General features: G+C 40.1%; 6 protein-coding genes and 1 pseudogene across 7 annotated transcripts; 5 read left to right on the top strand and 2 right to left on the bottom strand.

Annotated features, from left to right (window-relative positions):
* The first annotated feature begins 47,420 nt into the window (after positions 1 to 47,420).
* Positions 47,421 to 55,501, top strand: LOC144650214 (uncharacterized). The gene is made up of 8 exons (XM_078509863.1): positions 47,421 to 47,766; positions 48,077 to 48,243; positions 48,329 to 48,448; positions 48,804 to 48,950; positions 49,378 to 50,098; positions 50,835 to 51,076; positions 51,305 to 51,480; positions 52,054 to 55,501. The coding sequence occupies exons 1-8, from the start codon at positions 47,556 to 47,558 to the stop codon at positions 54,584 to 54,586; spliced, it is 4,317 nt and encodes a 1,438-aa protein (XP_078365989.1). The 5' UTR covers positions 47,421 to 47,555; the 3' UTR covers positions 54,587 to 55,501.
* Positions 55,502 to 61,390: 5,889 nt separating this feature from the next.
* LOC144648477 (uncharacterized) lies at positions 61,391 to 68,210 on the top strand (annotated as a pseudogene). Its single transcript, XR_013569700.1, has 3 exons — positions 61,391 to 61,994; positions 67,006 to 67,143; positions 67,543 to 68,210. The product of XR_013569700.1 is annotated as an uncharacterized LOC144648477 (transcript).
* LOC144648478 (zinc finger MYM-type protein 1-like) lies at positions 62,296 to 66,788 on the top strand. Its single transcript, XM_078508017.1, has 6 exons — positions 62,296 to 62,351; positions 63,212 to 63,264; positions 63,537 to 63,608; positions 64,456 to 64,880; positions 65,099 to 66,712; positions 66,774 to 66,788. Exons 1-5 carry the CDS (start codon positions 62,296 to 62,298, stop codon positions 66,683 to 66,685), a joined length of 2,193 nt encoding a protein of 730 aa, XP_078364143.1. The 3' UTR covers positions 66,686 to 66,712; positions 66,774 to 66,788.
* Positions 68,211 to 69,245: 1,035 nt separating the features above from the next.
* Positions 69,246 to 70,367, top strand: LOC144648476 (uncharacterized). The gene has a single exon (XM_078508016.1). The coding sequence runs from the start codon at positions 69,246 to 69,248 to the stop codon at positions 70,365 to 70,367; it is 1,122 nt and encodes a 373-aa protein (XP_078364142.1).
* Positions 70,368 to 94,866: 24,499 nt separating this feature from the next.
* On the top strand, positions 94,867 to 100,293 carry LOC144648475 (uncharacterized). The gene has a single exon (XM_078508014.1). It carries the CDS (start codon positions 94,867 to 94,869, stop codon positions 100,291 to 100,293), a length of 5,427 nt encoding a protein of 1,808 aa, XP_078364140.1.
* A 2,884-nt stretch (positions 100,294 to 103,177) lies between these two features.
* On the bottom strand, positions 103,178 to 106,741 carry LOC144648474 (uncharacterized). The gene is made up of 5 exons (XM_078508013.1): positions 106,516 to 106,741; positions 105,999 to 106,411; positions 105,511 to 105,678; positions 104,808 to 105,207; positions 103,178 to 104,476 (listed from the first exon to the last, which is right to left on the bottom strand). The coding sequence occupies exons 1-5, from the start codon at positions 106,739 to 106,741 to the stop codon at positions 104,319 to 104,321; spliced, it is 1,365 nt and encodes a 454-aa protein (XP_078364139.1). The 3' UTR covers positions 103,178 to 104,318.
* Positions 106,742 to 107,397: 656 nt separating this feature from the next.
* Positions 107,398 to 109,721, bottom strand: LOC144648743 (uncharacterized). Its single transcript, XM_078508213.1, has one exon. The coding sequence runs from the start codon at positions 109,714 to 109,716 to the stop codon at positions 107,860 to 107,862; it is 1,857 nt and encodes a 618-aa protein (XP_078364339.1). The 5' UTR covers positions 109,717 to 109,721; the 3' UTR covers positions 107,398 to 107,859.
* Between the last annotated feature and the right edge of the window lie 34,458 nt (positions 109,722 to 144,179).

Here is a 144,179-nt window from a genome sequence, read left to right as displayed (position 1 = left end):
ATCGCATCGATGTAGCCCAATCGGCCACCGTGTCCGAGTTTGCATTCATCTTGCAAGTAGTCGATAAACTTGAACAACAAACTATGTGAACACAGGCTAAAATCTAGCACTTCAAAACTCAATTCCTCTTCATCTTCGCAGCAAAATGTGAGAAATTTGAAACACCTCTTGACTATCTGCTGGGCTACATGATCTTTCTTGCAACCCCCACCACTTCCCATCAACCATTTCACAAACGATTCGCCAATTTTGCTGGAAACTGAAAATGAAGGCAAACTCTGGCAGTTTGTACTGTGATTTCGCTCGATTTAACATCACTGGCGCCTTCTTTTTCGTATGCAGCGAGTATTCCCAGATCAGTTTTCTCGTCAAAGTAAAAGAACCAACTGTGCTTGGTATTCACATGTTTTCTGCACCCTCTCTGACTTTGAAAGCCATCATGGTCACACACTTGTATTGGGCAATGATACAATCGGTCGGTTTCATTCTTTTCCAGGTGAAGCCGTTTTGGTTTGGGCGATGCTCCATCGATATTTGACCAATTGATTTTACACTTCTTGCTCATTTTATCATCAAGGTAAAATGGTCAACGCAATCTCCTAGAACTGAATTTCTTTTCCAAAAATATACAACGCACCAATTACACCTTAAGGAACTTCATTCATGTTTAAACTTGGCAAGGCGTGCCTCTTCTTGCCTGCCCTCATTACTATTGTGCAAAATTCATGACCCCCAAGATTGTGCTCAGCTTGCCCAAGCAGGTCTATGCGCGCCCCATTGTTTGTCTTCATTTAAATGAACAATTTAATTTAGGAACAAACTGGTCAAGTAAGCGCAAGGAATTCGGAACCAAAGAGTCCTGAATTTGTTCCTAAATGAGCAGTTTAGGAACAATACGTTCCATTTACAAACAGGAACTCGGAACAAAACGGTCTTAAATTATCAATTTGGGAACAAATCGTTCCATTCACAGTTAAGAACTCGGAACAAAACGGTCCTAAATGATCAATTTGGGAACAACGCGTCCCATTTACAGAGAGGAACTCGGAACAAAGCATTCCTAAATTATCAAGTTGGGAACAATATGTTCCATTAACAGTTGGGAACTCGGAACGAAATGTTCCTGTTTTATCTTAGGGTGAACGTTTTGTTCCTAACTTTATAAAAAGCTGGTCCTCTTAAGGTTAACAGGAACACAAATATGAGGAACAAATTATATAAGAGGAACGTTCCTTAAGAAAAGATCGGAACATGCTACAAAACTTAAAATCAGTTTAAAAAGGGCAAAGATATAAGTTACAAGTCACAAAACAGTTAGTTGAGCGTTAAGGTAAAATGAAAGCAATCATCGAAATTTGGTAAACTCTATCGCACTCAAAGGCTGTAAAATACAAAGTGAAAATTTTTGGGAAACGTAGAAGAAGAAGGAGGAGGAGGAGAAGGAGAAGGAGAAGGAGAAGAAGAAGAAGAAGAAGAAGAAGAAGAAGAAGAAGAAGAATAGGAGAAGAAGAAGAAGAAGAAGAAGTAGGAGGAGAAGAAGGAGAAGAAGAAGAAGATCGTTTCCCAATGTGCAGATAAGATACGCGTTGCCCAAGATCCGTTCTTCCGCAGAAACATGCAGGCATATCAAGAGATCCTCTGCGACAAGCTCAAGAGGCACCACAAAAACTTGAGAACTTTAAACACACAAGAGGCTGTGGAGGAGAGGAGTAGGTTGTGTACAGAACTCGGGCTCCTCAGTGAAAAAGACCAACATTTGGTGACTGGAGTGGCAGTTCCCTTGCCGTTAACTGAAAAGGATGCACGTGCTAAAGCGGTCAACGAAGTCGAGCTAGACCAAGGATACGATGACATCAACACTGATGACGAGGCCATGTTTATCACTCTCTGTCCACGGGAACACAGTGGCAAAGCTTCCTGTCAGCCCAGGGACGATTGCGCCATGTCCGATGAGTTACTCCGTATGCATAGTACCCGCCAGAAGCGCGGATTCAGTTCCAGTCAAGCAAAGGCTTATTCCAAGAAATCAAGAAACACAATTTTGAACTATTACTCCAGTCAAAAGTGAGCAAATTAGATTGTTGCCGTTATGTCATATTTTCCTTCGTGGGTTGTTCACCCGCTATTTGAATCATCATATCAGCAGCGTATGATCATGTGTGAAAAAAATTAGATTAAAAGGCTATGTTCCGCTTGCAAGTACATTGAGTCTGGTTATCTTTGTCTTACACAGAATTTATGGTTCTTTGACCTTCTTTTTAATGATGTTATTTTTTTCACACTCACTCCCAAGTCGAACTCAAATTGCAAGCGATTTAAGGCGTTTTCTTTCAACAATACGCTTAAAGCTACAAGTTACAGTTTAAAGATATAGATCGTGAACAGTAATTTAATAAGTCACGATACATTAAATGACGTTCTTGCTTAATACAAGTTGAAAATGTTAGGGTTCTGTTCCTGGCTTTGGTAACTAGACTAGCTGCATTTTCATTCCAGCCCTTTTCTTGAGAGAGTCTGCCGTTCTTCCGTTTTGAAATTTGAAATCAGGATCCCTTAAAATTGCCGTCCACTGCCCAAACCTGTACTTATCAATTCCCTTCTTGAGAAAATTATCCTTGTCTGCTGTGAATTTCAACACTTGACGATAAGTTCTTTGAACTCGCAAATGGTTTGTGGGAGGGGAATCTTGATTCTTTTCTTGATTTGATTCTGTTGTTTCGACCCGTGCGGAAACACTTAAGGTTGAAGCGCTAAACCTTGTTTGCACTTCCCTATCAACCTCCAAGCCTTTCGTGCCTTGAAGCTTTTGTAGACACTTGTGAGCTTTGACAGCAACTTCTCGCGATCTTTGCTTTTGATAGTGAACTTTTGCAACGGCAGAACTGTGTTTTTGGTCTTCTGATAAAATACGTTGCTCCTTGCTTGTGAGCAGATCGAGACTTTGCGTTTCAGGAATTTGACGATAGCGCGTCGGATGAATGTACTTTCCGATTGCATCAAACACTAGTTTACTCATGCAGTTGCCCAATTTGCTGTGCTGTCCTCCATTTCTGGTGACAAGTATGTAGTCCCACTGTGGTTTTAGCAATGGCCTTACGAAATTGATGTAGCTTTCGAGCACCTGCATGCTTGCATCGGTCAGAATCAATGAGTCAAATCCATACTTGCTGGCCGTCTTGAACTTTTTCTGGTGAATAAATCCTCCGTTCTCCTTAACTGCTCTAATTTACCATCTTTATTATTTACTACAAAACTTGATGAATTCGACATTGCTGATCCTAGCAGCATGCAGGACGCGTGTCACATATCAACCTAGTAAAATGGCCCAGCTCACAACGAGTCTCTCGTAGCTCAGTTGGTTAGAGCGCCCAACCGGTATTCTGGGAGGCCATGGGTTCGATTCCCGTCGGGGACTCAGAATTTTTCTTTGTCCCATGCTCCTGTCATGTAGAACATCTTATCTTTATTGACCTGGAATAGTTTTGCATGTCTTCACGGTGTTCTCGTAACGAGGTAAATGAAATGTCACCACTTCTAACAGTTCTTCCATAGTTGCCCAGTGTCCCCTAGCATCCAAAGTTTCAATGTCTAGATCTTGTGTCCACTGCAGTCTCATCATCTTTGCCACTGTCGTGCGCGCTTGTTTGAGGTACAACTCTGTTGAGGACAAATTTCGAAGAACTGTGTCTGATAAACGGTCTTTAAATATCAATTTGGGAACAACGTGTTCCATTTACAGATAGGAACTCGGAACAAAGCGGTCCTAAATTATTAATTTGGGAACAATGTGTTTCACGCACAGACAGGAACTCATAACAAAACAGTCCTAAGTTAGCAACCTAGGAACAATATGTTCCATTTGCGGTTGGGAACTCGGAACGAAATGTTCCTGTTTTATCTCATTGTGAACATTTTGTTCCTAACTTTGTACAAAGCTAGTCCTCTTAAACTTAATAGGAACACAAAAAAGAGAAACAATCGATATTAGAGGAACGTTCCTTTAGAAAAGATTGGAACATGCCACAAAAATTTAAAATCAGTTAAAACCCAGGCAAATATTTGAGATAAAAACCAAAAAACGGTTAGATAAGCGCTCAGGTTAAATGAAAGCAATCATAGAAATTTGGTAAAATTTGACGCACTCAAATCCAGAATAACACACAGTAAAAAAAATTTGGGAAAGTGGAGGATAGTTTTCCAAATTTCCTCGTTCCCTTTGTTTTTCCAAGCAAGATACATCGTCTCTTCAGGTATATCTGCCGGTTTCAGCTATTTCAAAACCGTAGTATACGCTAAACTTGACATACACTCCAACAACCCATAGAAAGTTAACATCGTAGTTAGTAGTAAACAAATTCAGTTAAAACTGGAGTATACGCTAAATTCCACATACACTTTAATAGCACGAGCAAGTTGCAGCAGTTGATTAAAACAGTCCATATCTTGAGGATACGCTTTACCCTCTATGCACTTTACAAATAGAAAGAAAGTTGAGAAGACAAGAGAATAATACACTCAACAAAGCCCGTTTTTTAGTAATTAGGTTTCTATGCTGCAGTATTTCTTTACTCATTGAGTGTAAAGCAATTTTAGCGGTTACAGCGGGTATCCTCTTAAACATGTTATATGTAAAACGGAATAGAATTTTGTCTCAAGTCTATTGAAAGATTACTTAGCCGTTATGTAATTGCAGCATGTTATTTAGAAATTCAGTGTCTATGGCTACTAATTTTTTCGGTGAAATGAGAATCTTTTTTACCCATTAAGTGTAAAGCAATTTAAGCGGTTACAGCGGGTATGCTTTCAAACATGTCATGTTTTAAACGAAATATATTTTGTGTCGGGTCTGTTGACAGATCACATAACCGTTACGTAATTGTTTTTGTCTAAGTGAAAAACGCATTGGTTAATTTCACACGACAAATCACCAATCGAACTGCAAGGTCTTATTCCCTTAGGGTGTTTAAGGCCACTTATTGGTCAAAATTTCTCTTGGAGCAATACTTAAATAGAACAGCAACTAAAGAGCCTCAGTTCACAACCAAGATAAGTAAGCCGTGTTCACAACTAAACAGTAAATTGATACGTTATAAAGCCGAGTGCAATGTCATCCGGAAGGTGGAAAGGCAGTGTTTTATTGTCGGCTTCAAGTGCATATGGCGCGTACGAGACAAAGAGATTGAAAGAGCCTGGAACTGGATTTGCGAAAAAAGAGACGAATGTGACTTGCGGTTGTCTAAAGTCAACGAAGTTTGTTTTTTCTTTTCCCCAATTACTACGTCAAAATTAGACACTAAAAAGCGAAAATCAACACAGAGACAACAAGCACCAAGAGAAAGCGACGAGTCAAATGACCAGTCAACAATCCGTGCGTCTCAACTTTTCCCCCTTCATATTGGGTCGCTTTCCAGACGCGAAATGGCCCATCCATTTTATAACTTCTGCCCAAAACTTCACGGTCTAGTAGCAAGTTGAAAAAAATATGTTTGAGAGATTCGTCAGTTTCTCCGCAAAAAGAACAGGCTGGAGATGATGTTAGTCCAGCTTTGCTTAAGAGGACATTTGTTCCAAGACATCTTATTGAAATTCCAGTGATTTTGTGTCCAAAGCAACATGATGTGGCAAACTGTCTTAATTTTACTTTGTCGCATTCTGTCCAAGTTTTTTTTTAATCGGTTTGTCTCACCTAATGGAGTTTTCTTATTTTTGATCTTCTAGGTCAACTTTAAAGAAAGCAAAGATTGCATTGCTAAGAAGGAGTTACACAAAACTTTGAAAGACCATAAGAACAGTTTCATGCAGGAGTTGGTTCAGTCGTCGTACCAGTCCATCTATCAAGACAAAGTCCAGCATTTCATGAACTAGACAGATGAAATTGATTTGGAAGAGTGTGGTGGGGAGTCTGTTGGGAGAATAAATGTGGTTAACAAGTCCTTCCAACCTTCATTGTCCTCAGTGATTTCCAAAATGGAAGACGCCAAGTTGCAAATTGGCCGATTTGGCTTCGACGAAACCAGTGCATAAATAACGGGAGACAAGAAAGACCAGCCGGAGAGATTATCAGATAAACTTACGGTACTGATCAACGATATAGGAATCGCTATGAAGAAGTTGGAGTACGCAAAACATAGAGGAAAAATTTACAGGAAAGAGACAGCTTCCCAATATACCTATTTGTACAAGTGTGAGCCAAGGGCATTTGTGAATACAGTAGCTTGGCAGCCAATGAATTTTTCAAAGGCGGCCTTCTTAAAGACATGAAACATGTGACTGACATTCTGTCTGATCCCTATTGCAAAGTCATTCGCCCAATCACGATTGAGTACGATCTAATCGAGGTTAATGGCGGAAAATGTTTGTCAGTTAGTCAACGGCGTTCCATCGATAAAGCTATCCAGGATGGCAACAGAGGACTTGTAACGCCCAGAGCGTTTTGTCGCTATGACTGTTCGACGCCACCAAATCCAGAGTACTTCCAAGAAATCCTCGAAAATAGCCTCACAGAAAATGAAGTAGCCACATTTTGTGCGGACTTTCTAAAGCTTCTCGACCACAACAGAAAACAGCACAAAGACAAGGTACCCTGTCTGGTTGGCCAATCCAACAGTGGGAAGACGAGTCTTTTTATGCCTATTTTGGGCATAATACACCACTCCAATGTCGCCACAATAACCAAACAACAGGTTTTTAACAAGGCAATGATATCAAACAACATGGAGGTCATTTTCATAGATGAGGCGACAGAATCAACCATGGATATTGATGACTAGAAAGTTCTCACACAAGGCGGTTATGCAGCCTACGACGTAAAATACCAGACAGCCAAGTCCTTTATAAATCGATGCCCAATGATAATAACCACACAAAGAAAGCTACGATTCAAGCCAGAGGATCAGCCGGCGATGGAACGAAGACTTCGCACCTATTCATTCAAGAGTCTTCAAAACCCTAAGAAGAGAGCCGCAGCTTGGCTACGTAATCATCCAATAGATTGCATCGTATGGGCAGCAGAAAGAGCACGCAGTGACGAAGATGAAGCAAACAGCAGTGGCGACGAAGGCAAAGTAGATTGCCAGGTGGTTGGCGAAGGCCTATTGTCTGAATGCGAGAAAAAGGCTTTAAGAACACTGCCTCTAGTGGAAGACGAGGAAGCAAAACAAGCCCAAACTGAGTCTAATCTTCACGAAGACGACAGTAGTTCCGACGAAGATGAAAACAAACAAGACGAAGAACAAACTGTCGGTGTCTTGGAAAGAGCCCTGCAGAAGTGCATGAGTGGGAGGTGGGAGGTCTGGGCACGATGCATCGGTGAACGGACGTGTGTTTTCGAGCTCCGTAACACTCAGTATTTCGCCTGTTTCAGTGGCCCGTTCTCTTAAGTCACTTTCTTTTATTTAAGTTGGTTTTTTGAGGAAGAACAATGGGCCCGAAGAAAAGTCCCAAGAAAGCGGCCGAAAAGAAAAGAGCTAGACCAAGCAGCTCTACAGGTGACGAACTTAATGGTGACGACGAAGGCAGCCTGTACCTTGAACTCTTGGACCTGATAAAAAAGCTACAAGATGAAGACAACGCTAAAACTATCCAGATCAACAACCTCCAAACTAAACTAGACGAAGCGTTGGACGAGATTTCCTCGCTTCGCTCGAAGGTAAATGAGCTTAAAAGCTCGCTCGAGTTCACGCAAAGCCAACAGGACGAAGCCAAAGAAAGGATCGACAAATGTGAAGAAGACCAATGCAGGCAAGAGGACGAACTTGTCCGACAGAGTATATATAGTAGGCGATGGAATCTTATCTTCCATGGTATCCCCGAAACAGAGGGGGAAGATTGTTCGAAGTTAGTCACGCACGCGTTGGTTGCGAATTTGAAACTTGAAGAAAAGAAAGCGAAGTCATTCATGTTCTGTGGCACCCATCGCCTTGGAAGAAAAAAAACTGGAAACTCCAAGCCAAGGCCAATTATTGCACGCTTTACATGCCGAGCAGACAGGGATTTTACCTGGCGACAGCGCTTTAATCTCAGGGACTCTGCGGTAAAGATTGCGGAAGACCTGCCCCACAACGTACGCGAGATTCGGAGGGATATTTTAATTCCAGCGTTTAAAAAAGCAAGGGAAACCGAAGGCACCAAGGCGGCGATCATTGGCGACCGGCTACTAATCAATGGAAAGAAATACACGTTTGACAAGATTCCTAAGAAATGGCGATCGAATGTTGCTCAACATCAAGACAAGTAGGTACTATACGAACAGTCCTTTACAGGATCATTCCTCACAAACTTGCTAATTTCGTCTCGTATCCTTTGAACATTAGATTATTTTCTTATTTTTGTTGCGGAGTCTCGAATTAGCATATTAATCTTGCTTTCCGCTTTGCGCTTAAAGTTACGATCATTCCGCACGCCCATTACTCTTAAGTTCTGTTTTAATTACTGTAGTAATTATGTTAGTCCTGCGTAAGGTTCAGGTATACGTGTTAATTATCAATGGCTATTGTCCACTTTATTATTTGTTCCTGTTTTTTTCGTACAAGTTGTTTATATTGTTCATAATAGGTGTATTATTAGTGTCTCTATTTAATGGCTGCTATGTTTTGATTGAGTGGATTCTAAAGCAGGGTAATTGTTTTCACCATCACACTTCTTAAATATATGTTCTTTGAACGTTAGAGGTTTATCAGGGGAAGCCAAACGTCGAGAAACTTTCAAATGGCTAAGAGAGAAAAATTTCCAAGTTTTCTTTTTGCAAGAAGTGCACTGCACAAATGAAAAACGAGACCTGTGGCAAAACGAATGGGGCTATAAAGCACTCTTCGGGTGCGACAGTAGTCGAAAAGCCGGTGTGGCTATTCTATTTAAAAACAATTTCGATTTCATATTAAACAAGGAATATATTGATCCAGGAGGCCGCTTCATTATCCTAGATATTAAAGCCGCCAACCTGAGTTTCACGTTAGTTAATCTGTACGCTCCAAACAAGGATGACCCTAGTTTCTTTCAAAATATTACAAATCGAATGCGTGATTTTGATTGCGACAATATTGTCATAGGCGGAGACTTTAATTTGGTGTTAAATGTAGAGTTAGACAAACAAGGAGGCAACGCTAACACCTATCATAAGAAGGCTTTGGCTGAAATAAGAAAAGTTCAAATAAATCTCGACGTAGGCGATATCTGGCGGGACCGAAATCCGCTCACGACGCGATACACCTGGAGAAGACGCAACCCCGAAATATCTTGCCGTCTTGATTTTTTCCTGATCAGCTGCGGGCTATATGGCAAAGTAACGAATTCTGACATTACTCCTGGATACAAAACTGACCATTCTATGATTACCCTGAGCCTAGGTGTCACTGAAAATCCCAGAGGTCCCGGCTTATGGAAACTGAACACCTCCTTTTTAGGAGATGTAGATTTTACACACCGGGTCAAAACAGTTATCTCCCAGACATGTGAAGATTACAAAGATGACAACAATGTCGATGATGCTTTGTTATGGGAGATGATTAAACTTAAGGTAAGAGAAGCTTCAATTTTTTATGGAAAGGAGAAAGCTATTTCCAGACGTAAGGAGGAGGACGATCTGCATGCGAAGGTGGCATACTTGGAGAAAAAAGTTGAAGAACCCATTCCCCCTCAACTGAAAGAAGAACTTAGTCAACAATTGAGTGAGGCAAAAGAAAGCCTAGAAAAAATCTACGAATATAAAACTAAGGGATCCATCTTGCGGTCTAAAACTCGGTGGTACAACGAAGGCGAGAAAAACTCAAGCTACTTCTTTAACTTAGAAAAGCGACATTTTAAACGTAAGGTTCTATGCCAACTTCGCCAAGCTGACAACACAACTTTAACCTCCGATCACGACATCCTTCAAGAATGCGTGAATTTCTATAGTGATTTATATAGTAGTAGAACAATACAAAACAACAAGGAGGACTTGGATTTCTTCCCAAGAGATAATAGTGTGAGACTTGATGAAGACTGCAAAGACTCCTGCGAAGGCCTTCTAAGTGCCAATGAATGCTTGAGTGCCCTTAAGACAATGGAATCAAATAAATCCCCAGGCTCAGACGGTTTCCCAGCAGAGTTTTATAAATTCTTTTGGAATGACATCTCTACTCTTTTTGTGAATGCAATCAACTGTTCCTTCCAAAAGGGGCTATTATCCGTCACCCAGAGGCAAGGTATAGTTTCTCTTTTACCGAAGAAAGACAAAAACCCCATTCTCCTAAAAAATTGGAGGCCAATCACTCTTCTGAATTGTGACTACAAAATTGCAGCTAAGGCGATTGGAAATCGAATTAAACGGGTACTTCCAAAAATTATTGACAATGACCAGAGCGGCTTCCTAAAAGGACGCTCCATCGCTGAAAATATTTTACTAATTGATGGAATAATAAACTTTGCGGATAATACGAATAAACCCGGTCTCCTGATGTTTGTAGACTTCGAAAAGGCGTTTGATTCGATCGAGTGGTCTTTTATAGAACGAGCTCTCATACACTTCGGTTTCGGGCCCTCGCTGGTGAACTGGTTCAGGCTTTTCTACAAAGATGTCTCCAGCGCCATCCAAAACAACGGTTGGGTCTCAGAGCATTTCATCTTAGGTAGAGGGGTCAGGCAAGGCTGCCCGATGTCCCCATACTTGTTCATAATAGCAGCTGAGATACTAGCCAATTTTATAAGAAGGGATAAAGACATAAAGGGGTTTGAAACGAATGAAGTAGAACACAAACTAAGCCAATATGCCGACGATACAACCTTAATACTCGACGGTTCTGAGGGCTCATTTCTTCGTGCAGTTGCAGTCTTGGACGGATTTCACATAATCTCTGGGCTCAAGGTGAATTACGAGAAAACAAAAGTGCTATGGGTGGGTTCAGCAAAAGAAAGAGAACCAATAAAATGTGACAAATCGGAAATTTCCTGGGTGAAAGGAAAAGTATTTGCACTTGGAATTTGGTTTGCAACAGACAGGAAGACAATGCTCCGCTGCAATTACGAGGTAAGGATCAAAAAGATAGAAAGTGTAATTGAATCATGGCAGTTTAGGAGGCTCAGTTTAATCGGAAAAATTACCATCATTAAAAGTCTCCTGGTTTCCCAACTGGTCTATATTTTAACGCCGCTAACCACCTCCGTAGAAGCATTACAAAAAGTCAATAAAATGTTTTTCGATTTTCTCTGGGATGGTAAAGGAGATAAGGTTAAAAGGATATTTATAACCAAAGATTACAAGGAGGGCGGCCTAAAAATGATTGATATAAACAAGTTCAATCAATCTCTCAAAGTCTCCTGGATCCAAAAATACCTGGATCCGACAAATGATGGGAAATGGAAATTTGTTTTCGAGGACAGTCTTAAAAAGCATGGAGGAAGGGATATTTTCACCTGCAATCTTCACAAAGACGACATCCCCACGTTAGGGGTCTGTAACCCCTTCGTCCAAGAGGTACTGGAAGCCTGGGCAGAGTTACATTTTACGGATGTCACTGACATCACTGATGTAAATGTTGGTGACCAGATCATCTGGTACAATTCTCTTATTCGAATAAACGACCGACCCGTTTTCCATAAACATTGGTTCAACCACGGAATTTGCAAAATTTCCCACTTATTGGACGAGAATGGCACCCTGCTTAGGTACGACGAGCTGAGGATTAAGTTCCCCGAGCTAAAATGGTTTGAATCATTTGCCGTTCTTTCAGCTATAAGGTCATTTATAAGGAAGCTACATAATCCTCAGACGCCAGACAATAACATTATGAAAGGAGTATCTTTAGCTGATCTTACCTCTAAGAGTAAGATCAATCATTTTGTGTATACCTCTCTTTTAAAGAGAGAAAAAATCCCACCCATTGGAAGCCAAGTAAAATGGCTGAGAGACCTTCATGTTCAGAACGACTGTGAGGTAGACTGGAAAGTAGCATACACAATTGCTTTTAATTGTACGGCGTCCACCAAATTAAGAACCTTCCATTTTAAATTCTTACATCGGAGGATTGCCACGAATGATTTTCTGCAGAGAATCAATCTTATACCTTCAAATAAATGTTGCTTCTGTGCAAAACAAACAGAGACTATCATCCATCTTTTCTTGAACTGTCCCATAACGCAATGTTTTTGGGAAGATATTAAACAATTTCTCTTTCAAAAGGGCTTTGGGACTGAGTTTGTTCTCACAGATCTCCATTTGATGGGGCTGTTAAGAATCCCGACTAACACAGCCGTTGATCTTGTGCTTCTAATTGCGAGATATCATCTTTACTCCCGGAAATTAGGCGGAGCGCCTCCTTGTTTGTCTGTTTTCTTGAGTAAGTTGAATTCCATTATTCAAATTGAAAAACAAATAGCTTTGCATAGTAATCGTTTGACCGCCTTCACAAACAAGTGGAAGATGTTTCTCTGTTAATCTTCTCTACACTTTTTTCCCTATAAATTATCTCCATGTTTTATCCGTTTGATTTATCCACCAATCTAGTTTCTGTAAACCAAGTGTTGGTTTAGTTTTTTTTCAATTGTGAAATTTATTTATAGATCCGTCTAGCCATTATGTAGTTTTTTTTTTTTTTTTTTTTTTTTTGTTTTGTTATTTGTATATATGCATAGTTTTTCTGCTGTTTTTTTTTTTTTCCTTTTTGCACTGTAATTGTGGCATGAGGCATTGTTAGTATCACTGAAAGCATAGCAAAAAACAAAAGAAAAAGAAAAGAAAAAAAAAAGAGAGAAATATATATGTAGATTTAAATAAGTAATAAGCAAATACAGTATTGTAAATTAGATAGTATTGTAAGTTTTGTAATGTTAATATGGTAGGTAACACCAGTATTTTATTAGGATATAAGGTATTGTCAGTATTGTTAACAATGTTTTCTTGTACTGTTAGTAACTGTAAGTAATGTAGTTAATGTTAGTATTGTAAGTAATGTTAGTTTTGTTTAAGTAATTTGTGGTATTGTAAGTATTGTTAGTATTGTAAGAAAATTTGTTGTTCTCAATAAAAAAAAAAAAAAAAAAAAAAGAAAAAAAAAAAGAAGTGCATGACTGATGTATTGTGCCACAGACAAATAGCTCACCTTCTTCAGACGCGAAAGCAGCGTGAGAAAGACAAGAAAGAACGAGAGGAATATTGGTACAGGAAAAGAAAAGAAGTCCTAATCTCCAAAGGCATTTCGCCAGAAAGTGCAGGACTCCTCCCCAGAGACGAGCTGGAACCGATGACTTCCCCTCTTAGGAAAAATTTCGTGTATCAACAAGATGTAATGAAGGCGAACAGTGAGTTACGCAGAGAGAAGGCAAGAGAGGCGTACGACAATGTATGGGTGACAATCACCGAAAAAGAGTTGCAAGATTGTGTCATGTGGCTAAACTCGTCCATCATCGATGAGGAACACAGGGCAGCCTTGGCAAGCCAGCAAGAACTGCTGTGCGATAAGCTCAAGATACATCATTCAAACCTGGGCCTGCTGAACAGTGATGAGGCACTTGAAGAACAGAGACGAAAGTGCGTTTCTATAGGGCTACTCGCCGAGCGAAACAAGAACTTGGTGAGGTCCGTATACGAACCGCTCCCTCTTTTTGACGACATCGCAGTAACCAGCACAAGCGATGACGACGAGCGCGAGATGTACATCACTCCGATCCCAAAGCAGAGCGCAGCAAACCCAAGAAAAAAGTCACAGCCTCTCCTAGTTGCCAAGGAAGTCAATTGCAAGCTTCCATACTGAACTACTTAGGTTGAGTGTGGACACTGAACATCAGATAGTTGATAGTTTGCAGTGATATTAAATTTAAAGCTTGAAGTAGAAAACAAAGAATTGAAAAGAATAAATGTACAATGTGCTGAATTATTTTGTATACTTCAAGCGAGGAATAAATGTGTGCACCAGTTAATGGCTTTCTTTATTCTGTCTTTATATTACATAACATGTTGTTATAAAAGAGTGCACTTGCCAAAGTCAAGAAATTTATTGAACGATATAGAAATTTACTACTGTATTCGTTATTGCAAGTCATGATTAAATGCCCTTCTTGCTTAATACACGGTTTGACCTGTCACTGTTGTCCTTAGACTACGCAAATCTTAAGTCCAGCCCTTTTCTTCAGCGAGTCCGCCGTTTTTCCTTCTTGAAATTTGAAATCAGGATCCCTCAAAATTGCCGTCCACTGCCCAAACCTGTGCTTATCAATGCTCTCCTTGAGAAAATTATCCTCGTCTGCCGTAAATTACAATACACAACGATAAGTTCTTTGAACTCGCAAATTGTTTGTGGGAGGGGGGGGGGGATCTTGATTCTTTTCTTGTTCTAATCCTGTTGTTTTGACTGGTGCGGAAACACTTGAGGTCGAACCGCTAAACCTTGCTTGCACTTCCCTATCCACCACCAAGCCTTTCGTGCCTTGTAACTTTTGTAGACACTTGTTGTATCGAGATGCCCCATGATTGTCATGTGATTACTTTATTGTTACGCAATGGGCTTCCCTGTTGTGTGACATTCGGGTTGGCGATCTCATTAAACGAATCAGTTCTAATGTCCACAATCTCCTGAGTCTTTACAAGCCTTCAGTACACAAATCGTTACATGGTGGCAGCGACGGGATCGAACTTTCGTCTAGATACCTTAGTGGAACATTGTTAAAGAATGGCGACATCACATTTGCCGCCACCTCCGTCGCTTGAAATTCACGATGCAAACGCGGCCGAGAAATGGAAGAAATTCGAACTAGCGTGGAGAAACTATGCTTTAGCTACAGAGCTGAGCGAGAAGGACGAGAAAATCCAAGTTGCCACTCTACTAACAGTGATAGGCGAGGAGGCTCGAGAAGTGTATTCAACGTTTACAGATTGGGCGCGCGCGGGCGACAAAGAGAAAATTGAGCCAGTCTTGACGAAGTTCGCCACGTACTGCAAACCGCAACAAAATGTACCCTTCGAGCGTTACAGATTCAACCGCAGGGTGCAAGAACCTGGAGAATCCTACGATCAATACAGAACGGCACTACGCAAGCTAGCCGAGGGTTGTAGCTTCGATACAATTACGCCAGAAGAACTTCTTCGAGATCGTCTGGTATTTGGAATAAGAGATGCAAAGGTTCGAAGACAGCTGTTACGCGAAACGAATCTAACGCTGAAGAAAACAGACGAGATTTGCCGCACATCAGAGAGCACAGCCGAGCAGATGAAAGTTGTCGAAGAAAATCCTGAAACAAAGCAAGTGAACGCCTTAAATCATCCGAGCAAGAGAGAACCTCGTGCAAGCGGCGAAAGAAATGGTTTCAGGTTTCAGTCAGCACAAAAAGACAACAACGCCGCTGCAAAGGAATGCGGGAACTGTGGAAAAGCACACGACTTGAAGAGGAGGGAAAGCTGTCCAGCATTTAGAAGAAGATGTGCTAAGTGTGGAAAATACAATCATTTCGCAGCCATGTGCATGGGCGGAGCGTGGGCCGATAGAAACAAAAACAGCCAAACAGCAAGAGTTGTTGACCTCGAGGAAACCGAAGACACCGAGTGTGACGAAATTTATTGCATCTCCGATATCGCTGCAATACAGCTCGATGATTCTCAGCTAGTAACTCTCAAGCTGAAGTCAGGGAACTTTTTACGTTTCCAACCAGACACAGGCGCTCAATGCAACGTCATTCCTGTACACCTTTACAAGAAAGCGACCAAAGACGTCACCCTCGAGCATGTGAAGCAATATCAGACAGCGATCGTAGCGTATGGTGGCTCGAAAATTCCTGTAGTAGGCGAAGTTCAAATTCACGTCTGTCGTGGTGACTACCAGGGCTTTCTCGACTGTAAACTGGTAGACATTACCGAAATACGGCCGCTCTTGGGAAGAAAAGCATGTATTGAAATGAAGATTATCAAGTACATGGACAATGATGAACTACGTAAACCGAACACTGGGAGTTTCCCTGTTTACACTTTAGACAGCACAAAAGGCGAGGTAACAAACCAATCTCCCCTCTCCAAAGAAGACCTCCTCCGAAAGTATCCCAAAGTCTTCAGAGAAAATGTTGGCCAGATGGAAGGTGAATATCGCATCAGAATTGACAGTGAAGCAGACCCAGTGCAGAATGCACCCCGCCGGGTGCCAGTGGCATTGAGAGACAAGCTCAAGGAGACATTAGATGACCTTCAGCAGCAAGACATCATCACAGCCGTGACAACCCCTACAGCCTGGATTAACTCAATGGTTGTAGTACCCAAGGCAAATGGCAAGTTACGAATTTGCCTGGATCCGAAGGACCTGAATCGAGCAATCCTTCGCGAACATTACCCCCTCCCCACCATTGAGGACGTCGCTACACGCCTTCACGGGGCTAAAGTTTTCACAAAGTTAGATGTTCGCAGTGGATTCTGGCATGTTGTGTTAGACGAGAAGTCATCATACCTTACCACATTCCAAACACCTTTTGGACGTTTCCGGTGGAAAAGAATGCCTTTTGGAATCAGCTCGGCCCCAGAAGTATTCCAGCGACGAATGCATGAACTTATTGAAGGTCTGCAGGGTGTGGAGGTCATCGCAGATGACTTTGTGGTTGTTGGATTTGGACACACCCATCTGGAAGCCGTTCACGACCATGACCAGAGCCTTATGGCATTTCTACAGCGTTGCGAAGCCCAAGGAGTCGTCCTTAACACAGAGAAGTTTACCCTCAGGCAGAAAGAGGTGCCGTTCATTGGGCACATAGCCACAGATGAAGGTTTGCGCGTAGACCCATCCAAAGTCAGAGCCATAATTGAGATGCCTGCTCCCACAGACAAAGCTGGAGTACAGAGGCTGTTAGGTCTAGCACAATACCTAAGCAAGTTTTTGCCGCATCTCTCCGATATAACCAAGCCACTGCGAGAGCTGACTCAAAACGACGTGGTTTGGCTATGGGAAAGTCCCCAACAGACAGCGTTGGACACATTAAAGAAAGCCGTCACCACTACACCGGTGCTTCGGTACTACAATTTGAAGGAAGAAGTCACAATTCAGTGTGATGCTTCGCAATCTGGATTAGGAGCAGCGTTGACACAAAACGGTCAGCCAGTGGCTTACGCATCTCGGGCACTTACACCTGCAGAAACTAGGTATGCCCAAATTGAGAAAGAGATGTTAGCAATAGTGTTTGCCTGTAACAAGTTCGAGGCATACATATTTGGCCGTGACATGGTTACGATCGAAACTGACCACAAGCCATTGGAGAACATTGCACTCAAACCTCTCCATTCAGCACCTAAACGTTTGCAACGCATGCTGATGCAAACACAGAAGTACAACCTGAGAATCAACTACAAGAAAGGAAAAGAGATGTTCTTAGCAGACACCCTTAGTCGAGCATACCTCCCTGAAGTCAATTCCTGTCACTTCTCACAAGAGCTAGAGGACATCGACCACAGAATCTTACTCCCTGTAAGCAAAGCACGATGGCAGCAAATCAAACATGCGTCAGCGGTCGATCCAGTGTTACAGCAACTACGCCAGACCATACAGAATGGTTGGCCAGGTACCCGGAAGGAAACCCCAGAATGTCTGTACCCATATTTCGACTTTCGTGATGAATTGACAGTCCAGGGGGATCTCGTTTTCAAAGGGCAGCAGTTGGTTGTTCCAGCAGCTTTACGGAAGGAACTCATGGCTGTCACACATGCCTCTCACATAGGCATAGAAGGTTGCATCCGGAGAGCTCGAGATACCCTCTACTGGCCTCGTATGGCTACAGAACTAAAGGAGTATGTATCCAAGTGTGATGTCTGCCTCGCACATCAAAGTGCTCCTGGCAAAGAACCTCTACTGCCACATGAAATGGTGGCGCGACCATGGTCAAAGTTGGCTGCAGATCTCTGTGAACTGGACGGCCGTACATTGTTAGTAATTACAGACTACTACAGCAACTTCATTGAAGTAGCCCGCATTAACTCCGTGACATCCAGAAGTGTTATTAAAGAGATGAAAGAAGTTTTCGCAAGATATGGTATCCCCGATGTCCTTGTTACGGACAACGGTGCACAATTTGCATCAGCTGAATTCGCAGCCTTCGCAGAAACCTGGTCTTTTGAGCACAACACATCGTCACCTCGCTACCCACAATCCAATGGAAAGGCTGAGAATGCTGTTCAGACGGTCAAGCGCCTCTTCAAAAAGTGCAAAGCATCCGGTCAGTCTGAGTACCTTGCCCTACTTGATTGGCGAAATACACCAACGGAAGGTGTTGGAACCAGTCCAGCACAACGCCTCTTCGGTCGCCGTTGCAAGACCTTGTTGCCGGTGTCCGGTACATTGCTTCAGCCACGACACTCGACAGAAGGAGAAACCAGAGCCATGATGGGCATGAAGCGTCGGCAGCAGCATTTCTACAACAGCCACACTAAGCCACTCCAGCCAATCGCAACTGGACAATCTGTGCGTATGCGACTGCCAGGGAACACCACATGGACGGCAGGCACCTGTGTCGGTGAGGCTGGTCCGCGAAGCTATAAAGTGCAGATCGGCGATTCTGTTTACAGACGGAACCGCCGTCAACTGATCATGTCAGATGAAGCCCCAAACAAGGATAACCAGCAGGTGGACCCTGACCTGACCCTAACAGTCCCAGGGGAACAGAACCAGGCCACACCCACACAAGTGAGGGTGGCCACACCCACACCTCACTCAAGTGAGCCTGCGGAAGCGCCAATGCCGCAGAGCTCTTCGGCCCTTCCCAGCCCCCGCAGGTCCAGCCGGAGCTGTCACCCCCCATCTTGGATGAATGACTATGTTACACCTTGATTTAGATGCAGATGGGAACATTTAGCATTTATTGATTAGCAACAATGACATTGAGCATTTATTGATTAGCAGCAATGACATTGAACATTGGACTATATTTAGGGAATGTCGAAATATTGTGTTTTGTTCTTCATTTTTGTATAAGAGGAAGGGTGTATCGAGAGCCCCATGATTGTCATGTGATTACTTTATTGTTACGCAATGGGCTTCCCTGTTGTGTGACATTCGGGTTGGCGATCTCATTAAACGAATCAGTTCTAATGTCCACAATCTCCTGAGTCTTTACAAGCCTTCAGTACACAAATCGTTACACTTGTGAGCTTTGACAGCAACTTCTCGAGATCTTTGCTTTTGATAGTGAACTTTTGCAACGGCAGAACTGTGTTTTTGGTCTTCTGATAAAATACGTTGCTCCTTGCTTGTGAGCAGATCGAGGCTTTGCGTTTCGACAATTTGACGATAGCGCATTGGATAAATGTACTTTCCAACTGCATCAAACACTAGTTTACTCATAACGTCGCCCAATTTGCTGTGCTGTCCGCCATTTCTAGTGACAAGTACGTTGTCACACTGTGGTTTCAGCAATGGACTTACGAAATTGATGTAGCTTTCGAGCACATGCATGCTTGCATCGGTCAAAATCAACGAGTCAAATCCATACTTGCTGGCCGTCTTGAACTTTTTCTGGTGAATAAATCCTCTGTTCTCCTTAGCTGCTCTAACCATGTTCACGGTCAAATACTGATAAGTCATAGGCCAAGATCCCTTCACCTTGATAAACAAATACACCTCGACGAATTTCGTGGCAAATGTTAAGTCCAAGGGATTAACTTGGCCTGGAATAGTTTTGCACGTCTTCACGGTGTTCTCATAACGAGGTAAATGAAATGTCACCACTTCTAACAGGTCTTCCATGGTTGCCCAGTGTCCCCTAGCATCCAAAGTTTTAATGTCCAGATCTTGTGTCCACTGCAGTCTCATCACCTTTGCCACTGTCTTGCGCACTCGTTTGAGGTACAACTTCGTTGAGGACAAATTTCTAAGAACTGTGTCAGATGCGCCATTTATTTTTCTGAAGTCGATTAGTTCTGAAATCGCATTGATTTAGCCCAATCGGCCACCGTGTCCGAGCTTACATTCATCTTGCAAGTAGTCGATAAACTTTAACAGCATACTATGCGAACACAGGCTAAAATCCAGGACTTTAAAACTCAATTCCTCTTTATCTTCGCAGCAAAATTTGAGATATTTGAACACCTCTTGACTATCTGCTGGGCAACATGATCTTTCTTACAACCCCCACCACTCCCAGTCAACCATTTTGCAAACGATTCGCCAATTTTGCTGGTAACTGAAAATGAACACTCTGGCAGTTTGTACTGTGATTTCACCCGATTTACCATCATTGACGCCTTCTTTTTCGTATGCAGTGAGTCCTCCCAGATCAGTTTTCTCGTCAAAATAAAAGAACCAACTGTGCTTGGTATTCATATGTTTTCTGCACCCTCTCTGACTTTGAAAGCCATCATGGTCACACACTTGTATTGGGCAATGATACAATCGATCTGTTTCATCCTTTTCCAAGTGAAGCCGTTTTGGTTTGGGTGATGCTCCCTCGATATTTGACCAATTAATTTTGCACTTCTTGCTCATTTTGTAGTTAGGATAAAATCACCAACACAGTCTCTTAGATGCGACTTAACGAACTTTGTTCATGTCTTAACTTGCCAGGCATGCCTGTGCTAGCCTGCCCTCACTATTATTGTGAAAAAATTCATTTCACCCAGAATTGTGCTAAGCTTGTTCAAGCAGGTCTAGACGCGCCCCACTGTTTGTCTTCATTTGAAAGACAATATTATTTAGGAACAACACACACACAGGAACTCGAAACAAAACGGTCCTAAATTAACGATTTGGGAGCAAATCGTTCCATTCACAGATGAGAACTAGGAACAAAACGGTCTTAAAATATCAATTTGGTGCAACCTTCCAACAAGCTGCAATTCAACAGAGCGACGTTGGAAAAGTTTTCCTAAGAGCTTTTGTGCCATACGATCACTTAAACGGGCCAGAGCCACGTTACTTTCAGCAAATTCTAGAAAATAGTCTAGAAAAGCACCAGGTGCAGCAATTCTGCGAAGATTTTATGAATCTTCTGAAATACAACCAGAAGTCGCACACAAGCTGGACGTGGATCCCCCAGGCAGTCCATTACAAGAGGTTTTATGTGATGAGACTGGCGAAGTGCACTCCAACTATGTTCCCCAGGCACCCTGTGAAAACGGCAACTTGCCAGTATGTTACAAGCGCGAATCCGCGATAAGAAAGACCAGATTGAGCGAGAAAGGCAACTCTATGTTCTAAGGCAAAAAAGCTTGATTGAGAGGGGTGTATCAGAAGAGCATGCAGCATTGCTTCCCACAGATAGCGCAGATCCACTGCCCTCGCCCATACAACGCGACTTCCAAGCAACAAGAGAGCTGGCTCTTCGAAAAGAAATTTCAACCAAAAGACAATGAGTGAGAGAAGCTTTCCAGGAACCGTGGTTGCAAGCAACTGAGAGGGAGCTGAATGAGTGCAACATAACCCTCACCTCAGTGCTCGATCGCCAAAGAAGGACGTCAACTTGGGCACTCTCACGTGCGAGATGCATTGGAAGAGAGGAGACGGTGGTGTTGTGCAGAAGGCCTTTTGAAGAAAGAGGACTGACATCTGGTGATTAGTCTGTTCCAGACACCCACTGACACAGAACTGGGCGAATCGTCACAACAAGCCGAAAAGGCAACTACACAGCAGCCTCCCTTTGAAGGTCAAAGGAACAGTGACGACAAGGATTTAATGTTTGTCATGCCAGTTCCTCACACGTTGGTCAACAAGCCTCCCTCGTACGAGCCGTCTTCAGAACCCTTTTACATGATTACTCCACCGTTTACTCCAAGTGGGGAAGCTAGCAAAGACGAGGAGAAAGAAATGTTTGTCACTCCGAAGACACCATCGTACACGCCCAGGACAAAGCGACCATTAAAGCAACCTCGATTCTCACAGAGTCAGTTGTTCAAGCGACAGACGAAAGTGACAAGATATTTTGGCTCCCAGAAACGCCCAAAGGAATAGTTTGTAAACTCGCTGGTCGAGTTGTGTGACAATTTTGTTTCTAATTGCACGCTATGGTAAAATAGTGCGAGTGCAATTTAGTAAAACGCGTGTTTGATTTGAACGATGATGATTGCAGTGTTAAGTTATATCATAAGAGCTCACTTATCACCGTTTAAATGGAAGTTGGATGAGGGAACTGCTGCTGAATGTTTCAAGCGGAGACTTGTGTTTTGGATTCGGTCTTTGTTGAAGCTTCCTGACGCATCGGTACGTCGGGGGAATTTCTCCTTGTCGTTATGAGGGTACTTTTCCAAAAACATTTTGGTTACGTCTTCGTACTTGCTCCTGACCGTTTCCCAATCAACTCCTTCCCCTGCTTTTCTTGTTGCTTAATGTAGTCTATAACTACATTAAGCAACAAATTAATTTCTTCACAGACCACGTAAAGTTCTTCTTTGCTGCTTCTGCCGCCATGTTTGATTTGCCGCGTGCTGCATTAGCTGCAACATGATTGGCTTAAAACATCAGCGATAACCAATCACAGCAGAGACGTAAAAAAGCCATTCAAATGCCGCGACTGGTCTAAAATTTGCACGGTTCCGTGTAAACACCACTGCAATCTGTAACAAAATTTGCACGGATCCATGTAAACAGGCGGTCCAGGTACAAAATTCGTCCGTGCAAAAATTTGTCCGGTCCCGTGTAAACGTAGCCTAAGAGTGTCATTATTATCATTAGTTGTGTAAAATGTTTTGACAGCCTCGCATGACAGCAGCAAGAAACAGTTGGAACCGAAGCTCTACTACAAACTTCATAGCACCGATTCCACACCAGCGTCTTTTTATGGCCTTCCTAAAATCCATAAGTAAAAATGACACACTCAGACCAATTATGAGTGCCATTGGATCTCCCACTTATGAACTACCTAAATTCCTCACCAACATCTTGTCACCTCTTCAGAATAATAAATACACAGTTCAAAACAGTGCATCTTTTGTAGGAAAGATCCGCACCTTGTCAGTAGATCCCGACGAGATCCTAGTATCTTTTGACGTTGTGTCACTGTTTACTTGCATTCCTACCCACCTAGCAACCAAAGTGGTTAAAGAGAGACTGGATTCTGACCAATCACTACCGGAGAGAACCAACTTGTCCATCCAAAATATCATGGCACTTCTACAGTTCGTCCTCAACAACAATTTCTTTGTATTCCAAAGCAACCATTTCTAACAAAATTCCGCTTTGTCATAGTCTACAGACCACCACCTTCTCGCGATTTTACAAACAAATCACTTTGGATAGAAGACCTTAAATTATCTGTGCTGATTTCAATTTTCATGTTGACGACATCAACAACACTGAAGCTCATCATTTAACCAACTTTTTAGATTCTGCAGACTTGGTTTAACACCACTTTTTTGATCTGATCATAACAAAGACAGATGAATCGCTAATAAAGGAAGTACAAGTTCTAAATGATATCTACTCTGATCTCAGTGTGGTAACTCGTAAACTGGATTTCACAAAACCACCTTGGTCTAGAATTTTGATTGCTTGCCGGCCCAACAAAAACTTTGATTCAGAAAAATATAGACAAGTCATATCAAAATCACGCTCAAGACATACGCACAATCGAGACATCTCAACTGAAAATTACAATAAGACCTCGAGTGATGTCTACAATGATCATTTTTTCTCTTTAGGACTTTTGGAAAACGTACGTTGTCAGTGGCCAACAGGTGGTGATACCAACAGCAAACTATCCAATGCAATCTCCATCTACATCCCTTGGAATTCCTATTTCTTATCAACCACCAAGAAGTAAAACAACCGCACCATCTGACCATGGGAACTTTGAAAGGCCAACTTTTAAAGCTGTCAAATCTTGGGGATGGAAAAACTTTTTTGTCGTTGTCAAGATAGCGTTGTTGGGAAACGTGTTTGATAAATATCAAGTTCAGTAGGGGCCATTACAGAAACACTTAGGCAGCAGCTAGGTTTTGATGTGTGTGTTTTAGACTCCAAGCATTTGCTGATAATGGCAGGGGAGACAACAACAGGTAAGCGTAGACCTCCCATTTTGAAACTGCAGTATTAAGAAATTAATACTGGTGGGTTAAACTGACTCATGGCCATAATCCTAGGTGGGTATAGGGACGACTTCCAACCACTTTCAAAGGACATAATAAGTACATTTAAATAGCAGCACAGACAAGTTCTGGCAGGAAGGCAGAACATTCAGTTCAGGTTCTCAGCCAGTAATTATTGATTTAAGCTTAAAGCAGGGCTCGCAACTTACAGTAGCCAACTAGAAAAAGACTACTTTGGTATTTGATCATTACCTTCAACAAATTTACTACATATGTACTAATAAGTTACAGGAGGCCCACCAATTATCTCAACTCTTACCCTAAACACATTGATTGTAAGCTTAATCAAAACCTGTTACTAGGCACTGGGGCTAGTGAGCAAACAAGAAAGTCTTGAGCCCTGTTTAAGGCATGCAAATGTAAATGCTTGATACAATTATTCCAAACGTCATTATAATTCCATTAAATTAACAGGAATTCAGTGATGATGACTCATTCAATTATGAGTCATGGGTAAACAATCAAATCCAGAAAAGCCAGGAAATTCAAAACGATTCCTTGAGTCAAGACTCAGACGAAACAATCGATTCTGATGAGACTTTTGATCCTGAAATTGAGGTACAAATAAAAAAAATTCATTTAGATTTTAATTCAAGTTCCAATTAACACCAAACACAAAACCCAGAATTTGAAATGACCCTCCACAGAGTAGATTAGGATATTCTATGGAACCACACTTTGTCACATCTAATTTAAGATATACTGTTGCTTTAATTTTAGGTTCAACAACTGATGGACTCAGAAAGTGAGGAAGAGGAACATGCATGACTATCAAACATTTCACAAACATGGAATGAAAAAAGCTTATTATATATAATTCAAGTTTGCCCTTCAGACAGGAATCTCTTTATGTTTGCCTGCAGAGACTTTGCATTATCGTAAAATCATTTATTGTCCATATGAGTATTCGAGGCCTTATCCGTTGGGCAAGTAGTATTTAATTTACTTCAGAAGAAAATCTACTTGTTGCAGATGACAGATAGCACTTTTTTCGAACTCTGCATGTGGTATTTAGATTTTAATATTCCTGGATGGCACTAGCTGTGTTTAGTTTCTCAGAAAAAAAGAAATTATACTATTTGTGTATGAACCAAGATTTACTTGTTCCTTCGTCTCAATAGCAAGATCACAGCCACTCAATTCTAAAGAGTAAAGAAATGGTACCAGAAGAATCCAGCAATGATGTCTAGTACAAGCAGCTGCGTTTTTCAGTGCCTCAAGAGTTAAGAAATCCTGCAACATGACCATCAAACAAATTTATGAACAAATTTATAAGGGAGAGTGTGGCTTGCCTGCAAGCCCAGACAGCTGTACAGAAATCTGATGCTGGGACCCTTCACATAGCGGCCAAAAAATCTGTGACAAAGCTCCTGTTTTACAAGACCCAAAGCCACCAGGCTTTTCATCAGATGAGACCTTTCCTTACTGGGTTAAGTATAAGTTAAACCTGAATTGTCTGCAGTTTCATGTTTAGACTATCTTAAGACCAAAAGAACATGCCAGCTTTAAATATCCATTTATGATATCTTTCTTGAAAAAGTTACACATCTAACTAGAACTCAGACAAATGCCAAATTAAAGCAACTTGATTGTAAAGTTTACAAGAGGCTACTTAGAGTTTCTAAATTTTGATATGATCTTTTGTAACATGTCTCGAAAGTGTAAATCACAGATGTGCAGCAGCCTAGCAAATAAAAACAATAATTATAAGGTGTTATTATTAGGCAAATGTCTTGTATTTGATGAAAAAAAAGATTGTACAATACCACCCATTATTGGAAGCCCAAAGTCAGAGGCTCATTTGACAATTAAAGTAACCTTTACTTTTATAGTTAGTTGTGGTGGAAGTTGTAAAGTTGAGCTATTGAGCTAAAAGACAACAATTCCAGATTTCCAGAAAAGGCGGAAATGATATATCTATTTCCTTCAGGAATTCTACTATCGCAATTAAATCATCAATTTATATATCGTGGTTTTTAGACTTTGCAGCGGCTTAATAAAGTGGGCATAACACCGCACTAAGATGGACGGCAATGGTGATGACTTCAAGAGCAGTATTATTTATCAAATATCGGCAGGAGCGCACTTGCGAATATGCTTTGATAACGTAGACTTCAGGATATTGGTCAACATCATCTTGAAAAACCATCAAAACTCTGTCAAGCACTGGATAGCACGTTACATAACATTCAACAGGGTTGTGTATGATGGGCTTGATGACAAGAAACCTCTACAGTCTATTTGGAGAGCTTTTGCCAACTAATCTCGTTCCCAGATCTCACAGGTGGGCAAAGCCGAAGGCAAGATCTGGTCAAATCCGATTTGTACCAAGTAATTGCTTGTCAGGAATGTGGCAGGCGAGTCAATAGCACATGCCTGAGACAATTCTAAGAAAATGCTAATCAAATGAATAGCGAATGCTTAACCAAATGAATAACGAATGCTTAACCAATCTCGTCTTTCCTGGAATGATCTCTAACAGAGGATTTCATCAAAGAATAAAGAAGAAGGCAATCATGAAAGTTTTAATAGTTCGGCTAATAATATTTATTTGATTTTAAAAAGTGTTTATTCGGAACAGCCGTGATGTGCAATGACTACAACCATTTCACGAAATTCAGAAACAACAAAGTTGAAAAACGACCACACAAAATTCGCCCAGTTTGAGTTGATGTTTGACCATGCACCTGTATTACCAATTGAGATGACAAATCAAAGCCCAGCGGCACTGATAGCAAACACCTTCAGACACAGTTGAAGATGCCCCTCTGACTTTGATAAAAAAAAAATCTGCTTTATGATGCACGTTCACGACCAGGTGAAGGCTCAAGCAATGCAGAACATTTACTGTGGCAAATGAAGTTGTGCTATGCAAAGCACCAGGCACTTACATTAAGGGAGGGTGAGACTGTGCTACTAAGGAACATGTGGAACGAAGTAGGAGAAGGAGGTAAATTACAGCGACTATGGTCAGGTTCCTACATCAGGATTCTACCAAAAGAGTGACATTGGAGTTGCACCTCCACTTGGCTCAAATGGACAACAAGACATTCAGCTTGCCTACAGGTTCTATAGAAATTTTGACCAGCAAATCCCTTGGTGACATGAAGGCTCCCCGGAACATTGTTAAATCTTCCCCTAGTGAGCATACACTTTATGTCGATCTCTAGCGTGATGAATTATGCACAGATTGCTTAGTTCCATGCCAGCTAAATATGCGCAGATTACCTTGTCATAATTAAGCAGCTTGCAGACAAGCCGTTATCACTCTTTTTTATGAGTTGATAATTCTTGTGTCAACGGTAAGCAATCAGGTCCTACTGGGGCGACCATGTGCGAGTAAAGACATGCATGTTTCTACTCCCGTTCAATTTTCGGTCGAAACTTCAAATTTCTCAATTTTATGGCCCTAAGCTGTAAGCGAAAAACAAAATTTAGCTCAGATAGTGGGACTCATTCTCCAGAAGGAAAGAAAATTTGTGGCAGCCCTCGTACAGACGCCAACATAAACATTGTATTTGACAACGAAGACCAAGACCAAGAAGCTCGGAAGCTCACTATGGAGGAGAAGATTGTTTGTCAACTTGAATCGATCTGTGTTAAGCTTGCGGGTGTTAAGTTTCTGGGATAGCTTTGAAAGTACAGTACACTCTAATCCTGGCCTTACGAAGAAAAAAAAGAAGTTTTAATATTTGGTTACTCAACTTGAAGGAGCAGTGTCACACACCAAGAGGCAGTGGCCATGTTAATCAAACGATTTCAGAAAACCACAACAAATAATTGCTTCCCACACGGACTAACTTTAGAAAATCTCTGAATGTTCGTCAGAAAGGTCTTCTCAACTCTGTTATTAGTATGACAAGATCAGATCTTGCTATCAAGAGAAGTTAGATCAAACTACAGTTCTATTTCTGCTATGGGAATGCAATTATTTCTTTGCTATGCAAAGGAGCTTCACCAAAGTAAATTGTTTAGTGTTTTTGTCTCGCATGATTGATTTGTAACTTTTCTTATTGTGTTTTATCCGTTTAATTTAGTGATTTCGATAAATGAACCAGTTTTTAGCCCTGTTGATGAAGTAAACAGCTGCAAATCAAGATCAAGACTGGATATAAATATCAGCACCAAAAGTGCTGTTATTGTAGTTTTAAATTTTTTGGGAGTTCAGTCCATGCAAGATGTGACAGTTGTGAGGCATGTCCATCCTTATCGACGAAATTAACTGTCAAATATTGTTCATTGGGAAAATATCCATTATCTGTAGAGATAGCAAAAGCAGTTATATGTCAAGGCTTTGCTGAGGTAAAAAGTCCAATGAAGGATGCTGAGGTCAACTTTGTGAATCTTAAGAGAGAGAATGTTGTGTGCAAAAAAAGCTGAATCAAGTTAAGAGCAATAATCCAGATGTAGAGGAGTCTGATAATAGTGGAGATGTTAGGAAACAGTTTTAACCGGAAGTGTGAAGCCATTAGCCCTAAACGGAAGTGCGTTACGCGTGACGTAGGCTAGTACATCCGGGGTAATCGTACACGAGGGAAGAACGTTCTCGAACGTAGTGAAACGACTGTATGAGTTGTGAAGGACGAAAATACAATGTTTTGAAGTGCTATACGTTTATTGTGGTGCTATATGGGACCAGGGTAACAATTTGGCGACCCCGCCAGGACGAATTACGGATCCCAAGTGAAAAGGAGAATTTCTGGCGTTGTGGGAAGCAAAATACGTGGATTTTGAACGAGGAATATTCAAGCGAGCAGGTCGAAACGATCGCGCAGACCACGAGGAATGGTGCAAGTTTGTGAAAGGGATTTGTAGTCAGATGCCAACGGTAAGAGTACAACAGTTGAGTCACTGTGATAGATAAACTATCCCCGTCGATAAAAGTCGACTAAAAGGGTAGACGGCCGTGTTTTGTGTGGTATTTAGTGCTTGGGACTGGATGTTTGTGTTTTGAAAATCGCTGAACTGTACGACGTGTTTTGATATCATGGAGCAATTGCAACTGCAAGTTGAAGCGCGATTGTTCGACCAAGATGAGGGCAAACTTGCCGAAATGATGGAAATATTAGGGATTGAAGACGAAGTAGTGGGGAAAACGAAAATGCAGCTTATCAAAATTATCAGAAAAGAAATAGATGGTAAAATGGAGAACGATGAAAAGGCTGCATATGCATGTCTGGAACAGCTATTCGCATTTGTAAAAGGAACTGTACCCCCTCTCGAAAAAGCGGGTGGATTGACCAAAGATACAGAAAAGAAACCAGTAGCTAACGGGGAAAAGGACGAAAAGATGGGCTCCGGGGGAAAAACAAACAAAGAGCAGGTTGAACAGGACACAGAAAATATTTTGAGCCAACTGGCGGGATCAAAGGTCGCCCCATCCTTGCTGCGCAGAGAGTATAAACTTTCGGGACAGATTGGCGAGCCTGGACAGACAGAAAAGTTGACCTTCGTGTCATTAATGCATCAAATTGATTCGGGCCTTAAACGTGGATATAAAGAAAGTGAAATTGTTGATGCGGTTATTCGTGCGATCTCGCCTCATAGTAGTCTTCGAAGTTATGTGGAGACATTAAATGACCTATCCCTTGCGAAATTACGGCGAATTCTTCGTGTCCACTATCGCGAAAAAGCTGCATCTGAAGTGTATCAACAGCTGGCGACAGTATGCCAACAAAACAACGAGTCACCTCAGCAATTCTTACTCCGTGCGCTGGACCTGCGTAACAAAGTAAATTTTGCCAGTCAGGAATCTGATTGTGAGTTTAATTATGGCCTGTCCCTGATCCAGAAGACATTTGTAAAATCCTTCGAAACTGGGCTTCGTGATGACATTTTAGCGTCGAACTTGCGAGCAACCCTTCGCACCCCAGGGCTCACTGACGAGGAACTTATGAAACAAGTTAATGAACTAGCTTCACAGCAAGCAGAGAGAAACACGAAATTGGCAACAGAACGCCAAAAAGTGACAAAAGTGAATGCCTGCGAAATCCCCAAGGTTGAAGGTGAACAGAAGACCAGAGGCCTAAGTGCGGATGGAAGCCAACAGATCCTTTCTGAAATTCGGCAGATGAAATCAGAGATTAACGAGCTCAAAGGTCGAGTAAACGCCCAAGGTGGTCAAGCAGCAAGACCCGACTGGGGTCGATCCCCCCTCAGAGGCAGAGGCAGTGGTTACCAGCCAAGGTATCCAAGTTGGGGTTGTCAGAGTTGTAAGGAGCGTGGAAGAGGAGAGGAATGTGACCATTGTTTTGCTTGTGGTAGCTCTGGACACATAGCTCGTGAGTGTATTAGAAATAGGAACAGGGGTAGTCGTCAGGGAAACGGCCAGCGACTATCCCGGCGGGACACGGAATAGTCGACAGTAACAGCTACAAGTCCCATCGATGTAATGGCTGTGGCCAAGTTCAGTCAGAGAGAGTAAAGTTCTTGCAATGTTCAAAATGTAAGGCCGTGAAATACTGTAGTCGGGCTTGTCAAAAGAAACACTGGCCAGATCACAAAGTGTTATGCACTGCAATTTCACACCTTGCCAACAAGGTAGAACCAAAGGAACTGGACCCTAACAACCACACCTTTGTGAGTCATCTGACACCACAACAGCAAGCCACAGTAGTGGGATTAGTGGGGAAAAGATGCACTGTTAAGGGAGAGATTAATTGGCATTCAGTAGATGTACTGTGGGACACAGGAGCCCAGGTCTCGATTATATCTAATGAGTTTGTAAAGAGGAATTTTCCTGATGTTGCTGTTAGGGACATCTCGGAACTACTAAACACTAAACTGAACTTGACTGCTGCCAATGGTAGTGAGATGCCATACATAGGATGGGTGGAGCTGAATTTTAGACTATCGTCATGCAACAATGATTTGATAGTTCCCTTTCTTGTTACGGAACAATATTTGGACTCACCGTTAATTGGATTTAATGTTATTGAGGAGATTATTAAAGATAGCAATGGGGATGTTGCGTTGTCCCAAGCTGTCACTGCCAGCTTCACTGATCTTGACAGCCAAACTGCCTCAGTATTTGTGAATTTTGTCAAGAACCTTAATCAAGGGGAACTTTGCTTTATCAAGACTAGCAAGCGTGACACCATCATACCACCCAAGCAGAGCCAAAGGGTCACCTGCAGAGCGAATACAGGACCTGTGGAAAGACCGACACCAGTTCTTTTTGAACCGGATGAGGCCAACCCATGGCCTAGTGGTTTGGAAGTTTCGGAAACGTTGCTGACTGTTAAGAGAGGAAAATCAAGTCAAGTGGACATTGACATCACCAACAACACCAACCATGACATAGTACTTCGGGGAAGAACTTTACTCGGTCGACTGCAACTTGTTCAGTCTGTGACACCACTTGAAGTTAAACTAAAGGAGCCGGAGAGTAGCGATAACAGCACCACTGAGGAGGTCCAAGAATCAGTGACTACAGAACCGGTAGGAGGAGTAGCAGCAGAAGTCCCCACACATATCAAGGACATACCCCTGGAAGGCCTGACACCTGCTCAAAAACAGATGGCTTTAAATTTACTAACTGAAGAAGCTGACTCTTTTGCTAAAGATGATAATGATGTCGGATGTATCCCTGACCTTGAACTTGATCTGGATTTGGATGACCAGACACCAGTACAGAAGAACTATGTAGCAGTACCCAAACCACTCTACCCGGAGGTGAAAGCCCACATTGAAGATTTGTTAAACCGGAACTTTATCAAGAGATCATCATCATCGTACAGCTCTCCGGTCGTCTGTGTGAGAAAAAAGGACCAAAGCTTACGGCTGTGTGTGGATTTCAGAGCATTGAACAAGAAGACACGACCTGACCGACACCCAATACCCCGAATACAAGAAACGCTAGATAACCTCGGAGGCAACGCATGGTTCTCTGTCCTTGACCAGGGCAAGGCCTATCACCAAGGGTTCATGAGTCCAAACAGCCAACCCTTGACAGCTTTTATCACCCCATGGGGCCTCTACGAGTGGGTCCGAATACCCTTCGGTCTCTCTCGAGCACCTGGGGCCTTTCAGCGTTTTATGGAGAACTGTCTGGGAGACTTAAGAGACACTGTCTGTATACCTTACCTGGATGATATTATCATTTTCAGTGCAACATTTGAGGAACACCTCGAACACACACGCAAGGTCCTTCAAAGATTGCGAGAGCATGGTGTCAAACTGAAACCTCGAAAGTGTGAATTTTTTAAGAGAAAAGTTAAATTTCTTGGGCGTGTTGTATCGGAAGAGGGTTACGCACTGGACCCATCCAGTATTAAACCGGTCCTTGCACTCAAAGACTCTCCTCCAAAGACAGTGAATGAAGTGCGCAAACTTATGGGTTTCCTGAACTATTACCGCCGATATGTTAAGAACTTTTCAATAATCAGCAAGCCTATTTATGATTTGGTGAAGACTCCGGGTCAACCACCACAAAGGGCTAAGCAAGATAAAGCCAAGAGGAACCATGGTGACAATGGCCAGCTACCGGCAAAACACCCAGTGGAATGGACAGACATTCATCAATCGGCCCTGGAGACACTGATTACTTCGATCACAAGCGTTCCAGTTATGGCCTACCCGGACTTTCAGAAACCCTTTGTCCTTCATACAGATGCTTCCAAGGACGGGTTAGGTGCCGTCTTGTACCAGTATCAGAATGACATTCTCCGTGTTGTGGCATATGGATCCCGCAGCTTAACCCCAGCCGAAAAGAATTACCATCTCCACTCTGGGAAGCTGGAGTTTCTAGCGCTCAAGTGGGCCATCTGCGATCAGTTTCGAGATTATCTCTATTACGCACCAAGTTTTAAAGTGTACACTGATAATAACCCACTCACCTATGTTTTATCCTCTGCAAAACTGAACGCCACTGGTTTGCGCTGGGTTGGGGAGTTGGCCGATTTCAATTTCACTATCCACTATCGTCCCGGAAAAGTCAACATTGACGCTGATACCTTATCTCGGATGCCCCTTGATGACACAGCCCACCTGGAAACGTACACGGAAATAGTACCACAGGAGATTCTCCAGACTGTTGCGTGCTCAGCAAAATACCAAGACCAAGGCCAAGTGAACTGGGTGTCGGCCCTCACCGGAGACCATACTGTTCTACCACCTGATCCAGTCAGAGCACATGAACCCATCGTACCAACGATTGACATACAGCATGCACAAGCCACCGACCAGGTTGTTCGCCGGGTGAGTGATTTGATTCAGCGTGGCCTACGACCAACAACAGGGGAGAGGAAACGGGAGTTAAGCGAGACCCAACTTCTCCTGCACGAATGGGAAAACCTTTCCTTTGACAAGGATGGCATACTTAGACGGCGTAAAGGAACTCGAACCCAAATCATAATACCCAAGCAGCTTCGGTCACTGGTACTCAAAGAACTTCATGAAAACATGGGTCATCTGGGGGTAGACCGCACACTAGACCTTGCCAGAGAGCGCTTCTATTGGCCCCATATGCAGAGAGATATTGAACACCACATTGGACATGTCTGTCAATGCGTTAAACAAAAAACTCCCACGCTTAAGACCAGAGCTCCATTAAAACCTATTGTGACCACTTCGCCTTTTGAACTCATTGCCATTGATTTTCTTCATTTGGAAAGGAGTAGTGGAGGGTACGAGTATATCCTAGTTGTGATGGATCATTTCACACGCTATGCCCAAGCCTATGCCACAAGAAACAAGTCAGCGAAGACAGTTGCCCAAAAGCTTTACAATGACTTTATTCTCCGGTTTGGTTTTCCCTTGAAGATTCATCACGATCAAGGTGGAGAATTTGAAAACCGCCTCCATAAGGAACTAGAGAAGCTGTGTGGCATGGAACATTCTCGCACCACCCCGTACCACCCGCAAGGGAACGGTCAAGTCGAGCGATTCAACCGGACACTTCTGGGAATGCTTCGCACCTTACCAGAAACCCAGAAATCACGCTGGGCAGAACATTTGAACCATGTGGTCCATGCCTATAATTGCACGAGGCATGAATCAACTGGCTACTCGCCGTTCTTCCTTCTTTTCGGTCGCCACCCCCGTTTGCCTGTAGACTTGATGTTTGGAATCGAAGGTCAAACCAACCACGAGAATCACTCGCAATATGTAGAAAAGTGGCGGAAAGCAATGACGGAGGCATATGAACTAGCAGGAAAGAAGTCCAAGGAAACCGGCACAAGAGCCAAACATCGTTATGACCGCTTTGTACGCAGTTCGGTGTTGCAACCTGGGGACAGAGTTCTCGTACGTAACCTAAGCGAACGGGGTGGACCAGGCAAGCTGCAATCACATTGGGAGGATCGGGTCCACATAGTTGTTAGTCGTAAAGGCGAAGATAGCCCTGTGTATGAAGTTAAGCCGGAGGCTGGAACTGGAGGAAACAGGATTCTACACAGGAACCTACTTCTACCATGTAGTTATCTCCCTATTGAGATTCCAAGCACGATTTCCCGCAAGAGAGGAAGTAAAGCCCAGAAAAACAAGCGTGACATTGTTCAACAGACACCCACATCATTGGTTGAAACCGTATCAGATGGGACAAGCAGTGAGGATGAGTATACAATCGCTCCAATGAATCGTCAGACTGGGCAGACCCTAGAGAAGGTGGTTACTGAGGAGCCCCCAAAACCTTCTGTTGTGGAGAGACAGCCTCAGACGACACAGTTAGAAGACACAGTACCCGACACCAGTTATCAAGGGGAGAAAGACAGCGACTGCACTGTTACGACAGAAATGGAAGATGACATGTCTGAGAGTGGAGAAGAGCAAGATTCCCAAATTCCGAACGACAACAGTCAACCTGACCCTCCTGAACTGGAGCCAAGGCCTCAACGACAGAGACACCCACCAACCCTTCTGACGTATAACCAACTTGGCAATCCCACATATGAGACTCAAGGTACAACACACTTCATAGCTGCCAACAGTACACTGGGAAATCAGTTACCTCAGTACTGTACTCCCTATCCTACTTGGAGTGCAGGTTTACCAGCTGTTCACCAGTTCCAACTACCTACATACCAACATGTGTCTCAGAATCCAGCTATCTTTGGTTATCCAGGGACGTGCCTGCAGTATACACCAGTACCTTTCCCTGTCTTCCAACCAGTGAACCAGTACCCGATACACCAACCTGTTGTGTACCACCCAAGGAGTGATCTGATGCAAGTACCTGTATGAACTCTGGGCATGTACCAGTGCCTAGTATTGTGAACTGAAATAACTCTTTGCATGCGAATATGTTGTTTACAAAAAAAAAAAAAAAAAAGCACTTAGATGTCCGCTTGATCCCTCGTGTTAGAACTCAGTATTTTGAACTGATACAGAGTGTATCTTATGGACAAGAAATGTTACCGTGGAATTTAGTTGCTGCAGCCTTTTTAGAACAGAGTTAATAGTCAGGATCCTACCGAGAAGTCTAGTTGTGAAAGTTAATGATGTGTAATTTTCGGTGACATTTTCCTTGCAGGGGTAAAACCCTCTTAGTGTGTGCAATTATGCAGTTTATGTCCAAGTGTCGGGACGACACTTTCTTTGCAGGGGGAGTTTGTTAGGAAACAGTTTTAACCGGAAGTGTGAAGCCATTAGCCCTAAACGGAAGTGCGTTACGCGTGACGTAGGCTAGTACATCCGGGGTAATCGTACACGAGGGAAGAACGTTCTCGAACGTAGTGAAACGACTGTATGAGTTGTGAAGGACGAAAATACAATGTTTTGAAGTGCTATACGTTTATTGTGGTGCTATATGGGACCAGGGTAACAGAGACACAGATTCAATAGCCACCGACTCTTTTTTTAACACTCTAATGGTTTTGAAGTCACTCACTCACACTCATTAATGTAGAGACCTATAAATGCCATGTACCAGTGAAATTGACAAATGAATTTATCAAGAGTAATGTTGTGTTGTACGTGAAGCTGCTGAGTTGTGTCCTGGGAATGGAAGTGTTCACTTCAAAAACTACCCTACACAAAATTTGAAACTTGAGGAAGTTGTTTGATGACTCAAGGAGACTTCTAAGAAAAGAGGTAAATGTTATATACTTCAGCACTTATATTGTAGATATAATAAAAAGGACAAAAATCAAACTGGTTTGAGTTTTTCACAAATTCAACACTTGAGACAGAAAAGAGATTGACATGACTGAAAACCGCACAAAAAATGCTGGAAACTCGTCCCTCATCGTAAATACGCATCCTGTGCTGTACCTATGGTCAAATGCGGCTTGTGCGCAAAAACTGTTAGGAGAAATCAAAGCAGGGCATCTTGCATGTCATGCCACAACATCTTTCATTTTAAATGCTATGGCTCGGATGTCAGTGAATCTCTCTGCAATTTGTGCTACCTTTCCATCAGCGACTGGCAAGACAAATCTGATAAAATGCGGCTACAGAAATATGATATCCCGGATCTTAATGAATTTTCCTCAAGGAAAATTTGAATCAATGCTTTGGACAGTGTTATCAAAAGACAAAGAATGTATTCTTACTGGTGATATTAAATCAATCCTAGCCTCCTTTGGACTAAAACAGCTTATTTCAACCCCCATGAGAATTACGCACGAATCCAAGACTCTGATTGACATTATTTGCAGCAATGAACCCAAGAAAATCAACCATGTAAAAGTAATTTCCGCTGGCTTGAGCGATTAATTGATCCGCTGTGCTCGCAAAGTAAACAATGTGAAACCATCATCCTAAGAAGATCTAATCTGTGATCCTAGAAGTTGAAGTCTAACTGAGCTATTCCCCCAGTTGCTGTGCATTTTGCCTTGCAACAAAACAAAGTTTCAAAGATAAAAAAATTGCTTGTCTTATGACTGTCATCAACTAACAAAAACATTTTTCATTGACCCTGTTCAAAACACACAATGGAGAAAAAATCTTGCCCTGAAAAACAACAAAAATTTATTATTTTTTATGTTAAACTTAATAACAAGTTAAGAAGTGTTCTGACAATTCCACAGTGAGTAATGAGTGCAGTGACCATTGGGCAGTGTGAATGATGCTTTTACAAGGTACATAAAGAAAAATACAAGAATATTGTGAAATTCACTTTTTATAGTAATGAAGCTTTTCAGATACGATATAATTCCATGTAGGGAGATGGTGGGGGTGAGATACAAAGATATACCGCACGGTGTTGCAGATCGTTAAAAATGTTAGAAACTGTGACAACAAATTAGGTTTGAATTATTGTGTTTTTATTGCAACATCCGATGGATAAAAATGGTTCCAAACACAAAAGGGATAGTTGCATTTCTACAACTTAAAAAATAAAACTGAAATTTAAAACAGCTTAGATTAGATTCTCTTTTTAAAAATTTGGATTGATGAAAATCTTGGAAACGCTTCTGCCGGTGTTTTGATATCTGAATTCACATATCAATGCAAATGGTGGTGGACTCTGTAATTCTTTTGTGAAATAATGTCATAATTCCAGGCACAATGCTGTGGTTATTTATTCATTATTCTATATGATTCAATTATATTTAAATACTTAAATCATGATCCCAAAAGGGTCCAGATGGACTCTAGGATGTTGCATAACTCTAGTGATGACTTTTTGTGCTATGTTACTCAAGTCAACTTTTCATGCAACATCGCACAAAATGAACCTCGCAACCTCGCAATATGCATGTTACACGAAACGATTTTTCATGCAACCCTAGTCGCAACATTTTGCATATCAAAGCAATTTGCGTTCATGTAAACAAAGCTGCCAGCTGATGGACGTTGTCAGTGCTGTTGTCAAAACTTTGTTAATTTTTTTCTTTTAATTGATGGCGTAGACTGTGATAAAGGGGAGAGAAAGGTAAAGAGAGAGAGTTATTTTGACTAGAGAAAGGCTGCAGAGGAGCATACAACCAGCTTGTTCAAGAGCTTCATCAAGAGGATGAAAGAGAGTATGCAAAATACTTCCGCAAAAAATTCAGGACTGTCTCTTAAGGGCAGACGCGATGATGAGACCATCGATATGTCCTTATACAACAACCAGCTAACAGCAGCAGTCATTACTATGACTATAAAGAAAGCAATTCAATTATTGCTTGGTTATTGTTGGGCTAGAGTACGAGATCCTAGCTGCTGATGTTGGGATGAATAGACGCATGAGTGATGGAGGCAACTGGAGCTGGAACAAGTTCCGGAGTCTACTGGAAAACCCGGAAAATCCCCTGAACATCCCTGAGCCAAGACCTTTGCCTGGCAGAACCTTACCATATGTCACCAGTTCCTTATGTTGCTGTCGGTGACGATGCCTTCGCCCTTACAACTTGTTTACTAAAGCTTTGCGGAATCATCGCTTACTACTGAGAAAAGAATTTTAAACTAACGATTTACCACACAAGGCATACAGCTATTTCGAGAAACGTCGGAAAAAACCCCCAGAAAACTGCACAAGCCAATCCTGAAAGGTACTTTGGGTAGTTTCATCATTTCCGTGAAATCTAAAACATGGCAGGAGACGCCATGGACGTCTGTCTGCATGTGCTGAAAGAAGCCCACAAAAACAGGTACGACACCTGCAGTGTCAGGAAGGTACCTTGCTTTGCAACAGTCATGCAATTAAAGCAATACTTTCTGCAGAATTGTAAAGAGGAAATATTTCCAGCAACCAACAAGACCTTCCAAATCGGCTACTACGCGGAAAGAAACAAGAAATGTTCTATATCATCCGAAAGCCAGCTCGCTGAAGCGTTTTCTTTGGTAAAAAACAGGATGATAACATTGTGGGTGGATCCACATAAAGACGTTCTAAGGGGTTCTTTGGGCAAAAAGAGAAAAGTTAAGAAACACAATAGGCCATGTTTTGCACGTTTTGTTGCACCAAAAGTTAAGTGAGATTTTTTCCCTTGTTCTCAGTGATAATGATTATGATTATCACTATTCTGACTTAGGTAATCCCAGTAGTGCTCGAGATGATGGCGGGGACGGAGAGTTTCACAAAATAATGGACTAATTCATGGGTAAAGTTAGACCTAGTTTTGTCCGTAAAAATGCCGATCTAAAAAAAAAAGCCCACATGCAGAATTGACTCGAGACTCGAGTGAAAGTGTTGGCATTGAAATCCAGAGTCAAGAAGAATTACAACAAGATGACCATGATAAGATACCAAAGGCAATGGTGCCTAAAAGCACAAAGTTAAGAAAGATGAAAGGAAAAAGAAGAGGGAAAGTGGTGCAATGAAATTATAAAACTTTTAAAGGCACACAAAGAGGCGATCATAAAAGGCAAAAACGCAAGATCAAAAACAAAAGCAATGCTTAAGTTTCAGGAAGAGTGTGAGCAATACCATAAGCAGTTTCTTACATGGTCTTCATATAAACCTCACAATACTGCAAAATCTCTTATTGGAATTACCCGCCAAGGAACTGTGTCATTTATTTCCAAGGGGTTGGGGAGGGCGCGCATCAGACAAGTTCATAACTGAGAACTGTGGTCTCTTAAATAACTTACTACCCGGTGATCTCGTTCTAGCAGATGGGGGTTTCAACATTGAGGAGAGTGTGGGCCTTTATGCTACACGCTTACAGATGCCAAGCTTCACAAAAGGAAAGTTGCAACTGTCAGCATTAGACATTGAAACAACAAGATCACTAGCCAAAGTAAGGATTTATGTCGAGGGTTATTGGGGCTGTCCGACAGAAGTACACAATTCTTGGACACAGCGTCGTCCCAATCCAGTATTAAATGACAGAGGACACTGAACCCTGTTTACTTGATAAGATTGCAGTTGTCTGCTGCGCCTTAACAAACTGTTGCAAGTCAGAAGTTGCATCAGATTAGCTTTATTAGAGTCCTTAATTCAAGATATTTGTGACCTGTACACTCAAGAATTTTTTTTTAAGATTTCATTTAGTTTCAGCATTGTTTTTAGGCTAGAACCCGAATTTTTTTTAAATATTCAAACAATCCCTCCTAAATCAAGCCACCCAAAACAGCTGCCTTTTTACATTGCCTCTTGCATATTTTGGAAACGACAAGTCAACACCTTACTTGTACAAGGGAAAGTACGACCTCAGTTTTTTCTGGATGTTGACAGCAGCAAGGTCTGCACGAAGCGCCCTACTGGTGTTCAAGAAAACTGATTCTTTGTCAGCAATCATGCTCAACTGAAGAATGCCTCAGACTGGTTGAGGATTGATGTCGGTGCTTCTGACCATCGAGAAGTACCTCCGTTGAATGAAGGGGAGTACTTGGTAAAACATGCGTTCTACCGACAAAAAATATCATGACTTCCTACGTGCAGCAACAACAGTGCTTGATTGCCATGGTGATGAACTTTCAACTCAGTTTAAAGAGTACAGATACAAAGGCAAAGAGCATCATGTAAGAGCCCCCACAAGGAAAGACATTCCAACAGGAAAGACATTCATCCAGGAAATTGGTTAATCTTGGAATGAAAGAGAAAAAGGAGAGATTTTGGCAGATATCTTCAGGACTAATTGACAGCACATCTGAAGATGAGTTTCTTGCAAAGGTTCTTAGAGTTACATGAAAAGGGACAATCGAGCAAAAGAAAACTCCCCAGAAGATGCCAGAATTTTCACTTTATGATATGCAGGATGGCATGCTCTTGAATGTAAGAAGGAGCGCAGGCCTGGGTAAACGAGTTCTGATAAAAATGGTCGGTGCCACTCATGTGGAGCAGAAGCAGAATTTGTTCCTTGTCATACCAAAAAAATTTTGGAAGTATCCAGATAGTGAACTGACAGTAACAGTTTGTCACTATGGATTTCACACTTATGTAGCTATTAAGAAAGATAGGCCCCCACAGGCGGATGCTAGTAAAGCCTTCAGTCAAAGAGAGATAGCTTTTTATGATACTTTCAGTAAGGCGAAAACTAAAAGTTCAAGTCGTGTAACAACTCACGTTAAGTTTACTCCGAGCTTTAAGCATATTTTTAATTATTAAAGAAACTGCAATTTGCATAGTTCTCACAAACTTCAAAAGAATGTACCTTTTGGCCAATCACAGTGCAGTATGGACGTAACATGAACATACCTTTTTTGCAAACATACTTAATTCGATAGAACAACTATTTTTAAACAGATAACCAATGAGCGCAAAGCGGAAATCCTACTGCTATGCCTCACTGGTCATAAAAGAATTTGGTATAATACAACACCTGGCTTAACAGGAAAATATTGTGATGCACTTTCACGTGCCCTAACGACAAAATTCCATTCACGTTTAGCTCTTATGGCAAAAAATAAGTTTGTGATGGCCATCCGTCGTCTCAGACAACGAATTGATTTACCAAGATTGGAATGCATTAATTACTTTATTCAAGGACTACAACCAGAAATAAAAAGCTTTGACTTTTTGTAGTGCCCAACTTCTTTTGAGGAGGTGGAAATGCATAAAAAAAATGAAGGAATCGGTCCCGGACCAAAAGCCAGCTGATCGTACAGACAAAATTTTGAAAGTGCTGGTTCATTAATAGACCAACCAGGCCAAGAAGGGAGATACTCTCCTTTACAAGGGAGGAGATTAGTAACAACATCCAACAACAAATTCATCCAGAAATGTGCATACACCAACAAAACCAATTTTAAGATTCCAACAACCATGGTAGGCACACCTTCGATGGCTGCCCAACTACTGACTTTTGAAATAAACCTGGTCACATACTTGTGCCTTGAAATCTACGTCAAAACTAAAATAGAGAACCATGAATTCCAAATACAACTGGAACACCCAGGCAAAATCAAAATTGGGGCTACCGACCATTTTCTTCGCATCCAGAAAAACAGCAAGATTTAAACCAAGAACAATCTCTTGTGCTTGGAAATGTAAAGATGCGGGTCAATAAAGATGAAAAGGGATGCACTTCCAGCAGCAAAGTCACAATTATAATTGATGACACATTACCTGATCTGAAACAGTTGGTAACCTTTAGTGACAACACCAATGGCAATAACTTTAGATTATATGAAGCAAGCAAATCAAACATTTCTACGTTCATTCACTGCCAATTTTCAAAAGCTTTTCAAAGGAGAGTTATTCAATGGTTTAATAGCGTGAACAACTCCAGTCACCATCCATCTGTTAAAGAAACGTTATTCGGTTTATCTCCCGCCTCTTCACTTGAAAACAAAACTTTGATAAGAAAACTTAATTATACCTTGCTGTATATGCGTTATTACATTTATACCAACAAACTGCATAACAGACCAGTTACTCTCTCCGATTATGTTAATAAATTACACAACAAGTATAAAATAGAGAAGATAGTTTAAAGTATTGTACCTTATTTATTAAATACCTAATTGTTTAAGATGCTCCTTCTCCTGATTCTTCTCCTTTTATTTTGTTTTTTCGCTTTTTTTTTCTAAACTTAATATTTTAAAAATAAAAATAAAAAATCAAAATCAAAAATCAAACATTTCTAACAGGAAAAGTTGGCTGACAGATTCAGAAATCCATGCTGGTCAATAGCTTCTGAAGACACAGTTTCCACATGTGGATGACCTCAATGACCCAGATGCCATTAAAGCTGATCAGATGTCACCTGCAATATCAGAATTTGTCCAAATTGGTAACACTGGAGATGTTCACTGGATTTGCTTAAGTACTGTAGGATGCCCTACTGGTTTTGTTATGACAGCCTGGAAAGTAGGCCTTTTGCTTCAGGTTAAGTAAAGAAAGCAAATCAAACATTTCAAACACGAGAGGTTGGCTGACGGATTCAGAGTTGTGAGTGACAATAAGTGTAATAAGAAGGACGCCTTATTTGCGTTCAAAGTGACTTAAGATATTTTCAATTCCGCTAGAGAAAACTCTTTGTTAGTTGACACAGGAGCTACTACTTATGTTCCCAATGACAAATCCAAGTTTCCAAAATTTGATGATGATAATCTGAAAACCATTTCATAAAGTAGAGCATGGGGGTTGTATCTGCCAAGGGCAAAGCAAAAGTTATCTTACATGATGTTGATTGTTGTTCTTGAAAGTGCTTTGTACATACCTAGTTATAGGCAGAACATATTTTGCTTTAAAGCGGCAATTAACAGGAGGAGTCCCATAAGTTTGACACCAAATTTTGCAGAGCTTAGTGCACCAGATGGCACAAAGTTTGCTATTAAACACTGGGCAGCATGGGGGTAAAGATACTTGTTGGAGCTAAAAAGTACGCAGCAGAGGAAAAAAACGTTGCAAAGGGGTTCCCAGGACAAATTGCTTTCTCGGGTGAAAGAGAAATGGCTTACACTGCTTGAAAAATAAGGCAGTATGGAATAACAACTCCAATACTGGTTAGGAAGTTGAGTTTCATGAAATACTATAGTTTGTCCGTAAAAATGCTGTCAGAAATGCAGATCCCCAAAAGGCCCACACGAGGAATTGACTTTAGTCTCAAGTGAAAGTGGTGGTGAAATCAATACAAGCAAAACAGAGTAAATGTGGCTAGGCGCCGGGAGAAACAAAACAGATACACCATAGAACTGCAGATGACTCCAAGAACCGATCCGAGCCCTTTGTGTTTTCTTTCCCTGCAATGCCGATGAAGCAAATAATTTGAATTTCGGAAAGAAAATCTGCAATTTAGAAAAAAACATTCAATGGTGGAAAAAGAAGGAAACTTGCTCTGCATGGTAAGATAAAAATAGATATGACTCTAGGTTTATCGGAGCTGATTTACAACACCTCTGTGTAAGAAATCCCTGAGGTCTATGTAAAAGAAATAAAAAAACTAACATTCAAATAAAAAAAGCATTATCAGTAGCATAAAGCAATGAGGTTTAAATGATGGATTTTGAACTCATGGACAAGTCTTTCACTTGATCCCTGGGTGGGAAATTTGACATGAAAAAAGGGAAAATTTCAAATCCCTTGAGTATGCAACCCCCTCTCCCCCTGAGGCTGAACATTGTTACATAAATTGTCCCTGCCAGCACTTTTAGAGATGTTTGTATGCTAGTAAAGAGATGTTTTTTTGTTATACACATTACAAATACAAGAATTGCATTTGTGGAGTGTGCATTCTCCTCTGGCATAAAAGGTTCTGATATTTCTCTTTTAATTGCAGAGAGACGGACTGCCACAAGTAGTTCTGAAGGATGGAAGGACACTGATCTTGGTTGGCTCCCAAGCAAAGGAAGCCATCGCGACACACAGTTTTCCAACAATCTTTTAAAAGAATTTTATTCATATGCTGGTTTACTGGTTGCAAGCAAATCACTTTTTCGCAAGTACTTTACACAGAAAAAATTTAGGCAGTGGGATTTGTTTAAAAGAAAGTAAAAAAGTTTAAAAAAGGTATGGTTTTCTAAAATCAGAAAATATGGCAGGTGTTGGTAATCGGCTGAAAAAAGGCTACATCCCTCGCCCTAATGATGGGAATGCTTTAACTGGTGTAGCTGAAAAAATGCATCACTTGTTAGATCAAATAAATGATGAAATAAAGGATGAAATAAAGGAACATGATGAATCATTGTTTAATACAAATGGGAGAACCCTTACGCATGAGTGGCAAATGTTTCATCACATCAGCAATGTCAGACTGATTGAATCACTATCAAATATGAGTAAAGAAATGTCCTCATTACTATGCACAGTCATGTATATTCTGCCGAGATTAGGTCATAAATCACCTTCAGCACGTGCAGAGCAATGTGTTGCAATAGGACTTGTTGCTCATTGGTCGCTGGGTAATATAAAGGGAAAAGGACGCTCATAACTCGTGGTTAGTTAATTCAAACCGACGAAGAGGGAACTTCAGTTGGCGTCGTCTTTGTTTCCATCAACCCCATCTCGAACTGTAGATTCATGGAAGAACAAACTCCTATTGCAGCTCCTGCAGCGGTTCTTGCAGTGCTATAAGGTGTAGAAGATGAACTAGCACCAAATCCACCGGCACCGAATGTACCGGCACCAAACCTTCTAGCGGCAGATAGACAAGTCGCTGAGGTATTTATTTCTTGTTTACTTGAAACTTTGAACCACCATTGTAAATAAACTCACAACTGACGATGATCGCTGAACAGTCAAGACATGTCTTGTGTCAAAATGAAAGTAGTTGTTCATTTTTTAAAAATAGTAGTTTATCTGCTTTTATCTAGACCATTTGAACATCAAAGTTGTCATAACTACAACTGTATGCCAGGCTTATCTCCTTCCTCGCTTCTGATTTTTCTTTTGAGTGTTATACTTCAATTTTTAAACTTTTAAAACATACTGTACTTAGTTTGCTGTTCCTGATAATTCGGTAGGAAATTTTTAGCGACATGTCTTTCATTTGATCAATCGTTCAAGCATTTTCCTCAGCGTTCTCTATCAGCCAAATACAGGAATCTTCTTACTGCTTAATCTGTGATCAGACTTTATTTTTTTCGTGATGGGAGGAGAAAATAAAAAAAGATACACCTGATACATTTACATTTGCCGCCCCATAATCAGCTTATCGAAGTATCTGTCAACAGGAATGTCAGCAATGCTATAAAAAAAATTCGAAAAGGGGCAGCTTACAACAATAGGTTTGAATTTACTTCATGTTATGCTATTGGCGACTAATTTTCCGTTCATCTTTGAGCACAAATTTCGAAAACTTGATTTCCAAATCAGCTCAACGGACATGATTAGCCTGTGACCAAATATTGGTCTGCACGTAATATTTTTAGACCAGAAGTCACACTTTAATGTTAAACTCAGGTAAACAATCAGAATATACCTTATTATAGGAAATTAACGCCTGTGTTAATTAAGCTATTTGAAATTAACACAACTTAAATTTACACGAATTGAAGGAAAAGTTACTTTCCAAAAAAGAAAATTAATGTGAAACAGGTTGTAACATTTCAAAATAGAGGAAATAAACGTGACAAACACAAAGAAAAAAACAATGTTGAGAAAACAGGAACAATTTTGTCTTAACACTAGGCATGTTATCCTGAAAGTAGCGGTTAAGTGAAAGAATCTGACCGCCTCCAGCGTTCTTCACAGTTTCAGTGATACTAGTAGATTCCCACCCTTGTGAAAAAATGCCTTTTCCTAGATGTCAAGAACGTCTGGACTGTATTGATAAATTGGGGTTAAAACAATGGAAATTAAGGTCATAAAAATTAACGCTCCACTTAATTAACGGCACTGAAATTAACACGACTTCAATTAACGCAAATTTTTGAAATTGGAGTTAATTTCATGAAGCGTTAATTTCCTATAATAAGGCAGTTTAATGTTGCCTTTTGTTTCCTGGCAAATCAGAAAAAATACTTTTTACAGATGACTTGACAAGAAATTGTATGAGGCCTTCTTTTCCCCTCAAGCTGTAAAAGAAAAGAGGGCCTGATCGCAGGTTAGGTTACTTACTACAGTGAAACCTTGATATAATGAATGGCCAACAGACTGGCAAAATATGTTCGCTATAACAAGGTTTCGTGATATTGAAGTTCTTTTCCATATGTTTTACTATTACTGGGGCAAAGAATATCATTCGTCATATTGAGGACTTCGCTATATAGAGGTTCGTTAAATCGAGGTTCCACTGTACTGTGCTATTAAACGTAAAAACATAGCCAAAATAATATTATGTTTTTTTTTAACCTTATTCTCACTTAATTTCGCAAGTACTAAGTTTCATGATTTTTGTTTTTTTTTTCAAAATCGCGAAATTTAATACTCGCAAAATATAAATGTAGGACATGCGAAGTTTAAAATCACGAAATTTAATATCATACTGATGATATAAAAAAATGAGATTCGATGTGTTTTATCATAGTTCTTCTAACGGTATCCGGACAACTCGCCCCCTAGAAAAACGACTCGTAGGCAAAATTGGGGGCGAGTTGTCTGGGGCTAGTTGTCTGGGGGGCGAGTTGTCCGACATTCCTTCTAACATGTCTGAGCTCCGTGTTTAGGAGTTTTTTGTTTAATTTTGTCCATAAGTTATCTCCCACTCTATCAGTCGCACTGTTCAAACTGCCAAAATCTTCCTCAAAATCTTGCTCTTGCCATCGTAGATGAACCTATTAGGGATTTAGACTGTTGAATACCTTATGTTTTGTTATGTGTATTTTGTTTTGTTTGCTGTTTTTACAATGACTTTCATTTAATTATGTTGTTACAGTTTCGAGGTCAAAGCTTAATATATCAAGAGTCGCGAAAAAAATCGCGAAATTTAATACACTCCAATTGTATCTTCCTCTCAAAATCGCGAAATTAAGTACTCCCGAAATATGGCTCTTGACTTTTCGCGAAATTGAGTACTCGCAAAATTTGTTGAGAATAAGGTAACTTATGTTACGATTGAAAGCACCAACAGTTTCACTAAACTCACCTGGTTATTCAGCAATAAATGCTCAACTGTCCAAATGATACCATAAGCCAAAAGCAGCACAGTTTAAACATAAAAAAGTCTCGAAAACACTTGAAATAAAATGGTTGTGACTAGAATGGATACTCCAAAATCAGGTGCCCGATGGAGGACTGGAACTGAATAAATTATTTTTCGGTTAATGACGTCCCGACTCCATACGAACTTTATCCTCTTTTCCCGGGTGAAATGGAAACGAGGTTCCTTCGCGCGCGGCAAACTTAAAAATTAAAATGGCAGCTTCGGAAGTCTCGGAAGCGCCGGAGCTATCAAGGAGTAAATCTACGGTTAATAAAATGCAGGCCTCAGTAGCGGAAGAAACTACTCCACGAGTCCATGTGTTGAGAAGTGTAGCGGAAGTGGAAAAGGTCATCTCGATGTATGAAATCGAAACGAGAAGTGCCTTCATTGTCTACAAGAAAGATGGGAATTTTGGCTCAAACGGTAAATATAAGCTTAATTAAGCTTTCTACGTTAGCTGCCCGCATATCACGGTAGTTATCATCACAATGTTTAGGTAACCATTTGACTTTATACCCCAACCACTGCTGTTCAGCCGGAATATTTTCCCCTTCATTTATTTATTAATTTATAGTTTTTTTTGGGGGGGAGGGGGGCAGGGCATAATCAACCTTTACAAGGACTGTTTTTATAGAGAAGTTAACAGTAGACATCACCACCATCCTAAAACACTGAGTTTTATCTTGAGGGTACAATTGTTTCCTTATAAATTTAATTTTTCATATTTTGTAAGAGATGAAATCTTCCAAAGTCAAAGTGTACTGGGAGAGGAAAGGAAAAGAGCATGGTGGGGCTAGCATTCCATTTGATGGTGTCCCATTTGTACACGTGGGTGAGAAAATTCTGTGGTGCCACCAAGGAAAGGACAAGAGGAAGAAAAAGCAAACAAAACCAGACAAAGTAAGAATGTGCACTTGCCACTGTCAAATGTTTTTGTTCATGACACCCTTCTTGATATTTTGATGTTGTTTTTTATATATTGTAGCAAAGTGATCACTGTTACACAGCTTCCACACGCAAGCGGTCCTATGTCCAGGTGTCAAAAAAGAAAGACTGCCCCGCAGCAATCTACATCCAACAGGTTGCAAAGTTCCCCAATTTTAAGGTAGGAATTTACTACTGGTGGTCATAAACTTCTAACCCATGACTACTCTAACAACAATATTACAAGACTATGAAATTTAAATCCTGTGTTATAATATTAAATAATTGAAATATTATTCATTATTCATTTTATAATCCAAATGAAAGACCATACAAAGTCCTTAACATTACACGTTTTGGGGATAAGGGATAACTTACAAGGGATATAAATGTTCAAATAATTATAGATTTAAGAGATATTAAACATAAAAAAATAGGAATAAAAAAATAGGAATAACAGCTTTGGTAATATTAGGGTCATGGGTAACCCCCTAAAAGGGCCTACCATAATGTACTTCTTATTTTTTAATTTTCAGGTTGAGAGAGACACTGCCTTTTTTAGAAATAATGCAGCAAAACAGGTTCATAAGGCTCTTAGTGAGAAGAAAGGGGGCCATACGGAGATGCTTTTCATACTAAAATTGCCTCATCCATCTACGCACAAGAACCACATCACTGGCAGGGTAAGAAACCAATAAATTGTGGTGATTATACTCTCATCAGTAAAAGAAGAACACAACATGCCATGTTATCCTACAGACTCAACAAAAGCCTAGTAATGTGATCAGTTGTAAATGGGAGTGGCTACTGTGATCTATACATTTAACACTTTCAGATTAAGTGTTTTACTAGTGAAAGGTGCAACTCACCAAAAATGTACCGTTTAAAAATCTGATGAGAGTTACCATTTTGATATGCTCAGAGTTTTCCACTGATGGTGAAGATCACAATGATAGTAAAACAATTACTAGAAGTAAATATTCCTAATTTATGTGTAAATTGTTTTATAATTTTATAATTATAATAATGCATCTAATGCAAAAGTGCACATATAAAATAGAAATGAATATATTTAACACAAAGAATAAAAATATGCTTGTACTTTCACAGGCTGCAGGAATAAGGGAACCAGTTGATCCGATCATAAAGAATAAAATTGTGGAGCTCTCAAGTCAAGGTGTCCGCAAAGTAAGTGAAATGCGGCGACACTTAGAAGCCTTTGTCAAAAGAGAATTGGATGTTGGTGGTCAAGCACTTGAAAAAACACGCCGAAGATTTTATCCTACCAATAAGGACATCTACAATCACATGTATCTAGCAAAGGTTGCCCATCGGTTTTCCACACTTGACCAGGAGAATGTAGATGCCCTTATTGTTCAGTGGAAGAAAGAATCCCCTGCAGATGAGTTCTTTTTCAGGCCTTATTGTGGTGGCTCTGAAGCAATGACAAACAACAGCTGCATAAATGATGATGACATCACACCAGATGAGGTTCCTGATCCCATGCCATCAGCCTCCGAGGGCCACACTTTGCTGTTTTGCCATCAGACAGCCGAGCAAAGGGAGCTGCTTAAGAAGTACGGAGATCAAATGTGTCTGATGGATGCTACATATCGCACCACAAAATATGCATTACCATTATTCTTTCTTTGTGTGCGAACAAATGTAAGATACCAAGTGGTGGGTTCCTTTGTCATTCAATATGAAAATATCCTTAGTATTGAAGAAGCACTACAGGTCTTCAAGAATTGGAATCCAACTTGGAAGCCAGGATTTTTTATGGTAGATTTTGCAGAAGAAGAAATCCAGGCATTAGAAAGAGTTTTCCCAGGTAAGAAACTTTTCTCCAGGACCAGTTGATGCATCAATTGCATGCACAAACATCCACGAACTAAGGGAGGCTTGTTTGTAAGGGAATAAATACCCCTTATAAATTTATCCAATAAAATTAACCCCCTCCTGGAGATGGAATTTTGGTTTTATGCCCACCCTAAAACCCCTCCCACTGCCCCCCTCCATCCCCACCCGAGCCCCGGTTGTTACAAAGCTGGATAACACTATTCACTGGATAACATGCTATCCACCGTATAAGTGCTAATAAAAGATACTACGCTATCCACCGGATAGCAATTTATCTGGTGGATAGCGTTATCCAGCTTTCGAACAACCGGGGCCAGATCATTAATATACAATTTACAAATAAAGATTATTAAATGACTCATCTACAAATTATTGATCTGGGGGAGTACAACCAGGCCAGTTTTCACTCAAAACAACTGTATTAGGGGGGGGGGGGTATGTAATTATCTTCAAGATTGGAAAAACACTAATAAAACTGCCACTAAACTGCCATCACATGAGGAACAAAGCACTTACTACAAGGAACAAGAAACAACTGATTTATAAGGGAATTATGAAAGTAATAAAATCACTATTAGAATTGATTATTCAAAACCAGAAGTAAAACCACAAGTTTAACGTTTTTTAAGTAATACAGATATGACTTTACTAGCATTTTGTATGCAATGTATATTAAAGTCAGCATCTGTTTTTTGTTCTTTTCACAGAATCCAAGGTACTGCTATGTGACTTCCACAGGGAAAAGGCGTGGCTAGAATGGACATCAAAAGGTGACAATGGAACTGCAGCGGTTAAGGACGATGTTCTTAGCCTTCTGAGAAACATTGCACATGCTGGTACTACTAAAGAAGCTGCTGCTGCTGTCCAGACTCTGAAGAAAAGTACACACTGGGCTGAAAATGAAAAGTTGAGAAACTGGTTTGGCAAGAAATGGTTGCCTAACATAGAGGTACATTTTGCAATTCAGTGCCACCACATCACAGTGCTAGATTAAAGTACATAGTGTAAAACACTGCTCACACCACCTTGCATTGACAGCAATATGAGTACTCTACAGTCCTGAACATTTAGTCTAGCTATTGACAATATACTTTTTTCACAAGCAACCATTTTGATTTACTAACAGACATTGAACTACTGCTTAGCTAATTAATTGCATGCTTACTTCCATTTTCAGCGTTGGTGCCAAGCTTATCGTAATGATGACTTTGTTTGTGCTGTAAACACCAACAACGGCATTGAACGGCAGAATGAGTCTCTCAAATATGAGTACCTGGAAGGATATAAGAACTGCTCCCTGAGTGAGATGCTAACTGTACTTATCACACAATTTGCACCAGATAGCTTCAGAAAGTAAGCGAGTTATTACTTAGAGACTATCCCATATTATTTAGGTATAAGAGTTTTATGGTGTTTGCCTTAGCAGAAAGTAAGCGAGTTATTACTTAGAGACTATCCCATATTATTTAGGTATAAGAGTTTTATGGTGTTTGCCTTAGCTCAGTTAGCACTCCCCCCCCCCTCCCGCTGGGGCCCTCTAGTAGTCAGCTTTATTTACACATCAAAATACATTGTATCATTCAAGTTTAAGATCAATAACTATAATTAAATAAACTTTAGTTAACTATAACCTTTTATAATTCTATTTTTTTTCTGTAGTGGATGGGCTGGTTAGAAAGAGACTTTTTAGTATTAATCTGTCATCCCATCCATCTATCTTTTTCCTAGAGCTAACTCTCGCAAAACCATATTTTTTAACATTAACCTTACAGTTGTAATGTTGAATTTTTAACTTAATTTCAGCATTAATTTTTATACTGTAAAGGTTTAGACATTTTAATTTAACAGCAGCTTATTGCTGGTACAAATGAATTTTTTAGCGAGGCTTTGTAAAGTTTGCTTTAATGCCCTTTTTCTTTCTGATAGGTATCTTGAGCTCAATGTCCAGTACCATGATGGTTACCGTGGTTATGATGACTTGCCTCAGTTCCTAGTAAATAGACCCCGTCAAGTGGTTGCCCATGTTATGAACCGCTGGGAATCAGATGTTAGCCCTGAACATGTCAGCATGTCTTCCCCAGGTCTCTTCAGTGTAAAGAGTGCAAGTTGCAGGCAGCCCTATGAAGTACGATACGGGGATGACAAGACACTTCCTCACTGCCAGTGCACAGACTGGAAACGGTTCAGACTACCATGCAAGCATATGTGTGCCTGTATGAAAGCTTTTCCTGGGCAGTGGGGATGGGAGCAGCTTGGTTCAAAATACACCTCAAATCCCCTATTTAATCTTGATGAAATGGTCATTTTTGGCCCCCCTGAGGTACCAAATAGTAAAAGAGGATCTACTTCTAGTACCTCGGAGTGCGTCCCAGTGGAGGAAGACATGAACCCATCAGACAATGATGTTGATCAATTTGAACCTCTCTTGCCAAGAAAAGGGCATGGCAAGTCAGCTCTTCGCCTTAGATGTAGAAATGCCCTGAAGGAAATTACAAGTCTCACCTTTTTAATCAAAAACAAAAAGTTTCTTGAATGCTTGGCAGATGACCTCAATCAGGTTCTGAGAAAAGCAAAGGACTTTGTCCCTCAGGAAGGTGGAATTCATGTAATCATCGAATCTCCGAAAAAGTCCAAAAAGAGGAAAACTGTTAATGTGTCAAAAGGTGAACCCCCACAGAAAAAAAAATCCAACATCCTTGATGTTAAACAGGCAAAGTATGGCCGGAAAAAACATCCCTTCACCAACAGAGTTGGTCAGCACGCAGATTCCATGCGAAAAATGTATCAGGTGCATGTTCCAATATCAGCAACCAGTACCAACAACAAGTCAACAAAACGTTCTTCAGTATCAGGTACTAAAAGGTCTGCAAAGCGACCCAAATCAGCTTCAGTACAGGGTTCCCAACCTGCCCATGCAGCCTCGGTAAAGAGCTCCCAACCCGCTCAAGCAGCTTCAGTACAGGGTTCCCAACCTGCCCATGCAGCCTCAGTAAAGAGCTCCCAACCCGCTCAAGCAGCTTCAGTACAGGGTTCCCAACCTGCCCATGCAGCCTCGCTAAAGAGCTCCCAACCTGCCCAAGCAGCTTCAGTACAGGGTTCCCAACCTGCCCAAGCAGCTTCAGTACAGGGTTCCCAACCTGCCCATGCAGCCTCGGTAAAGAGCTCCCAACCTGCCCAAGCAGCTTCAGTACAGGGTTCCCAACCTGCCCAAGCAGCTTCAGTACAGGGTTCCCAACCTGCCCATGCAGCCTCGGTAAAGAGCTCCCAATCTGCCCATGCAGCTCCAGTACAGGGTTCCCAACCTGCCCATGCAGCCTCGGTAAAGAGCTCCCAACCTGCCCAAGCAGCTTCAGTACAGGGTTCCCAACCTGCCCAAGCAGCTTCAGTACAGGGTTCCCAACCTGCCCATGCAGCCTCGGTAAAGAGCTCCCAACCCGCTCAAGCAGCTTCAGTACAGGGTTCTCAACCTGCCCATGCAGCCTCGCTAAAGAGCTCCCAACCTGCCCAAGCAGCTTCAGTACAGGGTTCCCAACCTGCCCATGCAGCCTCGGTAAAGAGCTCCCAACCTGCCCAAGCAGCTTCAGTACAGGGTTCCCAACCTGCCCATGCAGCCTCGGTAAAGAGCTCCCAACCTGCTCAAGCAGCTTCAAACATCCCTAAATCAACATCTGGCCACACCTGTATTGATTTGACAAAACTTAATTACACTTCCAAAATGAAACCTCAATGGATTCCTGATTTGGGCCTTTCGGAGAAGGACAAGAATATCCTGTTAAGTGGGCAAAAACTCACTGACAATCACATCTCTGCTGCCCAGAAAATCATTAAAAAGCAATTCCCTCATGTTGATGGTCTGATTGATACTGTTCTTGTTTCAAACAATGACATTCCCTCTCCACCTACTCAAGAGGCTTTGCAAATCCACCACATTCCAGGTCACTGGCTCATGTCAACCTCATTTGGTGGTGCAGTCACAGTGTATGACTCGTCAAATACAACCCTGGCACCTCAATTGAGAAGGCAACTAGCAAGGGTGTACAGCCCTTTGGCAAATGGAGCTGACAAGCTAATTGAAGTAAAAGTGCAAAGATGCCAGCAACAAATTGGGGGGAAAGATTGTGGGTTGTTTGCAATAGCAAACACAATAGCATTGGCAAATGGTGTGGATCCTGCCACGGTGCGATTTCAACAAACCAAGATGCGGAAACATCTTCAACAGTGCCTTGAAAACCATACTTTCACCATGTTCCCACACAGTTCAAATGAGTCGACATCCCATAGAATAAGAACAAGAAAGGACCAGGTCAGCCTTCACTGTTTGTGCCACAAACATTATCCAGGATCAAAAACATTTCAATGTACCAGCTGCAAAACCACCTTTCATACAATGTGTGTATATCCTAATTCACTTAATAAATCTAAAAACACCATTGATATTTGCCCAACATGTAAAGATTAACTCACACTTAAAGGACCCTAGTCAGCCTACGCCATTTTTCAATGCCATCAAAGTTATGTTCAATTACCTTTAACAACTTTACAGTGATCTCTTTCATATATGCACTGTCCGCATAAAATATAATACCGCAACTCTAGTGCAAAAACAAAAGTGTGGCTAACTAGGGTCCCTTATGGGTCACTTACAATAACAATAGTCCAGTTTTGAGTTAACCAACACCGCTGCATAAACAGACTGAAGATGCAATCTGGGGATTGTGCATATTTAGGAGCACCAGTCCTTTCTCCTAGGATTTGGCACCTATCTAATGACTTATAACTAGTTTAGGGAGCCCTGATGCCCTGTTGGGGGTTCAATAGGAAGCCTCGAGCCAAGTGGCCCTGGAGGTTCAATGGATTGAAGACAAATAAAAAAAAGATGATTTTCCAATATCCAATTTAAGATAAACTGTTTAATAATATAAAATATTCAATAGATAATTTATATTTAAGTGTAATGAGTTTATTGTGACTCACCAACTAGCCCTGATGAGGTTTCATAAAATGCTATAAATAGATGAAATGATAAGCCATTATACCTAATAAAGTTGTTAGATATGCCTGCAAATAAATTTTGGTCCCAGGTAGCTTTAAATATCATAAAGGCCCTGTGGGCAGGTATCCTCAGGGGCTCACGAGGGGCACATGTTTTTTGTTAGCTTATATTTATAACTCTGCTTCAATTTTTTGAGCATTGTTAATGCATGAAGACATAATTACAATTATAGTCGGTTCTTATTCTGAAGTATCCATTCTTATTTTGGAGTATCCATTTCTTACATTCTGAAGTGTTTAATGTGAGGACACTGAAGACACTAAAATATTATTTTTTTTTTTTTCAGTTAAATTAAATATTATTCTGGAGTATCCATTCTTATTTTGGGGTATCCACTTCTTACATTCTGAGGTGTTTATAATAAGAATTTACATGAATTCTTTTTTATTCTTAGTAGTTCTTATTACCTGGTACGTGACTCCATAATTTTTTTTTTCAACACCAAAGACACTTAAAGATACCAACCTTATGGGATTTACATTTTATTTTATATAATTTTAACTTTAATAAATTCTTATTTTGAAGTATCCATTCTTATTTTGGAGTATCCATTTCTTCTGTAATGAGATGTTTATGTTTAGAACTTTCATGATTTCTACCGTCTTTTTACTTGATTTCACACTTAACTGAAAATTTCAACACTGAAGACACCAAAAGATACCAACCTTTCGCGCTCAGCTTAAGCGATTTCATAAATTTTTCCGCATCCATCTCTACATCATCCGTTGACACGTATAAAATGCTTCATAAACCGACGATGTACGAAACCGTCACGAGGCGATTCCGAATTAATAGGTTCCAGTCCTCCGGCGGGCACCTGATTTTGGAGTATCCATTCTAGTCACAACCGAAATAAAATGTACCGTATTTGCCAAGACGCCATTTTGACTCTCAGCTGTTGCCCAGGCTCTGTGGGACTTTGCTACCATAGCAACGGTATGCTGCGAGAGGGCTAGGATCTACATAGAGAAAAAACTTTCACAAATTTTTGCGTTCGTTAGGCATTTAAAAATGCAATTTGTGCCATTTTAAAAAGCACATGGACAACTTTATGCCTTGAAAGACTTTGAATTTCAAATAACAGCTGAGTCGTAAAACAAAATCCGAGCGCTATATTTGTCGAGGCAAAACTCCACACAACAACCTCCGCAATTTTTGCCGTGAAGCCCGTAACACTTTTAAATTATCTATGTGTACTACAGTTTAAAGTGCCTGATTTTGATCATCTAATAAATGATCACTGGAGGAGTGTGTGACTATTTGATTTAGCTGCTTGACTTTATCGAACTCGAGATGTTTTGGTTTTGTTTGTGGAGCGCGACGGGCCGCAGTCTCGACAAGTTCATAATATGGTAAGTTTGGGATTTGTGCTATTCCAGCAAACCTGGTTAAAAACCTTTTGCAAATTCTACTTGAGTAAGCTCACAGATTTGTGCTCTGTACTTTATTCTTTCAATCAATGTTTCATACCTTATAAAAACTAAATGCTTCGGCACAGATTTCAAAGTCTTTTGTACAAGATACTTGAATGGTCAATTGTAGCAATCGCTTCACAAAACTTTTCAAGAATGCCAGCCAACTTCCGCTCAGTGTCTGGCGAAATTTCGTGCACAGGCTGGCATAATAACACGAATTTAAGTGACCTCCGTTCAGGTCCTGATACTTCAAGGAAATATTGATACACGAAAATATCGCTCGAAACACCTTGAACTTTCTCGCTATACTATAGTCGAATCTCAGATCCCAAGACATCTACGTGCTACATATAGTGACTACTACTGCCAATAAAAGGCATTTTTCGCGATAGAACCAACTATTTCTACTACTACCCGTCGACGGTTATTTTTAACAATTTTTTACTTGCAAAATCTCAGCACAGATTTTTGACCACTTCATTAACCAGCAGTGTATTTTAAATTTCAATCACTTGATGAATTTTGGCCATTTTAAGGTTCTTTTACCTCGCTAGTTAGAAGGCTCTTGACAAACTGGCCAGTAAAAAAAAAGGAATTTTAGACATTGGAATTAAAAAATAAACTTAAATCTCTCTCACCTCAGATTGTTGTTAATATTTGATGTATTGTAGTAATACACTGTAGAATGTTGCTGTGGACCGATGAGCAAAAATGAAGTCTATGTTGAATCTTCGGAGGAAGCACAAAGACTGTTCTATCCACGTAACATACAAATTAAAACTGATCGGTAATTGACCTTTTGAAGTGACGGTTGCTGAGCTACTCTGTGGTCTATCGGCAAGAATTTAATATTGAAGAACAAAAAATTCCAATTTTTCATTCAAAAGGCAAAGAATGGAAATCTTAATACCGTGATTAAACAATCGTACAAAGGAATAACATGTTCAATATCGTCTGCAGTAATTACCCAAAATCTCACTGTTGATTGCCTTGTTTTTACAATTTTGCAAGCCAACTTGGAAGATGAAACTCCCAGTATTTACAAACACATACAGTCGAAGCTCTCCTAACGGACACTCTTGTAAGCAAACAGCTCTACTTACGGCCGCCTTGTCTGAAACCCCGTTTTAACTCCCATACAAACTCTGTATTTTTACATTCTCGTAAGCGGACATTCCCGTAAGCGGCCGCGGACACTTTCATAGATAACGACTGACTTTTTCTTTGTTTTTAAGTTCCCGTAAGCGGACATCTCAAAGAAAATCCTATTAACAACCTCTGTATCTTGTTTTTATCAATCAACTTCACATCACCGTTCGTCACAATGATTTTACAGTAATTCCAGTACATGTACCATATTTCAGTGTTTGTTTTGTCATCATCCACGTCCGTCCGGTTATTGTTAGCTGGGCAAGCTCCCGTAAGCGGCCATCATCTAGCTAGTGGCCGCTTACGAGAACCATCCTCGTAAGCGGCCAGCTCCAGATACGGACACTTTTTTTCGCGTCCCGAGGGTGTCCGCTTACGAGAGCTTCGACTTTAGTTCTTACACCTGATTTATGGAAACTGTTACTCTACCAAAATATAAAGCGCGATCTGCGAGCTGGCAATCGTGGTGAGCCTTTGGTCGTGACTGGTGTCGCCTGCATTACATACATACATACATACATACTTTATTTAATAAGTAGGTCTAAAATACAGGCAGCTTAAAGCTGATGTGGACCTACATTACATTCTAGTTCATTCATTAGTTCGCTGAGATTTTGAACAAGCTCGCTGACTGTGTTCATATTTACATGTAGCGACAAACCTTTCTTATTGAAATTGACTTAAACCAGTTACATGTACGTCTTTGACTACTATACTCTTAAACTGTGACATGTTCAAGATAAATATTTTATTTCGTAATTAACCGGAGAAAGTCTTTGAGGTCCTTAGTTATCCTGTCTAGTGCTTCCTTTTACCAGGCTTCCTTGCCGGGCAATGGTTAACAATCAGTTTCATTGTTAATAAATAGTAATAAATCTAAAGAACACCAGAAGAGCGTGATGTGACAAAACATTTGGCCTGCGGTGCAGGCGTAGTTTGGACAAGCGAGCACTAAATATTCCATCGAGTGTTTTAAGTGTTAAGGCAAGTCACAATAACAGAAAAGGGAGTAGTCAGGCTGGAAAGCGAATAAGGGTAAAAAAAAGTACATGACCGCTTACTATTGTCAAAACGTTAAACAATTCATGAAATAAATAGCTGCATGCATGATGACCGACTTTCGATAACAAAGAGCTTGCCCCGTCTAGTAAACAATTTGAAATCGACAAAGCTGTTAAAGTGCCCTGTGCTGCGAGTGTAACCAGTGTTCTAGTAAAGAACTCAACATGCCTCTGCCATAGAAGCTTGCCTTTTACATGGCCGCTGTGTAACACATTAAAAATTTGACGTCAGAAGTATTACACATGTTTTCGTTTCCTTGTTGAAGTAGCACTCCAACAAGGAAAGGCAACAGAAACTGATTTGTGCTGGCGTAAAAGGTTTATCAAACTTGGCTAACCTCAAGAATATAAATATAGGCACAAAGGATTATCTGAACATTATAGAACATGTAACGAAGGACATGTAATGAACCAAATATTTGAATTAAATAGGCTTAAAAAGCTTTTATCACATTTGGTAATGAAAAATCTTGTTCCACCTCATGATGTTTTACACGTTTCTCCCATGCTTTTAGTAGGTGAAAGATAGAAGGCGTATATATTAAATGAAAGTCCAACATCCATCACTGTATGCCAGGATAATCTCCTTCCTCACTTCAGATTTGTCTTTTGAGAGTTAAACAAAAAACAGAATGACTGAAATTTTGTCTCATTATCATGTTAACAGATTCAGAGAAATGTATGGAGATGGAATGAACTCATTCTGGAATGACGGTCATTTGGGTATCATGTTAATAGCCCAGATTGTACCAGTCCTTATTTTGGGCAAAAGAGTTCTATTGTATAGACAGCATATTGAACAGTCACAGAGTAGAAATTGCTTTTACATAATTAAGAATCTTATTAGCTTTGTTTTATCTTTCCGTGATTTCTGCAAATAAAGGAAGGATTGCTTTCATTCATTAAGTTCGTTTTACAGTGGATTTCAACTCACTTTGGCCGCGGGGGTTTCGAAACATCTTGTATAATCTATATACAAGACTGTTAAAGCTAACCAATTTTGTACCCGACTCAAAATTAAACTTCACGGAGAAGAAGAATTCAGCCTGTTGTTTAACAAGCAGTTGCCGCTTGGCAAGAAAGCTTTGTTGCAGTACAAAATTTCTTTTTTGAGAGAGCAATCTCCCCTTCAAAAACCCAGGTGCAAGAAGAAAAGGGGGATACATCTGAAAACACGGGACCTAAAAAGATAGGTTCTTAAAATCTTCTAGTTGAGAAAATCGCCCTGTGCTGCGAGTGTAACCAGTGTTCTAGTAAAGAGCTCAACATGTCCCTGAGCCCACCTTTTACATGGCTGTGCCACATAAAAAAATTGAATTCAGAAGTATTATACATGTTTTTGTTTCCTTGTTGAAGTAGCACTCTAACAAGGAAAGGCAACAGAAAGTGATTTGTGCTGCCTTGAAAGGTTTCTATCAAACTTGGCAAACCTCAAGAATAATACATGTAATATAGGTACAAAGAAATAATCTGGTTTTTTTTCTGCAGTACATGTAATGAACCAAATCTCAGTGAGGATTGTTTTGTCAGCTTTTGTTTCCCTGAAAAATGCATAGTTAATATCGCTAATTGCGGAAAGGATGTCTTGAAAAGAATTTTAATTCCTGGACTTGTAATCCTGAGGTCCTGGATTCAAATCCTCCTCCCTGCCACTGGATGGGTCAGTGTTCAGTCATCCCAAATTCAACTCTGTTTCGTCGGTGAACGAAATTATGTGCATTTATTAACATCAAAATCACTAATTAACTCGCTTACGTCATAGTCGTTAATTAAGATCCAAACGGAAAGATCAAACGCCGGCTCAGACACTTTCCCTGCCGTTAAAGCTCGTAGTGAAGCCATCGGGTAACTATCTTTGTGAAGGTATTGAATATTTGTAAGCTAATCATTAACCATCTAACTATCGTTACTGTCAGGTTTCGAAAGACTTTGTGTTACCGACACTAATGAATAAACAGAGAGTCCTTTGAAAACTTTGGCTGGTCACTTTATCTGCGGCAGAGGAAACAAACTCCTCCACACTTTGTTTATAGCCAACTGGTAAGCCTCCTACCAGTAGGATTTTTAACAAGTTTCTGTTCGATTTATAACTTTGTTTCAAATTTGTGGTCCTGTGTCTGACAGAAAATATATAATAAGATCAAACATTTGTTAATATAAATAATCTCCTTTACCTGGAAAAAAAGATTACAAAGGAAGTAAAGAAAAGATGGCCACCTGGAAGTACCTTACCAGTTTATAGAAATAAGGCAGATGCCATCCAAGTAGCAGATGCAGCAGTTCAGTTATAGTTATTGTCAGCAACTTTGTAATTTTAATTAATCTACATTAATTCGCATCAATTGACTTAGATGCAAAAGCAGATGATATGTTTGTTGTTACAATAAAAAATTAACAGAGAGTATGCCAAAAATCAAGCTTTATCTCTCTATATATATTACATTACACTGGTATTGGCCCAAGAAACGGAAAGCTGGGCTGGGGTGTTACAAATCTATATTCCAGCGGAAAGGCTGCAAATCCCAATACAGAAAACTCCAAAAACTAAGTTGGGTATGTTGAATACCAACCCTGGAATTACATTACTTTCCATAATGGTTTTCTAATTTTCCAAAATAGGGAAAATGGTAAGAAACCAAATTTGTTTACATACAAATCTAAACATGTATTTAGCAGCAGATACTAGTGTGGTTGTGTTACTTTACACAGTGGGTTCTGTTAAAATCCAGGTATGGGAAAAACCAAAATCCATATTTGGGAAAAGGAAAATCCCAGTATGTTGAACTGTTGCCATAAAATCCAAATACCGGTAGGTTTAGTTTATTTCCAAGTATGACGTTCTTGCACAAATTTTGGAAATCCATGTTTTGTATCTTAACGGAACACTGTCACAAGTTGACATGCGCGAACTCTGGAACTTGTGTTTTCGTCGGTGGCCATTATGGAATTGTCGGTGAGTAAAAATATTTGCATCTATTTAGCATTTCAATCAAATTTATGTAAAGCAAATGCTAACGTGAGTGATATTCTATTGCTCAGGAACCCAGAACAACCTTTTGTAAATGCAAAAGTACGTGTACAACTCAACGGGAAGAAAACAGTTCTCGTAGCTGCCTGTGCAAAGGCAGAAATTTGGTTTGCACAGATGAATGCAAGTGTGGAACTACGAACAAACCTTGCAGAAACCGGGTTAGCACACACAGGGGCGTAGCCAGCCTATAGGCCCGTAGGCCCGGGCCTACAAATTTTTTTTTCGCCCACTTGAGTTTTTATAATATGATTATAATAAATGTTGAAATGAAAAAAAAATTATGACACATTTTCAAGTTTGTAAATAAGAAAGAAGGAGCAAGAATAAATCGCGTTAAAGCACACACACTAGTGCTGTTTTGACGAAATTTTGATAGTCAGCGGTCTTCAAAAAAGCTATTAAACCATACGTTCAGCGGTTACCGTCTACAAGGCAGCGAACAAATGCAGTTTCACAAATATGGCATCTAAAAGGCCCGGCAGTCGAAGCATTGATACTTATTTCCAGAAAACAAGGTATGTATTACCATTTAGTTTCTGTAGAAAGATAGATGAGAGCTGTTAGTACTAAACAAAGTTCGTGATATTAAAGTAACGACTGCAAATCCTAAGAGTTCTGTGTGCGGTCAAACATGAAACTGAAACAATTGGATCAACGGACTATTAATTGCAACTGCAATTTACAATATTCCAGATTTGCCGTCTCTGCCTCAATGAGAATGTTCTGAAGTAACCTTGATACTTCTATTATAAAGCTTAATTAAATTATTTCTTTTAATATGTTCATTCAGTTATCGTTTCGTTTCTAATGAACTGTCTATTCTGGCTACGATGGCCGAACACAGTTTGCGCGCGCTCTGTGGATTTTATCGCTGACGTAAGAAGCGCACGCGAGAGGGTTGAGAAAAACAACCGTGGAGCCGAAACAGTAATCACTTTATTTTTTCCTCGTTAAGGTTCCAGATGGATTGAAAAGAGCTTAAAATGACACAGTATGTTCCGTGTCAAAACTTTTGTTACAACAGTATGTCAAAAAAGTTCAGGACGCAAAAAAACTCGGCCATTTTGGAGTCTGACTGTTGCCTTGAACTGTCCACGAGAACCCAGTTAAATGCAGCGCCATCTGGGACTATTAAAGTGCTTCGGTGGGATTTCACACAAATGCGCCGATTTTTGACAACCAGCCATTATCAGATTTATAAAAAATTGGCAAAGACAACACTTCAGGAGACAATCAAGAGGCATTTTGCAACAAAAGAATGGAAATCTAATAGAGGGATTTTTTATGCTCTGCTGGGACATGTTAAAAAAAATTAAAATTCCCTCTTTGGAAACCCTATTTCTTTATGACATATTTGATTTAATTTTCAAAACAGCACTGCCACAAGTCAAACCGATGGCGAAGATCCAAAACGGAAACGTTTGACAGGTATACTATCTATTGGCCGCCAGGTTTAAATTTTTTAATACCACAGCCATGTTGTTGATTTTAAATAACTGAAATACTTTTTCTCGAGCTGTTTTTTTCCTTAAACAGCCAGAAAAACTAAAAGACATTGCAATCGTAATTTTATCTTATACAAATAACAAAATAGTGAAGCTAAAGACATTGAACAAGTTTGAAGATAAGTTAAGAATAAAATGCTGCCACATATGAACCGTGGAAAATGTAAAGTACTTTTTTTCATTTTTTCATTGAAGAATCAGATGTGACCAGCAGTGATAGTGTAGAGTCTGTGGACCCAGACAAAAGCTTGAAACATGGATCATCAGGTGCCTCGCCCTTTCACATCCTTGATCTTCCTGAGATATTGCTTACTATTTTTAAATACCTTCCATTGAGAGAAGCTATAACAAACATATCTAGAGTTTGTAATCATTTCAAGAGATTGGTGAACAGTGGAACAATGTGGAAATCATTTGGATTTTTGGACGATTTTGGTTGTATTAAGTACGACAAAAACGTTTTTGATACCATATTTGATCATTCTCATCAGTTTCAGGAGTTGTATTTTAATGGCGACTTTGAAGCATTACTATCCCAAGTACCACTTGATTATGTGTACTCAAAACTATCTGCATGCTGTAACTTGAAAGTCTTAGATTTAACTACAAATAGGAGTGTGCGTGAAATTCCATTTGTTGTAAGTATGCCCAACCTAGAAAGTCTATTTCTTGAATGGTGTACACAGCTGATTCCAGATTCAGTCGTAGCTCTCTTATCGAAAGAACATCTTTGTCCCAAATTGAAGCAATTAAGCATGCGGAGGTGCGAGCAGTTTTTGGAAACAGAAATCATGACCATTGTTATTTCACACAAAAAGCTTGAACGACTGGATATAAGTCACACAAGGGTGTTTAATGTTCAGTGCACTCTCAATATGATTAGTTCACTTCCTCGCCTCAAAGAGTTTGTGCTTTCTCCAGATTTAGACGAAAATAGTGAGGAGGAGTGGGAGCGTTTTCAAGCAAAATTTCCAATTCTTCGCTTTGAGTTAATGTAGTGCTTGGGGAAAAACGTTTTGCACGAACTGTTGAAATCCTGGAGAAAAGTTGTTGCTAAAATAAATGAAAGTTGACTGTTAACTTAATTTTAAACTTTCATTTCCCCTGCTTTCAGCCCGCCCTGCCGAAAGCAATTTGGTCAGTACGGCTGCACAAGTTCCATTCCCAGAATATGTGGACATTGCCTCCACACAATTCAGGAATACAGATGACGAAATCAAGCTAAGTATTCTTTGTGAGAACTCAAAACACCCAAATGTGTGGCAAAAGTTTACTTTCCCGTCACACAACATTGATGGTAAACAGAGAAAGGTGAACTACCAAATACTTGAACGCTACCCTTGGATGAGATACTCGATCTCGAATGACTCTGTGTATTGTGGTGTTTGCTGTATGTTTAGCAATGAAGGTCAGGGTGATGTTTTCTGTAAAGGTAAAGGCATGAATGACTGGAAAAATTTATCAACGTGTATTAGTCGTCATCTGTCCATGAAAAGCAGCCACCATGGATTTGTTGTTGATGCAACGAATTTCGTCCGGGTAAGGACCGGGGGGCCGACATTTTAAGTGAATTAGACAAGCTACGAAAGGAGAAAATTCAAAGAAACAGGTACATTCTTAAGGAAATTATTGAAGTACTTATTTTGTGTGGTAAACAAAACATACCAGTTCGTGGTCATACTGAAGAAGATAGCAATTTCAAAGCGATACTTGAAAGAGTTGCTGCCTCAAATACGGTTTTACTTGATCATCTAAAGAATGCCTCCCGAAACGCAACCTACATAAGCCCAGCAATCCAGAATGAAATTATCGACCTTTGTGGTAAACGTGTTCGTAATGCTCTTGTGGAAGAGTGTAACGCAGCTCAGTGTTTTTCCTTGTTAGCAGACGAAGCAACAGACAGTGCAACTATTGAGCAAGTATCTATTTCAGTGAGGTATGTGCATCATAAAGACACTGGTGATATTCAAGTCAAGGAAGAATTCCTGGGTTTTAAAGAGGCACCTGGTCGGACAACAGCGGCTGTAATTGCTGATCTTCTTTTAAACTCCCTAAAAGAGTACAAAGTAAACACTAACACACTGCGGGGGCAGGGATATGATGGAGCTGCCAATATGGCAGGTATCCGAAATGGGGTCCAGGCTAAAGTGAAGGAAGCCCACCCAAATGCGATATACGTTCATTGCCAATCACACGCATTAAATCTCAGTATTGTCCACAGTTGCCAAGATAGAATTGTAAGGAACATGATGTCCACGGTACAGGAAATTGCATTTGCATTTTCTTTCTCAGCTAAGCGACAGCACCAATTTCAGGAGAAGTTAAAAGAAACACCTGAAAGTCAAGAGCAAATGGGACGACGAGCAAAGCTGCGAACACTTTGCGAGACTCGTTGGGGTGCAAGAGCTGACGCATTGTGTACTTTTAAGTCATCTTTCGATGTCATCTTAAAGGCTTTGGAGGTGCTTGACACTATACAGGACTCCAAAGCGAGAGGCTTTATAAATAGCATGCTCAAGTTTGAGTTTATAATAGCATTAATTGCTTCCGAATGGCTGCTGCAATTTATTGTGCCGTTGACCAATTATCTTCAAACAGTTGATTTAGATTTACTTCAAGCACACGCTCAGGCCAATGTCGTTATCCAGTCACTTCGCAATGAGCGCAAGGACGAGTCCTGGAATAAGCTGCACGAAATGGCGGTATCTCTTGCAGTGAAGCATGATGTCGCAGTGTGTAAACCCAGACTAGCTGGTCGGCAGTTATTTCGAGAAAACGTTCCAGCAGATTCAGTCAGTGAATACTACAAGCTAGCGATGTATTATCCGTTCCTTGACCATTTAATATCGGAACTTGATTCCCGCCTTATCAAACCAAGTCCACTATTCAAAGTAACAAATCTTTTGCCGAAAAATGTTGGCAACTGGTCTCCAGCTGAGATCAGTGCTAAAGAAATTTTGGACGCGTATGATCCCGATATTCCAGAAGATATTCAACAGTTGCACGAGAGTGAATGCCTGCGGTGGAAATTGCGCTGGGACAAGGTGGACAATCCTCCAGCCACCATTGTTGAAACGCTTCCTCACTGTCGACCACAAGAATTTCCAAATTTATCGAGGGCATTCACGGCACTTCTTACTCTGCCGATAACTACAGCCACTGCAGAGAGGTCTTTCAGTGCGTTGAGAAGACTTAAAACCTACTTGAGGTCAACGATGAAGGAAGATCGCCTGAGTGGACTTGCACTTATGCATATCCATAAACACGATGTGTCATTGAATGCTGAAGACATCGTTGATGATTTTGCGGCCTCTGGAAACAGGAGGATTGAGCTCCTTTTTTAGCTATTAGCTAGATTACTTTAGTGATAGGTTGACTTGTAACAGTGTATCGTTGGAGGAAGTCACTTTTAGTTGGTATTGAGTTCTATAGCTCAAACAAACAACAAAGAAACAATAAAATCATTTTTGAGGGTCTCTGCATAACAAACCTTCCGGCGAAGCATTTTACTGGGTCCCCTTAAACGCGGCCTTTATAATTTAGAGATCAGGCCTACAACAAGTTGAAAACCTGGCTACGCCCCTGACACAGATGAAGTATATGCATTGATGTGTCTTGAGTTTGAGAATAGCATACAATTTGTGTTTTTTTACTTTTTCCTCAGGATTCGAATGGACAGCCGTCATCTGCAGCTGGAAGGCGAAGAGCTCGTCCAAGACTTAAGGGTTCAGGGTTTCTTCTCGCTTCAGGAACTGCAGACGTGGCCACGGAAGAACAGCAGCGCATAGATAACGATGTGAAGGTACTTTGTCATTTCAATATGCCCTTTAGTGTGTTTGTTTATCTTACATGTACCTGTATTCAAAGTGAAATGTGCACATGACTGCATAATTTCCTACCAATTTCTTCACAAATTCTCTGATATTTTGTTTCCAAGTTCACAAAAATAACTTTTTCTGATTTATTATTTTACTGAGATTGGCATGGTTTTTCTTTTGGATCAAATTATTATTATGCCATTCTCAAAGAGATGTTTTTCTGATTTGCAGAATTCCTAAAACTAATTTTTGGTAAATGTGATTTTTTTGGAATTGATTCAGTCTTGTAGTTTTCAGTTTTTAAAGTAGATAACATTCTGTTCCTTAGGTAAAGTTATTGCTATAAAGGCTAATCTTTACATTTTGAATTATAAATACTAAAGAAATTTATTGCCACACTTGATGAGGAAATGGTGAGAAAATTGGCTGTCAGGGGTTTACGGAGAGGCATTGGAAGTATGGATTTTATCCACACATTACTTATAATGGAGGATGACCTCGATGAGAACGACCTTGGTAATCACACACGTGAACTAACAACCGAGATGGCTACAAATATGGATTCAGCTACATCATCTTCTGCAGCTGACCCAGATATGCCACCAAGCAGCCCCTTGGTCGAATGGTGTGTTTGTGGCCAATGCAGGCCATGCCTCAGGCTGTAGAAAATCAATGCTGCAAGCAACAGAAGTGCATCAAGACAACATCACGTTTTTTCCAAGATCTGTCTGGACACAGATGTCATAGAGATAAGCATGAGAAACAGCCGTGACATTAGGAACGATAGGGAGGATACAAGCGCAAGGGCTTTTCGGAAGGCAGCCTACCGCCAATTTATTTTAGCGAGGCATGGCAAGCTTGGAAAAGGGAATAGGCGTGTATGCCCCTCGTGTAGTGCTAAAGATAAGGGAGCGTTACCCATCTGTCACAGGGGTTTACATGGGTTTTCGGGAGCGTTGATTTTGCTTTTGCCAAGGTAAAACCCAACCACATGTACTTCTTACTAGTTAAGTCACTCAAACTTGATGTAACTTTAGTCATTGGCTCTTGATCCTTATTTTTAGCACAACACCTGTTGGGCATCCACACCTGTTCCCTTCGACATCGCAATTCACAAACTTGTAATATAATTGTAGTTTTTGTTCCTGTTGATATGGTTGCCCTCCATTTGTTGTTGTTATAGGATAGGGGAGGGGGAATTGTTGTGTTTGAGGAGGGATAAAACTGTACATTTTTTAAACCCTTCCACATGACATGTCCTTCTTACTTATTGTACCTGACAATCAAAACTCTTTTTTTGGAGGGGGGATGGTAAGCACCCCCAGTGCATTACAGAAGAAAGAAAATCAGATCTGTTGTTATTTTATTAGGATTTGTTTTACAGCATTGTATAGAATGCTTTCATTGATCCCAACAAAGAAATGTACATATGGAAAATATATAACCTCAGATTGCTTGTTATGTCCTTTGCTTCTATCAATAAAATAAGCACCGAAAAAATATGAAAATTGTAAAAAGAACAATTGCTCTAAAGGAGCTTTTTCATGCTTATCAATGCATAAATTGACTTTACACATAAAAACGAGGTCGAAAAAAATGCAGACGACTTGGGAACTGGAAATGTTTTACACCCCTTCCCTCAATTTTGAATGGTCTGGTCCAGAGGGATAACTTATAACAAGAGCAATGGTTCCATAGTTAAATTTGCAAAGGGGCAGTGCTACTTTCCCCTTCTGTCTGCCTTTCTCCACTGCTTCCTTTGGTTGATTGGGTGCTGTCACCACTTTCCACGTCCACTGAAGTAGATTTTATTGAACCTAGACTGAACCTACTTTTTCTCTTTAAAAGCTCATTCGAGGGGGGGGGAGGAGGCTTTGCAGCCATAGTGGGTGCCAGTAGTCGGGGATCACTTTTATTTAGTGACACATTACGGGTGACAACTGAACTATCATGGATCCTAAGCTCAAAAATTTTTGCTATACTACGATTTCCAGTTGAGTACGACGCGCGAGAAGTTACGCGACAAGGTTTTGACGTCAAAACTAAGCTGTTGCTATGAGTTACCTGGTTAGTAACCAATGGTAACATGCGTCGCATGGCCACAAAAGCCCGCCAAATTATGGAAAGGCTGAGTTCGAAAGGTAGAACTTTTGTGAAAGGCAGGGCCATTTCTCACGATCTTCGTACATCAATAGTTGACGAAATACATGTAGTCAGAAATGGGGGTGATACAACCACTGGATATTTTCCAGGTCATTTTTCTGATGTTGCAAACGTTTTCAAAGTTAGTAGAAGTAGCATGCGAGATGTTTGGAGGCGCCTGCATACAGACGGTACTGTCGAACCACGGAAACATGCTGGAGGAAATCCAAGTAATTTAACACAAGGTGACCTTCAGTTTATTGAAACTTTAAAAAAGGCAAGACCCACTTCATCTTTGAGGGAAATTTATGATGGCTTGAACGAATTTGGCGACATCCCAAATGGAACTTCGATTAATGCAATTTCACGTGCGCTGAGCAACAAAATGCCGTCAGGTTTAAAATATTCTAGGAAGAAAATCAGCACATTTGCCCAGGAGAGATTCAGTGTAGAAAACATAGCCTATACACAAATGTTTATTGATTACCTTCATGCACAAAATCCCTATAAGCTCAAGTTTTTCGACGAATGTGGATTGAAACTTCCAATGCATGGAAAGCGATTGTATGGCCATGCTCCTGTCGGTGAAAGGTGCGTTGAGTTTATACGCTACCACGATTCACCTAACATTACCGTTAATCTGTTAGCTGGACTTAATGGTGTAGAGTACATGAACTTAGTACAAGGTGCATCTGATACTGTAGAGTTTCTGCAGTTTTTTGGCGAAGCGGGCAATGCTGGAAACATTGAAACAGGGAGACCTGCTCTTGAAGTGGGAGACATTGTTGTGATGGACAATTGTCCAACACACCATTTTGCTGGCGGCCAAGCGCTGAAAGAATGGCTAAATGATCGTAACATTGAACTCGTTTATACGCCAACGTATTCACCCGATTTCAACCCAGTCGAATTTGTATTTAACAAGATGAGATCTGTTATGCGTTACGAGCTTTGGGAACTCACAAACAAAAACCTCGAACTTTCTGCGATCGAAGCGGCTGTAGATCACATTACCCCAGAAAACATGGTAGATTTTTTCAAATATACCTCCTACATTGATGTTTAGATATTCCTCATTTTTATTTTGTTTTTGTTTAGTACGTTTTTCCCTTCCCCAGTGTTTAAAGATAAGTTGCAGTGAAACAGATAAGTTTGTAAACAGTGGAAATATCTCCCACGCATGTTGTTAGAGCTGATATTAAACTGAATGTAATCACATATATGTCTCAGAAATGCATTAAAAAATGTTCGGATATGTAGATGGTCACTACAAACTTAAGTTTTGATTAATACTTTCGCAACATTCACACGGGAAAGGGAGTATTAAATGTGAATCAATTTTCGTAAACAACAACAACAATCTCAGTTTATTCATCGTTTCAGTTACGTAAAACTCCTCTCAGTATTAAAGTAGTAGTAAAAATATCTCTTCTTTTTTGTGAGACAACACAAGCTAAAGAATCTTAATTAAGTCTTCAAGAACAACAAGATTGTCGCCATTTGTCTGAGCACGGGAGATCTCATTCAAGATAAAACATGACAGCTAGTGTTTGCCTTTTTATAGCGTACACAATGTGCCTGTACAACCTAACAGGGGAACTGTGATAATTATTGTAAGAAATCTAAACAAGCAGTTCATAACGACCAGCGAGAAAGTCCGAGGTACAAACAGAAACAGTATTAGGCATTTCGTTTTGCGATTAAATTTAAAATCAAATTAAATTATCACAGTGGTAAACAATGAAAGACATACAAACGCTCTTTCAAATGGTTTAACAATATGTTACAACACCTGTATTTATATAAATCTTAACAGTTCTGGTTGCAAATTAAACTAATGGCATTTAAAACAAGTGTCAAAAATCAGTTTTAGCCATACTGTGAAGTTCAACAAGGGCATTTGCAGCCGCAAGTTTCTCTGGTTCCTGTTCGCTTTCAAACAATGGGGCTTCGTTTGGTACAAACATGTACATGTCATCAGTGTGATTTGAAGCATTTGCTTTACAGGTACTAGTACAAGTAGTAGGTGCAGGCATACTGTTAGCACAGCTCATCAATTCATCCTGGCGATTCCATTCATCCTGCAGACGTACTGCCAGTCTGAAGTCTTCCAGCTCTGTCGATCGAAGCTCTGACCCAAATGAATAACTAGTACAGGTTGCTGTAGAGCTACGTGTAGGAAACTTTATGGCATACTCCTCCTCTAAAATTCTTTTTTTAGGATTGACACCTTTTTCTCTGTGTTGCAGGATAGTTGTTTTCATTTTAAGTTCGCCAACTGCTTCTTCCAGTAAATTAATAACACTGTTTCTGGGAGGAAGTTTGCCATTGCACTTTTTCTGAAGCAGGGCGACATGTTTGTTAAGAAGCGCCCAGTTTTTAATTCCATTTTTAACGTATTTACTAGGATCGGAAGCAAATATTTCCTTCTCTAGTCTCCTGGCAAACGACTCTTCAACCGATTTGAAAGCTTGAAATTTGTTTTGGTATTCAGTTTGAAGATTACCTAGTTGCGTCTCGCATTTCGTCACCTTCAGTGTTAAACTTCGTCGCATGGATTTTTCCCCGGGATGTTTATCTAGAATGCTACACAACAAAGCAGAAGTGCATTCTTCGCCATCACAATTGCGTCTGGTGTGCCCTGACCGTATATGACATTTTCCACAGATGGAACCTGTACCTGCATTGTGAATCGCCGCTTTCGATATTTCCCGCTCGAAGTTATCTTTCTGAATTTTTGCATTCTCTAATTCCTTTGTGGCTGCGTTAATGCTTTCAAGCTTTTGCGCTAGCATACGATCTACAGGACTGCTTGTGTCCAGCTTGACATCACGTTGAACGGCAATACTGCCGTCCAAGCCTGAGCCTTTGTTTTGTGTTATTGTTTCCGAACGAGAGGACACGAATGGCGCTGCACGCCGGACGACTGTGCTTGAAGGCGAACTGCTTGAGACTGTTGAGAGGGTCGCTTGAACAGGGGATCCCAGAACTCCAGCTCGTAGTTTGATCCTTTTAAACTCCCTTTCCGGAACCATTCGTGCACATTGCCAAATCTCAGCAAAACCACGTTCATCATCGAAGTTCAAATTAATCCAATTTTCTTCGTCATCTAAATAGCGAATACGCATAGTGCGTTCGTTGAGAAAGTCAAGACTAGTACACCGTTGCATTATATCTTGAACAAGATTTCTGAATGAATACTGACCGGAGTTCACAGAAGAAGCAGAAACCATAAAACTTATCCACTTCTGTTTATCGCCTTGTAATCCGGTGTATTCAACTTTCACCTGATACTCCATTTTCAACCGACTATTGTAGCAGTGAACGCAAGAAGGAACGATGAAGAGCGAGCGAAGAAAATTTCGCGCGCTTTGTTCTTAGTGACGTCAAGGACCGACACGTTACTATTGGATACTGACCCAGTTGCCCATGGTAACAACTAAGTTTTAACGTCAAAACCTTGTCGCGTAACTTCTCGCGCGTCGTACTCAACTGGAAATCGTAGTAAGTAAAGGGATGTATTGAAAGCCCTTGCTTTGCTTCACAATTCTCAGATCCCACTGTTGCGTTCTCTGGTTGTATTTCCGGGATAAAGACAAAATCCATGTTTGGAAATCTTGTACTATTACCATGTTTGGAAAATAGTTGATTTCCACACAAATTCCATACAATATCCATATTAAGTTCCAAATAGAAGGAAATAAAGACTGATGACTTTCGGGAAAGGGGGAAATAATCAAGACGAAGACGACAATATGAAAGATGAAAAGAGTTCTACTGATGAGTCTGACGATGTTGCATGTACAAACAAGACATTTTCTGTCAGTTCTATGTCATAGGCACCTCAGCCTTAGCTGCCATTAAACTACATGGAGGTAAGCTGGATTTAAATTTAAGCCAATATTTACCAATGGGAATTTGAGACTGAAAAGTATTTCCCTCCTTTGACTCTAGTTTGTGAGTCTTCTCTTCCTAGTGATCAAACATGTGCTTTTAGGCGCAACATGTACTCCTTTGACTGCAGTTTGCGAGTCTTTAGATCCAAATGTTCAAAATGTGCTTTTAGGTGCAACTCAGAATGTGTCTCGCCAACTGAATAATCCCAGAAAAAAGTGCTATTCTGACATGATTGATGCCCTGGAGTCCATGTTAGAAACTCCTGTTGACAAGAAATACAGGTGCAGGATAGCTGAAGGCTACAACCTGGAGGGCAGCCCAACATTCCAATCTTGAAGATGCGCTTTGCTGCATCTATGTGATAAGCTTCTTTAATGATGGGTGGTGATGTTTCAGATCAATGCAATAGCTGTTATGCACTACTGAGAGCTTTTGTGTAATGTAACAAGATTCTTTTCTACCTCATGCAAGTGTGTGTTTCAGATGCAAACATTTTAGAAAGAAAATCCCCAAATCCTGCCCAAAAATCGGTATCATTCCAGAACACTTTAACCACCTGGGCCCAGTTGTTCAAAACTCTGATTAAACTAACTTAAGATTAAGCCTATTAGCTGATCAAAATCGCTCACATGGGAGCTGAATTTTTTTATCTCTAGTCTTGTTATTTGGATGCCTACAAAAGCGACAGCCCTGTATATCTACAAACGTTTTTTAAAAATATGGACATGTGCTAAGTATAACTAGCATGGCTCTGGAACAAAAACAGAACAACATTGCCTCTCATCTATATATGATACAACAGATTTGGAAAGATTTACCCATTGATGTCCACCAGGGGTGCTTACCATTTAGCCAACAAATCCGGAAATTTCGGTTGAAAATCAAATGGAATAGTAATTTTCTGGAAAATCCGTTAGGAAATTGTGGACTACGTTTTGAGGTAGTCTTTTTTTCCGGTTGGAACAAACCAGCGAAATGAAACCTACCATTTGACCATGTAACGGTTTCTTGAGGGTTACAGTAAACGGCGAGAGAAAGCAGAGGCTGAGAAACTGGAACTTCTACGATCGATGAAAGGCGTAAAACAGAAACAAACACACAGAACATTCATGCACTTTTTTTTGGAGGGAGGGAGGGGTGAATGTATTTGAAAATCAAAGACAAGAGAAATAGTTCACTTGTCGTTAATCACAGAAGAGGGCCATGTGATCAAAAGAAGGCCCTGGATCATACATAGTTAGAGAGAGAGTACTATACATTAGCTAATTCTTTGTGTCCTTTATTACGTTTCTTTGCTGTCTATTGTTTATAGCTAACCTTTTTCTTTCATCAGAATGAAAACAAGATGGACATCATTCAAAGCATCATTGTACATGATGCTATTGGCAAACCAAAGATACTTTTGGATCAGCTACGAGAGGTCTTAAGTGCATTAGGCTTTTTCAAGAAGATTGAGGAATACAAACCCTTGTTTGAAAAAGATAATGGAAATGTTATTGGTGAAGAAGTAGTCAATATCCTCAATTTTCCTTCTTCGATGGAAGGAAATGAAACACATAATTTCTTGAAAGCCTTTTTACATAATGCCAGTCAGGAGATGATATGTAAGTTTCTAACCTTCACTACTGGGGCACCATGTCTGCCTGACTTTGGTCTAGAAAAGATAAATGTAAAGTTTGATCATGTCGCTTCAATTTATGCTTCTGCGTGCACGAATAGCATAACATTACCAAGGGGTTTTACAGATGAAGTCACGTTTTCTGCTTTAATGGAGGCAGTACTTATCACACCCACCAGGTCATTTACAGATGTGTGATCAATCTTGTATTTTATAAGTGGTTAAGTAAGTCGTGTTTTCATTACGAAGTGTACAAGTTAAAGTTAGATTTTTGTGAAGTAGATCATTCAACTGTGTTTTATTTTCAGGAAAAAAAAGTGTCAAAACTGAGACATTTTAGTGAGCATTTAAACCTCCTTGTTTTGTTGTTTATAGGCAGGTCAATGCTACTGTTATTGGAAATGATTATACAATTGATTATACAAATGATTGTATATTAAAAGCAATGGTTGTCAAACATTTGATTTAACTGAGCTCCATCACTCTGACTAAATTCTTTGTGAGACTGTTTTCAATTTCATGATAAAAAATGATACAAAACAAAAACAGTGTCATGACTGGCTAATTTTATCAACTAAAGCTAGTATTTCTTTAGGAAAACTAAGTTAACTGTGACAGCCAATCAAATAATGAAATATGCTTTTACCTGCACGTGAAAGTCCTTAAGGGGGGGTTACCCTTAACTTCAGATCTGGTTATGCTCGGGTTTTTGTGGGTGGTATTTTGTCAGAGGTCGTTTTTTCATGGCAAGAGTACATCATGTAGTCATAAGGTAAACTACACTGAAGCCCTCTGGAATTCAAGTAATCGTGTAACCTCAGTCATAGTGTCATTATAAAGATAAATTCCATAGTGTCGTTGTTTGCTCCTTTGAGGTTTGCCGGGCTTCATAACCATTTCCCCTATCAGCTATGATGTAAAGGAATTCAATAACTCCCGGCAGAACAAGTGCAACTTTTGTTGAATCTTTGATGAAGTAATCAGATAGTTTCAGATTCTAGCGCTAGCACTCCTGAGTACTTTGGAAGCAATCGTGCCAGCATAGTGTAATGATATGTCATGTTGCTTAGCTTCTTTGGAGATGAAAACTGTGTCCGGTCTCAGAGATGGGGTTTCGCCATCAACTGGCGCTTAATTGTTACAATAGTCCTACTAACAATGCTAGTTCTTGTTATTAATACATCTAGTTGACATTGTTTTGCAAAAAAAGTTCTCTATGTTTAACTGCCTGTTTAATTTCGCACTCTTTCACTCACAAATAGGCAAGTTGAGATGTAGATGTTGACACCATGCATGTCATCTTCTTGGAGTGGGTTGATTTGTTGCTGTAGTTGAGTAAAGTCCTCTTCTGATAGTGATTTTCAACATCTGTCAAATGCAATGCATCTACATTATCTGGGTCTGGAACTGGGCCATCTGGGTCAATTCCAAAGTCATTCAAGTCCTAAATGCACATTAAACATAAAAAGGTTATGCTGCAAGTCAGTTTACCATTATTATGATGTGGGGGCCATGAGAGGGGAAAGGCTCGGACAAGAAACCAGAGACTAGGTGTGCAAGAAAGTGTGTGAGCTGAATGAGAAATTATCAGAAGGGGGAGGGGGAGGGTTGGAAAATGGACTTCATGTAGGAAATATTAGGTAATACCCCCTCCTAAAGGAGTGAATTTAGTTATTGCCCCCTCTAATCAGTCGGAAATTATGTATCACCCCCCCTGACAGTATACACACCTTTATACAAGTACCCTGCATTTTCTCTACATGCACCTAATATGAGTGATTTATTTAACCTTGAGCCCCCTCTCCTTGCTCTCCTTGTAGTTTCCTTGCAGTGATCTCTACCAGTTGTACGATTAAAACATGATTACTGTATTTACTATGAAATACCTCGTTGACTAAAATATTATGTATTCATTTTGAACTAGCTGCTGTTCATCAACATTAACATTGCAGGTCCATAAGGGATGAGGGAACAAGAAAAACCAAAAAAATGGATTGAGAAGCACAGAAAGCAAATCAGGCAGAGTAATCATTCTTAAGAGGGTACCGGTAAATGCCCTCATTAGGCAGTTCGCAGAGAATACCTCTAAATGATCATTAACAAAGAGTAATAGAATACCTCAAACTGAACATTTACAGTTGGCAATGCATGTTTATTTGATTTGTGATGAATTTGTAACATGTTGCATTAAACCGCAGAGCTAAAATAAACATCAAAGGTGCAAACAACCACTCTAGCTCCACTACAACCACAAGCCATTCGTCATTATGTTCCCCGACAAGGTGCCAAAAGCAAAAGAATGCCGGAAATGTAAGACCGGTTTTATCCGAAGAAGGAGGATAATACTATTGATATTGTCTTGGCACACAAAGAGCGGTGGATGTACCAAGACCCGAACATAAAACCAAATGGTTACCAAGCGCTGCAACAACAACCAAGTATTATTGCCTAAGAAAAAGATCCATCATGGAAAGATTTCTCTACTTTAATGCCTCTTTTCTGGAAATACAATCATTGACAAGGGAAAGCCTTAAATGTCACATATGAACATTTTGGAGGAAGAGCTTGGGTACAAGCAGTAAATCTAGTGACATTTACAAAGTAGGACTGAAAAGTTGCAAGTTTTAGTTTTACTGATGCTAGGTTCTACATTATTCTTCTAAAGCTAAGGGTTCTTTTTTTTCAATCAAGTTCATGATATTTACCTTAAAAACCTCTATCCAGAGGCAGAGAGTTAATCCCTCGTACAGTAGGCTTTACTCCCAGGCCCTATTTTATTGTTATTTGGTCCAATGTTTTCCTTGAAAACGTTTGGTAAATTTGCCATAAAACCTGTGTTAACTTTTATTCACTTGAAATTAATAAAAGATAAAATCTTACCACAATAAACTTGTCATCTTATTTGCTTTTAAGGTGAAGGTCAGATGGCTAGTCTTGTTCACGTTTGGGCAGGCGCAAATACTCTGCCCAATAGAAAGGATTCACTGATAGTTAAATTTGACGGTGGGTCAAACGTTTTACCGCTAGCTGAAATTGTTTCAGGTCTATTGTTGTATCAATGAAACACGCAACATGATAGGAGCTCCGCAAAAATACAGACATAGCTCTACAGTTTGATTCAAAAGGATTCAGTATTGCATGAACCCAGATAAAGAAGTTGAAAACTGATAAGGGGCTAATATAAGAAAGGTTTTTGGTATAAGCTCACTTCAGTGGCACAATCCTGCACTAACTCTCATCCACAGCCTTGACTGAAAGACTACACGCAGAAGGACTACCCAAAAGCTACCAATATGTTAGTGGAAAGACATTGCACGTGCATCATTTCAAGCTACCTTGCTCCTGATGATGCATTGAAATGTTCTTCTTTGTTGTTTTACTTTTTTGCTGTAACGAAGCTTTCAATAAAAATGTAAAGATTTGTTCAACTGTTTTTCCTTTTTGTCATATTTGCACATGTTATTTCTTCATTCCCATTGCCTAATGAGAAGAGACTACACTGTATTTCTCAAACGCGTTTTTGTCAAACGTGGCAATACAGAAATCTCTTCTGCCACCAGTTGTGTGCCGGACTCTTTGAGGGTGTCATGCATCTGATAAGCCCTTTTCTAGTTCAGACCATAAAGTTCCATGTATGTCCAAAAGATCACATTGTCTACAGAAATTTGTGGAAATTTAGGAAAGCTTTTAGTTAGATATTTTTACAATTTGGTGTATTTTTGCAATTAACTTAGGTGAATTAGTTAGCCTTTTATTCTTTTTAATTATTTTATTGATCTTTTTTTATTATATACAAATTGTAACTTTTTTAATGTAATTTTTAATTGTAAATAACTTGTAAAGCGCTATTGGTTAGAAATAGAAATAGCGCCATATAAATAAAGTATAATTATTATCATTATTATTATTACAGAAAAAAGAATAAAACCTGGAGTGCTATCCAGTGTGTGCAGAAAATAGATTTGATGGTTCTCGCAGACCAAGAAAAGTGTTTACGTACCTTCCACTGGGGCCATGCTTTGCCTCTTTATATGGGGATGCCAACTTAAATATGTTATGTCAGAGCCACCACGGCAGAAAAGAGAGCCAAGAGATGCATGATATTCAAGACTCCCCTCTTTTCAACAAAGAATATCAAGAAGACGGAAGGTGACCCCAGAGGAATCAGTTAAGCATCCAACACTGATGGGGTTAACCAATATGACAGTATCAAAGTAAGGTATTCGATGTGGCCAATAATGTTAAAAAATTTGAATCTGCCACAGAAAGTAAGAAATTTGTTTCACAACATCCACCTGGTGGGTTTCATCCCACGAAACAAGAACCAAGAGCTGACAAGTCTTGATCCCTATCTACACATATTAGTGGATGAGTTGCTGTCACTGACAGGCTACACAATGTATGACAGTTACAGGCAAGCACCTTTCAATTTCAAGGTGAAACTATTGCTTCATATTCTGGATTACAGAGGTGCAGTGGCTGCAATTGGTGTGAAATTTAAGGCAAGTATAAGAAGAACAATCGGACATAGTTTTATATTAAGTTAGTGACCTAGCCCCGGTTCCCATAAACCTCCCAAAATCCACCGTCTCAAGAGTAGTAAGGGATGTATCGCTTTCTCTAGCTCAGAAACAAGGGGAATTTATTCTGTGGCCATCTCCAGCCGAACTGCAAGAAGTCAAGCAAGGGTTTTATGACAAGAGGGGGTTCCCTGGTGTAATTTGTTGTGTTGACAGGACTCATGTAAGGATCCAGGCACCATGAGTGAACGAAAGCGATTATGTCAATAGGAAAGGCTTCCATTCAATTAATGTACAAGCTTTGTGTGACCATAAAGGTAGGCAATTTTTCAAACAGAATTCAAAATAAATGAATCATTTATGCAAACATTGTTTCTCAAGAGTAGAAAAATTTTCAACAAGGGGGAGGGGTGGTGCTGCATATTTTTCCTTTTTGTTGTCACAAAAAGTTGTAAGAAAAAAACAGTTGCAAGAAGGCAACACTGTATAGCAGACACTTCTTGTTTATTTTATTGCTTATGACTTTATGATTCTACAAATACATGTGTGCAGCAATATAAATAATAATTTTATATTTTGATTTTCTCAAGGCATATTTACAAACATTGTACCAAGATGGCCTGGAAGCACGCATGACAGCTTCATCTTCACCAACTCTAACATTGGCCAGAGATTAGAAAGTCACCCACACGCAATTGAAGATGGTTGGCTTTTAGGAGACAGTGGGTATCCCTGCAAACCATATCTCATGACACCATATCTCAACCCAAGCAATGCAAAACAAGAGGCATACAACAAAGCCCGCACAGGTACAAGATTGACACTGAGGAAGGGCTTAGCCCAAAATGCTTGTTCTTTTTAAGTTCTTATGACAACAAAGAATTTTCTCAATTTCTTTCTTGTTCCGGTGTCACACATCATTGAATTTATTTTATTTCAGGCACAAGAGTGGCCATCGAACAAACCTTTGGGGTATGGAAACAACAATTTCATTTACTTCATTCAGAAGTGCAAATGATTCCTGAAAAAACATGCCAATCAATTGGTGCTTGTGCAGTTCTGCACAACATCCGAAGACTAAGAAATGAGCCAATTGATGAGGTTTATTATGGTGATGATCAGCCAGACATTGTCCCATTCCATGGCCCAGAAAATGGAAAGGTTGTGAGAGAGTATATCTGTAATACATATTTTTAAATTTGTTCTCTTTCAACAGACTGCAAGCTAAAGGTTTTGTCAGATTGTCAACATTTTAATTTTGGGAAATTATGTTTGTTGCGGTTCAACACTGAGCAAGTAGTGTACTTGTGTGTATTGCTGAGAAAAGGGATCTATGAGATATAAAAATATACTGTAGAATTCTGGTAAAAAATCTTCCCTAGGTTCAAGACCAATCACCTGTAGACAAAAAATATAATGGCTATAAGCCCCCCTCTACCACATTGTTTCCAATGTTGAAGTCAAATTAATTAATTGTGAGTTTAAAAATACAATTAAAAACCAGTTAATGACCCCCACCCCCTGGTAGTTCTATTACTCGACTTACTACCACCCTCACCCCACCCCCTGCGTATAGGCCCTCCCACTGCAAGGAGAAGGGAGAATCTATTACCATTACCAGACAGGTGATTCACAGCAAGACTTGTAAAAACTAATATCATGATCGAAGTTTATTACATGTCTCATTTGTTGCTGAATGATAATTTTCAACACTTATACTTTAATTAACTCTGTAAAATGAGCATCAAGTCAAATATGTGGTTGGGAGAAAAGTTGCTCCAAATACTGTACATCAATTAGGGTTAACCCTAAGGTAAAGAGTAAAAGCATACAATGATATATAAGCCATAAAATCAGTTGAAACAAATATAAGTTTTTGCTTTACTTCATTATTTTAAAGTGATTTGATTAAAATGTAACAACTTTGTTCCATTGTTTTGTACTTGTTTATGAAATTAGGAGAATGATATGAAACTGTACCGGGTATTATTATTGTCTGGTACACGTTGACTATTCTGCAATATAGTGTGTTTTGTCCAATGAGTGGGCATGAAATTAATAGGCCTCTTTCAATATATTAAAATTCACTTGGTAGTGAGGCCTAGAGGTCACAAACAAAAGAAATGAATTTAAACATGTTGTAAAATTTATTTTGTTTGTGTCCTCAAAGCCTCGCTATCAAGCTGAGTTTTAATACAGTTGAACCTCTCTAATATAGACATTGAACGGCGAAGGGAAAGAACGAAGTGCCTGTGTAAGAGAGGTGTCCGTATCATAGAGGTCATCACTTTGATTTAACTTTTGACTTCTCTGACAGCTTGAAGTATTTAGAAATTCAAAATGTTCAAACGACATTGGGTTGCTATTTGAAACAATGTTTACTAGTCCATGCAGTGACAGGTGCAAATGCATACTTTGCAGATTTTGAAGGAATTTTTTGCATTACTATTTCAGTGGGTAAACGCACACTTAAAAGTGCAGAAGTAATCCTCATGGTAGCATTTGAGGAAAAGAAAATTTGTGATGTGAAACTGCATGGGCATATTTTCCCTCCTGCTGATTTCTGAAAGTGTCTGGTGTGTGAGGAAAACCTAAGTCAATGGTCTCAAAGTTGCTTGCTCAGGCTTTGATTTATAAGAAATATGTCTGTGTTAGTTACTAAGCCGACTATGCTAATTCAACATAAAGTGACGTAACTCTTCCTTCCGACAAAAATGTCCGAGAAGATGCGAAAGAATGGGTAAAATCAAACCAGTGTGTTGGCAAATAGGGAATGAAGCTCATGATCCTCAAGGAAAATGATACTAGTCTTAGATTTTGGGGTGAAATTCCAAAGAAAGTTGCAGTGTAGTCTGATCTACAGTTCCAATTACTAAACTTTAATCAATGTCCAAAATACATTTATACTAGGTGGCCAGCTAATTCAGTTGATTACTGATATGTACAATGTAGCCGTAATTCCTTTGCGGGATTTAGATAACATCCATACGTCGCTTTCTTTTAGTACTCGTTTGGACCACAAATGAAATTAAGGAAACCAAATCTTAAAGAAGCTATGTCAGGGAATAAAAAAACAGGCAAATGTTCTAAAGTTTGTCATTCACAATCCATCTTAGCCAAGGTCAGTTGAATTAACCCGTCTTTGTTTGTTTTATTTTAGATTTTAATTACCCTGTTGGTCTTTCCTTCGATAGAAAACTATATATTTTGAGGTTTACTTCAGTTTGAATCTAATCAGGAAAAGACTCAAAATACCATAACATTTAACTTTTTCAATATAATTTGATTTTAAATGTCCAAGTACACATCTTACTCATTACGAGGAATTGCCACCACCACCACTGTACTACCACTTTTTGTATGCAGTTAATATTACAACAAAGGAATCAAATGAATGCCCCAGAATTAATTGACCCAAGAAATCAGAAATATGGCCACAGCATGTTCACACCAATAATTGGGCAATCGTTTCGTAACTTTCATACCATTTTTGTTACATTAGCTTATGAAGAGTGGTTATGGTAATAATAACACATCACAATATACGGGCTTAAAAGTACATATTGTTAAAACTGTTGTCGGCCACAAAAATTCAATTTGTAAATAGTACTATTCCTTGTACGAGTTTATGGTGATGAGCATTTAAATATTTTGAAATTGTTTGCAATATTATCGGTTTTAACACAAAAATGCAGTTTCCTAATTAACCGTGAAATCTGTGAGAACCATATACTCACTGATAAAATTCTGGAACAACCTTTGGACACGTATGTAAATAAATCCTTATGACAGGAGGTTGTTGTACCTCTGTTTTTTGTTTACTGAACACTGCATGTCAGAATCATTGTAAACTTTATGTCAATCACATGAACCAGTTAATAAATATTTGACAATGTGCAATAATTGTCTTATTGTTTTAATTATTTTATTGCTGATTAGCATTTTTGCACAACAAAAATTATGTAAACAGTAAAGCAGCTTAGCAGGCAATTTTTATTGGGATTGTTAGGACATTTTTGACGTGATGCTTCATAACTATTTGTTGTCTTCCTTCTTTCTTTATAAAGGAGTGATGTAAATCTGGCCTGCCTAGATAAGTAGCTTACCCACGAGATCACTAGTAATCATTGTAACTAAGGTAAATTAAAACAAAATATATAGGTTTGAAAATGTGTGTTTGCGCATTTTTTTCCCTGAAAGGATGAAGGAAGCAGGTCCATATTGACAAACTATTTTAAAGTGGCCTCACTTCCGCAAGACCTTAACAATCAGGCAGTGGAATTGATGAAGGCCACGAGGGTGGGCTTTTCCTTCCTCCATCTGACTTAAACCAGAGGCAGTGTAGTGAGGTCACATCCTTCTCATTCAATTTCGTCAAAGGATTAGACCACCTAAAAGACGAGGATCTTCTTTTTTTTATTCCTCCATTTTATTTCTACAAAATCGAAATTACAAAATGTCAGATTTCTCAGAAGCCATACCTGGATGGGCGTTGGTGGCTTCAGATGATGAAGATGAATGTTCGTCCACGACCAACTGCTCGTTCTCCCCCATTGCGAGTGAACAAAAAAGAAGAGTTGGCTCATGTGGTCGGCGGTTTTAAAGGTTGATCGAGTTGCTACTTCACATTAGCCTTGCAATTTGTCGTTTTATTCCATTGTTCTTTGAATTTCACTGTTGATTGAGTGAATAAAAGAAACAACGCATTGTTAAATTGAGGCGAAAATCTTGAAGTATAATTGGAAAATAGCGACCATCAGGCCCGGCTCGTAGAAAGATGAGAAAAAGGTAATAATAGCGATTGTATATATGGTTTCTTTTTCTAAAAACTTATAAAAAGTTTTATTGCCCCTTTTTTATTGTAGCTTTATTGTAAGAAAAACTACCGTAAGTATTGTTGTGAGGAGATTCCAGAGAGATCACTCAAAGGTTTCTTAGGGGGTGTAATTACAGTTACTGTAATAACTCCAGCAGCTCACAAAAAGGAACCGATTAAATGGCTTCTTTTGCATGCAAGCAATGAGCAAAATGTCCACACAAATTTACCATAAGTTATACCATCGAAGAGGCATTTATCATTCCTCTACATTTGGGCATTGCAATGCAATGCTTCAAACAATAGTCACATGTCATATTTTGTATCTTCTTTTAACTTAATATGCTAAGAAGATGTATATACTTTTTACGAGTTAATTTTGAGACACAATGAAATCATCGTTTTCAGTACTCCTAAAATTTTTTTTGGAGAATTATATTATTTTTAATTTTTTTTTATTTTAAATTAAAATAATAAAATTTTTTTTTTCTGGTCAGAAGAAGAGGGAAAAAAAAAAAAAAAAGGAAAAAAAAAAAAAAAAAAAAAAAAAAAAAAAAAAAAAAAAAAAAAGCGAAAAAAAAAAAAAAATAAAAAAAGGGTCCAAAAAAAAAAAAAAAAAAAAAGAAAAAAAAAAAATGAATTTTTTGAAGATTTTGTCTAAGAATACCGAACTGGAAGAAAAAAAAAAGAAAAACATATAAAATGACTGACTTGTCCCCTGTCATCTTTTGAATCTGTCTTGAGTCTAGGTAGACTGGATGATACATAACACATCATCCTTCGCATCTTGCAAATTGCACATAAAAGACGACCGGGTATAAGTCAGCATCATTCAATGATATTCAAATTCGTGATAAGCACATGCACATTTAAACAGTTTGAAGTGCTTTAGAAATCCTTATTTTGTGACAGGAGTGCTGGGGATATCCACCCCGGAAAATTAAATATCTTATAACCTGTATGGTCTTTTCAAATTTCCTGGTACACCTGGCCCTTTCGGGGAATTTAACGTGAGACAGATTGGGTCTGTTTCGCTTAGATATGAAACTGCAACGAGACTGGTTTTGACTTGCAAGGCAAAGCGGGAAAATTCTTGAACCATCGGCTCATAAAGTTCAGTCCTACTGTGTTGTAACAGAAGGCAAGGAGCACATCATTTTTTTTTTTTTTTTTTTTTTTTTAGTTTTTAGCAGTTTATTTATTAACAATGACAATACAATACATTACAATACATAGCTTACTTAAAAAAAAAAGCATTATTTAAGTTAAACAGAGGGCATGCAAAAATAAATTGATAAATAAATAAATAACAAAGAAAATAACAAAGAAAAAAAAGGACAGAGGAAAGGTAGCGTGGCTGACTATTTTTTTTTTTTTGGCCTTTTTAAATACTATATTTAATGTTGAGGGTTACAGCTGTATCTGTTTCTTAGATTTATGCTTCTCTATTTGAATTTTGCTTGTAAGTATGGCCATGAAAGCTTCCCAGTAGTACTCTTCTTCTTTTCTAGAGGCTGTGTAAATATAATGTTTTGCGATAATCAAGCAGAGGTTTAAACCAAGTCGACGAGAGAAGTCATTGGTAACACCGTATATAATCATGTTTTCATCAAGAGTTATTGGCTCAGAGTTTTTGGAATTTTACCAATTAGTATAGTGAGACCAAAAACTTTTAACGTTCAAACAGGTAGCAAAAAGATGAGTAAGTGTTTGTCTGTCAGAGCATAGATGGCATTTATCTGTTTCTTTCAGTGCATCTCTAAAAAGCGTTGAATTTGTTGGCAGAATATGATGAATAATTTTAAATTGAAAGATGGCAAGTCTGGTGTCCTTAGTGACTTTGAAAGGAAGGCTATAAATGAGTTGTATTGTTTTCTCATTCAAATTTGCTTTTACCATCCTTTTTTCAGCAGTAGGTGTTAAAAACTTTTTTTTTAACAAGGAATTCTGTTGCCGATTTGCAAGAGAGCTTATTTAAAGGTATTCTATCGTAATCTTTACAATCCAATGGCGCCTGGATATTTCCTTTTAGGATATTAATCCATTCTCTAGGGATTGCGTGGCATAAGCCATGATACGTAAGAAAGTTAGCTTTGATTTTAAATCTAGAGCAGAACTCAGAAAAAGATAGAAAGGCGTTAGCACATCATGGTTCTCCCTTGTTTTAATGCCCTGGGCCGGTAGATCCCGTCTTATGTTCTCTTTGCTGGAAAGCGTGTCCCTACTGCCTACAATCCCTTGGAGGGAGGAGTACCCAGTTGTGCTTTTTCTTTCACTGAAAAAGGGTACATGGATGCCGCTAGCAGAAAAATTTTTTGGGACCACTTTTTAATCGAGCTTGGTAACCATCCATATTTGTCACGGTCGTGATCTGGGCTCCACTTTACTCAAAATGGCGGCGCTTTCAACTCTGTACGTCGAGATCAAATTTACTTGCCGAGATCCGCACGAGATCCACATTCCATTGAGAAAGAAACATCGCACTGATGAAAGGCGAGGAAAAACATGTGGCCAGAGCAATCGATGTGGCTGTAGGTCTACAAAATCGAACAAGATCCAGCAACGAAAAAGTGCTCCCAAAACATGTTGACAACCAGAGCGAGAGACATTTTGGGACCACTTTGAGTGAAATTTGAGACATCGTTCTCTAACTTAGGCTCATGACGTATTAAAACTTATATTTTGGCGGGAATTTCGCGTGCCGGTCTTTCTGCTCAGCTCTCTGTCAGAAATTATTTCCCTTGCGATCTGATCACTCGTTCAACTGTTAGTGTATTACCCTTCTCCGTTTGAATATCTGTGTCCATTCAAGATGTGCCTGACACCACGAGGCATTCAGAATTTAAACAATACTTGCTTTGCTAATAGTGTTCTGCAAGCCGTGCTTTCAGTAGAAAGGTTTTCAAAGGGCCTTGAAAGCATTCAACATAACAGAGAGAAATGTTCTGCTAAAAGAACAGGTGAGAAGTGTATGACTATAAGCCTCCCCCACCCCCACTGTAGCATCTCTATGTTCTGTGATCATTGATGTGATGTGAAACAATCAAACAGCCAAGCAACAACTGGAAAAAACAGATCTGTGAAACAATCAAACAGCCAAGCAACAACTGGCCAACAATCATCTGGGTCAGGGAAAACCCCACCTGTGATGAAATCAAACTGCCAAGCAACAACTGCAAAAAACACATTTGTGAAACAATCAAAAAGCCAAGCAACAACTGGAAAAACACATCTGTGAAACAATCAAACAGCCAAACAACAACTGGAAAAAACACATCTGTGAAACAGTCAAACAGCCAAGCAACAACTGGAAAAAACCCATCTGTGAAACAATCAAACAGCCAAGCAACAACTGGAAAAAACACATCTGTGAAACAATCAAACAGCCAAGCAACAACTGGAAAAAACACATCTGTGAAACAATCAAACAGCCAAGCAACAACTGGAAAAAAACACATCTGTGAAACAATCAAACAGCCAAGCAACAACTGGAAAAAACACATCTGTGAAACAGTCAAACAGCCAAGCAACAACTGGAAAAAACCCATCTGTGAAACAATCAAACAGCCAAGCAACAACTGGAAAAAACACATCTGTGAAACAATCAAACAGCCAAGCAACAACTGGAAAAAAACACATCTGTGAAACAATCAAACAGCCAAGCAACAACTGGAAAAAACACATCTGTGAAACAATCAAACAGCCAAGCAACAACTGAAAAAAACACATCTGTGAAACAATCAAACAGCCAAGCAACAACTGGCCAACAATCATCTGGGTCAGGGAAAGCTCCACCTCTCAACCAACCAAACAACCAAGCAATGACTGGCCATCAAACTTCTGGGTCAGCTTTAACTGCCAACCAGCCAAACATGCCCAGTTCAAATGGAAATCCATCCAGTACTTCTGTGGATCAAGATCATTGTTACTCTAATGCTGTGCCGCCCAAAAAAAGGAGACTTGATCCGGCAGAATTAGCAACTAATGTAGCTGCCATTTTGCCACCAGACTACCAATACAAATGCATTGAATTTGAAGACCTGCCAGGAATGATGCAAGATAGCTTTAAAGTACAATTTTGTATAAAGGATATAACATGCAAGGAAGAAGTAGACAACTGGTTGTCCAAACTTGCCATATCATCTAACATAAAATATAACACAGAAAGTGATGGCCGAGCACGAAGTGGAAAGAGAGTTTCATTTGCAAGATGGTACATATGCCAGTGCAAAAGAAAGAAACTAACAAAGAAACAGGAAGCTGCCAAAGCTGAAGCACAAAAGAAAAAACAGTTCCAAAAGCAGCCTCACCCAATGAACACAGAGACTAACCAACTTGATCTCCTGTCAAAAAATAGGGACAAAAAGACTGACTGTGGAAGCAAGTTGTCCATTAAAATTTTCACAAAACGGACAAGAGATGAAATGTGTGAAGTTGAATTGTGGTGGAATCACAACCACAGCGTTAACAGCTTCCACCTACAAAGTTTCTGCCCAATACTGCTTTCCACTAAAGCTGCATTTGAAGGCTATTTTGAGAACGGTATGTCTGCCTCTGAAGCATTCCACCACCATGAGAGAAAACTCATGCAAGACTCAATTTCCATCATGCTCTTGGCAGATCGAAAGTACTGCCTATCACTGACTGATGTGAACTACATGTATGGAAAATGGCAACTAGACAGAAAGGGGCCCCCAAATGGTCAGAGCATGTTTAACACTCTTGCAAAAACTATAGAAGATTACAATAATAAGAATGCTACCAAAGGAGGAAAATGTTTTCTGCAGACCTTCGAACAATCTGAAAACTCTGAACAGCCTTTGATTGTTGCCATATGCACGCCCCTCATGAGCAGAGTGCACCAACTTAGACAAACAGGAGAAATGGCCTTCCTTGATGCTTCAGGAAGCCTTGACAGATTCAACAACCCTGTCTATTTCATGTGTACCAATCACCCTGCTGGTGCACTTCCTCTGGGTGTGTGGATCACATCTGGGCAATCACAATATGTCACAAATCAGTGTTTAGAAAAGCTACAAAATGTTTTGCCACCCCATGCCTTTGGTGGTAGAGGGCCCAAAACAGGTCCACAGATATTTATGACCGACGATGACTCTGGACAAAGAGGAGCTCTATCAGACACTTGGAAAGACTCTCTACTACTACTTTGTACTTTTCACTTCCTACAAGCTGTCTGGCGTTGGCTTTTTAACTCCAACAACAATATTAGCAAAGAAGATCGCCAACATCCAATGGGACATTTTCAGAAGCTTGTTTTCGCAGCCTCACAGAAAGAATTAAAATCAGCAGCAGAAGCTGCATTAACTGACAAGCTTACTTTAAAGTATTCCAATTATCAGGAATACCTGAAAAAATCGTTAAAGAGGCAGGAGGAATGGGCTCTCTGTCATAGACAGAAACTAATAACCAGAGGAAATAACACTGACAACTATACTGAATCAATGATAAACATCTTTAAGAGTGTGATTTTACACAGAATGAGAGCATACAACCTGATTGAACTATTTAAATTTATCACAGAAGACCTTGAAATGTACTTTCAAAGACAATTACTTGCCCTTGCCTTCGGCAAAACTCAAAATCTTCATCTGGCTCCAAGGTTTTTTGGTGCTACAGGCTCAACAGTCCAACTCAGTGCTATCAAATAAAGCAGTCATGACTCTTTGAAATTTATTGTACCAAGTAGAACCAATTCAGAGCTCAACTATGAAGTGGACTGTAGAACTGGAATGTGTTCTTGTCTGTTGGGAAGCAATGGCAACCCCTGTGCACATCAAGCTGCAGTGGCGCTAAAATATGGTATCGCTGGAATTAACTTCATCCCTCAGAGACCAGAGGAAAGGTTCAGTCTTGCAAAACTTGCTATTGGAGATCACAAAGAGCTACAGTTACAAAAATTTGTTCATCTCCATCAAAATCAACATGCTGTTTCTGACATGAACAGTAACGACTATGTTATCCCCATGGATGTAGATTCTGCTATCCCTCCAACCAAAGATGACATTTCCAGCAGCCAATCATCTGACAAAGAGTCTGGGGTAGAAGCTGATATTAAAATAGAAGACATACTGAGACTTCACAGACAGGTGCAAGATGACATTGAACTGAAGCTCAAAACAACTGATAAGAATTTTCGGGCTTGCTATATGAAATACTTAGAAGTTTACAGAAAGATAATATCAAAGGCAAGAAGTCATGCACCTGTTGTTGCACTTGCAACAGCATTTGTAAACTTTGGTAAAGATCAACATGGACTTAAACTGCCCATTCTTCACAACAGTAGGGCCAGAATCAGGGTACAGCCAACTTCAATATCAAGACGAAAGTCCAAGATAAAAACATCAGTGCCACAACCAAGTGGTCGAAAGCTATCTTTGAAAGGAGTAAAGGAAAAGGCAACTAATGGAAAACATCAGTTGACCTTAAGGAAGACTGCATCAAACAGAAAATAAAACGCCAGCGTAATCTGGCCAGAAATGTGAAATTAAACCTTCCAAATGCTGGACACACTCGTTAGTGGCTGTCAAATTAATGAACCTGAATGTGTCAAATTCATGTTTGTACATTTATACTTACAGAATGGCTTTTTAGGAACATGTAAACAACTTAAGCTCTTGTAACATTCCAGTCATCAGTCTGCTAGTCAGTAAGTTAGTTGTTGCAGTATTGCAAGGTAACAGTCCCTGTAAAGGAAGAAAGAAAAACAATTTAAGCTCCTCCCTAATAAAGCAGAATTTCTTTTTTTTAAACAAATTGGAAATCCAAATTCATCCCATGCCTGAAGAAAAACCATTCATTATCTCCACAGTTTCTGCAGTTTCTGGTGAAAAGTAAATAATCTCTTCAGACAAGAACAATGCGTCCCTCCACACTTACAGATGCATTTCAAAAGTCGGGAACATATCAGGTTTGTCGAGTCAGATCGCAGATGACCATGTAGGATCATCCCTGGTTTACTCCGGTAATGACCAAAGTATGGCATGTACCCCCCATGTCACCTCTGCTTTGAGAGTTTTTTTCTTAGGAGAAAAGTGCATTCCTAGATACATCATGTTCTCCTTTGACTCCAGTTTGTGGTTCCTAATGATCAAAATGTGCCTACAGTTTTCAAGGCTTCTTTTCCTGATGATTAAAATGTGTACTCCTCCTTTCACTCCAGTTTTCTACCTCATAGAATTGTGTGTCAAATGCACACATTTTAGAAAGAAAATCCCCAAATCATGTCACCAGAACTGCTCTAAACTTCAGAAAGTCTTTTATAAGTGACTTCCTTTAAGGAACTCCTTTATCAGATGCCCAGGGGAGGTACTCTGGCTTGTAAATGACGGGAATGATCGAATGGAGGCAAAACTCAGGACCCAAAAAAATCCCTAAGTCTTACAACATTACCCAAAAAAAACCCTGGACCAAAAATAACACCCCAAAAAATCCCTTGATATCTTGCAAAAGATTGTCGCTGAAAAAGACAACGTAGTTTTTAAAGTAGAAGGTGTCCACAACCCGGGCACCGGCCTCACCCCATCCGACAGCTCTATGGAGACACCGAACATCTCCAGAAGCAGTTTTAATAGGGTAGCCTCCAACATGACCTCCAGCAGCTCTACGAATGTGACCTCCAGTGTCAACGCCATTAGCACCACAGGACATAACTCCAGTGTAAATGGTAATAGCTCCCAGCTCCAGCGGCCCAACGGTGGTAGCTTCCCAGCTCCTGCAAGCCAACAGTGGTAGCTCCCAGCTCCCAGCTCCAGCAGCCCAATGGTGGTAACTCCCTGCTCCAGCAGCTCAACAAGGGTCACATACCTTTTTTTCAATTCCTAGGAAGCGGGGCACAAGGAAGATTAAAAATCGATGTTAAGACAATGTTTAATGACAAATACAGTGAGTGCAGTTTCGATGCATCTGTCCTTTTCTAAATATCATGTGTCTAGCTAGAAAAGCTCTTGGGAATGGTATATTCTCCGTAAAGTGTCTATTAGCAAGAGCGCGCCATTATACCACCTAGTGTTAATTATTTCATTTAATTCTATTTCAGGTGCAGCTTACGGAAAAGCTTAAAAAGTTCCCTATGAAGAAATAAAGGCTGGATATTCACAAATGATAGTGGAAAACCTACCAGGCGGGATTGCTTTTAAACACCCTTCCACTTACGGAATGGATATCTTGCAAAAGATTGTCGCTGAAAAAGACAACGTAGTTTTTAAAGTAGAAGGTGTCCACAACCCGGGCACCGGCCTCACCCCATCCGACAGCTCTATGGAGACACCGAACATCTCCAGAAGCAGTTTTAATAGGGTAGCCTCCAACATGACCTCCAGCAGCTCTACGAATGTGACCTCCAGTGTCAACGCCATTAGCACCACAGGACATAACTCCAGTGTAAATGGTAATAGCTCCCAGCTCCAGCGGCCCAACGGTGGTAGCTTCCCAGCTCCTGCAAGCCAACAGTGGCAGCTCCCAGCTCCCAGCTCCAGCAGCCCAATGGTGGTAACTCCCTGCTCCAGCAGCTCAACAAGGGTCACATACCTTTTTTTCAATTCCTAGGAAGCGGGGCACAAGGAAGATTAAAAATCGATGTTAAGACAATGTTTAATGACAAATACAGTGAGTGCAGTTTCGATGCATCTGTCCTTTTCTAAATATCATGTGTCTAGCTAGAAAAGCTCTTGGGAATGGTATATTCTCCGTTAAGTGTCTATTAGCAAGAGCGCGCCATTATACCACCTAGTGTTAATTATTTCATTTAATTCTATTTCAGGTGCAGCTTACGGAAAAGCTTAAAAAGTTCCCTATGAAGAAATAAAGGCTGGATATTCCCAAATGATAGTGGAAAACCTACCAGGCGGGATTGCTTTTAAACACCCTTCCACTTACGGAATGGATATCTTGCAAAAGATTGTCGCTGAAAAAGACAACATAGTTTTTAAAGTGGAAGGTGTCCACAAACCGGTCACCGGCCTCACCCCATCCTACAGCTCTATGGAGACACCGAACATCTCCAGAAGCAGTTTGAATAGGGAAGCCTCCAACATGACCTCCAGCAGCTCTACGGATGTGACCTCCAGTGTCAACGCCATTAGCACCACAGGACATAACTCCAGTGTAAATGGTAATAGCTCCCAGCTCCAGCGGCCCAACGGTGGTAGCTTCCCAGCTCCTGCAAGCCAACAGTGGTAGCTCCCAGCTCCCAGCTCCAGCAGCCCAATGGTGGTAACTCCCTGCTCCAGCAGCTCAACAAGGGTCACATACCTTTTTTTCAATTCCTAGGAAGCGGGGCACAAGGAAGATTAAAAATCGATGTTAAGACAATGTTTAATAAAAAATACAGTGAGTGCAGTTTCGATGCATCTGTCCTTTTCTAAATATCATGTGTCTAGCTAGAAAAGCTCTTGGGAATGGTATATTCTCCGTAAAGTGTCTATTAGCAAGAGCGCGCCATTATACCACCTAGTGTTAATTATTTCATTTAATTCTATTTCAGGTGCAGCTTACGGAAAAGCTTAAAAAGTTCCCTATGAAGAAATAAAGGCTGGATATTCCCAAATGATAGTGGAAAACCTACCAGGCGGGATTGCTTTTAAACACCCTTCCACTTACGGAATGGATATCTTGCAAAAGATTGTCGCTGAAAAAGACAACATAGTTTTTAAAGTGGAAGGTGTCCACAAACCGGTCACCGGCCTCACCCCATCCTACAGCTCTATGGAGACACCGAACATCTCCAGAAGCAGTTTTAATAGGGAAGCCTCCAACATGACCTCCAGCAGCTTTACGGATGTGACCTCCAGTGTCAACGCCATTAGCACCACAGGACATAACTCCAGTGTAAATGGTAGTAGTTCCCAGCTCCCAGCTCCAGCAGCCCAATGGTGGTAACTCCCTGCTCCAGCAGCCCAACAAGGGTCACACTGAGCGTCATTTATAGCAGTACAATGGATGTGATCCCTAGCATCACAAGCAGCAGCACCACCATGAGTGCCAACCCACACGTCACCACCAGCACGTCAACGGCGACTACTTCTGGCTGTTCAGGAGGAAAGCGTGACTTAAGCGTGACCGTGACGTTGTGTTATTTGAGTGACATATGTCAAAAGATTGGATGTGCATGCGGTGAGGTGTAAGGTTTTCTAGTCGAGTAGTTTTCCGGCCATGTTGAGCCATGATGTTAAAAAACAAGACAAGTTTAGTGTCTTTAGTAGATTAAAGTTGTGTTATTTCAAAAAAAAAAAAAAAAAAAAAAAAACAAGTTTAGTGTCTTTAGTGGATTAAAGTTGTGTTATTTCAAGATGCCTGTCTATCTTCGCAACATTTTTTGGCGACCACGACGGGAGACATGAGCTAGTGGAAATTCGAGGAATTGTCTTGCTCAAGGGGAGCTCAAGGTTGATTTATTCGCATCGCATCGCATCGCATCGCATCGCATCGTCTCGATTTGCCATTTTGGATTTCGCGTTCGCTTGTGGAACTTCGTACAGGATTTGGACTGTTTTCGGTGGTAAAAGTTCAGGAAAGTTGAGGTCAACGTTTGTTATTCTTATCGCTTCGCATGTATTTTCGTTTCACGGTTTTGTGGTTGTTTATTATCTTGACGTACAATTATTCTTTGGAGTCGTTCGTAAGGAAATCAAATCAACAAGAAGGTCTTCGAGGTTGTAGAGCGTGTGTTAAGGGTTTTGTTTTACGTCGCACGATAATGCCGCCCCCAGGAGAGTCAGAAGAAGTTGACGATAATGAAGAGCGAATTATAGAACTTAAACGGGAAAAGAGGAACAGAAAGACTACACTTACGAAAACGCGACACAATGTGGAAAGGCTTTGCGCGAGTGGCGAAGATCCCGAGTTGATTCAAAACGAAATTGACACTTTATGGAAGGTACTAGAAGCATGCCTTGCTGTCATGGACGAGCTACAGAAGGCTTATTTACACTCGGGCGACAACGACAACAAAAAGTCGGTCGCGGAAGAAATAGAAGCTGTGGAGAACGAAATAAACAATGCCATCGAAAAGGCCGAACGTGTGGCGAAGGAAATCCTGGAGAAGAAACACGTGGACGCAAGTAAAGAGGCATTGCCGCAAACTCCTTTGATGAATTTACCTCCTCCGTCAGGACATTCGCCTGCTTACAGCCACTTGTCAGGTTCTCAAAACCAAGGTAACTGTAGTCAGCGACTTAAGCCTTTAAAAGTGCCAGTGTTTAATGGTGAGAAAAGTAAATTCGAAGATTTCTGGGAGATGTTTTTGAGTCTTGTCGACCAGGGAGGGGAGCCGTCAACTATTAAAATGGCAAGATTGAGACAGAGTCTTACAGGAACTGCCCTTGAGGCCATTAGGGGTCTAGGGGTTTCAGAACCCGAGTATAATGAAGCTAAAGATATTCTTCAGTCGAAGTTTGGTGGAGAGCGAAGAAAGCTACAAGCATACATGGACCAGATCGAAAAGATGCCCCCATTGAAGAGTGCTGATGTCCAATCTTTTGAGCGGTTTGCTGATCTTGTTCGAATAGCAGTTGTTAAGTTGCAGGCAGAAGGGCGTGGTGGAGAGCTTGGTGATGGTACACTGCACAGTTTGTTAGTTAAGAAGTTGGCCGACAGTCAGGTTGAAAGTTACAGTCGCTGGTTGAGAGAACATAAGAAAGACAAGTCGGTGTTAACCTTGAGGGATTGGTTGAAGGAGGAAGTGAGGGTCCGAGTCGAGGCAGTGGAAATGGCACATGGCATTGAGGCTGAGCCTGTTGGAGGTGCTGCGGATGGTGGTAAGCATGGTGATAGAGGTCGTGGAAGCAGGAGTTTTTTCGGTGAAAATGGTAACTTAGGTAAAGAAACACCCTTTCTGAGAAGCAAGCCACCATGTGCATACTGTAAAGGATACCATGGAGTGTGGAGCTGCAGACGCTTTCAGAATCTGGAAGTGAAAGAGCGTTGGAATATCGCAAAGGAAAAACGGCTTTGTTTTCGTTGCCTGGCAAGTGATCATGAAGGAAGAGCTTGTACCAAGACTCGACCATGTAACATTAACGGTTGCACGCGGAATCACCACTACTTGTTGCATGGCTTCGCACAGGATAATACAAAGGATGGGAGAGTGGTGACTTCACGGGAGGGGGCACCTACTCATACACACACATCGACCGCCAAGCAGGAGACAGCAACCGAGGCCCTTTCCCTTCGTACAGTGCCAGTGTGGTTGAAGGCAAATGATCGCAAAGTAAAGGTGAATGCTATTTTGGATGATGGTTCTAACGAGACTTTTCTTAACGAAGAAGTCGCAGGAGTTCTTGGTCTCAAGGAGAGATACCAGACAGTTACAGTTAATGTTTTGAACAATGAAGTGGAAACATTTCAATCAATGCCATTAGATGTGACAATTGAGAGCCTTGATGGGGAGTTTAGTAAGGATATTAAAGTAAAGACTTGCCCTAAAAGGGTAACTGGAAACTACAAGGTAGAGAACTGGAAACAAAGTAAGGGCAGATGGGCTCATCTTAAGGAATGTGACTTTGCTGAGCCTGCTCAAGATGGACTTGTGGATTTGTTAATAGGCGTGGACAATGCAGAGCTGCATTATTCTAGAGCCGATATACGTGGTGAGGAAGGAGGCCCAGTTGCTCGCCTTGGACCTTTGGGTTGGACATGCATTGGATCACCAGAAGGAAAGCAGTGGACAGGAGCAAGGGCACATGTCAGTCGCACTTTGTTTGCCCGGGAGCCCAATGCCAGCGTTGATGGTGTTTGTTGTGACATTGATCGTACTTTAAAGGGATTTTGGGAGATAGAAAACTGTGGCATCGAGGGGCATGACACTGTGATTCTTACTGAAGAGGAGAATGAAGTGTTGGAGAAACTTAAGGGATCAATTCGTTACACTGGGAAAGGATACAAAGTGGGTGTACCGTGGAAGGAGGATAAACCTCGGTTACCTGATAATTGTCAGACAGCATTATCTCGGTTGTGCAACACAGAAAATAAATTAAAGAAGGACTGTGCTCTTGGGACAGAGTACTCTCAAGTTATCAAGGGTTATGTTGAGAAGGGGTACTTGAGAAGAGTTAAACCAGATGAACCATCGCCACCGGAAGTTTGGTACTTGCCTCACTTTCCAGTCGTCCGCATGGACAAAACTACCACTAAAGTACGCATTGTGTTTGACTGTTCTGCGAAAACAGATGGGGTTTCGTTGAATGATGTCATTTGTGCAGGTCCTAAGTTGCAGAAGGATTTGTTTGATGTGCTTATTCGGTTCAGGAGGAACCCTGTAGCTTTAGCCTGTGACATTAAGGAAATGTATTTGCAAGTGGAGATCGAAGAGGGAGATCGTCCTTATTTTCGAATATTATGGAGAGACCTCGATTCCAGTCGTGAACCTGATGTCTATGAGTTCAGTAGAGTAGTATTTGGTAAGAACTCTGCACCAATGGAGGCGCAGTTTGTCGCTCAAGAGAATGCTAGAAGGCACCAGGATGTGTATCCAATGGCCGCTGAAACTGTACTCAAATCAACTTACATGGATGACTCGATTGATAGTGTGGAAACTGTACAGGAGGGTATTCAGTTGTACAAAGAGCTGGACAGTCTGTGGGGAACAGCAGGCATGCAGGCAAGGAAGTGGATATCCAATTCTCCAGAGGTTGTTGCAGCCACGCCTGAAGCTGACAGAGCGACTGAGTTGCAGATCACTGAGGGGCAAGAACCTGTTGTTAAGACACTTGGTATTGCCTGGAATAGTACAGAGGACACATTTACTATTTCGACTGCAGAGGTACCTACGGAGATTCAGCCGACAAAGCGAGATGTGCTGAGGAAGGTTGCTACTATATTTGACCCACTTGGTTTTGTCAGCCCTTTTGTCGTCAAAGCTAAGATTCTGCTTCAGGAACTGTGGTCGCGGGGATATGACTGGGATGATGTCATACATGACGAAATCGCGAGTAGAATTGGGAGCTGGTATGAGCAGCTTAAGAGCCTGGGTAATGTGAAGGTGCCTAGGTGTCTTCGTGAAGCAAAGGAAGTAGTTGCTAAGAGAGTTGTTACATTTGTCGATGCTTCATTACAAGCTTATGGGACTGTTGTATACTTACAGTGTGTATACAATGATGCTACCACTACAAGTCGGTTAATTGCTTCAAAGTGCAATGTAGCACCATTAAAGCCAGTGACTGTGCCTCGCCTGGAACTTATGGGAGCTGTACTTGGTTTGCGCTTGACACAACGTTTAGCGCATGTACTTGGACTTCCCATGCAAACTGTAACATTTTACTCTGACAGTATGGACGTGTTGTGGTGGATTAGGGGTCATGGGCGGAACTTTCGTCCTTTCATTGCCAATCGCATCGGGGAGATACAGATGTTGACCGAGCCATCGCAGTGGCAACATGTAGCCACAGGAGAAAACCCAGCTGATCTATGTACAAGAGGGGCAACACCAGAGGAACTAATGGAGAACTCACTTTGGTGGCATGGACCAGAGTGGTTACTGTCAAAGGATAAGCAAAGTTGGCCTAAGATGGATCTTAGGAGTCGTCCCACTTCGTTGCCAGAAATGAAGACGTCAAATCGCAAGGAAGAGGTAGAAGATGTTGCAAGTGTTCTTACCAGTCGTGTACAGAGTCTGACGAATAGAGAAGAGAAAAAAGGGAAGTGTGAGGATTGGAGGCTTGAAACCACCCGTTTTTCAAGCTGGATACGGTTGGTACGGCTACAAGCCAGGGTGTGGCGAGTCGTCTACAATATGCGTAACCCAAAGGACAGGGTGAATGGGCAGGAACTGTTGCCAGAAGAAATTGAAGATGCCGAGGAGGAAATCATTAGTCGAGCACAGTTGGAGGCATTTCCTGAAGAATATGAGGCATTGCTGAGGGGAAAGGAAATTCCTAAGAAGAGTTCACTGGGCAAGTTATGTCCCTGGTTGGATGATCAAGGTGTAATGCGGTGTGGGGGTCGACTTCAATTTGCTGAATGTCTTCCTTACGATGTCCGGTTTCCTGTAATACTAGCAAGGGGTCAGTGGGTGACAAAGCTGATAGTCAAGTATTACCATGAGTTGTCTAACCACAGTGCTGGGACAAATTTTGTGTTATCACAGATTAGTGGAAGATTCTGGATTGTCGCAGCCCGAGAGGAAATAAGAGCGTGGGAGAATGAATGCAACGAGTGCAAGAGACGAAGGAACAAACCAGCCACACAGATAATGGGTCCATTGCCACAAGTAAGGCTGCGCTTCACATTTCGGGCATTTGACCAGACAGCGGTGGATTACGCAGGCCCGTTCACCACTATACAAGGGCGTGGGCGTCATCGGTTAAAGAGGTGGTTGTGTGTATTTACATGCTTTTCAACTCGTGCTGTTCATCTCGAAGTGGCGTGGGGGCTCGACACAGATAGTTTTCTAAATGCATTTACCAGATTCACCAGTAGGAGAGGAGTTCCCAAGGAAATGGTTAGTGATAATGGCACTAACTTTGTTGGAGCAGTAAATGAACTTAAGGAACTTGTGGGTCAATTAGACAAGGACAAGATTCAGCGAACGACTGCACAGACGGGGATAAAGTGGAAGTTTAACCCCCCAGGAGGTCCTCATTTTGGTGGGGCCCATGAGATTATGGTGAAGGCAGCCAAGAAGGCGATTTATGCTGTGCTGAGTAGCAGTGATGTCACAGATGAGGAACTAATCACAGTCGTCACAGGTGCCGAGAGTTTGCTTAACTCTAGGCCACTCACCTATCAGTCAGCAAATGTTAAAGATGATGTGCCGTTGACACCCAATCACTTCTTGTACGGGCAGATGGGTGGACAGTTCGCGCCAGAGAGTGTCGATACTACGAGATTCAACCCACGGAAGAGGTGGCGCAAGGTTCAAGAGCTGATCTCTCGAGTGTGGTCCAGGTGGTTAAAGGAGTACTTACCCATGTTAAACACTCGTCCAAAGTGGACCGAAGTTGTCAAGGACCTTAAGGAAGGAGACGTTGTGCTGGTTCTGGATCCAAAGCTGCCACGGGGGAAGTGGCCATTGAGCCGTATCATTGAAACCTATCCAGGGAGAGATGGACATTCTCGAGTCGCAAAGGTTCAGTGCGGAGAGAAGACTGTGGTGCGACCAATTCATAAGTTGGTACCACTCTCGTAGAACATTAGGAAACTTTCAGTTGAAAACATTTATTGTTACATTTTTTCGTGTTATACACACTGCGGTCCCCTCAGTGCGGGGAGGGGGAATGTTCAGGAGGAAAGCGTGACTTAAGCGTGACCGTGACGTTGTGTTATTTGAGTGACATATGTCAAAAGATTGGATGTGCATGCGGTGAGGTGTAAGGTTTTCTAGTCGAGTAGTTTTCCGGCCATGTTGAGCCATGATGTTAAAAAAACAAGACAAGTTTAGTGTCTTTAGTGGATTAAAGTTGTGTTATTTCAAGATGCCTGTCTATCTTCGCAACACTGGCATCACAAGAACTGTGACATCAGCACAAAGGCTAGTCTTATAAAAATAAGTTTGTTGAGAAAAACTGTGATACCCTCATAAAGGATAGACTTGGAGGATTAAGTTCATTAAAGCGTACCATAAATCACCATCCAATTATGTACAGGTACTTGGTAACACCTGTTGCTGTTGTTGTTACATGTAAGTAGTTTTTTAGACATAGGTTCAATTGCACTTTGTTATTCTATGATAGGTCTTCTCGTTACTCGTTATTGTTCTTTTCATTGTCATTTAAAGAGAGGGAGGTGTCACATTACGATGATGCCATGTGCTCCTAACATGCCTTCAGAGCAGGACATTGAACTGCTGTCAGTCCGCCATGTTGATGGCATGTAAAGAGCGTACTGCAGTTGTGTTAAATTGAAAGTCTCAGAAGCTATTCTGTGACAGTGTTGTTGCATATATGGCAAAGATGTTTGTAAATCACAACTGGGATGTGTTCGTGTCCGAGCTTAGCAAAGAGCTAGGATTTATCTCAGAAGCAGCTCAAGCATATGTAAAGAAATGCTCAGATCATCACAAGACAATGTCAATTCTCAAGGTTGCCCACCTTGTATTACGGCATGCAGTCGCCTTGCATGTGGTGCTGAGCTATCAGTGTCTGACTTCCTTTGACTGGGTTATGAGTGTTGGTTGGAAAGATCTCAACTACAGGTACACTTTCAATGTTACCTGGACGTACCTGATGACTATTCAGCTTCTTCATGTTGGTGTTAGAAGGAACAACACAGGGTATGTCCGAGCCGGACATATGAGCTTTGCTCTATTGGTCCACAAGAATTCAGCCTTCAGATGTGCTCTGATTGACCTACATGACTTCTTTTTCTTAATCCTAACTCCCCTTTGGGAGAATAGGGCCATAAACTAGAAGCATTTAATTTTAAAATAAAGTGTTTAATAATGTGACTAAATAAAATTTAGGCCAAGCTAGTTTCAAGCCATTGCTAGTCAGCGGCAGTTCCCAGGACTCATGCCTAACTGGCTAACAATCAGAGTCGTCTTTGCAGCTATTTCTGAAGGTGTACTGTTATCTTTTTAGCATTGAGCACAAGTTTACCTGTGCTTTTCTTGCAGGTCCATATTGCCTGTGAATTAATTATTCATTATTATTATGATCATTATCTGTCATTAATTTTTAAGAGTAACTGGCAAACAAATAAAGAAGTAGGTGAATGTGGTCTTCTTTCTGCTGCATTTTGTTCAATGAAATCTTATATTTTATCTTGTGCGTTTACCTACAGTCTAATCTAAATAGAGCCATGTGCAGGAAGCTTTAAGAAGTAAATCAATATTATTATTATTCACCAATTAACAAGTTTAAAATCAAGGGACTCAAAGGCACTCCTGTAAATGTGATGCATGAATCTGGTAATAGGGATCCTTTTCCCTACAATGTATATTGCCTTCAGAAGAACAAATACCGGAGAAATTGCTGGACATTGAATTGTTGTCCAAGAGTGCTAAAAAGAGTTACACGTTGAGGGACACAGAAGGCAAAAAAATAGGACAAATGCAATTCTTTTTAAAAACAAGAGTTAAAAGCACTCGTGGACTGCGGGAAAGTCAATGGCATTAAGGGGTAAGGTTTAAATTTATGAAAGCCAGATAATATTTTGTGTTAAGCATGTATTATAAAAGGGTGCAACACATTTCTCCCGAAATGCCTGAGGGTGCTTTTGATGTCATTTTTGGTTTAATAACAGGCCCGCCCACTGTAACTAAACGTCCTGTGGTGGGTCAAATGTACAACCAAACGAAGGAGCAAACATTCCTTACCACTGGATTATTCGGTACCCAGATGATGCCATGAGGGAGTTAAAGCAACAATTCAGAGAGTAATTTCAGAGTTTGGCGATGAATACACTGGCCTGATAGACACTGCAGAGGCTCACATAGACCTGCAGACATTTCAACTTGCCAAGAAGAATCAGGTGCATATTTTTGCCCTGTTGCAACCACCTTGTGCAACCCGCAGACGTTGGTCTCTTTAGCGCAATGAAGCAAGCCTGGTATAAGAATATCAGGCGTTTCTCCCAGAAGCACCCTAATACGGACATCACAAAGAAAAACTGCTGCAGAGTCTTTAAATCCACCTGGGATGAGGTTATGCATCCCTCCACACTAGCAAAGGCTGCAAACACAGCTGCAGAACTGTCCCAGTCTTAGAGGAAGAAATATGTGACCTTCCACGGGAAAACGTACATTAACGATTAACCGGTAAACGACTTAAAATTAACGACGAACGAACGACTTGTAAACGACTTTCTGGAGCCTTTTAACGACTTGGCGAATGCTTTGAACGATCACGCTAAAAATGTAAACGCTTTTCATTAACGATTTAACGAATGACCTCGATTCTTTGAACGCTTTTTCCAAACGATTTTAACGAATACCTTAACGATTAACAGTAAACGACTACGATTAACAGTAAACGACTACGATTAACAGTGAACGACTACGATTAACAGTAAACGACTACGATTAACAGTATCGTACGGTGTAAACGAATAGAATGATATCCAACGCTTCGAGGTTGTCAAGCAAACGACATAAAATTATTTGTTGTGATTGTTATTGTAGCGCGGCCGACTGAATTATATGCAGCAGACAAATTTCTGTTGGCTGTTAGTGGTTTGGCCGCCGAAAAACACACAATCAGACATCTTTGCAAAGGTTTATAGTGTTTTATTACTTACCGACCACACAATCAGAGTTTAAAGAAACTAAACGAAGTTTCGACTCTGGCAGACGGCAAACCATGCTGGCATCGTAAATTAACCACAGCGAACAAAGCACATCAATTATTCCAACACACCAAAATAACCCGCATTTCTCAAACAATCGCTTAATAGAATTTCGTTTCTTCGACCAGGATAACATAAAACCGTTTCAAGGATCATTTTGAGGGTTTCTTTTCCATACTCCATGGTCTCAAAGTCGTAAAGTTTTGGCTTCGATCGGATCCGAACGCGCGCGTGCAAACGATCATGAACTCATCAGCTTGTCCCCAGACTACTCCGTGCAAAGCATTGTCATAGCAACCATGCACTGTTCAATCGTTGTGCGAATGTGGCGACATAAAATTTTCCGAGCAAGAATATCGGTAAGAACGGAAATAGTATTAGCAGTAGTAAACTTTATTTACTACTCGTCTCGGACTGCGAGCAGTCTCATTCTTGCTTTAGATGTCCGTGGGCACGAACGCAAAAGCAAATGAAAACGATAAACGAGCGAAGAAGTCACGAGCGGCGCCCGCGCTACTCAAAGCGCTCGTACTTTGCATTCGCTTGCTTTCCCTTCCCCATGGATTTTTAGTCAAAAAGAGACACTGCTCGTAGTCTAGAAGGGAAGTTCTACCATCTATTCCCCAGCTATGCCCCCCCTCTTTTCTTTTTTCAGGTTTTCCTGCATGAAAATGAATGAAATGTAGCGGCTTCCGTCGTTCTTTTACTGATTTGTTATTTTTTTCGTCCGTTTCTTTTTTCGTCATCGCCACGTGTTCGTTGACTTTAAAAAACCTATTCATTAATTTCCCACAGCCCTCTATCTTATAAACCAAACACGGGTATTGTTGTAAACATGATATTCTTTATTTTTAAATATACAAATCATTTCAGTAAACACGAAATTACAAAACTTCTACGGCTGATACAGTATGTACATAGCTGGTTGACCTAGTTTGGTCGCAAAATTCCGACACTTTCACGACTGATATGCTTATTATAATGATATTTTGTAGATCGACACTTATCATTTATTTTCCCTTTAACGACTTTCCAACATTTACTTTCTTCTTCTGCAGGCCCAACAGGAAACTTCGTGAAGATCAAAACTAAAAAAGAAAAGGAGGAAATAAATTAACTAGTCAACAACAATTTTTTTTATTCGTTGAAGGTTTTCTAGTCTCGTATGCCTTTTAATAGGGTTGGGAAAATCATTGCGTTGAGATCCATAAATTTTTGTAATAAGGCTCTTGCCTTTTAGTAGGAACTTTTTTTCGCTGCGGGAGGAGAAAGAGCGTTCTTTCTCCTCCCGCCGCAAAAAAAGAACGCCTGATCGCAGGTTAGTAGAACTGTTGCGCTAAAATTAAGGTTCAATATTATTGTTCAAGTACAGTCGACTTTCTCTTAACGGACACCCCTTTTGCTCGATTAATGCGTTACCTTTTAGGGAATGGAGTCTAGTTCGGTCAAGTGGCGGTTTTTCGTAGGTTCCTTCTGTGTTGCACGTGGCCAGTTCCTCCTTCGTGAAGAAATAAGGCAGCAATCTGACGGCGCATCGGTGTCGTTGTTTTTCACACTGCAGAGCTTCGCGGACTTTCGCTACCTTTCTGGGGGTCACACAGCTCCGGATAAGCTCGTCTGTCACTGGGCATGGACTGTCGGGAACAGACTGCTGTGGCACGGCATAAGGCACGACGGGGCTGAGTGAGCTGTCGATATCCTGCAGTGTTTGTAGTCTAATCAAGGCATCTGCATCGATTGTGGTCAGGTCTAGTGATTCGTTCACGATTTCCCCAGTGGATGAAGTGTTAGCAGGACTGAAACTGTCATCGGTACTGAACTACAAAGTAAAGAGTGGAATTGACGTCGTATTGATAAAATTCTAATAATTTATGAGCCGGGCTATGAAATAGTGACTACTTTAAATGAAGAACCAGTACTAGTAGACTAGTCGTGGTTTAAATGGTGAGTATTTTGAATTACAAAGCGCGCAAAATCATATCATGCAACAACTGAACTTCGCTACAACTGGAGAAAATATTTGCAACAATTGAGTTAATTTAAGTCGAGAAAAACAGGTGCCAAATTAGTGTAAGTCAATTCTTATATAAAATGATACATGTAGCTTCAAATTGGTACTTACCACTTCGCAAGGGATGGGAGCTGGGTTGTTTGGAACTGCTTCCCAAGGGATGGGAGCTGGGTTGTTTGGAACTGCTTCCAGACGATCTAGACGCTCTTCAATTCTTTCTAATGACGCAGTCATTCTACCTTCAAGTGACACCATGGCTCTTTCGACTTTTTCAATCACCTGTAAATTGACAATAGAGAGTTGTTTCACTTGGTAATTTTATTTAAAAAACGCATCGCGTACAATAAATTTACGGTAAGTGAAATTGCATTTAATTAATAAATTTAGAACGAGTCAGCAATGTTACGAGCCATGAAATCGAGTCGTTTCTCAGTTGTTTTAACCAATTAATTTATTGTCGATTCAACCGAAACCAAGACAGTCAAAAAGTCAATATCGTCATGTTAACTAATCTCGTTTACGCCAGTGACTGTGAGCATCTTGACAGTTTTCCCTGTAGAGCGCGAAAGAGTATAACAAAAAAGAAAGTCTGAACATACCTTACAAAACTTCTCACTGACAAGTAACTGTCTCTCAGCGACAAGTTGACTGGCCTCTTGTAGTTCTTCTACCTTTTTCGTGAGAGCTTCGCAGTCTCTGTTCTTCTCTTCGAGCTGTCTTTTCAGTTCGTCGAGTTGATGAGTTGGCGGAATGCTACCAGTTGGCGGTTCTGTTACTGTCGGCGGTTCTACCACAGTCGGCATGGTCCCGTTCTCGCTGTTGTCGATTTCGATTTCAGTGGGTCTCGCCCTCTTCGCAGCACGGTTTGCGTTCCACTCCGCTTCTCTCTTTTTTTGCCCAAGAATAAAACGAGCGTATGGATCAGCAACGGTCGGCATTTCTTCGACGGGAACGTGCTGGTCGTTGGCTGGAACTTCAGAAACTTCACAAGCGTTTGGTGCAGACTTTTTTCCTATTCAAAGCAGAAGAGAAACGTTTTAGAGAAAGCAAACAAGTCAAGCAAATAAAACGTTAAGTTACGCAGCAGTTGCTAAATGTATTGCTAAATATATTTACCTTTCTTTGACTGTCTGGGTTCCCATGGCTCGCACACTTCGGCATCGTACCATCGCGAGCAGAATTTTACTTTAACTAAATCGCCTGGTTTCAGAGAAGACAACTCCTTCTCTTCACCTGCATCATCACCAGCCAGTTTCATCTCCTTTCTTTTAGGCCAGTGTGGTCGATCTCTCCAGTGGCATTTTGTCTTCCACAAGACTTTTACCTTGTCATTAACAGACATGTTGAAAGTTGTTATCGCGGTAATTTGATTGCACACGCGTCGATCTATTATCGAAATGATAGTAAAACTGCATTCTGTTGCTAGTCATCGATACTTCATTGTCGAAGCTTTGTATTGTGATTGGTGGAAAAATGCGTCGCAAAAACAAACAATCACATTAATTATCGTTGTTTAGCAACACATGCTAGTTACAATTATGCAAACTGTTTTCACGTGCACTCGTAACTTTCTTTTAAGTCATTTTCGATACTTAACATTGCGCCTTTCCGAAGCTTTGTATTGTGATTGCCGCGCCTGGAAAAATGCGTCGCAAAAACAAACAATCACATTAATTATCGTTGTTTAGCAACACATGCTAGTTACAATTATGCAAACTGTTTTCCCACGTGCTAAAAAACACTCGTAACTTTCTTTTAAGTTATTTTCTTTGCGTTAACAATGGCGGCCTTTCGCGACGCTCTTTTTTGTTTTCGCCGCGCGCGCTGGAAGAATTAAAGTGAAAAACAGCTTGTAATTTTTTTTTTCTGTAGTGACTAAAAGAACACTAGCCTGCGTTCTTGGCGCGCTCGAACTCCGCTACTTCTACCCCTTAGAACGCCGGCTTAAAAATCACTCGTAACTTTCTTTTAAGTTTATTTTCTTTGGGTTAACAATGGCGGCCTTTCGCGACGCTCTTTTTTGTTTTCGCCGCGCGCGCTGGAAGAATTAAAGTGAAAAACAGCTTGTAATTTTTTTTTTCTGTAGTGACTAAAAGAACACTAGCCTGCGTTCTTGGCGCGCTCGAACTCCGCTACTTCTACCCCTTAGAACGCCGACTAAAAAATCACTTGAACTTTCTTTGAAGTTATTTTCTTTGCGTTAACAATGGCGGCCTTTCGCGACGCTTTTTTTTTTTCATTCACGCTGCGCGCGTTGGAAGAATTAAAGTAAAAACTCTCAAAGTTTTCTTTTTCCGTGATGCAATTCAACAGCAACAAATTTCTGTTATATCTACTTTAATTACAAGTTTTTTGAAAACATTTACACCATAAAAGCGTGTTTGAATTACAAACAAAATAATAGTCGTTCTATTTACAAAATTGAAGCGTGTTAGACTTATGTTCAAAATGACAGTCTGTTTATGGTGCTGGCGCCACAAAGTCTTCTGTGCCAAATTTACAAAATTGCCTTATTTCGCGGTACAGGTATGACTTTCTCTCATCGTTTAAGCCCTCTGGAGAAATCTCTGGAGGAAGAACAGCTGGCGGTGGACGAACTGACGGGTCTTTCAGCAACATAAATGATTGTTCAGCAGAAGAGCGTTTCTCTTTACAGTAAACTTTACCAGGTTCATCCACTGAGAACCGAAAATGGTGGTACTTCAAGATGTTTGGGATTTTTTTGAAGTATCCTCCAAGAAAGGACGCCCAGTCATACACTGGTACAATGACTCTACCGTCATGAGTTCCGACCAATTGGACTTTGTTAACGCCGACAGAACTGGAACCCTCGATCATTTCCGCAAGCTCGTAAATAGACGAAATGAAGTTCACCTTGTAAGCTTTCTTAATAATGCCGAAGCAGCGATCAGGTGCAAATTTCGTGTGTCCAGCAATTAAAAAAGAATAAGTAATGTTCTGGTGGAGGGCACTCATTATTCTCCAGGCAAAGTACCAGAGGAAATAGTTATTTTTGTTCTGTCCCGAACAATTGTCTGCGTGAAGGTGCGCGTGCGTTTCTCCAAGACCATGATTTGCGAAGAAGTTGTGAACATAGCTAATAGTCGAGTTCGCACCTTTTCCAACGCTGGAAGCTTCGTCGATGAGATAATTAACTTGCCTCGGGATGGCCTCACATATTATACCGAAAATCCCACATTTTCGCGGTGTCTTGAAATAGATGGGACCGGGCTGCATGGGATTGCTCGGATAATGCACCTGTTGTGCATAGTCAAAGGAATAATGCATTGTTCCTGGAGTTGAACATGGTGCACGTGTTTCACTTAATTCTATAGTGTTCTCGATTGCCTGGAAGATATCTGATGCCTCCTTGCATGCCGCTTTGTAATGTTCCCTTTCACTCAACGCCAAGTTTAAATGTTCTTGTTGTTCTCGAACGCAATCTGATTTTTCGCGATCAGGCAGATTCGCAGCTCGAAGAAGCTTTGTCGTATTTTGCTGACATGTCAAGCACAGATCAGTCATTGGTTTTGCTACCACGAGGTTGGGATGAAATTGTTCCCACAGTTCCACAAACTTTGAATAGCTGACAGCCTGCTTTTCCGTGGCTTTGCACGCGACTTCGAAAGTGCGCCAAACGCCGATCTTTGTTTCATGGGAGGACAGGAGTTTAATATCCTCGTCTTTGTAGCCAGGAATCCTTCCAGGGAGCGAAATTGCATTTTCTTCTGCATAGTTTGATAGAAATAATTTGACATCCTCGACCACCGCATAAGGAAGAGTATTCTTAGGAAGCCGTTTGGTGTTTCCATGTGTCCTCGATGTAAGGCCGCTGTTCTCATAATGTTCCCGTAATCGGCGAAGGCGGGAGTCGCTTATCCCATACAAGATAAGAAACATATCGCGACAAATCGGCATTGACTGGAACAGAAAGTTACTTCGAGGACTTCTCTTTCTTTTCTGTCCAACATTTTCAACACGGGTGACGGCTTGTATGTTAGCCAAAACTACGAGGTCTAGTTCTCGAGAAGACAGCTCGTGGCAATTATTTAAATTTGTGATGATCTCTTCTTCGGTAAACTGAGACGAACACGGACCATCCTTTGGACCTCGGGAGCAATTGCAACCAACTTTTAAGAATTCTTTCACTTTCTCCATCATTTGATTTTCTGTTTCTCGCTGTTCGATATCTACTTCTTCCGCCATTGTCAATGAGATTCTAATAAAACATGCAAAACGCTGACAGTGTTCAAAAAACAATCGACCGTTGCTATAACGACCTATCACGCGGATTGGCCTGGGGACAAGTGTTTTCATGCGATCGGCCTGCGATCGGTCGAAAACGTGGTTCCTTTGGACATTCACGTTAAAATATAAATTCCAGGTTCTCAAACATTCTCCAATGCTGAAAAGGAATGTTGTTTGCAAAAATGCTGATCGAAAAGCGCTTAGAAATTGTGACTAGAAATGTAGCTATCGTGTTGGGAACGAACAATTTCACATACGAAGCTCGGCGCACACGTGAGAAGTTTCGCCGAACAGAACAGTTCATTTAGTCATGATTTAGCAGTTGCCGGGGAAAGGTATGTTTGTAATGTATGTTAACTTCTTTTCAACGAATAAACGAACTTGAATTGCTACTTGCTTGCTTACTCGTTCACTACGATGTTAATTATTACATGTTATCAAAAAAATGTTTTCTGCGAACAGTACCGTCGACTGCAGATTGTGGATATCGATCGATGGTACATTGCCGACAATCAAATTGAGCTCAGTTTTAACTGCTTAACCAAAAACTGACCAGCTGATTGAATGAGGTTTCGATCAACGCTTCAAACGCCGTTCAGAGGAAATTTCGACGCTTTACTTTTAAATTGAATGACTTTTTTGAACGCCGTTCAGGGAAAATTTTAACGACTTTTTGAACGACTTTTGCTGACGACTTTAACGACCTGTGAAAACAGTTCAAACGATTTCTCTAACGATTTTAACGACAAGGGAAAAAAACTTAACGATTTTCCAAATGCTTTTAACGATTTTCTAAACGATTTAAACGCCAAATGAACGATTAACAAACGACTTGAAGCGTTTAACGCGAAGTCGTTAATGTACGTTTTCCCGTGGAAGGTCACATATATCAAATGACCATCTTTACACATCAATCCCATTAGCTCAATGGCTGTTCGAACGTGGTATCACCTCTACTGGCACCCTTAAGTGCTTGACTCGTGACTCTCAAAACATCTGTCTTATCAAACGCTGGTGTTTTAAACGCTGCTATGAAACCAGCAAGCTGTTACCTTTTTAGAACTGACCCTGGAGCCTTTCAATGGAGAAACAACAAAATGGTTGAAATTTTGGAACAGCCTTGTATTAGCCATTCACAAGAACCCAAGAAATTCTACAGTAGACAAGTTTATCTATTTACGTAGTTTGGTCACTAAAACAGCCATATCAACCATCACAGATTTTTCACTTTGTACAAAAAAGTATGAAGAAGCTGTAAATTTGTTAGTAATTAATTATAAGTAATTATTGCCAGTCATATGGAACACTTGCCATAATCCACACCTGGCAAATATGAAAGACAAAATGGAAATGAGAGCTGTTTAAGAGAAAGTTGAAGCAAACATTGGCAGCCTCCAAAATGTGGATATAAGTTCCTGCAGCATGGTTTCTGTTAGTTGTGATGCCATCTAAACTAGCCCACAATTTGCAGCTTCTTAGAAGCAAAATGTTTGAGTAAGGGAAGCTACATCAGCAGCTGATTAAGCAGAGCCTTGCAATTGCAGATGATTAGTTCCAAAAACTTCCTCCTTAAAACGTTTGGGTTGGCATCTGACTGTTTTTGTTTGTGCAATGTTGTGCAAGTGGCTTTAAATGGATTGACAGATTGTTATTAATTGTTATTGTTAAAGGGTTTTTATTCATATGCAAAATAAACACAAATAATCAAGTTCGGCCAATCACATGCACTGTTAATAAAACAATCAACTAATTGTTATTGTTTACTTGATCCATATAACAGACTATAAAACACCTTGAGTCTGAAAGGTCTCTTTCATTGGGATTAAGTTTGCAAATCCATACTCCACTTCTCGACTCCACTTCTCGAGATGTCTGTGTTCGACATTTCCATTGTGAAAACAGGTGTGGTGTCTGCAATGAAGATAAACCAGATCAAAAGATGAGGTCGTCAAAAACCTCAAGAGGCGCCTCGCCAATGCCAAGAAAATCATTTCCGACCTAAGAGCAGAGGTACAACAGCTGAAACAGAAGTGGACCAGCCAGAGAGACAACAGCAGCCCATACAACAGGAGCAGCACAAGCAGCACTAGCAAACGCTTTTTTGAACAGGGACCTGAAAGAACTGATGGATAAAACCATGAAGGATAATGAAGAATTAATAAGCTTACAAGACTACATTGGCTGACTACATTATCTGTCTCCATTTTCTCAAGCCGCATGCATTTGTAAATTGCAGTAGATCACGAATCACTAATTATTTATTACTGGAGATTTTTGTGTCAATTCTGCCTTGGCCTTGAAACTGTTGGGAAACTTAAGATCATACAAGTCCTTTCCTAGCCTTTTCCTCGTTGTTATTGTATTTTGGCTTGTTAAAATTAGCTTGTTTCTGTACAGTTTACGGAAAAAAGCGACTGTTATACATATTCAAGATGTGCTGAAACACTGGAATTTGAGTGTAAAAGCGAATCACTGCTAGGCACTAAACACATAGATTTGTCACTCAAGGAAAACTTTTATTTCGGTTGTTCAATACAGTACAATGATGAAATTTATCAATCGTCTTCATCTACCGAATTTAACAGTTTCTGAGTAGTTGTAAGTTTTATTTTGTTTGCGTGTTAAGTGTTTATTAACTTGTTTAATGCAAATGCAAGTTTGTATATATTAAAGCGGTACAAATTCAGTCTATATTTGTGTTATTTTTGATCAATTGAATTTTTCATATGAATTGTAAGGCGTTTGCCTCAGGTTGTTTCTTGGTTCTTGTTTCTTGGTTTCCTAGTTTCCACTGAAGTTAATAATTTCTCAGTGTTGTTTATATCAAATTTCTTAATAAGTGATTTTACAGGACTAAAAACAAAATGTCTTTACTCCTGGTATATGCTACAGCAATTTGTCGTTTTATTACATTGTACTTTGAATTTCACTGTTGATCGAGTGAATAAAAGAGTCAACGCATTGTTAATTGAGGCGAAGATCTTGAAGTGTAATTGGAAAATAGATGAGAAAAAAGATGAGAAAAAGGTAATTATAGCGATTGTATGATATATGGTTTCTTTTTCTAAAAACGTATAAAAAGTTTTATTGCCCCTTTTTTATTGTAGCTTTATTGTTAGAAAAAGTAAGCATTGTTGTGAGGAGATTCCAGCGAGAGCACTCAAAGGCTTCTTAGGGGGTGTAATTACAGTTACTGTAATACATTTTCACAAAAAGTAACCAATTAATAACAGATAACTTTATTCATCCGTTTTGCACCCCTAGATTTTATTGTCTGGTGTTCAATATAAAAAACGTTGGACAGGTACAATTTCTTACCGAGTTACATGCATGTGTATTGTCTGATGAGACAGAAAATAAATGCTAGCTTATAATGAAGAAACAGGTATGCAAAAGCATCAATCATCAGGGATGTTTTTGTGATAAGCACCAGCACATTCAACCAATTTCCTGTAAGGGGAATGGCTTCTTTTGCATGTAAGCAATGAGCAAAATGTCCACACAAATTACCATACAGTAAGTTACACCATCGAAGAGACATTTATCATTCCTCTACGTTTGGGCATTGCAATGCAATGCTTCAAACAATAGTCACATGTCATATTTTGTATCTTATTTTAACTTAATATGGTAAGACGATGTATATACTTTTATGTTAAGTATTGGACTCTGGCCAATGGTTGTATAATACGTAGTAGCGAGTCAGTCATTGTCAGTGCGTGACATGGGCTTGCCTTTAAAGCCCACGATATATTATTATTCAAATCAGTCTTTCTTAGCTAGCAGAGCCGTCTTTGTATTTTGTTATCAATCTTCAAAATGCCTCCCAAAACGAAAAGTTCGAAAAAGTTCAACAAACACAGCCATGTTCTCCCCCGAGAGTACATGGCTCTTCAAATTTTGCCGCAGTCAGGACATCCCTGTAATTTAAAAGACGTCCTGGTTGAGAACCAGATTACAACGAAGCACGTATTTGAGCACATCACAGAGCAGGAAACATCCTACTTTGGCGTGTCATTTCTCTTCTAAGAAAAGAGTCATCTCCCCCCTCCGACACTGCCAAAGCCGACCTTGGTGGAAGTGGCAATGATATCTTGCCTGGATTCAATTTGGCAGAGGAGATTTCTAAGGTGGAAGAGGAATTTCAAGCCCCTCAGTCGGCGCAGGATACTCCGCCATCAGAGACAGCCCCATTAGCTGCTATTTACAGCGGTCTTACCGAGTATAAAAGGAACAACCACACCACGTCATGCACATTGCCATTTCGATAGAAGTCGCTCTCTAGTGCTCGCTATGTCGGCTAGTAATTCTCGACAAGTTAATGGACCGGCAGCACCACATGTACAAGTTCCTGCAGCGCCACAAGTTCCTGTAGCGCAACTAATTCCTGCAGCGCCGCAAGTTCCTGCAGCGCCACATGTACAAATTCCTGCAGCGCCTCAAGTTCCTGTTGCGCAACTAATTCCTGCAGCGCCACATGTACAAGTTCCTGCAGCGCCGCAAGTTCCTGCAGCGCCTCAAGTTCCTGCAGCGCCGCAAGTTCCTGTAGTGTCACAAGTTCCTGCAGCGCCGCAGGAACTATTTCTATTTAGCTTTTTGTTTTTTCCCGGCTTCGTCTTTCGTTATTCGTTTCATATATTTTTTAGCTTAGGTTTTTCAGCATTGTTCTTTGTGCTTGTGTTTCCTTTTTTGCATTAATTTGCACAGTTCTACTTCCATGTTACTTTCTCTCATGCACGGATTTTGTGGTATTTTGTCACCGCATAGTTTTTTTCGCGTTTTGGTTTGTTTTGTTTCCCCGTTAGTCTTTGTGTTCTGCTATTGTTTTCCGGTTTGCCGATGTGTTTGTTTTGTTTTTCCAGCCTACCGATGTGTTCATTTTGTTTGCCGGCCAGCCGAAGTATTTTTATATTGTTTTCCGGTTTGCCGATGCATCTGCATTGTTTGCCGGCTTGCTGATGTGTTTTATTTTGTTTACCGGCCAGCCGAAGTGTTTTATATTGTTTTCCAGTTTGCCGATGTGTTTGCATTGTTTTCCGGCTTACCGATGTGTTGATTTTGTTTACCGGCCAGCCGAAGTGTTTAATATTGTTTTCCGGTTTGCTGATGTGTTTGCATTGTTTTCCGGCTTACCGATGTGTTGATTTTGTTTACCGGCCAGCTGAAGTGTTTAATATTGTTTTCCGGTTTGCCGCTGTGTTTGCATTGTTTTCCGGCTTACCGATGTGTTGATTTTGTTTACCAGCTCGCCGATATTTTTCACATTGTTTTTCCGGCTAGCCGGTGTGTTTATTTATTTAAGTTTTCCAGCCAGCCATTGTATTTTATATTCTTTTCCGGCTAGCTTATATGTTTCTACTTTAGTTTCGCGTTCAAATTTATCTGGTCAGCTCTTGTGTCTACACTGCTTTAGGCGTAGCAAGTGTTGACTTTGTTTTCCAGCAAGGCGATGTGTTCTATCGCATTCCGGTTCGGGTTGGCCGACGTGTTTTCCCTTAAGCTCAGCCGATTTGTTTTATTGTCTGGGCTAGTTAATGCTTATAATATCCTTGGGCACCGCTTGCAGTGCTTTATGATATCTTTACTTTGTTTTCAATTTTTTCTTATTCATGTTCTATTGTCCTGCAATCATCTTATCTCCAACTTGCGCGTGTATTGTCATTCACTTTAATTTCTGTTACACATTTATTTTTCTGCCAAATTTTCATTTTAGCCTATGTTATTTTAAATTTATTAATTTCTTTATACTATTATATGCACATATCATTTAATTTCTTTTTTTCGTTATATTGCATTTGTATATTCATCTTTCATTCGCTTTACACCTTTTGTTTATTTTTTACTTAGACGAACCTTGTTCAAGCTTTATCTAAGCGTATTGAGGCCCTGGAAAACCGTAACATTGAAGTTTACGCCCAGATCATTAGTTTGTCTGCCTATGGCCTCCGCCACCTATCAGATTTTGATAAATATACAGCTTTGTCGATGGCTGAGTCATTGGCTGACGGCGCTCGGAAGAAACAGCACTCCAAGGCAGCTTTTCTCTCGGCGGCAGTGCAGATGCTTCGTACACATCTTTCAAAGTCTACCCAGCTCTTCCAAGCCTATTTTCTTGCCTTATTTGCAGATAAGGACTATACTAAAGTTCTTGATAGTATTGCCAAAGTGGATAAATCTCTTCGTTCAGAGTCATCCTCTGTTGGGCTGCCAGACTTCCGTTCCTTAATAGGAGTGAGGGTAAGACCGGTGTAAATAGAGTACTATTTACAGAGGTCTTACCCAATCAAGTATAAAAGGAACAACCACACCACGTCATGCACATTGCCATTTAAATAGAAGACGTATCAGTTCTCTGCTTGTTGGTGTCTGTCTTATTCATATCGCATTTTCTTGCCTGCACTCCACACATTGGTGTACACTTTCAGATTTATTTACCCTCCCTTTCCCGCCCTTTTTACTAATTGTTTTGTATACTTTCATCTGAAGGTGGCCGCCAGACTTCCATTCCTTAATAGGAGAGCGGGTAAGATCGGTGTAAAGAGAGTACTAATTCTGCTGCTTCTGGTTCTTAAGCTGCCTTAAAATCTCCAGCGACTCCCAGCGAAAAGTCTTCACCGGAAGGTAAGCCTTTATTGCCTTCACACTTTGTTTTTGGACCTGACAGCAAACAGCTCAAACCGTAACAGCTGTCCTATTCACAATTTATTCTCGAAAATATTAAGATTTTGGAGTCCCTCTTCACTAAGAGCCCTCTCGAGGTCGCTGATTACCTCACATACTTAAAGTTTCTGGCTATAAAAGGCACTCGTTTTCAAACCAAGGCCATTCTTGCATTTGATCAAGATTACCACGCCACGAAAGCCCGGGATAATTTTGAATGGGGCACAAATGTGGATGACCTTAGTGCACAATATTTTGATGCCGTCGTGGCACAGCGCCCTCCCCGAACCGACATTCGCTGGGATAGCCGCAGGTCGGCAAATGAAGAATTCTGTTTTCGCTGGAACTTTAGCCCAAATGGGTGTCCTAATCCTCACTTGTGTCGCTACAAGCACGTTTGTCTTCATTGCTCCTCTACTCAGCATAAGGGCAAGCGTTGTTCGGGCGCCACGAACGCTGAGAAAGGCAAAAAATGAACGGACTCTTTGCACTATAGTTATTTTGTGGGTAACAGACTTTGTTTTGGTGTCTCGTGTGCACCGTCTATTTTCAACCGTATTTCAAACGCTATTGCTCGCATGACGGCCCGCCGTGGTTTCTGTGCCGTGATTAATTATCTGGATGATTTTCTTATCATCGGAAGCACTCAAGAAGAATGCCAGCGGGGGCTTCTCACTCTTATCAAATTACTGCATTATCTCGGATTTAATGTTAGTTGGCGCAAAGTCGTTTCCCCCACCCAGTGCATCACTTTCTTAGGCATTGAGCTCGACTCCTTAACTATGTCTCTCCGACTTCCCGAGGACAAGTTGAACCGACTGATTGATCTCATGAACACCTTCTCACACAAGGCCTCTGCCTGCAAGCGTCAATTGCAATCTCTCGCGGGATCTTTAAACTTTGCGTGCCAAGTTGTCCACGGAGGTCGCACATTCCTCTGTCGCGTGATTGACTGCATAAACAAATAAAAACTTTCCTCTCATCGGTGTCGTTTATCACCAGATCTCCGCGCAGATGTGATGTGGTGGAAAGAATTTCTCGTCACGTTCAACAATTCTCTCCAAACGGACGCGTCCTTTCACGGTTTAGGCGCCATCTCGCCTGACGACTGGTTCGCTGGCTCCTGGGCCCCTTCAGACGAGAACGATCTTTATTTACAGTTATTTCCATCCCATTGGTGTGACGTTGGTCACGCTATTGATCCATCGCTTTGTTGTAATATCAATTATTTAGAACTATTTCCGGTCCTTATCGCTGGGGCGCCGCTTGGGCGAATAAAACCATTTTCGTGGAAACAGATAACACGCAAGGCATGGCTTTTGTTAACAAGGGCTCACTGAGACACAATGAAATCATCGTTTTCAGTACTCCTTCCCAGCTAAAAACATGTTATCAGTGAGAAGAGTACCTTATAGCATTATATACATTTCACACGTTTATGTTAACTCTGTATAAATATTTAAATTACAGTTTAGAGGAATAATGTGTTTACACTGCACCCTGGGAATAGCTACTTGTACCACATTTTCACCACTAGGCAAGTTAGGGAAGAGGATTCTTGCACACAATGGTAAATTGTTATAACAGGGGCATACACAGTTCACAAAGATAAAAAAGTAATAAAAGAGAATTTATAAGCGAGTGTGCAATAATATTGCTTGGCTGCAGAGCCCTTTAGAGGACAGTTAATTTGGAAAATTGCTGGCTGTAAGTAAATAATTTAAAAATGGACCCTTAGTTTGGGTTTCCTACGAAACAAATAGTTAACAAATAGGTTGCTAAAAAAATATCTGTAAACATTTGTGTCGAAGCTATTTTATTGATGAGTTTTGTCTACTGAGTTTGAAGCCTGGTTCACAATTGTGGAATGCGATAAGCACAAGCAGGAAAGCAACCATATACCATCAATGACTGACTTGTCCCCTGTCATCTTTTGAGTCTGTCTTGAGTCTAGGTAGACTGGATGAAACTTAACACATCATCCTTCGCATCTTGCAAATTGCACATAAAAGACGACCGGGTATAAGTCAGCATCATTCAATGATATTCAAATTCGTGATAAGCACATGCACATTTTAACAGTTTGAAGTGCTTTAGAAATCCTTATTTTGTGACAGGAGTGCTGTGGATATCCACCCCGGAAAATTAAATATCTTATCACCTGTATGGTCTTTTCAAGTTTCCTGGTACACCTGGCCCTTTTGGGAAATTTAACGTGAGACAGATTGCGTCTGTTTCGCTTAGATATGAAACTGCAATGAGACTGGTTTTGACTTGCAAGGCAAAGAGGGAAAATTCTTGAACCATCGGCTCATAAAGTTCAGTCCTACTGTGTTGTAACAGAAAGCAAGGAGCACATCACGGTTCTCCCTTGTTTTAATGCTCTGGGCCAGTAGATCCCGCCTTATGTTCTCTTTGCTGGAAAGCGTGTCCCTACTGCCTACAATCCCTTGGAGGGAGGAGTACCCAGTTGTGCTTTTTCTTTCACTGAAAAAGGGTACATGGATGCCGCTATGTGTTATGTGTGGCTGGGAAACCATTTTATTCCAAATTTACCGCCTGCCAGACCCATTGTCCTCTTGATAGACACTGCAGAGGCATAGACCTGCAGACATTTAAACTGGCCAAGTAGAATCAGGTGCATATTTTTCCCCTGTTGAAAAATGCAACCACCTTGTGCAACCCACATACGCTGGTCTCTTTGGTACAATGAAGCAGGCCTGGTATAAAAATGTCAGGGGTTTCTCCCAGAAGCACCCTTATACGGACATTACAAAGAAAAATTTCTACGGAGTGTTTAAATGCACCTGGGATGAGGTTATGCATCCCTCCACACTTACAGATGCATTCCGAAAGTTGGGAACATATCAAGTTTGTCGCGTCAGATCACGGATGACCACGTAGGATCATCCCTGGTTTACTCCGGTAATGACCAATGTACGGCATGTACCCCCATGTCACCTCTGCTTTGAGTGTTTTTTCTTAGGAGAAAAGTGCATTCCTAGACACATCATGTTCTCCTTTGACTTCGGTTTGTGAGTCTTTGACTCCAGTTTGTGGTTCCTAATGATCAAAATGTGCCTACAGTTTGCAAGGCTTCTTTTCCTGATGATTAAAATGTGTACTCCTCCTTTGACTCCAGTTTTCCACCTCATAGAATTGTGTGTGTCAAATGCACACATTTTAGAAAGAAAATCCCCAAATCATGTCACCAAAACTGCTCTAGACTTCAGAAAGTCTTTTATAAGTGACTTCCTTCAAGGAACTTCTCTATGAAGGAAACTCAGATGCAGCTGCCAACTCACTACTTAAATCTGTTTCAGTCAAGAACACCTTTACCACCTAGGCCCAGTTGCTCAAAACTCTAATTAAACTAACCCATTGGCTGATGAAAGTTGCTAACATGTTTAGCTGAATCTTTTTATCTCTAGTCTTGGTATTTAGATGCCTCAAAAACGACGGCCCTATGTGCTAAGTATAATTTGCATGTTTCTGGCACAAAAATAGAACAACAAAGCTTCTTAACATCATGGCTTCCACATTCTTCTAGTAATATGATAGGATGCATTTGGAATGATTTACCCATTGAAGTCCACCTGCCTGAGGATCTTGCCACTTAAATGAACATGAACATGAGGTGTCACATTACGATGATGCCATGTACTCCTAACATGCCTTCAGAGCAGGACATTGAACTGCTGTCAGTCCGCCATGTTGATGGCATGTAAAGAGCGTACTGCAGTTGTGTTTAATTAAAAGTCTCAGAAGCTATTCTGTGACAGTGTTGTTGCATATATGGCAAAGACATTTGTAAATCACAACTGGGATGTGCTTGTGTTCGTGCTTAGCAAAGAGCTGGGATTTATCTCAGAAGCAGCTCAAGCATATGTAAAGAAATGCTCAGATCATCACAAGACAATGTCATTTCTCAAGGTTGTCCACCTTATATTACGGCATGAGCTTCTTGTTCCTTACATACGTTCCTTGAAGTGCAACAAAATTTGCTAGCCAATACCTTGCAACATTCAATCTCGCCTGGGCACACTGATCATAGAAAGTCGCATTTCCAAGACCGTGTTACTTGACATCATTATTTAACATCAGCAGCAAAGCGTGTCCCTAAGAGAGTTGCTGCTGCAAAGCCTTCTCCTCAGTACTACTCGTTGTTGTTATACTACAAGTTTGGAGGGCAACCGAATGCCTTTAAAGAATCCACAAGAAAAACGAAACTGTATCGCCAAGGCTGCCCCTTTCAAGTTTACCTATCATTGTCGTCCAATGGCCAAGCTCTGCAAGTGGTGAGAGTAAATGAGTGCAGTTACAGGCAAGCACCTTTTGATTTCAAAGGTGAAACTCTTGCTGCACATTCTGGATTACAGAGGTGCAGAAATGGCGTTCCATATACCAGGTGCAAATGCCACCAGTGGCTGCAATATTATTGGTGTGACAATAAAGGCAAGTATAAGAAGAACAATCGGACATCGTTTTATCTTAAGTTAATGACCTGTGCATTTATTTCATTTTTTATCTTAAATTTTTATGGGTTAAGACATTTCATTTATTTTGAGTACTTTAAACAAAAATGAAAGGACTTACGGTGAGATACGTAAACAAAAAATAACATAATTACATTTCCTTGTTCAAAGGCTGCAGCATCAAGACTGGCGAGGCAGACGAGCAAAGTCAACTTAAGCATTAATGGATTTTCCAGATGCAATGTACACCTTAAAGGATGTTGTGGAACACCTGGTTAAATTGATGTGTAGCTTAAAAGATTTGATTTAAGTGAGGAAAGTGGAAGAATGGTCCTTGCAATCATTTCCAGAAAGCTGGGTGAAGGAGGATGACAAGGAGGTTCAAGCAGAAAAAGTGAAAAGAAGAAAGTAACAGCAAATTTACCACCAGCACCCTTCCTTTTATGCAAAAAAGGAAAACACACAGCAAACACACAGGCCACCAAGATAACCTTCCCAGCAGGAATGAGCTTTGCATGAAGGTGTTTATATTATGGAATAAATGATACGAACACATCACAAAATAACCAGCCAATGCACAAAAATATGTAAAATCCTGAGCCTGGCAGGACGTAGTTACTGCTGACCACTCTGACTGTTGAGTCTCATTGTAGTTGTGAACAGACAGCAGAAATAATGTCTGCTGCTGGTACCTTGCATTATCTAGCTCTTTTTTTGCATATTAAAGAACCGAACCAAGGTGGTCCTCTTCTAATTGCTCTGCAATTAAGTCAAGCGAACACACTGTTGGTGAATTACAAGACAACACTGTCCAGATACAGTCCCAAAAAATGCAATCCACCATTGGAGAAATCCTTGATAAGGCAGCTTCAGTGCAATTTAACCAAGGTGTCAAGGTCAAGCCAATAACGGCACACAAAAAGGTCATTTTGCCTTCTTAACACCCAGTAAAGGTTCAAATAAATGGTGCGGATACTGTGATATTCTTTTGGGGAGTATCAAAATGAGCAAAAAAGGCCCTGCTGTGGATTGTTTAAAGAAGGCCATTGCATTGGGAATTCCTTCCAATATAGGAAGGAATAATAGTGGTAGAAGAGGGCGGCTTGCCTGCAGGCTATAAGTTAGGACTGGGTCGGGCATGCCTTCAGCATAGTCGGGTTAAATCGAGCTCCGTCTAAAATCTAAATTTTGAAGGCGTTTATGGAAGAAATTACTCTATACTTCAAACGAAAAGACAGAAAAACCAGCTCTGAGTCTTCTGAAGGCGCTACCCCGGAGGAAAAGAGAACCAAACTCAGTGAATTTCAGGCTAATAACATGCCCACGCCGTCCGACATGGCCGAAGGCGTCGAAGGCGTCCTACCGAAACTTCAGCTTGTTCTCGACAAACTCGTCAGTTTTAAAGTTAATGCCGATGTGGAAGAAATCAAAGCAAAAGCCGATAAAACCAGTAACGAGGTAATTACTCTGCGCCAGCAACAGTGGTATTTAGAAACATACCAAAGAAGGGAGAACCTTCGTTTTCATGGGATTCCTGAACGACTGGATGAGCAGGAAAACACCAGAGAAGTGCTGGTTAACTTTATGATAAACGAGCTCAACCTCAAAGACGCGCCACAAATCGAATTTCAACGGGTACATCGAGTAGGCAGGTTTGACGCATCACAGCACAACCCACGCCAGATCATCGCTCGCTTTCTCCGCTATGGGGACCGGGAGAAAGTTTTTTCTCAGGCAAGACAACTTAAAGGCACAGGTCTGGGAATATCTCCCGATCTCCCTAAAGGAGTCGTGGATGTCAGAAAGAAGCAGATCGAAACCTTGAAAAAGGCTAAAAAAGAAGGCAAAAGAGCTTATTTCAGTAGAGCAGAGCCGGACAAACTGTACGTAGATGGACATTTAATCCCTGTTTCAGAGTAATTCAGTTTTAAGTTATAAAGTTGTAGGCCTTCGGTTGAACTTTGAAAAATTTGAATATTCTAGAGCTACCGTTATGCAAATTGATAATTAGATTGCAAGATTCGGTTGCTAGCAGCTAATCAACAGCTTTGCTGGTTGCTTATTTTAATTACTGCTGTGAAGTGTTTTTTTCTTTGTTTTTTTGTGTTGGTTGCGCTTTTGTTTTTTTCTTTACTTATGGTAGTATTAATTGTTGCATGTAGTGTTCTTTGCATTATCTTATTGTTTTCAGCTTGGTGTATTTTATCTAGCGTTGTTTTTGTTGGTTTTGTTTTGAGTCTATGCCTTGCATTCAGTTTATATCATTACCAGTCGCAATATTGCATATGTTTAGAAGTGATCTTGCTTAAAGCCGTTAATATCTTTTTTATCTGATGGAGGGTAACAATTTCCAATTTAAACTGCTTTCTTTAAATGTAAGAGGGATCCGTTCTTTCGAAAAAAGAAAATGTATTTTCAACTGGTTGCTTAAGCAAAATGCAGATATTTTTTTTCTGCAGGAAACGTACAGTACAAAAGAGATTGAAAATCAGTGGCCAAAACAATGGAGAGGAGAGTTGTTTTTCTCTCACGGTACATCGCGCAGTAAAGGCGTCCTTGTTTTAAAGCGGGAAAATTTGGATTTTAAAGTTAATTCAACGCATACCAATGATTCGGGAAGATTTGTTATTCTAGATACCTTAATTCAGGACTCGCCGTTTCTTCTAGCAAATATCTATGCCCCAACAAAAGGTTCTGAACAATGTCAGTTTTTAGACAAAATTGCTAATCACCTCGCAGACGAAGTATGTCAATCTAAACATTATATTATTACTGGAGGTGATTTTAATGCCACTTTCGATCCAGATCTTGACTGTTCGGGTGGAAGGCCTTCCATAAAAAATTGCATTAAGAACCTCAATGATATTATGCTACAAAAATGACCTGGTCGATATATGGAGAGTGCGCAACCCAAGCGCTTCACTTGGAGACAGAAAAATCCATTAATTCAAAGACGACTGGACTTTTGGTTAATCAGCAATTCTTTACAGGACGACATAGAAAATGTAGACATCTTATCTTCCGTCAAAAGTGACCACTCCGCAATTATTTTGAATATTGATAGCGTAAAGAACTTAAACCACGGTCCATCTTTTTGGAAATTTAATAATAGTCTTCTCGATGATGAACAATACATTAAATTGATTGAGCAGCTTGTTCCTGATTGGATTGAGGAGATTAATTGTTATGATGATGCTAGAGTTCAGTGGGATTGGCTAAAATACAACATCCGTAAGGAGACCATTACTTATAGCAAAGCAAAAGCAAAAGAACGGAGAGAAAAAATAAAGCGCATTGAACATAAACTGAAAATTGCTGAGGAAAAATTAGCTGACTCTCCAAATGATGATACACAAAATGAAATTGACACTTTAAAAAGCGCATACGGAAAAGAATACGAGTACATTACGAAAGGAGTAATAATACGATCACGTGCAACTTGGTACGAAAAAGGTGAGAAAAATAATAAGTATTTCCTTAATCTACAAAACAATAAGAAGACAAAAAGCACTATAAGAAAACTCAAACGCAAGAATGGTAATATTACTGTTGACCCGAACTGCATAATGGACAAATTACACTTATTTTACTCAGATCTCTATAAAGAAAAGAACTCCAAAGAGCTAATTTCTGAAAATTGTCCTTTCTTAAATTCTGGGAACATACCTAAGCTTTCACCAGCAATGCGAGAGTTATGCGAAAGAGAGCTAACCCTTGCAGAGTGTTTTAATACTCTATCGAGTTTTCAAAGCAACAAGACACCAGGGAACGACGGACTAACCGTAGAATTCTATAAATGTTTCTGGAAGCTCCTGGGTAGCCTGCTAGTTAATGGTCTAAACTACGCGTATAAACACGGCGAATTATCTTCCTCCCAAAAGCAAGCGCTTATCGTCTTAATTGAGAAGAAAGATAAAGATAGACGACAGGTAAAGAACTGGAGACCAATCTCTTTAATCAATGTCGACGTAAAGATTGGCACGAAAGCTATAGCTAAAAGATTAGAAAAGGTTCTGCGGGAAATCGTACATCATAATCAAAATGCATATGTTAAAGGAAGAACTATTTTCGACGCTGTCCGATCCATCAACGATATTATCAAGCTAACATCATCAAATAATATGAGCTCATTACTGGTAGCAATTGACTTCGAAAAAGCCTTTGATTCAGTGAACTGGAATTTTCTTAGACACGCCTTAAGGAAGTTCAATTTTGGCCCATCTTTTATTAATTGGATTACAGCTTTTTACTCAAATATTTCCAGCTGTGTGATGAATAATGGTTTTATTACACAACCTTTTAAACTTTCACGCAGCGTGCGTCAGGGTGATCCTCTCTCGCCCTATCTGTTCATTCTAGTCCTAGAAACACTCGCGATTCATATTAGAAATGACGAATGCATTAGGGGAATGAACGTTGATGGCCACGAAATTAAACTTATCATCTTCGCTGATGATCTCACGGTCTTTCTTAAGGATAGCGCATCTTTTCACTGCCTGTTGGCCAAGCTAGAGTTGTTTGGTCAATACTCCGGTCTGAACGTTAATAGAGAAAAAACTGAGGTTATGAAGCTTGGAATCTCTGATATCTCTGCAGAAGAACTGAAAATAGATGAAATTAAAAAAGTAGTCAAAATTCTAGGGATACATTTCACTTATGATCAAACGCTTTCAGATAAGTTAAATTTCCATACCATCATTGAATCTATTAGAAAGACACTTAACAGCTGGAACTGGAGAGGCCTCATTTTGCTAGGGAAAATACAAATAATCAAGTCGTTCGCCATTCCTAAAATTCTTTATCGCCTCTCTCTTGTCTCAACAAATAAAACTTTTGTTAAAGAGGTCAATAAGGAAAGGCAAGGATAAAGTTAAACGGCTCGCTCTCATAAACAGTGTCGAGAATGGTGGGTTAAATATGCCGCACATTGAATCTCTCATTAACACGCAAAGGATAGTCTGTATCAAAAAGTATTTGGGTGATTCACCCTGTTCCTGGAAAATTCTTCTCGACCACTATCTTCACAAAGTCGGGGGCAGTTTGCTTTTCCACTGCAACTTCGAGTACACAAAGCTCCCATTGGACCTCCCTGATTACTACAGAGAATGTCTTGCAACTTGGACAAAATTAACTGCCTCACCTGTCTCTTCAATGGATGAGATCGTTAACCAGATCTTATGGAACAACAAATTCATTTGTATCGGACAGAAATCAGTTTTTAACCGCAAACTCTTCTACTTGGGGCTACATAAAGTTGGAGACCTTTTTAATGAGATAAACATTAAGCCACACACCACCTTGCAAAATCTAAATGCCCTGGATCTCTTATTTTTGAACGGTCTTTATGATTGCCTTCCACCCGAATGGAAGAAAGTGATGACCAACGACCCTCCATCGGTGCTCATTAAAATTAACCATATATGGGACGATGTGTTTTTGTACTCGGGCAATGATGCCCTTTTATTAAGTGAATTGTCCTCTAAAAAAATCTACAATATTTTGGTGTCAAAGATTTCGATTAGTCCGTCGGCAAAAAAGAAATTCGATGTTTCATATGCTTCTGCAGAGCACGCCCTTGACTGGAAGAGAATCTACAGCAATGCTTTTAGATCCGCAATAGACACCAAAACGCGTGAATTTCAGTACAAGATACTTAATAGAATACTTCCTTTAAATGATTTCCTCTTCAAAATTGGCAAGTCTAACTCTCCTCTCTGCTCTTTCTGCCAATCCTCAGAGGAAAACATGTCCCACTTCTTTTTCCATTGTCCGTTCGTAGCAAACTTTTGGCAATCAATTAAGCATCTATTGGGGGGTTATGAGCTCATTGAAAGAGAAGTGATCCTAGGGATCACCGACGCAGTTGAAAATGCATTTCTAAAAAATCATCTAATTCTATTAGGAAAACAACATATTTTCAGATGTAAACATAGCAACTCTCTTCCTAGCGTAATCAGCTTCACAAAAACTTTGAAAGCAGTTTTTGATTCTGAACGTTTAATTGCTAAAGAAAATAACAAGATCAACTTTCATTATGACAAATGGAAGGATCTGTTAGGCTACCTCCTCTCATTTTAAAATAGCTGGAAAGCTCGTGGCACTTCTTGTCTCGAAACAGCTATCTAATCAATAAAAGGCAACTTACTGAACTGTATGTCGTTATACATATATATTGTCTGTAGGCATGGCACTGTCTTTGTGTTTTATAATTTTTTTAAGGAAAATGTAAATTTATTAGTGTAATGTAAGAAGTTAATTGTAAGTTATGTACTGTAGGTTATTCTAAGCTATATACTGCAAGTAGTGTATTGTAAATAAGTCACAGAGTTAAGTTATAAGTATAAGTAATGTATTGTAAAATGAAATGTAAGTAAGTTATTGTGTGTATTGTAACCTGCTTGTTGGAAAAAAAAATAAAAAAATTACAAAAAAAATAAATAAGTTAGAGATCTCTTTTGCTGACTCCATGCAATAAAGGCAGCAGTGGAATAAAATCGAGGAAGAATGCTCTGTTAAGAGTAAAGAGCATAATCTAAAACCATGCGAGTTGAAAGTGTTGATGGTAACAAAGAATGGTTTTGGATACATTACTCTGTTAAAAAATAAAACATGCCACCTGAAGAAAAAACGCACCCCTGCAGAGAGCCAGAAAAATATCTTTTGAAAGGAGGAAGTAGTGCACCTTAACAGCACAGAGACATACGTTGACCTCAATGCAACAGAGTTTAAGACAAGATGGCAAAATCACATTACATCATTTTTAACACACAAATAGCAAGCAATATTATAATAAAATGTGCCAAAACAAAACAAATAAAGTTCAAACTGCTTACACATTTGCCATAACAATTATGTCACAGGAATTCTAGCAATTGCAAAACCCTGCTCCATAGTTGTCAGTATCAAAGAACTATTTGAAGCAGAGAGTAAACCTCAAGTCTATGCACACCTACATGATGTACTGCATGTTTCGCTCTCTATTAATGAGATAATTGGCTCTGAATTAATTAACCCTTTCCTGCCCAAGAGTGCCATATGGCACTTCTCTGTACTACCCCCCAAAATCCCGAGCGTGCCATATGGCACGCTTTGAGTCACCGCTTTTGAACCAATTATAGAAGGGGTTCTAATTTGGTTCTGATGTTCTATTGTAATTTGACCAATAAGAATAAAGATTAGATTAGCGTTTAAAGCGACTTTCAGGGGTAGGGTTCATACAAAGTTTTGACAAAATCTAAGCAAGAAGCGCCGCGAGAATACTTTTGCAATGGCGGCGCTTTTCAATACCGATAGCGAGAACGAAGATTTCTTGGGCTTTCCTAAAGAACGCGAATCCAGCACAAATCTTTCTGACAATGAGTCAGATATATCAGTCTCAACTGTCAATACTGAAGACCTTTCAGATTTTGACCCAAACGAGTTTGAAACTGACGGTGAAGAAGAAGAAGTTAACGAACAGTGGAATTCAAATCGTGATGCTGTGAATGTTGATGCCTTCGTTCGACGTAGTGGGCCAGTCACCGATGTTATTGGAACATCTGCACTTGATTTCTTTAAACTACTGTTAAAAGATGAAAATTTTGACCGAATCGCTGTTGAAACTAACCGCTACGCACAACAGTCGATAGCAGAGAAAGCCGATCCATTGTGGTATGAAACAACGGCCGAGGAAATCCGTGCATTCTTCGCAGTGAACATTCTGTTTGGAATTAAGCAGCTGCCAGAAATTCATGCCTACTGGTCAACAAATCCATATCTTGGCGTTCCAGAAGTTCAAAAGATATTTTCAAGGAACAGGTTTATGAAAATTTCTCAGTATCTTCACTTGAATGACAAGAGTAAAGAATTGCCACGTGGGGATGCGAACCATGATAAGCTGTTCAAAGTCCGCCCGCTTCTCGATGCTGTTGTTTCCTCGATAAAAAGCGAGTACTGGCCAACAAAATGTGTTTCGATCGATGAAGCGATGATTCCTTTCAAAGGCAGACTTGGAATGAAGCAGTATATGCCTCAAAAACCTACCAAACGGGGAATAAAAGTATGGGAGTGCGCCGATTCCGCAAACGGATATGTTGTCGACCTAAGTGTTTATACGGGGAAGGAGCGCGGGGCAAATGCCGAACAAGGGCTCGGTTATCGAGTCGTTGACAAGTTAACAAGGCCCCTGGTTGGAAAAAATCACCATGTGTTCGTTGACAATTTTTTTTCTTCGATCCCCTTAGCGGAAAATCTGCTTCGAGATAAAATTTACCTCTGCGGAACTGTTCGTTCGAACCGCCAAGGCATACCAAGGGCCATTGCACCAACAACGCAACAAGTGAAACGGCTTCGGCAAGGAGAAAGTCTATTTCTTCGAAAAGGAAATCTGGTCGTCACTGTGTGGAAGGATAAAAAGCCTGTTTATTTCCTAAGTACACAGTCGAATCCTGTTGGGGATGAACAAGTGAACAGGAGGCAGAGAGATGGAAGCATTATACAAGTTCCGTCTGCTCCTGTTGTTAAATCGTACAACAACAACATGGGCGGCGTCGATCTAAATGATCAACTTCGCGGATACTACATGACGGGAAGAAAGTCTAAGAAATGGTGGCGTTGCCTTCTGTGGTTTCTTGTCGACATTTGTATTGTCAATGCCCATATTTTAGAGAAATTGTCAACACGCCACACAAACAGAACTCAGCTTGCTTTTCGCCTTGACCTGATCAAGAATTTGATCGGCGATTTTTCCGCAAGGAAATTGTCTGCCAGTGCTGCACGGATTGAAGGAGGGCACTGGCCTGTACCCTACACGAAAGGTCGCTGTAAGCGTTGCTTGAAGCGAAGAAAAGTTACTTGGTGCAGAATGGCTTGTGAACTGTGTGACAAACGCATTTGTTTGGAGTGCTTTCGAAACCATACCGCAGAGGATCTTGTGTAATAAATGGCGCGAAATTCAAAAATTTGCTTTTCAAAGAACTTTCAATTTTTGTTCTTTCAGGAAATGTTTATCCTTTTAGAATGTTAAACATAAACAGCCTAATGTATATTAGACTTATTTTTTCTCTCTTGGTGGCTGCATGAACATTGTGTGCAGAGAAAAGTTATTCCTTGCTAGTGCAGAGTTCAAATAAAGACAACATGGAGACATTATTTTTGAAAATTTTTAATTTGCCTTATTTTGCAGTGTCATAGTTCAGCAACATTTACCTGAAAGGGAAAGATTTTTATACTATCAGAAAGCTCATTATCTTGAGAGCAAAGTTTTTCTCTAATGTTTTTGCCCTAAATGCTTAGTTTGTAAGTTATAAAATAAAAAGTGGAATGATGTTACTGAAGGCCCATGTTACTGCAGTTGAAATCAGTTTGCCTCGGGCAAGAGGGGCGGTCCCGAGCATCTGACTCCCTTGGGCAGGAAAGGGTTAAAGAATCCTACGCACAAAAACGTAACTATGACTAATAAACGGTAATTAGGCCATAACGAGAAACAGCAAACACGGAGACAACCATCGGGTAAATATCTCTCTTTCTAAACATTGTAACTGATTTCGTTGTATCTAAACTAATCAATGGTATATTTCACTAGATTTCGAACACGTAACACCCGCAACATAATCCAAGAAGACGTAACAAGAATGTGTAACAGTTTGAAACTGATGGTTAAATGAAATACATCACAAAACAATACACTGCAAAAGCCTGAAATGGAACACAGGCATGTTTCATAACAACAAGCCAACTCATGTTACAAAGTTCAAACTAAAACCATGAATCCAATTCAACATGTATTATTAGCTACTAATATTTTTCCTTCTTTCACACACTCCACACCATGCCTTAAAACAGTCACATATATAGCAACATAATAAAATGTCTCCATCATCATTTTCTTTCTTTCTTTAAGGTACAATATGCTACGATGATGATTCTCATCTCAAGAGGTTTTCCCAAAATGCAAAAGGGCACCACTTACAGAAACAACCCAAAAAAGGGCAAGAATGGAAATGGTTGTAGACAAATTCCACTTCAAAGATCATCTACATGTTTTTAACAATAAGTTCAACATGCTATACTTCCTTACTTCAATTTTTAAAGATTTAACTACAAGCTCAAACTGAAAAAGCAGTAAGATATAAATAAATTTTATTACTTCATCCTGACTACTTGTGAACACTTAAATATTGCAACTGTTAGTTACAAAACGTTTCAATTATATTTTGGTTATTTTCCGCTCCTGGTCCTCGGGGACTGGGTAACAGTGTTCTAAGTATTATGGTCTGGGCCATTAGTTTTCACAAGCTAGTCATCAACAGAAACTGTTCTTGGATTTATCTGTCAACAAAACTGTTCTTGGATTTCTCTCCCTACACAAGTTGTGCTAGGATTTCTCTATCACGAGCCAGCAAAGCTTGTAAGTGTTTTATTTCGGAAATTTTCATAGCATTCGATTTCGTTTTGTTTATTATTCTTTTCTTTTCAGTCAAACCAAATACAGATCAAAAACATGTCAATAGAGATACGAATAAAGATTGAGTTAAAAGTTACATTTGCGTTTGAAAGCCATGGTCATCGTCTTGGATTTCGTCGACTGGTTCCGACTGGAAATCAATGGAATGAATCTGTTCTTTGACTGAAGTGTATGTTTGGATTGTGTCTTTGCTTGTAATGCAGAATGGATCTACGTGACTCAAGACAACCGAAAAAAACCCTCGATCGAAGTGGAGTCGAGCATGAAAGAATTATTCGATTAAAATGTTCCAGGTCTAGTGCAAAGGGAGTCTTTACTAAAAGACAAAACAAGTTACTGAAGCTGATGAAGGACTCGAACAATGTTGATCAGGTGAGGTCGAAAGTTTTGGAACTGGAGTTAGCTTTAAGAAATTTTTATGAAGCACATGACAAGTATCATGCTGTGTTAATTGATGACAATGACATTCAGGACTCAATTGAGTACTTCAGAACAGTAAAGGATATGGGAGCTGCAGTGATGCAGACATTTGATATGTGGTTAAAATCAGTTGAGTTGAAGCTCCAATAGGAATTGTATCTAGCCATCAGTCTTCATCCTAAAGATTCTATCAGTAACATTGGTTCTGTTAATTTAAATTTTTCTTCGGCTTCTGGAAGGCCTAAGTCTAAATCTGTCAGTAGTTCTCGTCTCTCACAGTCGAGCACAGCCTCGAGTGCAAGGCTAAAAGCCTCTGTTAAGAAAGCTGCCTTGTCAGTGGAAGCAGCTGCATTAAAGAAACGCCAGGATATGCAAATGGAGGAATTGTTGTTGAAGCAAAAAAAGGAAAATTTGAAAATTGAAGTAGAGTTAGCGAAGGCTGAGGCAGAAGAACTGGTGTATTCTCGTCGTGAAGAAAGAATTCCATTGACGTGGCCAGGTCAACCACCGGCTTCTACTCCTCCCGAAAATGATGAAAAAACTGTGGAAGATTCTGAAAGCCAGAAAGAACTCTGTCCTTCCTATACTCTCTTCCCTCAGCAAGACCTTTCAGAAGGGAACAATAAATTTCTCTCACATCAAGCCCTCCATTGACTACACTCTTGATAAGCTTAGTGGGATAATACAAACAAAGGCACCTATCCTTGATTTGAAGAAGGATCTTCTCACTGAGGGACGCTTGAATCGAGCAGAAGTTAGCCTCACCCCTGCCATGGAGAAACAGCTCTTAAACCTTCTCAACAACAACATGAATTCACTAAAAGCAAACATCCACCGCAGATTTGATGACGCCTTGCCAGTTGTGAGTGCTTTTTCAATCTTTGATCCTTTGGCACTTCCAAATCCTGGATCACCTGGCTTTACAGACTATGGTAAGAGGGAAGTGGTTATCTTAGCCAAGCATTTCTATTCAGGCAACCCAAAAGAACACCGACTTATTGCAGAATGGGAAAAGTTCAAATATGACTTAGCAAGTTGGAAACCTACCATTCCAGAGGAGGTAAAGAAGAGCCACGAGACAACATCTACAGAATGGTGCCTTACAGTCTCGTATTTCCAGCACTAGTTCACATTGCCGAGGTGTGCCTTTCACTGCCTGTATCGATGCTTGGCCAGAGCGTGGCTGCCGTGCTGTGAAGTGTGTCAAGACATGACTCTGGAGTAGGTTGTCAGTTGAGATGCTTCAGACACTTCTAGCAATCACCATCAATGGCCTGAGAGTTGGCACTCCAGAGTGTGAATCACTGATTGCTGCAGTAGAACTATGGGAGACTCAGAAGAGAAGAAGGAAGCTTCCTAGAGAGCAGGCAGCACAGCATACCGACAAGGAAACAACCAGTCCCCCAGCACCTGTACCTACAGCTACTGATGCAGTGGACAGACGGTTCAGCAAGAGCAAGAAAACCTTGAGCCAGGGCAGCTTCTTGATGCTCCCAGCCCGGATGCTGTTCCCAGCACCATTGCAGATGAAGTAACAGTGGCCACAACTGCACTCCATCTTGCTGCTGACACTTTATTTGATGAAGGAATTTATTCTGAGTCTGAAGACAGTGAAGAAGAGGACATGTTTATCTAAGAATGTTGTCAGTTATAAAGTGGGATCGATGATGATTCAGTTCGTTTTAATTAGACAGAAACGTTAACGTTGCATACGACTCCAGGTTACACATTGTGGTATTATGTGTTAATAACAGTTATAATTCGTTTCTGTCACTAGATCATTTTTTGTAATTATTAATTAGTGTAAAAGTTCATAGAAAGCTGCTGTACTTCTTATTATCACAAGAAGATTACTAATTTTACAGGTGACATACATTTCTTTTCAATGTTAATCAATATACAAAGTACAACTGGTAAAGTTCATTTTATGCACATGTTTGAGTTTTTTTGGTTAGTTAATCTAGTTGCTTAAATACAAAAGTTGGTGCCCCAAAATGCAGGAAAACCTATCTTTGCGAACCTAGAATTTCAAAATTTTCCCGGGGGGCATGCCCCCGGAACCCCCTACAGGTCCCGCCCTCCGGGCGTCACCACAGTCCTCCAGGCTGAAGTTTAGCCGCCTGTTTTTATTTCTGGCCCATCTGGCAAAAAATCTACTGAGAACCCTAGATGTGGCCCCCTAAAACTCCATACAGGAACCTTACATGGTAATTTTCGCATCTTTGAAGTGCCACTAAGATTAAATATTCGAATTTACATAAAATTGCATTTTTTGAAACCTTGTATTGTACTCACTTACCAGTCAAAACCGTTTTTGAATCAGAGCACAGAAAGTGTTTTTTCAAAGCTATTTTCAAACTTTTGCTGTCCGCCATTAATAAACCACATTACATCCGCGTAAGAAGGGGCTTGGAATCGAGTAAGTGGAAGTGACGTCAGATTCTCATCTCGATAAACTCACATGGCTTGATTTTAGTAGTTTTTTTCGACAAATTGTACGGAAATGTCTGTCGATTCAGAGCTTGAATTGTCCAAATGTTTATCGGAAAGTGATTGCGAAGAGTCCTCTTAGTCTTCAGAGGTTAGCTTTTGCTCAGCAAATGAAGATTTGCAGTTATACGATGACAGTGCCGAACCCATTGCAGCTCACTGCCAACGAAGAGGAATTCGCCCATTGTTCCCAACAACTAGCCGATGAGGAAGGAGAAGAGGATATACTCCTGAGCAGATTTGCCGGCGAAATAGACTTAAAAGATTGAAAGAATGAATGAAATGTCGAGAAAGAATGAAAGAGGTTGACAAAGATGACGAATGTATCACTTTACACCCATATTTCAAAGTGTCTCTCTGAATCGATGCGTTTCGGGTACTGAGTCCATAGGGTTAAAAACTTAACAGAAGAAGTCCTATGCAACCTTGTTCGCTCAAGGCAACACGGCGGGCAAAAAGTGAGTGTTTATATTTTATTGTCCAACCTATAGTCACCCCACTTGCAGTGATTATATTTAAGTCTAAATAAGTTAGATAATTGATTAAATTAAGGGTTCACTAATGTGGCAATATATGCATTATATGTGTAGCAATCAATTCACTGTCAGTATTGTTTCCTTATCAGTTATTTTTTCTTCTTTTACAGATTCCTAAGGTCTGTTTCATACAGTTTGTCAGACTGGTATAGGACGGTATGTTAGTCACTTCAATTCGAAAGGATGTCCCCTCCTTTTTGTGTCTAAAGTGCCATATGGAAAGAGTTTCCCACTGTAGAAGAATACCATGCCTATGAGGAGGAAGATTGATGGAAGACCATGGAGCTGTAACAATATACTTACATGAAAAAATTACTTATTGTTATTACTGATTGACTGAGAGCACTGCACTTCAGTTGTAATACCAGTGCAAAAAGTGTGTAACGGCAGTACAAATAACACATCAATATTCTGGATTATGATTGGCGGAAAGATCCCAGGGGGTACTTGAAGTATGCATGACAGGGGGTCCGACGGAGCTTCATATTGAAAACCCAAACCTGAAATTTTGGACCCAAAAAAATACCTGGCATCAAAATTTCCAACCCAAAAATTACAAGACAAATATCTCAATACTGATTTAGCAGAACTTTCTAATGCACGTTGCTGAAAAAATGAATATTTTTCTGATCCACTGATTGCAACGAAAACCCAAAATGAAGAGTTCGCTTGAAGTTAATACGAAAAAAATATGCATATTTTTAAAGACCTAAAGAAATATGTGACCGATCTCTTACCTCGAAAAAACACCAAGCTTGTAAATTCTCATCCCAAAAATATATGTTGGACCCCCTCCCCCCCGCACATGTATATTTCGAGTACCCCCTCCCCTGGGTGAAAGACAATAGGAAATTGGACGTCTATGTTATGGTCATTCATATGGTCATTTAACAGCTGACAAAACAAAGTAGCCACTGACAACTTGTGAGTTTTTCAAAAAGCTGAAATTGCACTCGCTGAAGCGAGTCTACTTAAAGACTTCAGTCTGACTATACTTAAAGACTTCATACTTAAAGACTTCAGTCTCGCTTTGCTGTTTTTTCTCTTAGGGTAAAAGGTAAGCTGGGGTAACCAATCCTTCGGGAGTCCCCCCGTCCTGACAGAACAACTACAGATCTAAAATTATAAAAATATAGTTTGGGAAATCCTGCTTGACATTTCAAAAAATAAGGTTTAGATATTGGAAAAATATGTTCATACACAACACGCTATTGAAAACATCACTGTGCTACATGACCTTGTTTTTCTCCACGAAAAGAGCGAAATCATATGCATGGATGTAAGCTCCAGTTTCAGAAAGTTGTCCTTCAAGCAAAAGCAGGGACAAAGGAATACTTTCCGCAAGGAAAAACCGTGTCTGGCAAACAGGTTCTTTCTTCAGCCAGGCAGCTTTCTCAACACTGACTGGAAATTCCTAAACTCAACAGCTTTCAAGAAACTGAGCCTAATAATGAAGGTGGACTCACCTACCGAAGTTCAGGTGATCGGGCCAAAATGTTATCCGAAGAGAAAGCCAAGCGTGCCAAGAAGCTAAGAGATTCCCATCAAAAGGTCTTACATTCTAGGAGCAAAAAACTGCTTCCTACGTTTTGAGGAAAATTGAGCCAAAACTCCCTACTTATGTCCGTTTTGATGAGGATACAAGGCCAGAGAGATGGAACAAGGATAGATTTGCAGCATTTAGAGAACTGTTTGAAATGTTAAATACTCAGTGTGCCAAAGCTGTCACCCAAGACAACTATCTATCCTTGGATGAGATGTTCTATCCTATGAGAAATCAAGTCAGTTTTAAGAAGTTTAGTTATTTTACTACAAGATAGCCCCAAACATGCAAGTCGAATTGAGTTCTACGCCTGTTGACCATAGAAAATATCGCCAAAAGATAGCCAGTTTTGTGGGCCATGTGTTCCAGCCTACCTTCTCTACAATCTTTGACTGGCTTATCTACTAGGAGAATGTTAATCGCTAGAATGGTTCTGCTATTCACCATGCCAGCCAAAGCGAGCATTCTTGCCTAATGATGGATAATGAAGAACATGGTTTTACAACCATGATGAAGTGAGAGAGAAAATTGATCAGAATATCGTCTTGAAAACAGACTTAAGTGTCTGCGGTCTTCTAGGCTTCAAGTGGACAAATTCGTGGGAGAACTTGGTTTGATACCAACCTTAGTTTAGTGACTCAATTGACGCTGGGCAAAATCAAGTCGCTGTATATATTTTATATCTCTTATATTCTTAGTATTTTTTAGCCATATGCACATTATTGTAAAAAGCTAGTTTTAACACTCTTATGTTCTAAGTATTTTTATTTAATTGTTTTTTTTTATATATATTTGTAAGGGGCGTTTGGTCATATTTATATGTTAATTTGCACCATAGAAATTTTAAATATTATTATTATTATTATTATTATCATTATTATTATTATTATTATTATTATTATTATTATTATTATTGAGATGTATTTGACCAAGCAACTCAAGTTTCCTTGGACAAGCATATATCTAACTTCTCTTGAACCGGATACCTTTGGTGAGGTCGTTTGCCATTTACAATGGCCAAAATGGTATCAAAACTTACGATTTCAGTGGAATAGAGGTCTGCGGAGATCAAAATTCTGACGAGGTTACGGATTGTGACCCATTTGAAGGGGAATGCCCTGTGGACATTGTAAGGAAAGAAGAACAACTGATGGAACTTGACTATGTAATAAACAAAATTCAGAATAAAACAAAGTGTGCCCATAAGATTATTTAAGTTATTTTGTGTTTGTCTGTACTTAAGTTAATAATTCAGTGTGAGACAAAAGTAAAAGACTCAGCTTGCCCGCAAGCTGTTATCTCAGCTTACTAGCCCACAGCTCCAAGGAGCTTGCCCATAGGTAATTTGCATAATTAATTGAATGCAATTAAAAATGTTCTTTGGAGATTATAAATACATAAAAGTTCAAGAAGTAAAAAAATAGTCTTACCACAAGGTTTCACATTATATACGATTTTGTAGCATCTAACTTTGTAGCTAATGTAAGGGATCACAAATTCTCTATTTTCCAGTTGCCCATAATACACTTTGTTTGCTCCCCAAATTTTGCCTAAACTGTTGTTTTGGAAATGTGCAGTCCTCCCAAGAGAATTTAAAAACAATAGCTTATGCAAAATTGGGGGGCAAACAATGTGTGTTATGGGCAATTGGAAAATAGAGAAAACGAATGATATGGGTATGCAAATATTATGGGTACACTAAAGATCAGCTTAGTAAACTCTTCGACTCATTAATAATGTCATTATTTCTGTATGGATTAGAAGTTTGGGGCTCCGCCTATCAAGGCAAATATTTAGATCGGATTGACACTTTTTTCTGGCGAGCCTATCGATTTGGCTATACAAATAAGATCATTTTTATATCTGATGTTATTAAGAATAGGGACGTGATCTTTTCAACAGAATCACAAGTGACACTGGCCATGTATTAAACGACTTGCTACCACCCAAACGTAACAGAGCTCTTAGAGAAAGGGGCCATGACTTTATACTCCCAAAAGTAAAAACAGAACGTTTCAAACGCACTTTTGTAAATAGATGTCTTTTTAAATTTATTTCTTAAAGTCCTTGTAGCTGATACATATAATAGGTTCATTTTACTATTTTACCTTATTTTAGATTGTTTTTTTTTTATTGTAAAGCCACACGTCTGTTGTGACTAGCATCTTAATAAAGACTTCTATAATCGTTGCATTGATAGCCCATTGATAGCCATACATTTCAAGAGACACAATCCATATGCATACATGATGCACCATATGCTCAAAGTTAAGGTTGGCAATGCATTATAGGGCGATTTAAAAGACAGTCAGCCACCCAGGGGGGTACTTGCAGTATACATGACTAGGGGGTCCGATGGAGCTTCATATTGTGAACCCAAAAAAATACACGAGCCTGAAATTTTACAACCAAAAAAATACCTGGACCAACAAAATTTTCTATGCCAAGAAATACAAGACCTAGTTCCTTGATACTGATTTATTCAATCAAACAGACTTTAAGAGCTAAAAAAATATATGACAGATCTCTCGACCCAAAAAAATACGTCGGACCTCCCCGTCATGTATACTGCAAGTACCCCCCCTGGGGTCAGCCATTTGCAAGTTTTACGAAGTGATGGAGTATTTTACGGCTAAGGAAACAATGGATTGGAGCACTATGACTTCTTTTCTTATTTTGAATGTTTTCAAAGCAAAGATCCTACAATGTAATTTTCTGGAAGGACACAATAACTGAGAAAATGACAGTTACTCATTGAGTACAGAAAAATGAGGTTGCCACAGGATGCAGTAACTTGCATTTTTGAGCCCTAAATTTTCCCTCATTATTTATCTGATGCACACTTATTTCTAAAGATGTCATCAGAAAATAAAAACATTTTCTTGACTGTGTGTTGCTTGCCCCTCGGGCAACCTGTGTTCAAGAGATCCTAGCCCAAAAAATCATTTCACTTGCTCCAGGCTATCGGACAGCACTTTTGTTGGGCCCCTTAATATGGATCTAACAAAGCCATTTTTTGCTTCCATGTTATAACAATAAGTAAGAAATGAGAATCTTACATTTTCACTGCATTAAGTAACAAAACTCATTATGAAACCTAAAATTCTTAAAGAACAGGATCACTTAAGGAGCTAGGAAGAAGCTGACTGCCATTGATTGGAATTTTCAGCATGACCTGCCATATGCCACAAATGAAGATGCTGAGTCAATCATCACCAGAAAGTATAATCAGAGGATGAAATCTCGGGATGTGAGGATGGTGAAAATGGCCAAAGACTACGGATATATTTGGATTCTGATGGCCAAGATATTCAAGCTTCGAGTGGATGATGATGATTCAATCACACGGGAAGTACACTCAGGCCGACGATTCAGTTCTCCAAACGCCACAAGCGCTTAACGACAACCTCGAAGTAGGTGCAGACGCTGACCGTCTCTCTTGTTCTCGCTTTCGTCATTGAGTAGATAATAAAGTCAATATTCTGTCACTTGCCTTTAAATGAGATTTTAGTACAGATATTTCACTATTTAGACTAACCCATTTTCCAGAAAACAACTTCATTTCATTGTTTGCATCTTGGCAGAAAATAACTAATTTACATGATGTGGAAACCATCTTTTTTACTGCTTTTTGGTGAATATTTTACCTTACTTTTATAAATTTTTTTCATTTTGTAAAGCGCCTTAGAACATCATTTGTATTTGTACAAGTTACCTTATTACTTTTTTTGTTTAATAGTTATTTATATATTTGAATAGTTAATTTCAGTGGCAAGTCATCCACCTAACTATAGTCTTTTTCATTCTTTTCAGTTCACAAGCGATCTCAACCTGGAGCTTAACGAAAAAGATGTCTTGGCTGAGTAAGTGGCAACAAGTATCAAATTGGACGGTCATGGATGTAGACACTTTATACCACAAGAATTGGAGTTACTTTATTTTCACTTTGAAATATCCAGATTGTTTTTGCATCTTTGATTGAATCATCCTACATTTGTTTGTTAATAAAGTGTACAAAGGACTCGCTCACTGTCCTTTCTTTGCATCAGAGCTTGTCACTTAAGGGCTCACCCATATTTTATGTTTCTTTTTGACAGAAACCTGGCAGCAGTTAAGGCTCAGCTACATGAGCTAAAAGTACGTGTAAAGTGTGAAAGGACAAAAATTGTTTTCTTACGAAGTTAATAAGTGAAATTATTGAGTAAACAATAACGTCATCACTCCGTAACTTGGCTTTTAAATGTGATTTTAGCACAAATATTTCACTGTTTTATAGACAAGCCCATTTTCCAGAAAACAGCTTCATTTCATTGTTTGCCTCCTGGCAGACAATAACTAATTTACATAATGTGGAAACCATCTTTTAATTGCTTTTAGTTGAATATTTTATCTTACTTTTATAAATTTCTTATCATTTTGTAAACGCCTTAGTACATCTTTTGTATTTGTATAAGTTACCTTATTACTTTTTTTGTTTTACAGTTATTTATATATTTGAATAGTTATCTCCATGGCAAGTCATCCACTTAACTGTAGTCTTTTTCAAGGTTTTCAGTTTACAAGCGATTTAAACCTTGAGTTGGAGCAGAACGAAAAGGATATCTTGGCTGAGCAAGTGGCATTTTCTCCTTGACATTGAGTTTATACTCTGACTTTCAATTTCCAAAATTGAACAAAAACCCATAAGGGTTGAGACTTGTAACTGACCCTTATGATTTATTTCGTCTTTGCACTTTAATTCATTGCCATCAAGTATTACTTGTATATTTGGAAAATCAAACTTAGCCAATCAAAATTGCAATATTTAGATGCAACTCATGAAAATGATTTTGTGTGTATCATTATGTATTCATGTTTCCAAAAATGGTATTTGGCAAAACTGAATGTTCAAATGCTGTGAACTTGGGTTTTACATTTTAAACTCCTTACTTCAGTAAGTTTCTTTATTGAGCTACCCGAAACTTGAGGCTTTTTTATTTGTGTTGTGTAATATATTTTATGTGCCTTAAATTTTACAACTCTAAATGGGAAGCATCATACTCAGTCACTGAAAAGATTTGTCCCAGAGGGATCTAGCCATTGTTATTTTTAAAAAAAAAATGTGAAAAAAATTGTGACCAAATTGAGCAAAACAATTGTGTCGAGAAAAGTTGATATATTTTTTGCGTAACTGAAGCTTGCATTTTAAGACCTGTACAAAGCAACATCAATCAAAGAGGAGGGAAAGTTGAAGAATTTTGAGAGAAACTAGAGAGAAAGAACATGTCAGTGGACGTAAAACACTACAATGGGTGTGAGCACTATTTTAAGTGCGTATGTAATGAATATTGTTATTTTTTTATGAAAAGGTTTGGCATTTATGAACTCTAATTTTAACACTTTTGGAGTTGGAAATGTCGCAAAACCCGTTTTTTTTTAGCATTGATGTTTCAAACATCCTGCCCATCCTGGACCTCCACTGTTTGCCTCATCGTCTTGAGCTTGCCCTCTTCGAACTCCAGAACAGCTGTAAGTCAGTAGATGATGTTTACACCGCCCTCCACCTCATCTGGAAAACATACCAATACAGCCCCAAGAGTGTGCAAGCTCTAAAAACCATTGCTGATGAGCTTAGAATCAGTTTACTTAAGCCAACCCAAGTAAGAGGCACCTGCTGGCTTCCACCAGGGCGCTAAAAAGGAAGGGCGGCGAAACGCGCTCAGAGCTCTTGAGCGATGTGTGATGCGGAGGCGGACTGGGGCGAGCGCGCTCCATGGCAGCAAAATTCAAAACATGGCGGCAAATGCGATCGTGTGGCTGGTGAAGAAAAGTGATTGCTACGCGGAATCAGTAAGAGATTTTCATTAAATTCCTTTAGGCATTAAATAATGATATGTTTCTTAATCAGTAAATAGTTAGAAAGTGTTTGAATCTGTTACCGCAGAGTTGAACTATGACAAATAAAATCATGTTACTCAAACAGCCTTCGATCTTTTTTTTCAAAAGCTAGAAATCAAGCACCAATTTCGTGAAAAATATGGTAGCAGGTGGCTCAATTTTCTAGCAATAAATACAATATCTATTGTTTTTTCATCTCTGTAAATTTCGTTCTGGACTTTTTGAGTTATAGGCTGTTAAAGTTTATACTTTCAATACGGCAAGCTGCGACTGTGTCAGCTTGTGAGCTGTGCGATCGTGACCTCCGCGCGCAGAATTTTCGCGTGGCCTGCGCCTATGTTGCCAAACTTTACGGTAGGTTGTTGCAATTAGGTTTTGAAACATTTAAGAAACGCAAAGGAAGATTTTCTCTAATATAGTTATGGCCTCGGGTCAGAAAAGAATTTTGTTGTCACCTGTGAGCCCTGGTCTACAATCGGCGAACAAGAAAATAGCAGATTTCCCAACGCCAAAGAGCATAAAATCGCTTTCAAAAAAATATGCCGGACCGACCTCTCCATCATGTTGCACTTCACCTGGTTTTGAAAGTGAGTCAAAAAGTGTTATCCAGAAAAGGTTGTCAAGTCCAGTTGAGAAGAGGTCAAGAAAAAAGCTCTTTGATTCAGCGGGATCTGAACATTTTTCGGTCTCGAGCGAGCATCTGATCAATTCAGTTGCTCCAGTGATTGCCTGCACTCCTTCGTGTGCCACACCGGTAAAAGCCAGTTCAACAGACCTTGAACATTTACGAGATATTGAACAACTATGTGCTAGGTTTTCGCCACTAGATGTCAACATCAAACAAAAGGTAACTTCGGTACCCGTACATTTTAAAAATGACACACCCCTGACTGAAGATGAACTACTGTTATATGCACTTATGACAGCATCTTTTCCCAGTGACACTTTTACTAAAAACCATTCCATTGAGAAATACGACAACATTGTACAAGTCATTGATAATATCATTGGCGTGCATTATAGTAGCCAAAGTGTAAGACATTATTTTCACCGAGACCAAAGAATGAAGTAAAGGGAGTTGGAAAAACTAAAGGTGTTCTTAGGTGGAGATGTTATGGAATGTTATGCATTCACAAGCAAAAGTTCTTCAGTCACTACTTCAGGGAAACATTTTGAAAGAAAGTGACAAGGTGTCTTTGCTTGAGCAATTTCGTTTCTCCTGCACTGAAAGCATGTCTCAGAAGGAAAATAAGGAACCGAGTCAAGTCGAGGAATCTGTTCTTGCTAAACCATTTGAAATAAACAAAGTTTCAAGTATTTTTCAGAGTGACATAAAACCTGCACTAGTACGAGAGTGGAGCTTTCAGGAGTACACGACGGGAAAAACTCTCCTTTTCTACTGTTTCGGAAATTGCAGTGGTTATGCAGAAAGAGAAGTGCAGCTAAATGCTAACGGTAATTGGTGTTTGTATGTAGAAGGAATTCAAAAAGAAACTGATCTGGAGTGGACAGAATGCCCACAAATAATAAAAACTTTCCAAGATATACCGGATCTCCTGAATTGTTTTGCGAAACTCACTGTCTGCCAGGGGTGTGAATTCCAAAAATATGAGACTGTTCTTCCCCCCGAAAGTGAATACGGTCAGCCAGTCTTTATGACCAAGGATGGAAAACCTGCAGCATTTGTAGAGAGGATTATATCAAAAAATTATAACAAAAAGTAATAAGATCTGCTAAATGTTTAATTTTGCTGCCACAAGAGGAGGCTTTGGAAATTTCAAACTGCTGCAGCGCATGCAAAAGTGCCGGTCACTATCTAAGAACTTTGAAATCAAGAAAAATGATGACAGACAAAACTGAACAATCAAAAAATGTAAAATTGCAATACATGTCAAAGGAAGAACTTCTTAACTTAGCAAGAAAATCAGCAAAGGAACTAAAATACCTGCAACTTAAGGTCAAGAGACTGGAAGAACATAAAAAGAAAATGATTGCCCTTGGCCCAAAATCAGACAATGATCTCAAATTCTTATTCCTCAAGTTACAGAAAGGCGTGGAAACAAGAAAAGAAAAATTACAAAACCCGG

This window comes from Oculina patagonica, chromosome 4 (genome assembly GCF_052425735.1).
Source record: "Oculina patagonica isolate OP01 chromosome 4, crgOcupat, whole genome shotgun sequence".
NCBI classification, from domain to species: Eukaryota; Metazoa; Cnidaria; class Anthozoa; order Scleractinia; family Oculinidae; genus Oculina; species Oculina patagonica.
This window is presented reverse-complemented; position numbering and strand designations above follow the sequence as displayed.

Bases quoted from the DNA above. Each gene is read 5' to 3' on its own strand.
- LOC144648743 (XM_078508213.1), bottom strand. From the start codon at position 109,716: ATGAAAACACTTGTCCCCAGGCCAATCCGCGTGATAGGTCGTTATAGC.
- LOC144648476 (XM_078508016.1), top strand. From the start codon at position 69,246: ATGCGTCGCATGGCCACAAAAGCCCGCCAAATTATGGAAAGGCTGAGT.
- LOC144648474 (XM_078508013.1), bottom strand. From the start codon at position 106,741: ATGTCTGTTAATGACAAGGTAAAAGTCTTGTGGAAGACAAAATGCCAC. The intron at 106,412-106,515 runs GTAAATATATTT...TGCTTTGAATAG, and splicing joins ACCCAGACAGTCAAAGAAAG to GAAAAAAGTCTGCACCAAAC. The intron at 104,477-104,807 runs GTAACGCATTAA...TTTCTTTTTTAG, and splicing joins TAGACTCCATTCCCTAAAAG to TTTTGATCTTCACGAAGTTT.
- LOC144648475 (XM_078508014.1), top strand. From the start codon at position 94,867: ATGCCGCCCCCAGGAGAGTCAGAAGAAGTTGACGATAATGAAGAGCGA.
- LOC144650214 (XM_078509863.1), top strand. From the start codon at position 47,556: ATGGCAGCTTCGGAAGTCTCGGAAGCGCCGGAGCTATCAAGGAGTAAA. The intron at 48,244-48,328 runs GTAAGAATGTGC...TATATATTGTAG, and splicing joins AGCAAACAAAACCAGACAAA to CAAAGTGATCACTGTTACAC. The intron at 48,449-48,803 runs GTAGGAATTTAC...TTTAATTTTCAG, and splicing joins CAAAGTTCCCCAATTTTAAG to GTTGAGAGAGACACTGCCTT.
- LOC144648478 (XM_078508017.1), top strand. From the start codon at position 62,296: ATGGCATCTAAAAGGCCCGGCAGTCGAAGCATTGATACTTATTTCCAG. The intron at 63,265-63,536 runs GTATACTATCTA...TTTTCATTGAAG, and splicing joins AAAACGGAAACGTTTGACAG to AATCAGATGTGACCAGCAGT. The intron at 64,881-65,098 runs GTAAGGACCGGG...GATCATCTAAAG, and splicing joins ATGCAACGAATTTCGTCCGG to AATGCCTCCCGAAACGCAAC.